Source organism: Mustelus asterias, chromosome 1 (genome assembly GCF_964213995.1).
Source record: "Mustelus asterias chromosome 1, sMusAst1.hap1.1, whole genome shotgun sequence".
NCBI lineage: Eukaryota > Metazoa > Chordata > Chondrichthyes > Carcharhiniformes > Triakidae > Mustelus > Mustelus asterias.
This window is the reverse complement of record NC_135801.1, coordinates 130508234-130628860: the sequence shown is the minus strand read 5'-3', so window position 1 is coordinate 130628860 and position 120627 is coordinate 130508234. Positions and strand designations below refer to the sequence as shown.

Here is a 120627-nt window from a genome sequence, read left to right as displayed (position 1 = left end):
AGTCATACTCATGGAATCACACCTGACAGATAATGTCCCAGACGCCTCCCTCACCCTTCCTAGGTCTGCCCTGTCTCACCAGCATAAGGTGTGATGGACGACTACTCTATTTGCCTGGATGACTACATTTCCAACAACACTCAATTTGCTTGACACTATTCAGGACAAAGCAGCCCATCTGACTGATATCCCATCCACCACAGATGCACAGTGGCAGCAGTGTCTACCATCTCCCAAGATGCATTGCAACAATTTTCCAAGGCTCCTTTGACAGCGCATTCCAAACCTGCCACTTCTACCACCTAGATGAACAAGGGCAGCAGACATGTGGGAACACCAACACCTGCAAGTTCCCCTCCACGTCACTCATCACCCTGATTTGGAAATATATCACCCGTTCCTACTCTTGTCGCTGGATCAAAATCCTATAACTCCCTTCCTGACAGCGCTGTGGGTGTATCTACGCCTTATGGACTGCAGTGGTTAAAGAAGGCATCCTCTCAGCCACCTTCTCAAGAGCATTTAGGGAGATGCAATAATGTTGGCCTAGTCAATAATGTTCATGGCATGAATGAATACATTTTGAAAGCATTTTTTTAATATACTAAGTCCAAAAGCCAATTACAGCAGCTTTACTTGCACTTTGGCTGGAATTTTCCCATCCCGCCCACCATGGGAATTGTAGTGGGCGAGACACGGACAACACCAAGATCCATTGATCTTGGGCGGGGATTTTCCAGCCTTGGGGCGAGCACGGCCAGAAAATCCTGCCGTTTGAGCTTCATCAGGTAAGATAGTAAGGCTTAAAGACTGAAACTTACTCCTCGAAAGTCTATTTGACTTAATACAACATTTACCTACTGAGTGTCGATGTTAAAGTATAAATTACTAATCATGTTTCATTTATAGTGATCCAGAATGTATTAGCAAGAAAGTGATTTGTTTCTGAACTTTATTAAGGCTGAGTTTGAGAATAGCAACTGCATTACTTTCTCACTAAGAAAATTACTTGATTATGCATTCACTTATATCTTTAAATGGTCATTTTAGTTTGTTTATCCTTTGTGTTTCATACATTTTGATTTGACGTGGTGTATTGTGTTGAACTGAAGTGTAGTAGGGTTTTGGATTTAATGCTATGCATTAGCACCTCCTAGTGGTTGGGTTCGTTGCCACATTGTTCATTTTAGCTCTGCAAGATTGGTTATATCATATGTTAATATTGACATATATATTCAAATCAAAAGATAGTAACTGTAGAGAACTATAATTATAATCTTACCTTGAAAGTGGTTTTCATTTACACAGCAGATATTTATCAGAATGATACCTGGACTGAAAGGATGAAATTACAAGGAGAAATTATACAAATTAGGGCTGTATTTCCTGGAATTTAGATAACAGGTGATTTGATCGAAGTTTTGGAGATATTAAGGGGAACAGATAGGGTAGATAAAGAGAACCTATTTCCACCAATCTAGGACCAGGGGCATTGTTTAAAATTACAGGCAGACCTTTTAGAAGTGAAATCAGATAAAGTTTCTACACACAGAGAGTGATAGAGATTTGGCAGCAAGAAAGTGCAGTTGAAGGTGAGTGAAGTGCTCTCCAACAAGTTGGCAACCACCTCTCAAGCAAACAAAGAAAGAACAAAGAAAATTACAGCACAGGAACAGGCCCTTTGGCCCTCCAAGCCTGCACCGACCATGCTGCCCGAATTAACTAAAACCCCCTACCCTTCCGGGGACCATATCCCTCTATTCCCATCCTATTCATGTATTTGTCAAGACACCCCTTAAAAGTCACTACCGTATCTGCTTCCACTACCTCCACCGGCAGCGAGTTCCTGGCACCCACTACACTCTGTATAAAAAATCTGCCTCGTACATCTCCTTTAAACCTTGCCCCTCGCACTTTAAACCTATGCCCCCGGGTATTTGACTCTTCCACCCTGGGTAAAAGCTTCTGACTATCCACTCTGTCCATGCCCCTCATAATCTTGTAGACTTCTATCAGGTCGCCCCTCAACCTCCGTCGAGAGAGGTTGAGAAAAAGCAATGTTGTGAGCAGCAGCCCGTCACCTGGCCGTGATTAGAGCTCTTCAGTTCCACTAGTCAAAGCCTTCTCAGCCTGTCATTTTCACTGAAGACATTCTTCCTGCTGTGCACTTGCCTCGGTGTCCCTGGCAAGTTGCTGGATGGTCAGGAAAGAATTGCCCGAGCTGGAAAATTGTCAATTTCATGTGCAAATTAATTTTTGAAAAGAATTATTGCAGGTGGGAAGGCAGTTTGAGAGAGCAGTTAGGAAAGCATTCATAATGCTGGGCTTTATAAACAGGGGTGTAGAGTACTGTTAGGAAACCCAAAAATATTTACCTAAATCGGGAGTGTGGGAACTACAGTTCATAGCAGGCATTCGGACTTCTGCGTGTACGCTGGCTGGAGAATTGCCACACATGTAGAGTTTGTTTCTTTTACGTCTGGCAACCTTGCGCACATGCACAGGAGATAAAGAAGTAAAGTGAAGCAATGTGAAATTGCAAGTCAAATGACCTAAAGCAGAGTACCATTGTAGAGAGTGTGTCCCAGGGAGCAGGAGGGTAAGGAGAAGGTTCCAAAACAAGAAAGTCCCAAACAAGGGAGTGGGACTGAAAGAGTTCCCAGAAGACGGTCCTAGATAAGGGAAAAAGACAGAGATCAGAAATAGATGCCCTTAGGTAAAAATTGAGAGAAAGGAGCAAAGAAAAAGGCTCTAAATTTGTGGAGAGTACACTTGAAGCAAACAGGGCTCAAGAGAATCCCTGAAGATCCAAGAGGACAGCCAAAGGTTGGTGACTCTGTGCTGCAAGCCACAAGGGCAAAGGTATCCTTTTAGAGCACTGATGCTATGTATGACTAAAGATCTGAAGGTGTGTTTGGGAAGTGAAGCTTGAGTGTACATGAAATCCAGAAGAAAGGAATCTCATAAGGCAAGATTGAAACTCTGGAGGTGGATCATGGTTGAAGCCATCTGAGTGGGAGCGACGTTTGGAGAGAATTCCAAGGCAAGATCTTCAAATGTGGAGATTAGAAATCCTTGTGAGAAAGAGAGAGTTTCAGTGAGAGCTGTTGGCTCACGGTGTGACAAGCATCTGGGCGGGTTGTTGAGAAATCCACAGAATCTGCTTTGGTCATGTCTGTCAGTTACTGTGGTGTGGTGTGGTGTGTCTGATCACAGTTTGCTAGTTGGCTAGTGCTACAAAATGACCCTAAATATTAGAGCATAAGATAGATATAGTAAATTACTTTACCTTTCTGAATTTGTATGCATATGTAAAATATAAGTGGGGTGAAGGAATAGTTAATATTTGAAACATTTTCTTGTGTTTGCATTAAGATCTTTCCAACCTTTTTGTCTGGTGTAATATAGTTCATTTTTTCTTATCTAATAAATGTTTTATTCTTTTTGTTAAAAGTTCATCACCAAATCCTGTGAATTTGTTCAGTAACTTTCCTCCACAGTTTCTAAAAAAAATTAGGATCTATCAAGCCATGTTTCATTCTGGGATCTGATTTGTCCAGTATTATCAGCTGGGATTGTAACAGTACAAAAGCAAAAAAGTTATAAGGACCTGTATTAAATCCTGCTGGAACCTCAACTGGAATACTGTGTTCGGGAACTGATGCACTATCAATCATGATACGAGGACTCCAGTGAGTGAGTGAATTAACAGGCTTTTTTTCGCAAAGAACAGGAGCACACCCTTGTAGCTGACCTGGCCCAGACTGAGGCGAGGAGGAGGAACCATCACCTTTATACCTCGCCCTGGTGGAAAGGGAGGAGTCTCGGGCCAGGTGCAGCATGGGTGTGTCCAGGCATACACATGTAATTGCAGTGGTTCACCACAAGAACCACATTTTAGGAAGAATGTGAAAGCATTAAAGAGAGTGCAGAAAAAAATGAGAATGCTTCCAGGGCTGAGGAACTTCAGTTACGTGTTTAATTGTTCTCCTTGCAAAAGAAAAGGTTAAGAGGAGATTTGATGGAGGTGCTCAAAATCATGAAGGTGCTGTTTTTAGTTTTTGGAATTGCAGACTGGGTAATTGAACATAGTCAAGACTGAGTTGGATTTTTGATTTGATTTGATTGATTGATTTGAGTCAAGGGTTTTGGGAGGGGGGGAGGAAAATGGAGCTAAGTCCACATAGAGATCAAAGACGATCTTACTGGATGGTGAAGTAGGCTCGATAGGCCGAATGGCCCACTATTTTGTATGATCCTATGGACAGAGTGGATAGAGAGAAACTGTTCCCAGTGGTGGAAGGATCAAGAACCACACAGTCTGAGGATGCTGATTTAAGGTGATTATCAAAAGACGCAATAGTGAGATGAAGAAGTTTTTTATACAACGTGGGTTTCCTCCGGGTGCTCCGGTTTCCTCCCACAGTCCAAAGATGTGCTGGTTAGGTTGATTGGCCATGCTAAAATTGCCCCTTAGTGTCCTGGGATGCGTAGGTTAGAGGGATTAGTGGGTAAAATATGTAGGGATATGGGGGTAGGGCCTGGGTGGGATTGTGGTCGGTGCAGACTCGATGGGCCGAATGGCCTCTTTCTGTACTGTAGGGATTCTATGATTCTATGAAGTGGTTATGACCTGGAATGTACCGGCTGAGGGAGTGGGGGAGACAGATTCAATCATGGGATTGTTACCCAGAGAATCTGGCGGGCTGAAGGGGGGGGGGGGAATTGCTGCATTTTATCAAAAGCAAAAACCAATAAAAAAGGGTCAGATATTGGTCTCGAATTACTGACTGCAACAACCAGGCTTACACTAACAACCAGATTAACACTGATAACACCGACAGCACTGCTCCATCAACTGAATCACATCTGCAGCAGCTCAACCCGAAACCCCACCGGGGGCGGAGCTCAGAGCGGGGGGGCGGGCTCAGAGCGGGGGGCGGGCTCAGAGCGGGGGGGCGGGCACAAGCGAGGGGGGCGGAGCACAAGTGGGGGGCGAGGCACAAGTGGGAGGGCGAGGCACAAGTGGGAGGGCGGGGCACAGCGGGTAGGGGCGGGACGGGGCGCAGCGCGCGGAGGGGGCGGGGCGCAGCGCGCGGAGGGGGCGGGGCGCAGCGCGCGGAGGAGGGGGCGGGGCGCAGCGCGCGGAGGAGGGGGCGGGGCGCAGCGCGCGGAGGAGAGGGGGCGGGGCGCGGAGGAGAGGGGGCGGGGCGCGGAGGAGAGGGGGGGCGGGGCTGGACTGGACCGGGCCTATTTCTTCCCCCCCTGGGGAAGAGCCGGGGCCTCGGGTAGGCAGTCGTGGCGATGCTGAAGAAGCTGGTGTGGGGCTGGAATCGCTACAGATACCGGCTGGTGCCCTGGATCGCCCTGAACCTGTGGAAAAACCAAAGGTAAAAGCACCGGCTCAGTCAATAAATAACCAACAACCTCCCCACACACACGTTAAACTGTGTAATTAACACAATACTGAACAATTTAATACAGCAACACAAACTATTAGAAATAAATTTATTCAGCAATAAATACAACGTTCTAAAGAGTAAGATATTAAATGAAATTGGGTGGCACAGTGGTTAGCACTGCTGCCTCAGTGCCAGGGAGCCAGCTTCAATTTTAATCTTGGGTCACTGTCTGTGTGGAGTTTGCACGTTCTACCCGTGTCTGCGTGGGTTTCCTTTGGGTGCTCCGGTTTCCTCCCACAAAGACGTGCTGGTTAGGGTGCATTGACCATAATTAACATGCAAGGCTACAGGGATAGGGCCTGGGTGGGATTGTTGTTGGCGCAGGCTTCCAGGAATCCTATGGTTCTATAATAACTGAAAATATTAACTAAATCAATGTACACCAAATAGTAAATACACCTAAATGTTAAATCATATAATTTAAATGTTGAAAATATCACCCGTTCAGTACAGAAGTAAAATTGCAATTTCTCCAGGGAGTGTTTTTTTTAATACTTTTCCAATTCAATCAAATCAAGTCCAATTCAGAGTCTCAACAAGTTGAGACATTTCCGATCCAAGCTGACAAAACAGGGCATGCAACCCTCCACCCTGTCTTGGGCCTGATCTACATGAGCCAAGCTGATTGGAGGAGGGGGAGGATTCCGCCTCCAAGGCTTGATCTCATTTGCATCTTAGCCAAAAAGTCGAGATGTCACTTTTAAAAATTGCTTCATATGAATATGAAGCTTCAATGTAACCCAATGACCTCAACCAAGTGCAGCATCCTCTTCATACTACACTTGATCTTAGCCAAAAGGCCGAGAAGCCAGGATGATATCTACTTTCAATCATGTCATCAGTAATCAAACCTCATTAGAATTAAATTGGCAAACTGCTGAATAGTGTAACATTTTATTGCCACAGTTTTGAAATTGGAAACTTTGTATCATTTTACACCAAGCAAATATTTTATTGATGTACATAATTAAAGGGAAAGGAAGAGAGTTTCTCCAGGTGCATTATTTTAAATTTGGGGAAAATATCCAAATCTCACTTCAAAAATGTACTCATAAACATTTCATTTGCCTTATAATAAGTACCTGTCGTGACACTTTCACTTTGAAAAACTGGAAGGGCTGAACACTCCTTACTTAACCTTGTTAATACTGGGATTTCCGTGTGCATATGATACAAATAAATCTACAGTGGCAATAGCTAAGTGAGAGGATATGGTCTTTTAAAAAGTTCATTGTGTAGCGTTTGTTTCTGGAGGAGAGGTGCTTTCATTAAATAATTCAATGATAGATCAGAGAAGGAAGCTTTTTGGCCTATTGCACCCATGCTGGCACTTTTTCATAGCTATGCAATTAATTCTATTCCCCTGCTCTTTCCACATAGAATTTCTTTTGAATGATATTGAATCTATTTCACCGCCCTTTCTGGCAGTGAATTCTAGACCATCACAAATTACTGTGTGTAAAACAAAAACCTTGCATCATCTCCAGCTGTTTTGCCAATCTCCTTAAATCTGTGCCCTCTGGTTATTAACTCTTCTACCATTGTAACAGCTTCTCTTTATTTCCACTATCAGAACCATTCATGACTGTAAGTATCTAAATTCTAAATGAGGAGAGATGGCAACATAATAATTATGTTACTGGACTAGTAATCTAGAGGCCTAGGATAATACTCTGGGGTCATGGGACCCTGTGGCAGCTGGTGGAATTTAAACTCAACTAATAAATGTGGAATTTAAAAGGAGCATCCGTAATGGTGACTATGTTGTACATAAAACCCATCTAGTTCACCAATAATCTTTAGGGAAGGAGATCTGCCATCCTTACCCAGTCTGGCCTACATGTGACTCCAGACCCACAGCAATGTGGTTGATTCTTAATTGTCCTCTGAAAAGGCCCCAGTAAGCCACTCAGTCCAAGGCAAGGGCAACAAATGCTGACCTTGCCAGTGATGACACCCACATACCATAAAATAATTTTAAAAAATCAACTCTTCCATCTGTATCATCTGCAGCTCAGTGTGTAGTACCTTTGCTCTAAGTCATAGGGTTCTGGGTTCAAATCCAATTCCAGGAATTGAGCGCAATAAACAAGGCAATTCCAGTGCAGTACCGAGGGAGCGCAGCACAGTCTTTCAAGTGAGATGTTAAACCTGTCTGTATGTTTGTTGGTTATAAAAGAACCCATGGCACTATTTTGAAGAAGAGTAAGGAAGTTATCCTTTGCGTCTTGACCAATATTTATCTCTCAATCAACATCACAAAAATAGACTATCTGGTCATTATCACATTGATGTCTTTGGGAGTTTGCTGTGTGTAGAATTAGCACTGTCTGTCCCATATTGCAACATTTTGAAAAGTACCTAATTGATGCTAAATTACTTTGAGATATCTGGTGGTTGTGAAAAATGTTATATAAATACAAATCTTTACTTACTTTTTCCTCTCCTCCAAAGATAACAATTCCGGCTTCAGCAGTCTTTCTACAGAACTAAGGCACTTCATCTTTGATCCCATTCCATTTCTCTTCTGTACCCATTTCTAAGGCCTTCTCAACCTTCCTAAAGTGCAGTGCATGGACAGCATCAGGATTGGAAAGTCTCAAACAGGGAGATATGCGAGTTGTTATCAGTCACTTTGCAATAGAGGGAGCTGAGGTTTCAGTTTGTTCGAGTGTCAAGCTGTAAAATTCCTGTCCATTAAAATGAAAGGGTAAAATTGCTCAGTTGTGGCGGTTTTAAAAGATAGGCTGCGGGCCTCGGAGCTTTAAACAAACAAAGACCAAAGGATGTTAACTCTACCGGCTGTTCAAATAGACTTCCCGTTTGTCCACACAAACAGCTGGTGACATCATTGGTGATGTCACATGATCCATCTCTTAACGTGACCCTGTTCCATTGCAAAGCTGCTAGTGAGGAAATACTAGAAATAACATGAATGCATAAAAGTGGGATTGAAGAAGGATGAGGAATCCCCTTGTACCTGTTGGGTAAGTCATTAAGAACTGGTTGAGGTTATTAAGCCAATTATGAGCTGTTCCCTGAATCTTCGATCTTTCGTAACCCATTCTGTGGTTTCTTTCATTAGAAATCCTTGCTTTGACCAGATAGAAACGTCATTCAGAAGCCCAACCTTTGTAATTGGTCTGGGAGCCCAGAGGTAGGATGTAAATTAGTTTCCTCTGGTAACAAGCAATGGCAACGTGTGTTGTGGAGAGACTGGGGTTCCAGACCGGAAGATGGTCTCACCATTTCAGCAGGGTCCAAGATAATAAGATTCTTAGTTTTATTTAATTGGTCTTATTCCAGGAATATATTATGTATGTTCTAGTTAGAAATAGCTCAAGAAGCACCATTCTCAACCTGCAGGTGGTTAGTCCTGAATCTCTCAATTGTTACGGCACTGAAGGAGGCCATTTGGCCCATCATGTCTGCACTGGCTCTCCAAATGCATGGTTTAATACCATTCTGCCTTTTCCCCATACCCATGCACATTGTTTCTATTCAAGTAATCATCTAATGCCCTCTTGAATGCCTCGATTGAATCTGTCTCCACCACACTTCCAGGCAGTGTACTCCAGACCAAACCACTCACTGTGTGAAAACGTTTTTCCTCGCATCACAATGCAATCTGTGCCTGTAACTCCCTGTCTTATTTACTACACACTGTACATTCATATACTTGCACAGTAACCCTGATTTAGACGTGAATACTTTCTCCCTTACTCCAACTTCACCTATTAACTTACTATTCTCTATATTTGTGCTTCCTGTCCATAGAACATAGAACAGTACAGCACAGAACAGGCCCTTCGGCCCACGATGTTGTGCCGAGCTTTATCTGAAACCAAGATCAAGCTATCCCACTCCCTATCATCCTGGTGTGCTCCATGTGCCTATCCAATAACCGCTTAAATGTTTCTAAAGTGTCTGACTCCACTATCACTGCAGGCAGTCCATTCCACACCCCAACCACTCTCTGCGTAAAGAACCTACCTCTGATATCCGTCCTGTATCTCCCACCACGAACCCTATAGTTATGCCCCCTTGTAATAGCTCCATCCACCCGAGGAAATAGTCTTTGAACGTTCACTCTATCTATCCCCTTCATCATTTTATAAACCTCTATTAAGTCTCCCCTCAGCCTCCTCCGCTCCAGAGAGAACAGCCCTAGCTCCCTCAACCTTTCCTCATATGACCTACCCTCCAAACCAGGCAGCATCCTGGTAAATCTCCTCTGCACTCTTTCCAGCGCTTCCACATCCTTCTTATAGTGAGGTGACCAGAACTGCACACAATATTCCAAATGTGGTCTCACCAAGGTCCTGTACAGTTGCAGCATAACCCCACGGCTCTTAAACTCCAACCCCCTGTTAATAAAAGCTAACACACTATAGGCCTTCTTCACAGCTCTATCCACTTGAGTGGCAACCTTTAGAGATCTGTGGATATGGACCCCAAGATCTCTCTGTTCCTCCACAGTCTTCAGAACCCTACCTTTGACCCTGTAATCCACATTTAAATTAGTCCTACCAAAATGAATCACCTCACATTTATCAGGGTTAAACTCCATTTGCCATTTTTCAGCCCAGCTTTGCATCCTATCTATGTCTCTTTGCAGCCTACAACAGCCCTCCACCTCATCCACTACTCCACCAATCTTGGTGTCATCAGCAAATTTACTGATCCACCCTTCAGCCCCCTCCTCTAAGTCATTAATAAAAATCACAAAGAGCAGAGGACCAAGCACTGATCCCTGCGGCACACCGCTAGCAACCTGCCTCCAATCCCTCCCAGTATTTTGTGTATTTATGGTGGCTTCTCAGCCTTTTGGCTAAGATCAAAGGTCAGATCGAGCCCAATGTGAGATGCAATGCCATATCTTGTCAGCTTGGATCCTGTATGTGTCTCTTGAGGGGACACCTGAATTGGAGTTAATTTTTGTAGCAACCAAGGAGATGGATTTGGGCTCGCTGGTCCACTCTGCGCACTGGCTTTGTCACTTTAAGAATGGAAAGACATTTTTTAAAAATTATTTAGTACATTCTGATATTCCTTTCCAATATTTCTTCTTGATTCCCACACTTCTGCCAAGTTAGTTTAAAGTCCTCCTGACAGTACTAGCTAAACCCCTCACAAGGAACTCAGTCCTGGCTCTGTTCAGATGCGACCCATCTGGCTTATACAGGTGCCATGTCCCCCCCAAGGCCAGAATTTGATTATTCACTCCCAGAAGCACAGTGATTTTTTTTTTTAAAAAGATTTTTTTTCACGAGGTGTGGGCATCACTGGCTAGGCCAGCATTTATTGCCCATCCCTAATTGCCCTAGAGAAGGTGATGGTGATCTGCCTTCTTGAACTGTTGCAGTCCATGTGGTGTAGATACAACTCCAGTGCTGTTAGGGAGGGTGTTCCAGGGGGCGTTCTCAAAGTATGTAACTAATCCTTTTCATTGATTATTACAGGACAGTCCGATTTGTTGCAGAAGATTCTTTGGATAAAGTTATTTCTGACCAAGTGGTTGAGACGTCACTACTGAAGCTACTTCGTACTTTGTTCCTGAGTGATTTGAGTAATCAAGCTGAGTTTCTTAAACTGCTGCCAAAAAATAGCCAATCTAAATACCATGATATGTTAACTCACTTTCAGTCAATGACAGAAACAAAAGTGAGTGGAATGGAACTGAACCCAGCTGAAGCAATGTTTGAAACACTTGGATTCATTACCAATCGAGCAATTAGTTCGCTTTCCTTTGCAGGAAGAGGGGTGTTTGTTACAACAGGAAAGGTGCCTAAAGGAGCAGTTGTTTGCATGTATCCTGGTACTGAAGTCATTTTTTTTTTTACAACTTTTAGATCCTGCCATTCTTTGATCGCATTTTATATGCATCATGTTAAGTTGCTGTTTGTGGTGATGTGTCTGCTGCTTTATTCTGTAAATTGCAGATTCACTGACCGGCTGAGGTTATTCATGAAGGGCTTGCCTTCTCAACCTTGCCCCTTGCCTGAGGTGTGGTGATCCTTGGGTTAAATCACCACCAGTCAGCTCTCCCCCTCAAAGGGGCCAGCAGCCTATGGTATTCTGGGACTATGATGACTTTACCTTTTACCTATTTTGTAGATTAGTATTGGCCTACCTAAAACACTGTCTGCTGAAACCATTTGCACTAGTTGCTGTGAGTATAATATTTCACTGCTTATACCTCCATATCCCCTCTCCTCTCCTGTACCTGCTTCTTTGCATGTCCGCTCAGTCTTTCCAGCCTCACCCATTCTGAATTTCCTTTGCCCATCCTCCCCTCTTGCCAGCTCTCCTTCTGCAACCCCCCCCCATCCTTCCTTCTGTAGCCTTACTCACTGCTGTCATTTCCTCTCATTCACCTTTGTCACTTCCTGATTCCCCCTCTCAGCTTCCCCTCACTCCCTTGTTTACCGCCTCCTCACTGCTCCTCTTCTTCCTGGGTGGGAAGGGTAGGATTAGGAACTCGGAAAGTGGGGGAGGGGAGAAATGACCTTCAGCAATATGCTCAAAATGACTTTCAATAGTGGGGAGGTGAGGTTAGCAGAATTTTCAAGATGATCATTTGGTGGGGGAGAGTTACCAAATCCTGCAACTGATGGTAGTCGGAAGGAGGGCGTTCAATCACCAGAAAGTCTGACAGCTTTGGCAGGTGGGGGAGAGGGGTTGCCATTTCTTTGTTAAGGGAGGATTGCAACCCAAGAACATCCTGATAGATGCAGGGCTGAAAAAAGCTTTTGGAGCGTGGTGCGGTGTCAAGAGGAGATGTGTGAGGGTGTTGGCGGAAGGACTGTCACATACTACACTGCTCTGAGGGCAGTGGGTGACACTGGTGAATACTCACAGTGGGGTCACGGCCGGTGGGGCAGGTTTGAGGGAGGGGAGTTCGGCTGAAATCGGAGTCCTAATTGGTGTGGAACCAAACGCAGACTGATCAATGCACATGAGAACTCCAGATGTATGGAGTGGAATGAATGATCAGGTATTGGGGGTGATATTTCTGATTTAGGAGTGTAGTTATGGGTATCTGACCAGGAGCCTAAAGCAGGCTGTGACTAACTCTTAACTGCTGGATGGCAGGAGGCTTCACAAGTTATTCTGCAGTGCCACCAAGTGGAATTTCAATGGAACTGTATGCTTGCTGCATACAAATGGACTGAGATTGTAACTATTGCTACTTAACAGATTTTATATCTAGTATGTAAATGTTGACACTTTAAACATGGGGTTCCTATTGACAAAACCAAACAGGAGTTCTCGGTATATTTTGAATCTGACTGTTGCAACTCACCCAGTATTTACTGTGGATGTTTATATGTATATTATATCTTATATTTTATATCATGGAGTTCAGGGAATTTTTGTCCAGTTTTTTTACTTTGCCATCAGCAAATGTCACAGTGAACATATAAACACTCATACAAACAGTATTCATTATTAATTGACTCAGGATTATAACTCATTGGTTCTGAATTATGGCTGTCTTTGTATGACAATTAAATGGAACATCCTGGCTGTCAGTGTTCACTATGGTACTCACTGATGGGATATGCAGGCTTTCATTATTTGCTAATTCTCAACAACTGTTTCTCTCAGGGTTTTAAATCTGTTTATATCTTTTAAGCCATTTGAAAGTTCATATCTTGATAAAGGTTTCCTGGTGAACTCCATGGTGTTTCAAAATAATGACATACAAAGGTGGGTTTAGGACAGTAATGTTATTTTGGATTCTAGTTGCTGTCACCCAAAACCTTCATCCATGCTTTTGTTATTTCTGAACTTGATTATTCCAATGCTCTGCTGTAGCCCTCCCACCTTGCACCATCTGCAAGATTGAGTTTATCCGAAATTTCTGACTGTGTCAAATAAGGGGATGGAGTATAAAAGCAGGGAGGTCTTGCTGCAATTGTACAGGGTACTGGTGAGGCCACAACTAGAGTACTGTGCAATTTTGGTCCCCTTATTTGCGAAGGGATATATTGGCCTTGCAGGGAGTACAGAGAAGGTTCACCAGGTTGATACCGGAGATGAGGGGGTTAGCTTATGAGGAGAGATTGAGTAGATTGGGCCTGTACTCGGAGTTTAGAAGGCTGAGGGGTGATCTTATAGAGACATATAAGATAATGAAGGGGCTAGACAGGGTAGAGGCAGAGAGATTCTTTCCACTTGGAAAGGAAACAACAACTAGACACAGCCTCAAAATAAGAGGGAGTCAGTTTAGGACAGAGTTGAGGAGGAACTTCTTCTCTGAGGGAGTGAATCTCTGGAATTTTCTGCCCATTGAAGCAGTGGAGGCTACCTCGTTAAATATGTTTAAGTCACAGGTAGATAGATTTCTGATCAATAAGGGAATTAAGGGTTATGGGGAGCGGGCGGGTAAGTGGAACTAAACCACTATCCGATCAGTCATGATCTTATTGAATGGTGGGGCAGGCTCAAGGGGCTAGATGGCCTTCTCATGTTCTTATCTTATGTTCTTATGTTCTTAACTCGGAGCAGATGCAGTTCACCCATCACCTCCATACTTGTTGATCCACATTGCCTTCCTGGCAGCACTTTGGCTTAAAAATTCTCATCCTTGTTTTTAAATCCCTCTATGTCCTTATCTCTAACTGATCCCAGCCCTGGATCACTCCTCCAATTTGGACCTCTTGTGCGTTCTCAACTTTCTTCACACCACCAGTGACGGCTGTGACTGCAGCTGTCTATGCCGTAATCACCGGAATTCCCACCCTATCCTCCTTTCTACCTCCCCTTCCTCCTTTTAAGATGCTCCTTAAAACATATCTCTTTGACCAAGTCTTTAGTCATCCATTCATATATTTCCACATGTGACTCAGTGCCATTTTAATGACACTTGAGTATGCTGCTGTATAGAAACATAGAAGATAGGAGCAGGAGGAGGCCATCTGGCCCTTTGAGCCACCTCCGTCATTCATTCCGATCATGGCTGATCACCCAACTCAATAGCAATGGTATGCGAGTTTTGCATCCAAAGCCAATTTGCATTTCCAACCTAAGCATGTGTGTGTGTGTAAATAATGTAGAAAACTCTACCGAAAAAAGCAGGTTTTAACCCTCCATCCCTGCTGAGGCAAGGATTTGTTTCAGATTGGGACTACATTATTCCCCCTAAATTAGCAATTTTTGGCTTCAAAAATGAATTCAGTCAATCAAATAAAGCAGAATAAATACCTCCCCCCTATTTCCCTTTGATTACAAGTACTTGTAAATTATGTGTAAACGTACAGATCACTGAAGCCAAATAGGTTCTTGGCTAAATTTGAAAAGCTAGAACTTCACTTTATAATAAGACCATCCCTTGCTTTCAGATGGTTTAAGTATGTGTGTTTCGATAAAATCTAAGCAGCACATCATTAGCCGTATTTAACAGATGCTCTGTTTTCATGAATAACAGGTACTATCTATCAGCAGTATGAGCCAATCCTTTTCCAGTCAATTTGCAACCCTTTCATTTTTCGATGTATAGATGGTGTGTTGATTGATGGGAATGATAAAGGAATTTCTAAAGTTATTTATAGGTAAGTTTTATTTGCTTTATAATTCCAGGTGTGAGCACAGTTACCGCACTTTTAAAATCCTGAGTGCACTTTTAATTTTGTGAAAGTAGTTTGTAGTAGGAATTCATAACTGAATTCAATGACTCACCCCTCCCTATCTCTGCATCCACTCTACAACCCTCCAAGATCTCTGATTGCTTCCAGTTCTGATCTCTTGCGAGTCCATTATTTCCATCACTCCAGCTGGTCTTCAGCTGCTTGGGCCCTAAGCTCCAGAATTCTCTTCCTCTCTCTCTTAAAACCTCTTTCACCATGTTTTTGTTTACCTGACCTAATATCTTCTGGTTTGGGATAACATTTTATTTGATAAAGTCTCATGAAGGAGTGGAATCCTTTTTATTATGTTAAAGATGATGTATGAATGCGGATTTTCATTTCTGCTGTAATGGCAACCAAGTGAATGGCAGTAGGTGTGTTTGTACAATTTACTTCCAATCGAAAGATTCCAGGATTTCATGGAACTCCTGGTCAGTATATAATAAATCTTCTAGTAAATGCTTCAAATCAAAACTTCAGTCTAAATGGGAAACAAGAACAGAAAATGCTGAAGAAAATCAGCAGGTCTGGCAGCATCTGTGGGGAGAGAAACAGAGTTAACGTTTCAGATCCGTATGACTGAAGATGGTACATAAAACTTGTTCACAGTGACTTGTCCTCCAATTTTGCCTTCTCTTCCCTAGTTTCTCACATGTCCTGCCCGTGATGGTGTACCTGGGACTGAGAATCTTGGATGGGGTGAAATGCAGGTTCACATTCAAATCACAGCATTCTGTGGTAGTGTGGCAAAACTCTTGACACTTTGCAATATTGGGCCACATTTTTTCTAAACCCTTATTTAATGGGACATGACAAACCATTAATTATTGGGAACTTTCAAAAAAATGTAGCTTTCTGATCAAATGTTTACTATTTACAGATTTACGATAAGTTAGTTTGCATGGATGTTTCTCTAACTTTCAGATCATGCAACGGGCGGGACAGGCTTGGTCCTTATAAAACAAGCGATGCCACTTGGCTTTCAGAAACCCCAGTCAATCCATTAGCTGTGGGCCAATATGTCAACAACTGTTCGAATGGTACGATACATTCTTTTTGCATATTTATAAAACCTGTTACTACAAATAGGAACCATGTAATTAATAAATGTGTAACTCATCAGAAAACAAACTGAGATTCTAGGAGGCAGAATTAGCAATTGAAAAAGGTGTGAAGTTCTATCTGCGTTCAGAGGAGATGGTGAAAGCAAGAAAATCAATTGATAAAGTCAACTAGGAATGCACGCTAATGCATATCTAGACTTTAATCTCGCATACTTTCCTTGTGCTCAGCAGCAGAATACTTTAACATAAGTGAACTCATGCTTCCTATGACCAAGGTCTGACTTTACTCATTCAGTTCATGTATAACAAGCCCAAACAGGAAAACTTCTTCACGGTTTTCAGCTTTGCCTACATGTCCCATGATCTCCTTGACTTCAGAGGACAGTAGAACAAGTACATGGCTTAGGCTATGGAGTACAGTACCAATCAGATTTATTGACAATACATAAACACATAAGCGACCCATCTCATACAGTGCCTAGTGCTGCCTGTAATTTAAAATTACAAAAGTTCTATTGGGATAGAAAAGCAATGGACAAGTCCCCCCAGTCCATTGTACCTGGCTTCTGGTAGGCAGAGGGAGATTGATTTGTCACCTGTGTTCCTACACAAATCTATATCAGCCTGGCATGGTTAGTTCTTTATTTGAACTTGGTCTTAATGCATATATATTTTAACGAGAAAGGAGCAGATGTGATAGGTGTAATATCTCTGGGCTTTTGTTACAGTTCATGAGTGATGACCATTTGAGAAGTGGGACCACTTATTTACTTCTTCTAAATGACTAATTAAAAATGGATAATCATGGCTACCATAATAGAATAACAGATAGCATGCAACATGAATTACATTCAGTGTAGAGAAAGAAGACCTTGCATTTCTATAGCGCTGCTCATAGCATCAAGCTGTTCGAAAGTATTTTACAGCTAATGACATACCTTTCTGACGTGTAATCAGTGTTATAATTTTGGAAACGCAGCAAGTCAGTTTGTGCACAGCAAGTTCCTATAAAGACAGTGACGAGATAATCTGTTTTAGTGATGTAGAGGAATATTGACCAGGATATTATGAACATACAAATTAGGAGCAGGTCCTTCAAGCCTGCTTCGCCATTCAATTAAATCAGGGCTGATTTGATTGCATCTTCAACCCCACATTCCCACCTAATAACTTTTCACCTTTTCCCTACCCCCAATAACCTTTCACTAGGGAGTGTTAATCAAGAATCTATCTATCTCTGCCTTAGAAATATTCAAAGACTCTACTTCCACTGCATTTTGAGGAAGAGCGTCTCAGAGACTCTTGGTCCCCTGATGGAAAAAATGCTCCTCATATCTGTCTTAAAGAAGTGTCTTCTAGTTCTAGATTCTCCAACAAGAGGGAACACCTTCGCCACATCCACCCAGTATGATACCCCTCAGAATCATAAAGGTTTCTTGAGGAGAATGTCTTTGCTGCCAGAAAAAATTGATGATGAATGCTGAGGTTATTGATTTGAAGAAATGCTAAAATGTGAAAAGGTCCGAGATCCCTCGGAAAACTCAGTGAAAGGGCTAGCTAGCAGAGATAGAAATATTTGAAACAAAACAAACCCATGGCTATAACTTTGATGGAGAGCCATATAATGGTGACTTGTTTAAAAAGTGCACAGTGTCAGACTCTGTCAGAAACTTTGGAGAGGTTGAGGTTCATGACAAATAAATTATTAGGACATTCAGGAGTGGACTTAGTGTGATGTACCACATGCCATACAATCAATGAAATGCCATGAAAAGCTTTGCTAACAATTGTGGATTAAGCCAGAATTTGAAAGCTGGCAGCAACTAGGAACTTCAAGTATTGCAATAAGCATTCGGAAAATTAAAGAAAAAAAATCTGCAGATTTCAATAGTGTGTTTAAATAAAAACCAATCCTGCGCATTGAATTTCTCCAGCATTTTCTGTTTTTGTTTCAGATTCCAGCAGTATTTTGCCTTTATAATCCTGTATATTGTTTTGTTTCAGAGAAAGCAGCTAATGTATGTTATCAGGAGTTTGACGTTCCTGCAACATTTCCTGTAGAGCTCCGTCAGTATATTCCGAATGTTAACTATGGTCACGATATAGAAAGGTTGGTTCCAATTGCCATCAAAATATATTGAATGGAAAGCTTTACAGATATATATCTATCCAAAACCACCTTCAGTTGAGAGATTTAGACGATGACTGCATATTTGATTTATTATTCTCACATGTATTAACATAGTGAAATGTATTGTTTCTTGTGTGCTATACAGACAAAGCATACCGTTCATAGAGAAGGAGAGTGTACAGAATGTAGTGTTACAGTCATAGCTAGGGTGTAGAGAAAGATCAACTTAATGGGAGGTAGGTCCATTCAAAAGTCTGATGGCAGCAGGGAAGAAGCTTTTCTTGAGTCGGTTGGTACGTAACCTCAAACTTTTGTATCTTTTTTCTGACGGAAGAAGGTGGAAGAGAGAATGTCTGGGGTGCATGGGGTCCTTAATTATAAAGCTGGCTGCTTTTCCGAGGATTGTGTCAGCCCCTCTAACAATTGAATCCTCTATCACTACTGCATTCCCAGCGGCAGAATTTGAGACATCTTTACTTTGTGAACACCATTGATATTTATTTATTGTCTTTGCCCATGTCATAGCCCCAGAAGAGGTTAAAGTTTCAAATCGGTTTGATAGTCTAAGTCGCTGGACACTCCTGTTCTAATTTTTCCTTCCTGCTTTCCCCCCTCCTCAGATGGTCACCCATTTTCCACCTCCACTGCCTCTCTGCATTTCCCACTGACGTGACTAACCTCTCAAACCCTCACTCCACTAACTTCTCTGCTACCCTGAAAGATGAAATTGTCTCCATCTCCAAATCTAAGTTTGAGCTTGCGGCAGTGTATTTGGTGACACTTCCAACAGATCAAGTTAATACCTGGTGCTTGCAACTCCCATATTTTTGTAGGATTGAAACATCACTGTCCTTTCATAGAACATAGAACATAGAACATTACAGCGCAGAACAGGCCCTTCGGCCCACGATGTTGCACCGACCAGTTAAAAAAAAAAACTGTGACCCTCCAACCTAAACCAATTTCTTTTCGTCCATGAACCTATCTACGGATCTCTTAAACGCCCCCAAACTAGGCGCATTTACTACTGATGCTGGCAGGGCATTCCAATCCCTCACCACCCTCTGGGTAAAGAACCTACCCCTGACATCGGTTCTATAACTACCCCCCCTCAATTTAAAGCCATGCCCCCTCGTGCTGGATTTCTCCATCAGAGGAAAAAGGCTATCACTATCCACCCTATCTAAACCTCTAATCATCTTATATGTTTCAATAAGATCCCCTCTTAGCCGCCGCCTTTCCAGCGAAAACAATCCCAAATCCCTCAGCCTCTCCTCATAGGATCTCCCCTCCATACCAGGCAACATCCTGGTAAACCTCCTCTGCACCCTCTCCAAAGCCTCCACATCCTTCCTGTAATGTGGGGACCAGAACTGCACACAGTACTCCAAGTGCGGCCGCACCAGAGTTGTGTACAGTTGCAACATAACGCTACGACTCCTAAATTCAATCCCCCTACCAATAAACGCCAAGACACCATATGCCTTCTTAACAACCTTATCTACTTGATTCCCAACTTTCAGGGATCTATGCACACATACACCTAGATCCCTCTGCTCCTCCACACTATTCAAAGTCCTCCCGTTAGCCCTATACTCAACACATCTGTTATTCCTACCAAAGTGAATTACCTCACACTTCTCCGCATTAAACTCCATCCGCCACCTCTCGGCCCAACTTTGCAACCTGTCTAAGTCTTCCTGCAAACTACGACACCCTTCCTCACTGTCTACCACACCACCGACTTTGGTGTCATCAGCAAATTTGCTAATCCACCCAACTATACCCTCATCCAGATCATTAATAAATATTACAAACAGCAGTGGCCCCAAAACAGATCCCTGAGGTACACCACTTGTAACCGCACTCCATGATGAATATTTACTATCAACCACCACCCTCTGTTTCCTATCCGCTAGCCAATTCCTGATCCAATTTCCTAGATCACCCCCAATCCCATACATCTGCATTTTCTGCAGAAGCCTACCATGGTGAACCTTATCAAACGCCTTACTAAAATCCATATATACCACGTCCACTGCCTTGCCCCCATCCACCTCCTTGGTCACTTTCTCAAAAAACTCAATAAGGTTAGTAAGGCACGACCTACCTGCCACAAAACCATGCTGACTATCACCTATCAATTCATTACTCTCCAAATAACTATAAATCCTATCCCTTATAATTTTTTCCAACATCTTGCCGACAACAGAAGTGAGACTCACCGGTCTATAATTCCCGGGGAAGTCTCTGTTCCCCTTCTTAAACAATGGGACAACATTCGCTAACCTCCAATCTTCTAGTACTATACCAGAGGCCAACGACGACCTGAAGATCAGAGCCAGAGGCTCTGCAATCACTTCTCTTGCCTCCCAGAGAATCCTTGGATAAATCCCATCCGGACCAGGGGATTTATCTATTTTCAGACCCTCCAGAATATCCTGCACATCCTCCTTATCAACTGTAATACTGTCTATTCTACTCCCTTGCAACCCAGTGTCCTCCTCAGCTATATTCATGTCCCCTTGCGTGAACACCGAAGAGAAATATTGGTTCAATGCTTCACCAATCTCCTCCGGTTCCACACATAACTTCCCTCTGCCATCTATAACTGGCCCTAAACTTGCCCTAACCAACCTTCTGTTCTTGACATACCTATAGAACGCCTTAGGATTCTCTTTAACCCTATCCGCCAAAGTCTTCTCATGTCCCCTTTTAGCCCTTCTAAGCTCGCTCTTCAACTCCCTCTTAGCCAATCTAAAGCTTTCTAGTGCACTACCCGAGTGCTCACGTCTCATCCGAACATAAGCCTCCTTTTTCTTTTTAACCAACAAAGAAACTTTTTTGGTGCACCACGGTTCCCTAGCCCTACCAATTCCTCCTTGCCTGACAGGGACATACCTATCACAGACTCGCAGTAGCTGCTCCTTGAAAAAACTCCACATGTCGGACGTTCCCAGTCCCTGTAATCTCCTAGTCCAACCTATGTTTCCTAATTCTCTCCTAATAGCCTCATAATTACCCTTCCCCCAGCTAAAACCACTGGCCCGAGGTTCATGCCTATCCCTTTCCATCACTAAGGTGAACGTAACCGAATTGTGGTCACTATCACCAAAATGCACACCAACTTCCAAGTCTAGCACCTGGTCTGGCTCATTTCCCAGCACCAGATCCAATATAGCCTCACCTCTAGTTGGCCTGTCTACATACTGAGTCAAAAAACCTTCCTGCACGCTTTGAACAAAAACTGACCCCTCTAACGAGCTAGAGCTATAACAATTCCAGTCAATATTAGTCAAGTTAAAATCCCCCATAACAATTGCCCTATTACTTTCACTCCTAAGCAGGATTGACTCCGCAATCCTTTCCTCAACCTCTCTAGAACTTTTAGGAGGTCTATAAAAGACTCCCAACAGGGTGACCTCTCCTCTCCTATTTCTAATCTCCGCCCATACTACCTCAACAGATAAGTCCTCATCAAACCTCCTCTCTGACACTGTGATACAATCTCTGACCAATAATGCTACCCCTCCCCCTCTTCTACCTCCTTCCCTACTTCGACTAAAACATTTGAACCCCGGGACCTGCAGCATCCATTCCTGCCCCTGCTCTATCCATGTCTCTGAAATAGCCACAACATCGAAGTCCCAGGTACTGATCCACGCTGCAAGTTCACCCACTTTATTGCGAATACTCCTGGCATTGAAGTATACACATTTCAAACCCTGCTCCACCCCACCTCTGCAATGCCGTGCATTGCAGTCCCCATCCATGCATCCCTCACTTTCAGCCCCACTACTCAGGATCCCTCCCCCCCCCCCGAATCAGTTTAAACCTCCCTGCATGGCCTTAGCAAATTTACCCCCCAGAATATTGGTCCCCTTCTGATTAAGGTGTAGACCATCCTTCTCATAGAGGTCACACCTTCCCCAGTACGAGCCCCAATTGCTTAAGTACCTGAACCCCTCCCTCCTGCACCATCCCCTCAGCCATGAATTCAAACCTTCCCTCTCCCTATTCCTCTCTAAACTATCCCGTGGTACAGGTTTCATACTCAAGATATATCAGTGTGTTTACTTCTCCCTCTCCACCCAATTATCACCTCCACTTTAATTCTTGTCCTGCAAGGCCGTACCCTCATCTTGTTCGTCTGCTCAAGCTGTAGCTTGAATATAACATTGTCACCATCTGGTTTTAACTGGCCAGCGGCACAGTATCTAATTACCAGATGGACAATTGCAGTTGCAGATCTGAAACCTAACTTTCAATTTCAGTCCAATAAAAAACACAAGTTCTGTAATAGTTATCTACAGCTCATCTCCGATTCACCATTGAATTTCCAATTTTACAAAGCCTCGTTCTGGTCTCATTTTGCTCAACTAATAGCTCACTCTAAACTGGGGTCTCAAAACTGTATAGAACATTACAGCGCAGTACAGGCCCTTCGGCCCTCAATCTTGCGCCGACCAGTGAAACCAATCTAAAGCCCCTCTAATCTACACTCTTCCAATATCACCCATATGTTTATCCAATAACCGTTTGAATGCTCTTAATGTTGACGAGTCCACTACTGCTGCAGGCAGGGCATTTCACGCTCTTACTACTCTGAGTAAAGAACCTACCTCTAACATCTGAACTATATCTCTCACCCCTCAATTTAAAGCTGTGTCCCCCTCGTGCTAGCCATCACCATCCGAGGAAAAAGGCTCTCACTATCCACCCTATCTAATCCTCTGATCATCTTGTATGCCTCTATTAAGTCACCTCTTAACCTTCTTCTCTTGAACGAAAACAACCTCAAGTCCCTCAGCCTTTCCTCATATGATCTTCCCACCATACCAGGCAACATCCTGGTAGATCTCCTGTGCACCCTTTCCAACACTTCCACATCTTTCCTATAATGCGGCGACCAGAACTGTACGCAATACTCCAAGTGCGGCCGCACCAGAGTTTTGTACAGTTGCAGCATGACCTCATGGCTCAGAAACTGAATCCCTCTACCAACAAAAGCTAACACACCGTACGCCTTCTTAGCAACCCTATCAACCTGGGTGCCAACTTTCAGGGATCTATGCACATGGACACCCAGATCCCTCTGTTCATCCACACTACCAAGTATCTTACCATTAGCCCAGTACTCTATATTCCTGTTACTCCTCCAAAAAAGTGAATCACCTCACACTTTTCCACATTAAACTCCATTTGCCACCTCTCAGCCCAGCTCTGCAGCTTATCTATGTCCCTCTGTAACCTGCCACTTCCCTCCACACTGTCTACAACTCCACCGACTTTAGTGTCATCCGCAAATTTACTAATCCATCCTCTACGCCCTCATCCAGGTCATTTATAAAAATGACAAACAGCAGTGGCCCTAAAACAGATCCTTGCGGTACACCACTAGTAACTGAACTTCAGGACTAATATTTCCCATCAACCACCACCCTCTGTTTTCTTACAGCTAGCCAATTCCTGATCCAAATCACTAAATCACCCTCAATCCCATGTGTCTGTATTTTCTGCAATAGCTTACCATGGGGAACCTTATCAAATGCTTTGCTGAAATCCATATACACCACATCAACCGCTTTACCCTCATCCACCTCTTTGGTCGCCTTCTCAAAGAACTCAATAAGGTTTGTGAGGCACGACCTACCCTTCACTAAACCGTGCTGACTATCCCTAATCAAATTATTCCTTTCTAGATGATTATTAATCCTTTCCAAAACTTTGCCCACAACAGAAGTAAGGCTCACTGGTCTATAATTACCAGGGTTTCCCTACTCCCCTTCTTGAACAAGGGGACAACATTTGCTATCCTCCAGTCTTCTGGCACTATTCCTGTAGACAATGACGACACAAAGATCAAAGCCAAAGGCTCTGCAATCTCCTCTCTAGCCTCCCAGAGAATCGTAGGATAAATCCCATCCGGCCCAAGGGACTTATCTATTTTTACCCTTTCCAGAATTGCTAACACCACCTCCTTATGAACCTCAATCCCGTCCAGTCCAACAGCCTGCATCTCAGTACTCCCCTCGACAACACTGTCCCTCTCCTGTGAATACCGACGAAAAATATTCATTTAGTGCCTCTCCTATCTCTTCAGACTCCACGCACAACTTCCCACTACTGTCCTTGACTGGCCCTAATCTTACCCTAGTCATTCTTTTACTCCTGACATACCTATAGAAAGCTTTAGGGTTTTCCTTGATCCTACCTGCCAAAGACTTCTCATGTCCCCTCCTGGCTCTTAACTCTTTCTTTAGGTCCTTCCTGGCTAACTTGTAACTCTCAAGCGCCCTAACTGAGCCTTCACGTCTCATCTTAACATAAGTCTCCTTCCTCTTCACAAGAGATTCAACCTCTTTAGTAAACCACGGTTCCCTCACACGACTGCTTCCTCCCTGCCTGACAGGTACATATTTATCGGACGGGTAGTAGCTGTTCCTTGAACAAGCTCCACATTACAATTGTGCCCATCCCCTGCAGTTTCCTTCCCCAACCTGCCACCTAAATCTCACCTAATCGCCTCATAATTTCCTTTCCCCCAGCTATAACTCTTGCCCTTCGGTATATACCTGTCCCTTTCCATTGCTAAGGTAAACGTAATCGAATTGTGGTCACTATCACCAAAGTGCTCACCTACCTCCAAATCTAACACCTGGCCTGGTTCATTATGTGGTGATGCCGGCGTTGGACTGGGGTAAACACAGTAAGAAGTTTAACAACACCAGGTTAAAGTCCAACAGGTTTATTTGGTAGCAAAAGCCACACAAGCTTTCGAAGCTCTAAGCCCCTTCTTCAGGTGAGTGGGAATTCTGTTCACAAACAGAGTTTATAAAGACACAGACTCAATTTACATGACTAATGGTTGGAATGCGAATACTTACAACTAATCAAGTCTTTAAGAAACAAAACAATGGGAGTGGAGAGAGCATCAAGACAGGCTAAAAAGATGTGTATTGTCTCCAGACAAGACAGCCAGTGAAACTCTGCAGGTCCACGCAACTGTGGGCGTTACAAATAGTGTGACATGAACCCAATATCCCGGTTGAGGCCGTCCGCGTGTGTGCGGAACTTGGCTATCAGTTTCTGCTCAGCGACTCTGCGCTGTCGTGTGTCGCGAAGGCCGCCTTGGAGAACGCTTACCCGAATATCAGAGGCCGAATGCCCGTGACCTATGCAGACGCTGCGACAACGGATGAATGAACACCGCTCGACAATCACCAGGCAAGACTGTTCTCTTCCTGTTGGGCAGCACTTCAGCGGTCACGGGCATTCGGCCTCTGATATTCGGGTAAGCGTTCTCCAAGGCGGCCTTCGCGACACACGACACGCAGAGTCGCTGAGCAGAAACTGATAGCCAAGTTCCGCACACACGCGGACGGCCTCAACCGGGATATTGGGTTCATGTCACACTATTTGTAACGCCCACAGTTGCGTGGACCTGCAGAGTTTCACTGGCTGTCTTGTCTGGAGACAATACACATCTTTTTAGCCTGTCTTGATGCTCTCTCCACTCCCATTGTTTTGTTTCTTAAAGACTTGATTAGTTGTAAGTATTCGCATTCCAACCATTATTCATGTAAATTGAGTCTGTGTCTTTATAAACTCTGTTTGTGAACAGAATTCCCACTCACCTGAAGAAGGGGCTTAGAGCTTCGAAAGCTTGTGTGGCTTTTGCTACCAAATAAACCTGTTGGACTTTAACCTGGTGTTGTTAAACTTCTTACTGGTTCATTAGCCAGTACCAAATCCAATGTGGCCTCGCCTCTTGTTGGTCTATCTACATACTGTGTCAGGAAGCCTTCCTGCACACATTGGACAAAAACTGACCCCCTTAAAGTACTCGAACTATAGCTTTTCCAGTCAATATTTGTAAAGTTAAAGTCCCCCATAACAGCTACCCTGTTACTTTCGCTCCTATCCGGAATCATCTTTGCAATCCTTTCCTCTACATCTCTGGAACTTAATGTTAGTTAACAGAAGGCCAGGGGAAATTTTAGAATTAAACAAACAAATGACAAATTCCCTTCCTTTCAGTCCCTTCACAAATTTTGTGAACTAATATTTTTATACAGTTTCAATCCACCTGTTGCAATCCTTATATGGGGAATACACCAGCAACAATTATTTTATGGGTAGATCTAACCAAACCTGCAAACTGGACAAGAATCGAAAATAAACACATCAGAATATTATATATTGCAACATTAGTAAAAGGAAGTAAACACACCGCGGAAAGGGTGTTTTAATCAGAAAGGGGTACAGCCAGAATCGATATGTTTGGAACTCTAAGAGATAAGCTATTAAACTAGTTACCCTCCCATCAGTAATAGGAGATGGGAGTACTGCTAGAACAGCAAATGATATTACTAAGAACTGAGAAATGTTACGGACACAGATTTGTAAAAGGCAGATCATGCTTGACTCAATCAAATTCTTCAAGGAAATTCCCGACTGGATGAACAAAGGGAATGAATTGGGTGTGACATATTTAGACTTTCAAATAAGTTTTGAAGATATTTTTCGCAAACATTGGTCGTGTTCTATTAAAGCTAAAGAAGTGGCATGGCTAGAAGAAATTGGGGCAAATGAATATCAAGTTGGAGCTACTGATATAGCCCAGGATTATGTATTGAGACTTCTGTTGTTTCCTATATACATGATTAGGACCTGGGAATAGAGAGAATCATATCAAAATTTGCTCATGGTACCAAATAAAGGGACGTTGAAAGCTGTGAGGAAAACTACGGGAGAACCAAGACAGGCCAGCAAAGTGAACAAATATATGGCAAGCCAATTCAATCAAAGATAAAGGTCAAGTAGTACATTTGTGTAAAAGAACACAGTTGAAATATATCCTAAATAGTGCAATTATCGGTAGAATAGGAAAACAAAGAAATCTAAAGGTACAGAAATTACAGAACTTTTAAATGCTGATGTGTAGGGAAAAGAAGCCACAGACAGACTAATGGGACTATGAGCTTCATGAATATAAAAGTGTGGAGTTGATAATGAATCTGTACAAGACACTGAATCGTAGTTGGAATACTAGATTTCTTGTTAATACAAAGAATATTGGAACCATGGGAAACAGATTAACATGGATTTAATAGAAATATGCTGGACTGAAAGGGTATAATCTTGAGGGAAGACTTGAAAACGTGGGACTCTATCCTCTGTAGTAGTAAGACCTAATTGAAGTGATTAGAATTGTGAAGGATTTCAGAGAGTAAATAGTGAAGGATTACTTCCACTTATTGGTGAATCAGTAATATGGGTATAAATCTTGGATTAGTGCTGGAGCATAAAAAGAAAGGTTGGAATAAGTCTATTTTCCTGTAGAATGTTTACGATAGAGAATACGTCATTATTTAAGCCAACTCCATCATTGTTTAAGGATGAGATCAATAAGTGGTTGAAGACATATTAAAAGAGGGGAAAAAAACAGAAAAACCAGATAAAATAGATAGCTGTAGAGTTAGCGCAGCCAGAATGGATTGAATTAGTTTGCTGCTACACATACATTTCTATAATGATTTGTGGTGCTCACAATTTAAATGTTTTTGGTTTCGGTCCTTAAGATCTCCATTTATTTTGTGTTGCAGACCTTTGCGATGTGTAGTGCTTGTGGCACTTCGAGACATAGAGAAGGGAGAAGAGCTCCTATCTAATTACTACACTATAGTACACTGAAAAGCAGGACACGAGGGACATCAGAAGCTTTATCCCAAACAGTGTGGAGTTTCATATTTTTCTTTACAAACAGTTTTTTAATAAGTGATGAGTTGCATTTTCATTTGAGTGAGAAAGAGGAATTAGCCTCTTTTTAAATGCATGTAAATTTTATATTAAAAAAAAATAACAATTACCACAACTGTTGTATATTTAAGTGGTTGCATGATTTGATGATGGTGACATTAGGGTGTTTCACAGGCTCTTCCTTAGTTTCATTTTCTACTCCTCAGGAGGAGGATGTGGGAGCCTGGCCTGGTGTTAAATTTGCCATTTAAGCTAATTAACAAGTTCATTAGCAACTCGCTCTGGAGGATCTCACTACTCACATTAGTAACACATTGCAAGACTTGCTGAGAACACATTTGGGAATGTCATTTCAGAAGATTTCTGCAACGGCAAGATGTTAAGGAGTGCTAAGGATATTACTAGTGAGAATGGTAGCTAACAATGCTGCAATAGATGCCTTTAACATTGCACTTTCACAGGATTTCCCAGCTTTAATTGGGATAATTTTGTTTGTGTTAATGTGAGTTGTTTGTGTCATTGAGTTGAGCACTAACAGGTTCAAGGAGTGGTATAATCGTCTGTTTGGAGAATGGCAAGGAACCTGCTTTCTTAAACATCCTCCAAATCCTGCATGATCTTCAAACTTGTGTCTGCTGCTAAAAACTGGACCTCTGGGACAGCAATTTCATCACCAGTCTTAAAGCTACAGATGAACTGTCCCTTGGGGGAAATAAAAGCTCTTCGTAATAGCTGATGTTAACGTTCCTACTAATACATTGTGTGTCAGGGACTAAGTTCATGGCACACCTGGACCTCCTACTTCCAGGTTATTACTTTATAATTGTTCTTCAATACAGTTAATATATAGCATTCATCTAAATTTGAATTTAGATCACATTCTGCGGAGTTCTCTGCAGAGCAGAATTCTTGAACCCTGTACACAGGATCTCAAGTTATTAGTAATGTTCTGGCAAGCTCTGAAAATGGAGAGAAGTTCTGACCATCCCTATTTCTGGAGGTAGCCCCAGGCGTTCTGGAGGTAAGTCCTGACTTATGCACACAGTGTTCCAGAGGTGTTCTGGACTGGCATGTTTCCCTGCTAGAGTCACGGAGAATCAAACCTGGAGGAAAGATTCTCATCAGGCCTTTGTTTGCATTCCACCAGTGAATTTCCTGGTCTGCCATGGCAGGCATAGCGGAAGATCCAGCAGGAAATTCAGGCTGGCGTAAAACTGATGTTGGACACTGGCCTAATTCTCCACCACCCAACCCACCATTAAACCCCTGCGGCAGGGATCTGGAGAATTCCATCCTAAAGTTCTGATTAACAATAGGTAAAGCTACAGGGCTATACATAACATTTCTATAGCAAAACCTGTGGAGAATAGTACAGTCCACAATATATATTAAGGAGATATCTAGGAGTCACATTAAAAATTGCCCGTTCACTCAATTTCATGAAATATACAACCAATTGCATTTATATAATTTAGATAGCATTTATAAATATATACAATAAATGCCAGGAAGGGGGTGGCACTGTTTGCTACACAGCTAGCTTGTGGTTCATAACCAACAGAATGTAGAGTTTGATTCCCCAGTCTAGCTGAGACACATTTGGGGCTTGCCTCATAGTAAAATCATTGCTTATTCCTTGGTTCAACGGCCCTTGAATAATTGAGGATGGTACCCAGGAAAAGAATAAATGTTCCAAGGTTCTTAACAGAAGTCAGACAGATAGTTAATAGCAGTGGAAAGGATCACAACCATAAATTGATTTTCTTTTAAACAGCATAAGCATTTTATTTTTCAGGTCCAATAAAATCTAAATGAAGAAACTTGAAATAAATAGAGCTGAAAAAAATACAGCAGGTCTGGCAGCATCTGTGGCAAGAGAATCAGCCAAATATTTGATCATTGACTAAACATTCACTATTCCTCACACTCTCCACAGAGCTGCCAGACTCCGAGCTCCTCCAGCACTTGAATTTCTTTCAGGTTTCTAGCATCGACAGCATGTTGCTTTTATTTCAATGAAGAAACTTCTCAGCCTACTCTTGTTGAAGCCATGAAGGATTCATACTTGCAGTTGAGTGGAAGCACCCTCTTCAACTTGTAATAACGAGCCAACCTGTGCATTCTGTTTTCAATAAGAACCAAATAGAATTTGGTATTTTTAATCCTTCCTGTTTCTCTCTAAGTGTTTGCGGACAGCAACAGCAGTCTTGATCAAGTAATACAAACCTCTAGGCAAGTCTGGAGCAAGTCCCTTAAAACTACAGGATCCTGAGAATCTTATTCCCAGTAACAAAGCGCACCTGGACAACACTAAGAATCCCTAAGGGTCATACCAATCTATGATGGGGGTCAGACCCTTCTTTGCCAGTTTATAAATCTATTTGTTCCACATCATTAGATGCTAGTTTGAGCCACGTGGGCACACTGTGTAGGGTAAAGCTGACTGGGACAAGCGCTTGTCAAGAGCATGCAGGCGACCCATGGTGGTGACAAGCTTGATGTTTTGAGAAGGCCCTTAACTAAGAGAAATTGCAAGATAGAGGACTAAGCTTTGCAGAGAGTAAGGCGGAGCCAAATTAGACATTAGTCAAGACAAAAACAGAAAATGCAAGATCTCAGCATCTGTGGAGAGAGAATAGAGCTGATGTTTCGAGTCTGGATGACTTCGTCAAAGCTGGATTTTTTTCCCAGCATCCACACTAATTTGCTTTTATCTTAATGTAGGCATGAGTCAACTTTTATTCTTGAGAAGTGTGTAAATTTTGTCCTTATAAAGGGATACACTTGTGAATTTATGGACAGGTTAGATGTGGAGGTGCAAACCAGATATCAAATGTTCAGGACTGGAAATTATGCAGGGAAGTGTTTGCCAAAGGTTAATTGTAAAAACATGCCAGAAATCTCATCTTCAAAGGACCCTGGTGGAAACTAGACATCCTTCTCATAGATTGGATGGTACTTCCTCCAGCAACAACCAGTAAATCTCTTCTGCACTCTCTCCAGTTTAATAACATCTTTCCTATAGCAAGGCAACCAAAACTGAACACAATATTCCAGGTGTGGCCTCACTAACGTCCCGTACAACTGCAACATAACTTCCCAACTTCTATACATAATGCCCTGACTGATGAAGGCCAGCATGCCAAAAGCCTTCAAGTTACTAATAATGAATAAGTATAAGGAAAGATACCTCACTGAACCTTGGCCAATCTCTACCTCACTCCCTTTTCTGCACAATACAGCTAAAAGGACAAATATAGGTATGTTGGATGACAAATGAATGCAACTCACCCTCTGAAGTTTAAAACAACGTTGCGTGAAATAAATGGCCGCAATGATAAATTTCTTCCTTAGCAATGGATATGAAAAATAACTTCGATTTTAAGTGCACCTTATGATAATTCCACATGTCAGGTGGCCTCGTAATATCTCTCTCCACCATTTCTTACACTACCAATGTTCAACATTGAGCAGTAGGGGTGCTATGTCACCATTGCTGGCAAAAAGAAAGTCCATAGAAAATTTATGTTTTTCACTATTTGGGCAATTTCTCTGTAACACAATTTTCAGACTTGGGAATGTGCAGTTTTTGCTTCTCATACATATTTTAAACATACGCACACCTACTCTAGGTACTTCCCAGATGGTGACGACTGTACCCAAAACTTAGACAAGAAAACAGACCTCATAGAGACCATAACATTTAAAAGGAAATCCAAACATTGTTTTAACCAATAGAACACCACTGGATTTCACAGTTTTAAAAAACTTTATTGTATGCAAAATAACCGAACAAGCCGCATTATCCTAGCAATGTGGTTTATAACTACGCACGTTTTGCATTCAGCATTAATTCTTACCTTCCCCTGGAATCTCATAAGATGCATCTTTTAAGTTGTTTACTTATTTGGGGAATAACCATAGGTAGCCACAGTGCTCTGGAGAATTCTCAGCTCCAATTATTCTCAAAGATAAAACTTTAATTTACCATCCCTTGTCTGTGGATGCCTTAGAAAAGTAACCTAAACAAGGAATTAACACTTCCAAGCTTATCTGCTTATTGCTTTCCTTACCACAAGACTCTCTGGAGGGCCAGTGTAGATCTGTCCACCCTATCCCCTGTTGCACCTATGCCATTTTCTAGTTAAAGTTTAATTCCTAAATTCAAATGTTATATTTTAAAACACATGAACCATGAACTTGCAACACGGATAGCACAGCACTGAATGAGTGGATGTGCACCAATGTCATTCTAGGTTGAAGTGCTAAACTACTTTAGTAAGCTCAAGTGCTTTGACTATTTCCTTATGACCCTAATACAAAAATATTAAAATGAATACCAACAGCAGTGTATGGTATTTTAATTATCTTTGTGTGTGTGTGAATATCCAAGGACAAAGGCTTGACTTTCCTTTGTTAATTACTTTGCAATATTTACAGCATATTTCTACTGGACATTTTCTCATTTTTAAAGTATTTTTTGGAATATATTAGGTTAGCTATTATTATTCATTATAGTTTTCTTTCCTCCAAAGCATTTCTAATGTTTTTTTAAATGATTAAGTTGATAGAAAATGAAAGATTTGTCAGGGAGTTCATCAGACCCCAAACTATTTTTGCAGATCTTGGTACACTTACCTGTCGGTACCAATAACAACTGCATCAATTTGCTCCATTAAGAGACAAAGTTTTGTCATCTGCTATCAGGGTACCTACTGCCAAAGAGACTGCAATGCCAAGTGTGAAATATACAGTCCCAGCTAGCACTGCAATTTCAGCTTACATCTAAATGAAAAGGTGAATCGTGTTTATAAGCATGGAGAGAATGTCCATCTCCTTTCCCCACATAAGATACAGTGGCACAGTGGTTAGCACTGCTGCCTCACAGCGCCAGGGACCTGGGTTTGATTCCCAGCTTGGGTCACTGTCTGTGTGGAGTTAGCATGTTCTCCGTGTCTGCATGGGTTTCCTCTGGGTTCCTCCCACAGTCTGAAAGACGTGCTGGTTAGGTGCATTGACCTGAACAGGTGCCGAAGTGTGGCGACTAGGGGAATTTCGCAGTAACTTCACTGCAGTGTTAATGTAAGCCTTACTTGTGACTGATAAATAAACTTTACTTAGGAATTTGACAGTTGCCCAATGCTGCTGCTTATTTCAACAAAATGAAGGTCACCGATAATTGCTATGCTCCCCAAACCTGAAGTTCATTATGGTCTTAAGTGACAATGCTTTTGTTTCAGGACTTTGATGTCTTGAGTGCTTTATGTTAACAATTAGTGGAACCAGTTGAAATGCAATACTATGGGGTATGGAATCTTGAGCCATCTACTTCATACATGTTGGGTGATTCTAGATCACCAGAAGTGTACTGCCAGTCTTATCTGTTCCCTTGTGCTGCTGGAACTGTAGACACTCCTGCCAGATATGATACCCTAGAACTCACTTGAGAAAGTACAGTTCACCCCAATAACCTTCCACACACTAATTTCAAGTAGCAGCATATCCACTTTTCCAGCCATCAAATAAGGGTTTTGAGTAATGCCATCACATCACTTACCCACACTTTTTTGGCATTACTAATAGCCTTGTACATGACACTTTGAAATGCTTCCCAGGTACAACACATATTTAAGACCTTTCTCAGTAGCTAAGGAGGTCAGTTGGATAGCATATACATGTTTTCAGCGAATGTTTCATTTGGAATAAATCTTAAAACTTTTATTCGAGATAGGACAATTTGATTCCATAAGTCACTGTCACAGTGATGTCAAATACACTGAAAAGAAGGAGCAGGGGGACATAGCATGTGACAAAAGAGCAGGCCCATGGGATTAATTGGATAGTCATGATGTGGAGATGCCGGCGTTGGACTGGGGTAAACACAGTAAGAAGTTTAACAACACCAGGTTAAAGTCCAACAGGTTTATTTGGTAGCAAAAGCCACACAAGCTTTCGGAGCTCCAAGCCCCTTCTTCAGGTGTGAAGAAGGGGCTTGGAGCTCCGAAAGCTTGTGTGGCTTTTGCTACCAAATAAACCTGTTGGACTTTAACCTGGTGTTGTTAAACTTCTTACATTAATTGGATAGCACAGACAGGATGAGCTGAATGCTGTCTTAGATCACTGAGTCTAAATATTGTGCTACACCGTCTACACTTTCAAAATGCTTTGCCCAATGTTAAGACCAGCTCATGAAATTTAATTTAAACACACTTCCCTACACTAAGCTTTGCAGAGCAAATGGTTTTGCAAAAGAACATAAAAAAAGGAATCGGTAAAAAGCTATCACTACTATTTAAAGGATGCAACACTAACTAGTTGCAAATACACTCCAAGGTGCTTTAAACTAGTTTAAAGTTACTTTAAGAATAAGACAAGAATTAACAATGTCAAACCAATGGAAGGCATATTTGGACTTTTTAAAATCAAGATCTTGCATTGGATTCTATTCTACGTGTTGACCAAAAAGATTGTCGGAGGTAAAAAACTTGAAATTATTTAAAAGTCAATTAGACTCTATAAAATAATGAGGGGCACAGATCAGCTAGTCAATATCTTTTCCCAAAGGTAGGTGAGTCTAAAACTAGAGGGAGTAGGTTGAAGGTGAGAGGGGAGAGATACAAAAGTGTCCAGAGGGGCAATTTTTTCACAGAGGGTGGTATCTGGAACAAGCTGCCAGAGGTAGTGGTAGAGGCGGGTACAATTTTGTCTTTTAAAAAGCGTTTAGACAGTTACATGGGTAAGATGGGTATAGATGGATATGGGCCAAATGCGGGCAATTGGGATTAGCTTTGGGGTTTAAAAAAAAGGGCGGTATGGACAAGTTGGGCCGAAGGACCTGTTTCCATGCTGTAAACCTCTATGACTCTAGTCACTATTGCAGTGGGGAACCTTAGGATAATTCTGAATTTTAGAATTCTGAATGTATAAATTATGAGTCAAGTAATTTTCATTCTCCATGATTGTCTTGATATTCAAAGCTGTCCAGACCCGCAAAAGATTGACATCACTGAACAATCTAAGTGCCTTGGCTGAGGTCACAGTGAAGTGCTTTCTTATTGTTTGGTAAAGCTGCTTTTAGATTATCATGACCACAGATGAATCAACCTCAAAATTCCCCACATTCACAGCCAGGAATGGAACTACGTTACTAAACACACAAGTGAAAGGTATTTAAACTACAATCTACAATCCATTTTTGGTCCTCGTCTGCAAAGACATCAATATCTCACCCATCCTGTAACACATTTTACATCTCCCATTTCTGGTCATATGCCACTATTTGCCATTTTAAGTTTGGTGTCAAGGTTTTGAACAGTTTGGTCTCAGCCTTGCTCCCAAATTGAAGCTTAAGAAAACACTGGGACCAACATCAAACCATCAAAACTGCCTTCAGTTCAAATCAAGATTGAAATTGATCAGAAAACAGAATATTTAAAACAAAAATGGTCATATTAAAAGCAAGCTTCCTTGACAAATAATGTTACAGTGAATCTATAGCTCAGCTTGCCTGATTAATTTGATGCTGAATAAACTATATGAAAGTTGGTTCAAGTAGTTCTAAATCCAGCTTAGAATATTTGTGAAAGGCTTACAAGAATGGGAGTCGTTTTTGAACTGTTAATGGTTATAGAGCAAAGTTAAGCAGGACATTCATTCCAGCTACAGTAAGTTACAGCACAGAGCTTCTTGGATGGTCCAATAGATTATTCATATACATTAGGAGTCAAATTTACAAAAAATACCTTGAACCTGTCCCTCTAATTGGAATGAGATGCATCTTCCAAAGAAAATATTCAAGGTCCTCGATAGATTGTGGATTCACTGTGGCTCTATCACTGCTGTATATTATTTTTTATTTTGTCATGGCCCTCCAGAGCTCAAAAATGACTTTACAGTATTCGCCTGTAAACTGAACAGCTTGTCATGAGGACATACCTTCAAACTAACCGCCCTAAAGCATCCCGTCGTTCTACGAGCCTTCAATAGGTTCTTAACTTGATAAGCAAAGTGTGTTTTAGCATTAATGTTCATTGCCAGAAGTTTGATTTAATATGACCAAGGATATGATCCAAGTACAATAATGGATCAGAGTGAAGAGACCCACAATCCAGGAGATTAGTTTAAGTACCATGTAAACATAGAAAATAGGAGCTGGATTAGGCTATTGGGCCTTTCGAATTTGCTCTGCCATTTGGTATCATGGCTGATCCTCTATCTCAACATCATTTTCCCATGTACTACCAATACCCCTCGGCAACTTGAGTCTAGAAACCTAATATCTTAAAAAAATATATTCAGTCACTTGGCCTCCACAGCCTTATGTGGTAGAGAATGCCATAGGTTCACCACTCTGAGTGAAGATGTTTCTCCTCATCTCAGTCCTAAATTATCTACTCCGTATCTTGAGATCATGACTCCTTGTCCTGGATCCCCCAACCAGAGAAAACAACATTCCTGCATCCAGTCTGTCCAGCCCTGTCAGAATTTTAGACATTTCAATTAGATCACCTCGCATTCTTCTAAATTCCAGTAAACAAAGACCCAGTCTACCCAATCTCTCTTCGTATAACAATCCTGCCATCCCAGGAATCAGTCTGGTAAACCCTCATTCTATGGCAAGTATATCCTTTCTTAGATCAAGAGGCCAAAACTGCACACAGGTATGGTCTCATCTGCATGCAGCTGCAGTAAGACATCCTTGCTCCTGTACTCAAATCCTCTTGCAATGAAAGCCAACATTCCATTTGCCTTCCTAACTGCATGCTGTATTTGCATGCTTGCTTTTCGACTGGAGCACTAGGGCACTCCGGTCCCTTTGTACATTTCCCAATCTAGCAACATTTAAATAACACTGCCATTCTGTTTTTCTTTCTGAAGCGGATAACTTCACATTTATCCACATTATACTGCAGCAACCACGTATTCAACCACTCACCCAACGTGTCTAAGTCAACTTGACACTTCTTAACATCCTCCTCACCAATCACATTCCCACCAAGTTTTGTGTCATCAGCAAACTTGGAAATATTACTTTTGGTTCCTTCATCCAAATCATTGATATTTTCTGTGAACAGCTGGGGCCCAAGCACTGATCCCTGCGGGACCCCACCAGTCACTGCCTGCTACTTAAAAAATATCCAATTATTCCTACTTTGTTTTCCTACCTGCTAACCGATTCTTAGTCCATGCCAATATATTACCCACAAGCCATGTGCTTTAATTTTGTACACTAATCTCTTATGCGGGACTTTATCAAAAGCTTTCATAAAATCCAAATACACTGGTTCACCCCTATGCATTTTACTATTAGAACCTCAAAATACTCCAGTTTGGGGTGTCAAACATGATTTCCCTTTCGCAATCCATGGTGATTTTGTCTAATCCCATTGATATTTTCTAAGTGTCCTATTATCATATCTTTTATAATAGATTCTAATATTTTCTCTGCTACTGATGTTAGGTTAACCAGTCTGCAATTCCCTATTTCCTCCCTCCCCCTTTTTTAAATAATGGGGTTATGTTTGACACCCTACAATCTGTGGGGACGGTTCCAGAATTTTGAAAGATGAAACCAATGCATCCGCTATTTCCATGACCACTCCTTTTGCACCCTGGGATGTAGATTATCAGGCCCTGGAGATTTATTGGCTTTCAGTCCCATTAATTTTTCCAGCACTATTTTTCTAGTAATACTAATTTCCTTCAATTCCTCCTTCTCACTCGACCCTCGATTACTTAGCATTTCTGAGAAATTGTGTCTTCCCCTGTAGATGTTTCCATCAAAAACTGGAACAATTCTGCAACAGGCAACTGTCAAATCATTAATGTCCAAGGCCTTTTATCAACAGAATGCTGAATGTTTAAAATGTACTAGCCTTAAGTGCAGCTATTTGTGTTTCTAAGAGTTCTTATTCTGGAGAGGTGCTTGGTGGCATTTTTGTACCTCAAGGATATTTGTAAGCCAGCTACCAGGAAAATACACAGGAAAACTAATCCAATTCCCCAGCTTCCAAATTGGAGAACTAGAATAGGAATCAAGTTAGTGTCTGGATGCCCAAGACTATAGCTAACTAATGAGCACAACCATCCACACCACGTGTTGTTCCTTACCCAAACAACAGAGCAGTGGTCACTACCACAAATAAAGTAGATTTTTTAAAAAAAATTCCATTGTACATACAAGTTCCAACCAGAGCAATACAGAAAAGTAAACATTATACCACAAAACTAAAATCTTTCTGGTGCAGAGACAATGAAAATTGCAGGTAATGCCTTGATCACTGGTAGCCATATAACAAGTGTGTCCATTATGGAATCAAAGTGGGTTTGCAAAAGATGAATGTTTTTTGGATACAGCTTTTAACAATATTACAACCTTTACACTCAAGCTTTGAAATATGTAAAAACATAGCTCTGGCTGTAGAAGAAATGATAGCGTGTTACTGTAAGACTAAGAAATGTTACCCAGAATTTTAATGAAGCTCTCGAATAGTAAGAGTCTGCCATTGTGTAATTGTAACAATGAATTTTAACACAATAATTCCTATTCACCCTCTGGAGATCAGACCGATTTTCCTGCTGTATGTCAGACAAACTATAATCAACAACAAATATTGGTGCAGTGATTAATGTCTAACATGATGCTTCAGTGTCTCAAATTTTGCCTGGACTTAAATGTAATTTAGGATATGATATATCATATATCATATGATATCTTGTGACTTTGGGTAAATTCTGAAATATTAAATAAACCTTCATATGAACTTTGAAGTTACACTTAATCAAAATAAAGATGAGATTTCCAGACTTTTTATTTCTGGAATGGTGTACACCACATATCAAGATACAACATAAGTACAAAATAATGCTGAACAAAACCTTCAGTGTTTATATACAAATATTAAAACCAAATGCAACATTAGAGCATTCCCCTTGAATACCTTCAAAACTAAATGCTGTCTTGATTGTCACTAATTAGCTCATATTTTTCCATTGGCAGTTCTATTACTAACTCTGAAACAATACAGCAGAAGAGGAGCTGTAGCACCATTTCTTCAGAACAGTATCGCCGGTGTTTTTATTTTATCAAAAGCATTTTAATCAGCATGTCTATATTGATCACCAATACCAAGCTGTTTACATTTTTCACATTGAACAAGCTCCCTCTTCTATTCAGATGTCAACTTTTCAGATTTCTGTTACAATTGCAATTGTAGCTCGAGTGTTAACCAGTCGCTATTTTACTTTCAATAAGCAATTTTAATTCACACTGTAGACTTTGGTTAAAAATAAATATCACTAAGCTTGACAACTGAATTTTTTTTTGCAGTACAGATGTTTATCCTCAGCCAATAAGGAAAATTGCACAATTTTAAATGACCTAATTGTATGCATTTTGATATTCTTAAACCAACAACCATGTATAACCTTCAAGTAAATGGAGCAATTGATAATAGGAAACTAATAATTTAGGTTAGTGAGAAAAGCATAATTTCTGTTTGGGCAAAATATTGCTATATTCTTTACAGCACCTGTTACACTTCCAAATGAATTAGTATATGAACTGACTTCTCAACATGGAAATGGAAAACAATCATCTTTGGCCAGCATTTTAAACAAAGCTCAACAATAAACGGCAAGACCGTCTAAATCCCAGCGGTTTAAATGATGAGATGCTCATTTAGAAAGAACAAACAAAGCAACGTTTCATGGCACTTTCAAATGAAAATTTGGGAAATAAGTCTTCTATATGCAGAAATTGTACATAATTACATTCTCGCAAATTATTGCCCTCTTTAATATGAACATGAAAAGGAAACTTACAAAATTCTAAAATAGCAGTTCCCAGCAAGTATTTGGTTTTAGTTTTGGTAAGTTATCAGTATCATACACATCGCATTGATCTTGGTTTAGCATATATGCTAATGAGCATTTTGCTTCACACACCAAACACAATTCAGAAAACAAATTTTAAAAATTAAGTTAATAGCAAGTAACTGATACTAGATCTAATTAAATGATTAAAAAATCTAGTTTAAATTTCAGTCTATTTGGCAAAAACACCAAATAAAATGAGTTTAAACAAACTGCATTATTCAGTCAGAAGAGTTAATCAATGCAATTGGCAAGAGAATACATACCCAATAAGGATTTGTGGCTCTTTATTTTTTTAAAAATCACAAGCAAATCAGTTCTACGAAATTTTAAATTAAACCCTGTAATAAAATCACACTTCTGTTTACCAAGGGAACTTACAAAGTCTGAATGCATAGTTAAATTCTGTATTTATAATGCACTAGGAATGGTTTTCAAAATTTCAGAAAGTGCAACTGATGTGAGTGATCAGTCATAAATCTGTGTGAACATTACTACAGACTAGCCTTTGCAAATCCACAGTCACACTCAAATATAGAAATGAAGGGATATGTATAGCATTTCCACAAATACATGACTAGTTCAATTAACATTAAGAAAAAAACCACAAAAAGACAAATGCATAGATCAGCACATAAACACAGCTACAAGAAGCTGATGACTTGGATTACAATTTCACGCAATACTGGCAAGAGCCAAGGCTACCCGTTACTTCTGTGTCTTGTACCTTTATGCCACTCTGTACTGTCTCAGAACCTAAAGCTTTGTCTATCATACAAGATTCCTGTATAAAAACTGAAAAACCATTAGATTATGGCTGTACAGTTATATTCATCTACATAGAAAATCAACCAGTCTCTCAAACCACAGTACCCACTCTTGCACATTTAAAATGCCAACTAGGCCAACCTTTGTGTGACAATTCTGTACAAAATATTTTTTTTTTTTAGGAGATTGCAAAGAATATGGGGTGGACGAAGAAATATTCTTTTCAGACAGGATATAAATATTTACAATAAATGAAAGCAGTTCATCATATTGTGTATCCCAATTACTTGACCTCCTTAATACTTTCACACCATATACACAATCAGTAAAATTCTTCTCAAATACAATACAGTAAAACCCTGGATTTTTAAACATAACAAATAAATGTAAAAGTAGCGATCCAACAGGAAATAACACCTTGATATATTAACAGCTGCATTTTTACAGTTCATATTACAAGATCTGCAGATCAAATTTTATACATTAATGGCCTACAATTTAAATTAGAAACTCTAGGAAGAAAAGCTATGTGGATAATAAAAAAGTTACACTATGAAACATGACATTGCATGTACTGTAAATATGTAAAATATACTTATATATTTTAGGAGGCTAAGCTTTTCCTACTTCTAATAAGGTAGAGACTTGCCAAGGTACCTCAATCAGTAGCTGACAATTTTCAGCAACAATTTACACATAAAAGTACCTATTTTACCTCTGTTGATTTGTAAAAATGGATACCACGTATCCCTGATCAGAAATAATTATTTAAATTCAATATTGGAATACTTGCTCTTTGCTTCAGTTAACAAGTGTGTTATTTCAAAACCTTTATCTTCAGAGAGTCACATTTACAACAGACTATAAAACTGGAATGCATTACGAAGGAGTTAGCTTCAACCTGGTTCATCAAGGTTTCACTGTATTATATACTGTAATATACAGGCACATTATTTTATACAAAACACAATGAACTGCTGCAGGAAATTTGGCTAGGCTGTCAAATTAGAATTGTGTTTAAAAGTGGCAAGTCCCAAGCTGTGTCAAAACAGTTTCAGCTGCCCCAGGAAATCTCATAAGATATACAATGCAGTTTGCGATACACTATAATACAATCTTTAAAGTCTTTAAAAAAAATAAACATCAATATACAATTATCACAAAATTCAATATTTAATCTAATCAATAAAAGCTTGAAGAGTTTTTAAGCACACAGAAATCTGGCAGTAGTTGCAACCCGTTTACAGATGGCAGCCATGCCCAACTCTTGCTAGACGAATGCATGTCTGTAGGCTTCCTCCCGCTGTACTTCATCCAGCAATTTTCTTCTAAAGGATGCACTCACGGCACTGTAAACAGAAGTGCTCTGCTTTAAGTCAATGGATGAGAGAAGGCTCTGTTCATGCAGGTCTTTGCACTGATATGCACAGTTCACTTCTAAAATGCTACATTAGCCAGGGACAAGGCTAGGTACCTGTAAACATTAGTATTCCTCTGTACCCACTTCTGTGACAGTGGTGTGGACTCATGGAAGCCATTTCTGTTGGTTCAGATTCTCAATGTTGGTGTCAGGAGGTGAAATGGTTCCTTTGTCTACCGGCTACAAAGGAGATGCAATAGCTTGAGAGTTCAAGACTGCATCATAAAGTTCAAATTTAAGTCCCCCAACTTTGCTGTGTGAACATAATCTCTGAAATTTCTATGTTATTAGGGACTGAAAATAAATGGCTATTTAACTCTTGAGAAATCAAGATTAGGTTCTATAAGTAAAAAGACATCACTGATGTCATAGTAAAAAAAATTCAAACTTCCAGTGAATGACTGAACAAACTTGATGGCTCACCCACCAAGTCCACTGTTACTGCATACCACCATTCCATAAGAATTTTCAATGCAGGAGTCACTCTGATTGGAGAGCTGTGTGCTGGTGTAGTGCATGGGGATTGATGAAGCCATTTGCTTCACTACCAGACAAACTGCTAAAATCTGCAACTGAAACAGACATTTTGGCACTAGTGATGTGATGTGTGCGATTTTCAAAATCCACACCCAGGTTATTTACAGAAACATCATTGATAAAAGATTCTTGAACAGCGATCCCCATTTTCAATCTCTTTGTAGGTCTTTCAGGTTCATCGTTGCACATGCTTATCTGGTTTAAATCAGAATGGTAGAATCCAGTCTCAAATAAATTTAGACAGTCTGTGTCACCATTTGTAGGCAAACCAAGTGACTCTTCTATTAAAACAGGCACATGGGTAGTTGGTCCCTTTGAGTGTAAGCTCTCTAATGGAGGAAAATTATAGGAATCCAAACAGTTTACATCTGCTACGTTGCATGTTGTACCAACGCTGGTTAGTGCTAAAAAAAAAGAAAGGAAAATATTACTATCTTTGAACTTCACAGATGTTATCTAAAGTACCAAATGCAGCTGAAAGACTTGTAACCAAAAGTTGTGTTGTCAAAAGAAGGACTAGACTTTAAAATAATTTAAAGAGTAGCCAAGTTAAATATAAAACAACTTGGCAACTGAAGAACTGAAGCGTTGTATTACCGTTAAACAATTAGGAGTACAAACACACACAACTGATTCTGAACTGCCTGCCATAACAGAAAGGCCACTTCTTTTCTTTTCGACACAAAAGTTAAATACATTAAGGATTCAGCTTCAGCACACCCTACTGGCAGGGTTGTATATACCACTTATTTTTAACTAAAATGTCCTTTTACAAAAGCATACATTTTAGACATAAACATCACAGGAACACCATTAATTTTTATTTGCCAGTTATCTTACCAACTGGACAGCATCACATATGGCTGACTAAACTCAATCATCAAAACATGGATAAGTATGACATAGAAAAAAACTAAGCAGCAGAAATAAGCTCAGGTTACATCTGTGAGAAGGTAGGCTGTACACTGTAGATTCTGGTCCAGTTTTACAAATAATTGCACTGGTAAATTTATTTTTTTTACATGATTTTAATCTTAATCACCATGCCCCTTTCCAGAATCAGTTTGGCTCTACACCTCTATCCCCAACCAGGAGGGTTTGAAAACTCTCCGCTTCTTCCTTAAGCAGAGGTCCAAACAATCCCCATCCACCCACCCTCCTCCACCAGGCTGAACTTGTTCTGTCATGAAGTAATTGCTCTTTAACTTGTCTCTCTTCCTGCAAGAGGGCTGGCTATGGGTACCCACAAAGGCCCCAGTTATGCCGGTGGAACACTCCTTGTTCCAGTCCCACTTAGGTCTGCTCCCGCAACTCTTTCTCCTTTACATCAATGTCTGATGCTGCTTCATGCTCACATCTGGATCTGGAAAAATGTATCACTTTTGCTTCCAATTTCCACCGCGCTCTCACCTTCATGTGATCTATCTCAGATACTTTCCTCTGTCTCCATTTCTGGCAATATTTGTAAAATATTGATTAGGCCTCAACCGGGTATGAAACAATGGTTCTGCCTTAACTGGAGTACTGAGTTCAGTTTTGGGTACCCCAATTTAAATAGGGAAGAGTGCAGATAAGATTCAAAAGAATGGATCCAGGAATGAGGAACTTCAGCACCATGGATAAATTGGAGAAGCTAGAGCTATTTTCCTTGGAGAAGAGAAGGTTGAGAGTAGATTTGTTAGAGATATTCAAAATCATGAATGGTCTGGACAGAGAAGATAGAGAAAAACCGTTCCAACTGGCAGAAGCATTGAGAACAAGAGGACAAGAGATTTAAGGTAATTGGCAACAAAACCAATGGAGAAACTTTTACATAACGCATGAATAGGATCTAAGAAGCCACTGCCTGAAAGTGTGTTGGAGGCAGGTTCAATCAAGGCATTCAAGAGGTGGTTTATCTGAAAGTGAATAATGTGCAGGGTTGAGAAAGAAGGCAGAGGAATTGCATTAGGCGAATTGCTCATTCAAAGAGCTGCCACAAATATGATGGGCTACATGATCTCCTTCTGTGCTGTAATAATTCTGTGATTAATGTTCTAATTCCAGGGAATATAAGCCTGATGTATGCAATCTTTCCTCATAAACTAATCTTTGGAATCCTGGTAACATTCTGATGAATCTATGCCGCACTCCTTCCATGGTCAATATTACCAAGGTACAATATCCAGAGCCATACACATAACCCATATGTGGTCTAACCAGGGCTTTAAACAGCTGCAACAAAATTTACTACAAATTATATGCCATCTTTCTCGTTTTTGGCCAACATTTCATTACCCTTTTGGATACTTTTGTACCCGACTGCTAGATTTTACAGTACTTTACAAATATTATGTATTCATAAATCAGTCAAATGACTGTGGGACACCAATGACAGTCATGCACACGTACATTTTCAATGAGCTTAGGAAATGAATTACAAATAAAAGGATTGGATAACATGCTCTTCTTCCACCACTGGTTTACAGTGATTCATGAAAGGAAATTCACAGATTTGTGGATTTTTAACCAGGGTTGTGCTTTCAGTCGTTTTCTGTGAAAGCTGCAAACTAGTACAAGATTTTGTTCTCAAAGTTGCACTACCTCTTAATGTTGCTATCTAAAGTTGTTCTCTTGTTCCATCCATTAAAAAAATACAAAATTACAATTTTTACAAATGTTTTGGAACTGTAAAAAAGGATTTCTGGATTATTTGTTCAGAATATAATACACTGAAATACTGGATAAACTACTGGACCTAAAATAACTTGCAAATATTAAAGTTATTAAATAAACAAACAATTCTACAAATAGATGAAGCTCTGAAAGGTCCTTCAGATTTAGATTGCGCCACTAATTTTTCTGGAGTGAATATAAAAATTGTCCATTCATTTCAGGGGCGGCACGGTAGCACAGTGGTTAGCACTGCTGCTTCACAGCTCCAGGGATCTGGGTTCGATTCCCGGCTTGGGTCACTGGCTGTGTGGAGTTTGCACATTCTCCTCGTGTCTGCGTGGGTTTCCTCCGGGTGCTCCGGTTTCCTCCCACAGTCCAAAGATGTGCGGATCAGGTTGATTGGCCATGCTAAAGATTGCCTCTTAGAGTCATGAGATGTGTAGGTTAGAGGGATTAGTGGGTAAATGTGTAGGGATATGGGGGTAGGGCCTGAGTGGGATTGTGGTCGGTGCAGACTCGATGGGCCAAATGGCATCCTTCTGCACTGTAGGGTTTCTATGATTCTTTCTATGATTTGGGCTTCAAGTCTAAAAAGGTCTTTTCAGCATCATATATTAGTTCCAATGGACCCACTCCTTCATCATATGCACATAGAATTGTATAGGGATACATAAAAAGTAGCATCAGAACTCAACATTTAACTTTTCTAGAAGTATATTTTGATTTCTGTAAACCTAATTCATGTTGGTAACCAATCAAGTACCTCAAGAAAAAGGTTGCCATTCACAAAGTTAGACACTGGTCAGCTTATTCAACAGAAATGAGTGATAAAATCATGAAACTTTTAATCTGGTAGCCGCGTATAGGGGTGTCCTAGCTATGTCAAGGCCACATGTAGCTTCAGAGTCCTGTAAATCCATCCAAGAAAGCCAAAGGCAACCTTAGTCCTATTGGGAACATCGGTTTCTTATTTTGTGAACCTGAAGGATTAGACTGGATTACCATTTTACAAGTGTATAAATTCTTCAGAACACCTAGATTCTTTCAATACCATCAAATTGGGGTGCATGCAAAATTAGTAGAATGTCAATGTCCACAAAGACAAAACTTGAACATCAGGTATACCAGGTGTTCTCCCCTTACATGATCATAAAAACTCAAATTCGCAGTTTGATGTGTTTGAATCTTCAGATTATATTTTTTGCTTGAAAACATTAAACGTGTACAGTTCTTACCAGAAAACTCATGTCCAGAGCTCATTAGATTGTGATCAGAAATTGTTTCTGGTCTGCTGACAGAAGAACACATAGACGGAGAATGTACCGATCTACTTAACATTCCCATCTCAGCCTCATCTACCAGACGATCCATGTAATCCCTGAAAAAGATACCTTAAAAATAAACTATTGCACAAGGTATTAAAATTTAAAGCATATTGAAATAAACTTGATAATTCCAGATAAGAAGGACTCCACCTAACTGCAATACTGTGTTTAAAGCTGCACTGTGATGGAAAGTACTATCAAAAGAAAAAACTTTCTCCTTGTGTTACATCAAGCCCATCCATTCAAGAGTCAATGAAAAATTATTTAAGTATGTTGTCAATGACATTTTTAAAAAAAATTATGGGGAGAGAGTGAATACGCTTGACCTCAAGGCAACATTTGACTGAGTTTGATTTCAAGAAGCCCAAGCAAAATTGAGGTTCATGCAATTGGAGTGGGGAGAACACTCCCAATGTTGGAGACATAACCAGCATAAAGGAAGATGGTTTCAGTTGTTGGGAGGTCAATTATCTCAATCTCAGGATATCACTACAGGAGTTCCTCACAATAGTGTCTTATGTACAACCATCTTCTACTTCATCAATGACCTTTCCTCCACCATAATGTCAGAATTGGAGATGTTCGTGATTGTTGCACAATGTTTAGAGCCACTTGTGACTCCTTGGTTATGAAAGTAGCCCATGCCCTCATGCAGAAAGATCTGGATAACGTTCAGGGTTGGACTTATAAATTGCAAGTAAGATTCACCAGACCATGACATCTCCATAAGATAGAATGTAAAATCTGTTCAATGGCTGCACCATTGTGGAAACTCCCACCATTGTCCTGGGGCTAATCATGAACCAGAAACTTAACAGGATCATCCATATAAATATGGTGGCTACAAGAACCAGTCAGAAGCTGGAAAATATGGGGCAAGTAACACACCTACTGACTCTCCAAAGTCTGTCCACTATCTACAAGGCACAAGTCAGAAGTGTGATGGAAAACTCGACACTTGCCTGAATGAGGGCAGTAGATGCATAGGAACACCACCACCTGCAAGTTGCACACTACCATGACTTGGAATTGTATTTTGTCACTGTCGCTGGTTCAAAAACCTGTAATTCCTTTCCTAACGGCATTGAGTGTGCCTATACCACACGGACTGCAGGGGTTCAAGGCAGCAGCTCACCACCATCTTCTTGGGGGCAATTAGAGATAGACAACAAATGTTGGCCATGTCAATGACACTCCTATTCCATGTAATGAAATAAAAAATGATTACTGCAGATCTAGGTAAACTCATGGTGTAGGACTCCACCAAGCCTGAAAGGAGCAAGAGGACAAGGTAAATCAAGCAGCAACTTCCAAAAGTGTGAATCAATAACTGACATACCATTTTCAGGAACATAGTCATTTCATCCTGCAAGCCTGCTCTGCCACTCAACTAGATCATGGTCAATCTGCTTCAATGTAATTTTCCCACACTATCCAAAATCTCTTGATATCTTTAATATCTAGGAGTCTATCGGTCTCTGTTTTGAACATATGATTGAGCCTTCACAGCCCTCTGGGGTTGAGAATTTCAAAGGTTCACCACCAACTCGTGAAGAAATTCCTCCTCATTTCAGTCCTAACTGGCCTGGCCCTTATTTTGAGACTGTGACCCCTGGTTCTAGGGACATTATTCCTGTTTGAGATCATCTCTCATTCTTCTAAACACTAGAGAATACAGGCCGTGTCTTCTTGATCTCTCCTCGAAGGACAGGAATCAGTTTGGTGGACCTTTGTTGCACTCTCCCTATGGCAAGCATATCCAATCACGAATAAGGAGACTAAAACTGTGCACAATGCTCCAGGTGCAGTCTCACCAAGGTTCTATACTATTGCAGCATGACTTCTTACTCCTGTACTCAAATCCTCTTGCAATCAAGGCCAACATACCTTTTTCCTTCCTAATTGCTTGTTCTACCTGCACATTAGCTTTCCGTGATTTTGTTGTTTCTGTTCTTCCTACCAAAGTGGATAACCTCACATTTTCCCATATTATATTCCATTTGCCCTGTTTTTGCCCACTCACTTAGCTTAAGTCTAAATCCCCTGAAGCCTGTTTGTATCCCTCTCACAACCCACATACCTACCTAGTTTTGTGTAATCAGCAAACTATGAAATATTACATTTGGCTCCCACATCTAAATCATTGTCGTAGACTGTGAATAGCTGAGACTCAAGCACTAAGCCTGTGGTACCCCACTACTCACAGTCTGCCAACCTGAGAAGACTTTTTTCCCTTCTGTTTTCTGTCTGTTCACCAACCTCCAATCCATGCCAGTATACAACCTCCAATTCCATGTGCTCCAATTTTGCTTATTGGCCTCTTGTGTGGGACCTCATCAAAAGCCTCCTGAAAATCCAAATGACCACATCCATGGTGCTCCCTTATCTATCCTGCTAGTTATATCATAAAACTCCTAACAGGTTTATCTAACATGACCTTCCTTTCTCTACTGAATCCTACATTATTTTTAAATGCTCAGTACAGTTTTGGTCTCCCTGTGAGAGGAAAGACATTGATAAACTAGAAAGAATGCAAAGAAAATTTACGAAGATGTTGTCAGGACTAGTGGGTCTGAGTTATGGGGAGAGGTTGACCAGGGGAATGAGGGGTGACCGTACAAAATCATGAGGCGCATAGATAGGATCAATGCACAGAGTCTTTTCCCCTATTTCCACGCTATATTTATTGCTGTATGACATTCTTTTTAATAGTTTAACATTTTCCCTACTACTGATGTCAGGTTAACAGGTCTGTAGTTCCCCATTTTCCCTTTCTCATTTCTTAAATATATTCTTCAGTGCAGAACTGAGTGCTGCATTGTCCTCAGATTAAACCTATGGCATAAATAAAAACAGAAAGTGGTAGAAAATCTCAACAGGTCTGGTAGTGGTTCCGAAGAAGAATCATATTGGACTCGAAACGTTAACTCTATTTCTCTTTGTACAAATGTTTCTATACCTGCTAAGTTTATTCAGCATTTTCTGTTAATATATCTACTTATAGTAGTCTTGCTACCGTTATCTACTTACGTAACTCCAGGATGAAGATTGTATCTCTTCTTCCCAAACCTGGTTTGCTGTGCAAAATAGTCATATCTTTCAGACTTCTTCCACATATAGTAGAAGGCCACACATTCTCCCACAGATCGACTCCTGACCTATAGAAACAACGAAAAAAAGCTTTTCAGAACAAGGTACTCCAAATTAATCTACATACTTAAACAAAAACAAATCTATTAATTGATAAAATATTCTGAATTTAGAAGTTTCTAAATTATCAAATACCTTACCAAAGCTTCTCCAATGTGGGCAACAAGAACAACCTATATCAGTTCCCTTCACTTGGATGTAATTGTGTCTGTGTCAGACATGGCTCAGATGGTAACATAAGATTGTGGGTTCAAATTCCACTTCACTTCTTGAGCACAGTGCTGACACTCCAGTGCAGTGCATTGCAAGGGAGTGCGACTCTATCGGAGGTGCTGTCTTGTGGATGACATATTAAACCTATGTTTGGGACATACTTTGGTGTGGGTTGCTATGGTCAGCTGGCTGTTGAATACCACTGTAGGTATGTGGGAATCCTCTATATAAACAAAATGGCTGATCCAATGAAGTACAGCATTGACAAGCATGCACTTGAAACCAGGTATGTTGCAAGAACTTTAAAGATAGGGATTTAGTCCTGATGTTGCAGATAGATCTTAAGGAGCAAAGGTAGGATGTATCTGGTTGCTTTATGTGACACTGGTAAGGTTGTTCATGCCTCACAGCCATAAAGAATTGAAAGGAATGATGTGAGAACCATTGCCTGGTACACTTGGATTGTTGTTTTGAGCCAACTTCACACTCTCTCCAAAGCCCGTAAGTGGGCTTACTGACTGTTGAGCTTGCTCTTACCAGGTGATCAACAATTTCATTAGCCTACATGGTATTATTGCAGTGGATACTGCCAGCATAGCAGAACTTAAGAACTGAGTTGCTGGATGTATTGTTGATTGTAAGTATGGGGTCATGGAGTGTGTGGCCAAGAGCAAGTTGGTACAAGATCTCTTGTCTTTTGCCGACTTGTTGCAAGAGCAAAGCAGTCAACAAGCAATTGGGCATCCTCTGGAGTCTGTTCTTTTTAATGGGTTTTGCTTGCAAGGCCAGCCCAATTACTCTTGATTTGGAGTCATATGTAGACCAGACCAGGTTAGGATGGCAGATTTCCTTTCCTAAAGGACATTAGTGAACCAGATGTGTTTTTACACCAAGTGATGATTGTTTCATGGACACCATTACTGAGAGTAGCTTCCAATTCCAGATTTTATTAATTGAATTCCATCAATGACTGTGGTGGGTTTGAAACCACATTCAACCCAAACCTGGGCCTCTGAATTACTAATACAGTGATGTTACCAGGACACCATGTCTCCCATCTATAAGAGCAGAGTCATCAGCAAACAAAAGTTCACCTATTTGGTGATTTTTCTGTGCACATTGAGACTTTTGCAGATAGAGGTTGCCGTCTGGGGTGGCAGAGTGGTTAGCACTGCTGCTTCACAGTGCCAGGGACCCAGGTTCAATTCTAGCCTTGGGAGACTGTGTGTGGAATTTGTACATTCTCCCAGTGTCTGCCTAGGTTTCCTCTGGGTGCTCCGGTTTCCTCCCACAATCCAAAGATGTGCAGGTTAGGTGGATAGTGTGGGGGAAGAGGACCTGGATACAATACTCTGTCAGAGAGTTGCTACAGACTCAATGGCCGAATGGCCTCCTTCTGCACTGTAAGGATTCTGTCCCAAAATGAATTTGTACCATGTTGAGATATTTGAGTGCATTCAAGAGCATGGCCGAACATAGATTGGAAACAGAATGGAGGTTATTACACAGCCTTACTTGGTGTCATCAGTGACAGGAAAGGCATTTGATAAAGCACCATACCACATTACACTGGTCATTATGCAGTCATGAAATGAGCAAGATGACCCGGACCATTTTTTCAGAGCAGCCATATTCGTTCACCTTACAGTAAGACAGTAAATATATACATCATATTTTCACGACAATCCTTTGGTTACACTGTTTCAAGAAAAATGGAAATTGCACTGGATAAATGAGATAAATATCTATGGTAATTTAAGAAAGAGCCCTATTCTTCAGGCAGAAAACCTGCATTAATAACGATGAGAACAGAGCCCGACAATGAAACTTTAGTGCAGAATGTAATCAAATCATAGAAACCTTACAGTACAGAAGGAGGCCATTCGGCCCAATGAGTCCGTACTGACCACAATCCCACCCAGGCCCTATTCCCGTAACCCCACATATTTACCTTGCTAATCCCCCGACACAAGGGTCAACTTAGCATGGCCTATTAATCTAACCCGCATATCTTTGGACTGTGGGAGGAAACCAGAGCACCCTGAGGAAACCCATGCAGACACGGGGAGAAAGTGCAAACTCCACACAGACAGTGACCAGAGGCTGGAATTGAACCTGGGTCCCTGGCGCTTTGAGGCAGCAGTGGTAACCACTGTGCCGCCCTATAGAATTCCTACAGTGCAGAAGGAGGCCATCCGCCCATTGAGTCTGCACCACTAACAATCCCACGTAGGCCCTATCCCCATAACCCTACACATTCATCACAGCCGATGCACCTAACCAGCACGTCTTTCAGACTGCGGGAAGAAACCGGAGCACCCGGAGGATATCCACGCAGACATGGGGAGAATGTGCAGACTCTGCAAAGGCAGTGACCCGAGGCTGGAATCGAACCCGGGCCCCTGGCGTTGTATGGAGTCTTGTGAACAGGTCCTATCCAACATGGTTTACTGTGCTTCAACAGCTTCAAGCAATCAAATATGATTGGGATGAGAGATTTGCAGACATCTTCATTAAATTTAGCAGGATGAGGAAAGACACCTTCTAATTCATTATTCATGCCTCAGACCACAAAGACTCAGATCACACCATCATAAACAATACTGATGGGGTCACCATCCATAATTGCTTATCAGGTACATGAACACTAAAATATGCTTTAGCCACCTTCTCAAGTAGGAATGGACAGTAAATGCTGGCTTTGCCAGCAATGTTGACATCGCAAGAATTAATCTTAAAAATCATTTGATGATTTTGAGCAGGCTTGAAGGGCTGAATTACCCACTCCCGCCCCTAATTCCGATGTTCCTATGTTCCCCAATTCAAAAGTTCATAAGATATACTCAAAGATTAAATAATCTTAAAACTGTAATTTAAGCTTGACATAATAGATGTATCACAAATCTATCTTACCTTATTTGCCTGTATTAGATGAAAATCTTTACCATAGAGTCGAAGTGCAAGTTCAAAGTTTCTGCACTCCTCTTCTGTCCAAGCAGACCGCTCATCTGTGGATTAAGAAACTGAAATTAGGATCACAGAACCTAAAATCCTACAAGTGCTCCATTCATAAGATCCAAATGTATTATCAGGCTGGGTTTTTGGTCAACAGAAGGAATAACATTTAGAATCATAGAATCCCTACAGTGCAGAAGGAGGCCCTTCAGCCCATCAAGTCTGCACCGACAACAATCCCACTGAGGCCCCATCCCCGCAACCCCATGCATCCACCCCGTTAATCCTCCTGACGCTATAAGGCAATTTAGCATGGCCAATCAACCTAACCTGCACATCTTTGGAGTGGGGGAGGAAACCGGAGCACCCGGAGGAAACCCACACAGACATGGGGAGATCTTGCAAACTCTACACGGTCACCCGAAGCTGGAATTGAACCCAGGTCCCTGGCGCTGTAAGGCAGCAGTGCTAACCATTGTGCTACATACTTGCCACTGACTATGGAGAAAGCTGGCCACAAAGATACAGCAATCTCTGTGGTGTATATTTGTCCTTTCACAACAGAAGTTTCAATCTGGTATTAAGATAAGAAAATCTCCAGGCATCCAGCACTGATATCAACAAGCAGAATAAGCAACGCAATCACACTGAACTATCCTCGAAATGGCAAACCAGGAAGTTAAAAGCATCATCAGTTTTAATTTACATTTTCACATACTGACATAAATGATGTTTCAATTAAGATAGAAGCAATATGACAGATAAGCTTTAAAATATTTTTAAATGTGGAATTTTTAAAAAATCATAATGGAGAAATATAACATTCCACAAATAATTTAGCTTCTTAAGACCTATTTAGGAGGTCTGGTGGTATAGCAGGTAGTGTCTCTGCTTCTGAGCCAGAAGCTCCAGGTTCAAGCCCTACTCGAAGGTAAAAATGGCTAAGGAAGCCACGGTTAAATGCGCTGAGTATTAATTTGTAAAGCCTTTCAACATATACCAATGGTAGGCAGTAAGAGCAGGATATATTCCTGGTCAGCCAGGATGGAAACAAATTGAAGCCTTTGCCACTGCTCTCCATAGTTCCAGGCTACAATGTGCGTGCAAAACTGTATCTTGCCACAAAAATTAGACTCCTCGAGTGTGAGGGGGGGGGGGGGGTTTGGTTTAAATCAGTGCCAAAAGCATGGGATTCGATTCCCGTTCCGTCTGGGGTGGACTCGGGACCTGCCTCCTTCCACTGCTCATGGTGGAGATGATAGTGCTGAGGCCTGGGCCTGCCTTTGGGTTGGGAACTTAAGATAAAGAATAAAGTATTTAGCAGCAATCATGACGTTACCATGTTGTTAAAACCCAGTTATACCTCATTCAACAAGGTATACTTTTTCAAGTAGCGAGATGAACAACATAAAATATGGAAGCATTCATTAATTCACTGTTTAGGGATTGAACTCTAGGGGGGACCTCAACAAAGGAGCATGGAATTAGTGACAGCAACTTATGGACTTATGCAGATTTCACTGTCATTTTTACTACAAAATCTGGACCCTTACCGCGTGTAGCCTTTACATTTGAGTGGTAACGTCCGAGTGCCTCCTTGACAACATAGTTGCATTTTACGAGTTCATATAGTGCCTGGAGAGAGTTTTTAAAAAGTATTAAATCCACATACAAAACAATTTGACTATTTTACTTTGCAATTGAAGGTGGCTAACTCATGGAAATGTAACAGTAACAAATGATTACCATTTTAGAAACAGCTGCTTTTCTCACACTATTGAATATTTTAGAGGTCAACTCAGATATTCCTTAAAAAGTTGCATTAATTCTGTCAATATTAATACCAAACCTGTCATAGTTTCCACTGAAATATATCATGCATAAATAAAGTGGAAAGAACACCATTCACAAGTTTTTGACATTTGAGTCTAGTAATGTTTTCTACAGACCGTCTCATTTGCAATAGTATTCATAACATCTCAATTCTTATTTTAATTTACAAATAAATATTTTAGATTGAAACTGTCATGATTTCATTCATTTAGATAAAACTTCTGTAACTCTGCAACTGCAGTGTCACCTCCCCATCCCAATCTGGGGCACATTTACAATCCTCAGATACTTAATATCCTCAATTTTTACTGCCAAGTAAATTTAAGGGCCAACATCTTGCTTTACACTTTTCACTTTTTTCCAGTCTCCAATAATTGCAGTCAGTGCTGCTTATTCACCTATTACTCAGTTCCTTAAAACAATTGGATCACGTCACATATTCACAATAAGTGTAAACATAAACAGAAAATATTTCAAGGGCTACTGAAAAAGCTACTCATTAAATGAAATATTAAATTAAATTCTGTTATGTGAAGCTTAATATCATTTACCAAATTCCTCAGAACAAGATCTAGCTCTATTTTCCTCCTCACTGGGTTGATCCCTTATATACATTTCAAGAACTTCTCCCAGTCTTTGCTCTCCACACTTACTTTCCCAGTCTATATTAAGACAATTATGTCCCTTATTATAACATCACAGTTCTCGCAACTTTCTGAAAATTACTCCTCGATATCCTTCCCATTATTTGAAAGTTTATAATATACACTCAGTAGTGTAATAGTTCCTCTTTTATTCCTTAGTTCTTTTAGATCGTCTCTTTTAACTCTCAAGGACATTATTTTTTTACTGTTACACAATATCTTCGAACATTATTGTGACCACTGTCCAACAATCCCTCATTCCCCTTTCTTTTCCATCTTTTCCTGTGGCCAAGAATATTAAGTTTCCAAGCTTCCTTATTTGAGTCAAACTCCATTATAGGAAATAGAACTCATAGAAGTCATAGAAACCCTACAGTACAGAAGGAGGCCATTCGGCCCATCGAGTCTGCACCGACCACAATCCTACCCAGGGCCTATTCCCACAACCCCACACACCTACCCTACTAATCTCCCTGACATTACGGTCAATTTAGCATGGCCAATCCACCTAACTCACACATCTTTCAGACTGTGGGAGGAAACCGGAGCACCTGGAGGAAATCCACGCAGGCACAGAGAGAATGTGCAAACTCCACACAGACAGTGACCCGAGGCTGGAATCGAACCCGGGTCCCTGACACTGTGAGGCAGCAGTGCTAACCACTGTGCCACCGTGCCGCCCCCCAAATACAATAATGATGCGGTCCAGGATGGGATTCTAACCAGTTATTAAGCAGACTTGTAAGTAAATAAATATTTACCTGTTCATTGTCCCTTACATGCGTCCCTTCAGGTATGCCACCAACACCTTTCTCATCTGCAGATCTCTTAGTTGCTTCATGCAAGAATTCCTTTACTGTACTTTCAGGAAGCAAATAGGGAGTCCAAAGTAATTGGTCCTCATTTTCATAGACTAGAAATAAATCACAGGTTACAGTAACTTACTAACAAGCTTTATTGAATCAAGTACTTTCAATTATATGCAATTAAAAATGCAAAATAAAAAATATTGAGCATTAGGGTTAAGCTGTTGATAGAAGCTCTAAATAGCTTTTACTTAATGCACAGAAATACTCATCCAGTTTCTAGTTTCTATAATTTTACCTTTCAGCATTTAATCAGTTTTACTTTGGAATTTTGATTTTATACATATTTTCCTCTTTACTGAACATACTAAGTTCTCTGGATTGATGTCACCCTATTATCTACAGTGACTACAGTGCATGAGGAATACATTGCAAAGGCTTTTTGATCACATTTCACAAATAAGATTTAACGAGCAACTAAAACTGAATGCAATGGAAATTATACACAGCAAAATAATTTTTCATACATTTCAGTCAGAAACATATATATGCCATCAAATGGTAATAGTACAGTTGTCATTTTGAAAATTAGTGCTAGAAACTGGAAGAATATCTTAAACATACAACAACTTGCACCATTATAGCATCTTTTATGTTGTAAGGCACTTCATTGGCATATAAATTAGAAAAAAAGACCAAGGCCAAGCCAAAGGAGACATTTGGAAGGGTAAAGACTACATCAAAAACGTCAATTATGAGAAGCTTCATAAAGGATAGCAGGGGAAAGACAGAGGTTTAGAGAGGGGATTCCTGAATGTATAGACACGACAGCTAAAGGCACGGCCGCCAATGAGACCATAGAATCCCCACATTGCAAAAGCAGGGCATTTGGCCCATTGAGTTTGCACCAACTCTCCAAAAGAGCATCTTACTAAGGCTCATCTCCTGCCATATTCCCGAAATCCTGAGCATTTACCACGGCTAATCCACCTAACCTTTGCATCTTTGGACACAAAGGGACAATTTGACATGGCCAATTCATTTAAACCTGCACATCTTTGGTGGTGTATAAGCAGTGGGGAGAGATCAGAATTGAAAAACTGCAAAGTTCTTAGAGAATTCCAGATCAGGAGAAGGTTACAGATATAGGGAGCACAAAGCCATGGAGAGAGTTTAAACTTAAGGATGAGATTATTCAAATAAAGGCATTTCAGGACCAAAGACTGATGTACGTCTGCGAACACAGTGGTGATGGGTGAACAGGATCTGTTCCAAGTTAGAACGCAGTAGCAAAGTATTGGCTGAGGTTCAAGGGTAGAAGATGAGAGGCCAGTCAGCAGAGCACCTTCACTGTGAATTACGTCTCATAATGTAACAAGTTTATTGACATTATTTCCGAACTGCATTTATTCATGGGCTCATGAAGAAAGTAAGGAGGTGTGGGATAGAGGGAAATTTGGCCAATTGGATAAGTAACTGGCTATCTCATAGAAAGAAGTCTAACAACACCACATCGTATCTCATAGAAGACAGAGGGTGGTGGTGGATGGAAAATTTTCAGACCGGAGACCAGTTACCAGCGGTGTACCACAGGGATCAGTGCTGGGTCCTCTGCTATTTGTGATCTTTATCAATGACTTGGAGGAGGGGACTGAAGGGTGGGTCAGTAAATTTGCTGATGACACCAAGATTGATGGAGTAGTGGATGAGGTGGAGGACTGTTGTAGACTGCAAAGAGACATTGATAGGATGCAGAGCTGGGCCGAAAAATGGCAGCTGGAGTTTAACACTGATAAGTGCGAGGTGATTCATTTTGGTAGGACAAATTTGAATGCGGATTACAGGGTCAACGGCAGGATTCTGAGGAAAGTGGAGGAACAGAGAGATCTTGGGGTTCATATCCACAGATCTCTGAAGGTTGCCACTCAAGTGGATAGAGCCGTGAAGAAGGCCTATAGTATGTTAACGTTTATTAACAGGGGGTTTGAGTTTAAGAGCCGTTGGGTTATGCTGCAACTGTACAGGACCTTGGTGAGACATTTGGAATATTGTGTGCAGTTCTGGTCACCTCACTATAAGAAGGATGTGGAAGCATTGGAGAGTGTGCAGAGGAGATTTACCAGGATGCTGCCTGGTTTGGAGGGTAGGTCTTATGAGGAAAGGTTGAGGCAGCTAGGGCTTTTCTCTTTAGAGCGGAGGAGGATGAGAGGCGACTTAATAGAGGTTTATAAGATGATGAGGGGGATAGATAGAGTGGACGTTCAGAGACTATTTCCTCGGGTGGATGTAGCTGTTACTAGGGGGCATAACTATAAGGTTCGTGGTCGAAGATATAGGAGAGATGTCCGAGGTAGGTTCTTTACTCAGAGAGTGGTTGGGGTGTGGAATGGACTGCCTGCTGTGATAGTGGAGTCGGACACTTTAGGAACTTTCAAGCGGTTATTGGATAGGCACATGGAGCACACCAGAATGATAGGGAGTGGGATAGCTTGATCTTGGTTTGGGACAAATTTCGGCACAACATCGAGGGCCGAAGGGCCTATACTGTGCTGTACTGTTCTATAGGGTGCTCAATTTAGGTTATGTGAACCATTTCAGGGAGCCAATACCTTGACGAGATGGCAAGGGGAAAAAGCAGTTAGTGCTCGACTTATGCAGATTCCATTCAATGGAGAAACATTATTAAAGGGATTCCCAAAGTTTATGCTAACCAAATGCACCCATTCCATTCGCTAAACTAAATATCCAAGAATGAAGAGATCGACAAATAATGGTAGTTGAAAGGAAAAAACAATACATGTCCACAGAGTATTTATTTGGGTCTTTACCTATACAATTGAATTAAGGGCAGATTTTGTTTCAATTCATAAAAATGTGCCTTACCTTTATCACCATCTTGGTATTTGCACAGACTGGATGGAATCTCAGCTTGATACTCTGAACCCACCATTATTTCCTAAATAAAGGCAATTTAACAGCAACCATTATAGCCATGCAGCTAACAAAGAATTCTTTTCACAAAGCAATGTGGCGATTAGACAGGGTCGAGTTTAATATAATGTCAAAAGTACAATAAACTGGACCCTGCCTTCAAAGATGTTAAACAATTTTAATTCAACAGATAGATACTCTGCTGCTAGTGGTTTACTTTCTGAAAGTTACTCAAGATCTATTTTTACTTGTAACTAAGATTCAATTTCAAATTTTTCCCAAATTATGCTGCAACAGACTTTGGATCTGAGATGGGTAGGTTCTTGATTGGTAAGGTGATCAAAGGTTACAGGGAAAGGTGGTGAGAAACTTATCAGCCATGATTGAATGGCAAAGCAGACTTGATGTGCCAAATGGCCTAATTCTGCTCCTACATCTTATGGTCTTATGATCTGCAGCATTTTTTTAAAAAAATGTAAAAGCCAATATTTTGCCATGCGGTACAGTACTTGAGTTCAGAGTTGTATTCTACAAGAACTCATTTTCAATTCCATCCATAAGAAATAAAATCATTTTACATGTGACATAGCAGTTGAAATCAAGGAAACAATCTACAAAATAAGTGGAAATTAATATATCAACTATAGGAACCATAAATAAAGTGTAAAATTAAGATATTCATAAAACTTGTTATTTGTCTCTATTAAAAATCTACACAGAATTCATGACTAAAATGGAATATTTTAATTCACTGTACTCATGAACAATAGTTTCATAATTTATCTAACTTACGCATCCCACAAGCTAATTAATAACTGCTTAAGTATTGAATGAAGCTCAGTAACAATGCACAACTATAATTTTAGTTTTCATCATCCCACAGGAACAAGACAGAATCAGCTCAATGAATGTATTTTTAGTCAGCAGTAAATTCAAACTGGACTTAACCAATTTCACTGGGGGTGGAGCACCCTGGGATCATGGAAGGTGCTATTTATATGAAGTTCCTTTTGCTAGCAAATTAGCCTTTTCCATGATTTGAACTTAGCAAATTGTTATCTGGTCTGGATCATATCTCAGCCAAACCAGAATAAAATTGAAATTCTACAGTCTGATACACGGATCCAGGCTAGTGAGGAGAAAACAACATCAACCATCATCCCACTTTCTATTCACATCGAGTGACTCATGCTAGATGTATGCATGTCAGGTGAGGCCAGATCATTTAGGTACTTTGATTGTGACAGGATCAGATACACCAAAAAACTCATAAATGAAGCATAACCACTTAAAGTTCCACATTAGCTATGCGCCTTAGCTCTTATCCAGAAAATGAAAGGAACCACCTTTAGGAGAAGTAGCGGTAAGTGAACTAGAAACGTGGGTCACTGCCTCAGTGTGAATGAGTTACATATAACTGCACTTTCCATGCAATAACATTTTTGCTAATACTAAATTTGTTAGATTCAAAGGTAATGCAAACTTCAGAAAGGACATATAGAATTGTTTGAGTGCCATTAGGTAAATCTTATAGTAAAGCTTTTTTCACTTTTTTCAAGCAAAATAGAAAACTTTTCTATATAACTTTGTAGAATTCAAAACTTTACAGTGAATCATGAAGGAAACCAAATGTTGTACATACGGATTACAGGATTTAAGCAAATTTTTTGGGGAAAATATCCAGAACTCCAATCTTGAAAGAAATAATAAATGAAAATCTTTTACTGCTTCTTTCTGCGGTGATCACCAGTTCTCTTAAAACAATTTAAATAAAATGCAAGACACATCCCTACAAATCACAATACCATTTAGGAACCAAACTTCAGAAACATTTACATAAGAAGTTGCAATGTTGTTTCAGATTCATTGCATGAATTAAACTTACATTTCACCTAACCTCGGATGACTAAAAGGCAAAATATAACTTCCACAAACCTTTTTACGAAACATGACAAGATTATTAAGAAACAGCCATTCTGCAGTGTAGCGAATTCGAAGTGGAACTGCTGATTTTAACTTCTGATGCAATAACATACAGGTGAGGTTAAACAATTTACATGCTGAGTTTAAAGTACCTTTTTCAAGTCTTCGGGTGGAACGCAATCATCTTGTCCTTCTTCATCTTCAGATTCTTTTTCACCATCAAAGGTAGTGCTTGCTATATGCAAGAAAGTTAAAGACAGTTGTCAGAAAACAGCCATTAAACGTATATCAATTTCAAGATATTCGAGATGGAGGCGAATTTTATTCTTGACCAAGAATATTAATTCATCATCAATCAAGAAAAAGTGCCACAGACAAGTACAGAATTAATCCAAATAATGAATACTTTTGATTTTTTCATTTGTTTATTTCATGCGAGTATCACTGACAAGGCCAAGATATACTGTGAAACCTGATTGCCCTAGGGGTAATGTTGACTTGCCTTCTTGAACTGTTGCAGTCCACGTGGTGTAGGTGCACCCATAGTGCTGTTAGGCAGGATTCCAGGATTTTGACCCAGTAAAAGGGAAGGAAAATGATATTCCAATTCAGGATGGTGAGAGACTTGGAGGAGAAATTGAAGTTGGTGGTATTCCCACGCATCTGCTGCCCTTGTTATTCTCGGTGAGAGAAGCGGAGGTTTCAAAAGTGCTGTCAAGGGAGGCTTGGCAAGTTGTGCCAATGCATCTTGTAGATTGCAACTACTGCTGCCAGTGTATACTGGTGGAGGCTGTGAATTAAGGTGGTGGATGGGGTTCCAAAAAAAGTGGGCTGCTTTGTCCTGGATTGCAATGTGCTTCTAGTGTTCTTGGAGCTTACTTCATCCAGACAAATGGATAGTATTCCATCAAACTCTGGATTTGTGCTTTGTAGATGCTGGACAGGCTTTGGGGAGTCTGGAGGCGAGTTATTCGCTAAAGAATTCCCAGTTTCTGAATTGCTGCTATAACATAGTGTTTGTATAGCTGATCTGGTTAGGTTTCTGGTCAATACCTCCTAGGATGTTGATAGTTGGGGATTCAATGATGGTAATGCCATTGAATGAAAGGAGAGATTGTTAGACTCTCTCTTATTGGAGGTGCTCATTGCCTAGCACGTGTGGCACAAATATTACTTGCCACTTACCAGCCCAAATCTGAGTATGATCTTGCTGAATGTAGACACAATATCAGAGGATTTGGAATCATACCAAACTCTGTCGTCATCAGTGAACATCCCCACTTCTGACCTTATATTGGAGAGAAGGTCACCGATGAAGAATCTGAAGATTATTGGGCCTGGTCACTACCATGAAAACCTTTGCAATATTATCCTGGGTTGAGATGATTGGTCTCAACAATAGCAATCATCTATTTTTTTATGTTAGGTATGATTCCAAACAATGGAGTGTTTTCCACGATTCTCATTGACTTCAATTTTGCTAAGGCTCCTTGATGCCACACTTGGGTCAAATGCTGCCTGATGTCAAGAACTTGCTCTCATCTTACTTCTGGAATACAACGCTTTCATCCACATTTGGACCCAGGTTGCAATGAAGTTAAGAGCTGAGCGGACCTAGCAGAACACAAACTGAGCATTGATGAGCAAGTTACTGTTGAATAATTGCCACTTGATAGCACTGTCAATGATATTTTCCCGATGACAGAGTTGACTGATGTGCGGCAGAAAGTGGCTGGATTGGATTTGTCCTGCTTTCTGTAGACAGGACATATCTGGGCAAATTTCCTTTGTTAGATAGATGCCAATGTTGTAAGTGTACTGGATTAGCTTGACTAGGGGTGTGGTTTGTTCTGAAGCATAAGTCTTAAATACACTTAAATAAGTGATACGGTCAGGGTCTTTGCTGTATCCAGTGCCATTTCTTGATATACAATTAACTGAATACGGGCACCTCATGAGAAGACAAAGATGGATCACCCACTTGGCATTTCTGGTTCCAAATTTCCAGCATTAATGCAGTGTCTTGCATTACTCCTATCTAGATTTCCACAAATCTTAAAATAAAATATTAATCTCCAAAAACTTAACCCACTTTATTTCTTTCCTTGTCAATTTGCTGTGGTACTGCACACAACAGTCATGATGAGGTGTAGCTTTTAGGTAAAGAGGGGGATATCTGGACAAGTGTACACGTATGCAATTCAGTCCCCAAATCCAAAGTCACAAATTTATCATTGTTTATATGCGACTTTGTGTCAACCTGTCACACTGCAATTATACCTTCCAACAGTAGCAGTACACCAACTGTTGGAAGGATGCAAGTACAGCTTGACTAGTTTAAATGGGCATTATAAACATCAATATGTTATAGACGTTAAATAAATAATGTGGTGAAAAAGAAATAGCCTGTGTAATTTTGGAGTACACAAAACAGCGAAACAAACATCTTGGACTTCTAGCGTTTGAAGAACAACTAAGGTACCTTATTTTTCCAAAGGTCTTGAAACCATATTTAGCCGTGACAATTCAAGGTTTCTTCTACCTTAGTGACAGCATTAAAAATATAGGTTTGAGATTCTTCTTAATGATTGATCTTGTCTGTAGGAGTTAAATATAAATTTTTTCCATTCTACCTCAAAATTAATTGAGTACATATAGCAACTACCCTCTCTATGACTTTCACAGTTATTATACATTTGGGTACCTATACCCCTTACTCCTACCACGAGGAGAAAATTGCAGTTCGCAGACATTACTATTTTTGAGCCGGATAGAGCTATGCCAATAACCATGTGAGGAGCAACAACTGTCCATCCTTTTAAGAAAGCATCTAAACTCTGCATGCTATCTGCCTAACTGCATGGCTAAAATTAATTTGTCATTATGGAAGCCTGTTTCCTACTACTATCTGATTAGTATATCCTACGACTCTGTGGCAAAGTACATGGAGTTCAATAAAAGTGACGAAAAGGGTAGTCTTCTACCTTCTCTCAGGTGGCAGAGTGTGTAAAGACAAATTAGAACTCAGGAGGCCCTAGCTTTTCTCTTTGCAGACTCGAGTTGGCTTTCTTGGGAAGCAGTTGATAGAGGCATTGACACCACTCAGTTTCAGATTAGTTCTCGATTTACCCCAATAAAATTTCTAAATTACCAAAAAAGCCTCCCTTCCTGGCACTAGGGACACAATCCGAGAGATACCCGTTGATCTTTAGTAAACCAACTTTTCCTCACAGATATCAGATAACAAATTGATATATTCATACAGGACAGAAACATAAATACAGCCCGTAAAGCAATTACATCCCACTTAATAACTATTAACCTTTCAATAGATTCTCACCTACATGGATTCTGTTGAATCATTAAACTACCAGGTTCATTAAACTACCAGGTTCAACAAGGAATAAAGGAATACAAACTTGGTCCCAAAACTACATTTTTTTTATTCCTGCGTGTGTGTGAATGCAATTATTAACACAGAAGGGACAATAGTTAAATGATAAATAACTGTTTTAATTATTACTGGAATCAAATAGTATCTTAGTTTTCATGTCAATTTAGGATTCTCCTTGCACCGCTGGAGTATACTGCATCAGACTTATAAACTGTAAGACTTGTTTGCCTGGACAACAGCCTACAGCCAAAATACCACCATGTCAAACTAATGCATGCTAATAAGCATGATGACTGCTTCAAGCAATAGCACTGCAGATAAGCAGGACAGAAAAGATAGCTGCATTCTACCAGTCTTTGCTTGAAAATAACAGACATCACTGTCTGGTTTCATAATCAACCTTATTTAAAGTTAAAAAAAGCTCTTGTAATCCCTGAAGTGGAACTTGGGTTGTTCTTCCACTTTGAGTCAGATGAATAAGTATTGGCTATTACTGTTCATATTTCAAAGTCACCTCAACTTTAAGAAAAAGTATGCAAGTTATAGGGGTATATTCTTCATACCAAATTATTTGGTGCTCATTAACTTGTCAAAATCAAAATTAAGGATATTAGAAGGACGATTTTTCATTCAAAAAGCTTTGCCTCAAACACAATTAATTAATGTATTTAACATAACTTTGCATACCATTTAACATCCAACTAAGAATGGATGATTCAGCTTCAGAAAAGCTGAATCAAATAGACTTCAAAAAATATAGGGGAATGGATCCCAATCAAACTTCCTTTAAAGATGTGTTTATAAAACCTGCAATAGATTAAGTTGAGCAAGAATTCAAGATGCTTGAGAACTAAAGGACCTTAAGACCATGAATCTTTGTACACCAGGTGACCAGTTTCCATTAGAGCTCCAGCTGGTAACCATTGCTTTTCATTATCTAGGCAAGCCTAGTTGGTCCAGGTGATGGGTGTGACCCTTAAGATCGGACAACAACCCTGCAGCGAGCAAGTAAAATCAGTGCGGATCTAACATCAATAATGATCAGAAGCTTAAATTTTCAAACACCGCAGCGAGCAAGCACTGCAATTGTTTAGCATCCGACCATTGGAGTTCTGGAAATAGATTCTTGTTTACAGGTGCAAGAAAATGCAATTTGTGAAAGGCCTTCGGTTCACACACATCATATGTGGGTTTTCTAACCTGACAGGAGCAACCATTATAAGGTCAAAGTTTTTGATGGGAGGCTGAAATCTGAATCGGAGTATATAGTTTCTGAATCTTCACCTCAAGATGCAAGCAGTATTACTTCCAACAAAACACAAGTGAATGGTCTCAAGATGACCAGCAGAGAAGATTTTAAATGAAGACTCAAAGAACTCTGCATTTGGGCAAGACAAAAGTAAACCAATCATCATGTCCAGATTACACAAACAGTTGCTGTTAGCCCAGCCCCTTATTAAAACATAATTCATAAGACTGCCTGTTGTAGAAGTCTGAAAAGAAAGACACAGGTAGAGTGTTCACAGAGGAGGCTCTTTCAAGCTAGTGGTTAAAAGTGCTTTGTTGATTGGAGTAACGGGAGCTCTGCTCTGCATCTGGCTGTGATCTATAACAAATGGTAATCTTCAATTGCATTAGGTTCCAAAACACAAGGATGTTGCATTCCTCTTGAAAGAGCACAAAAATTCACTCTGTTCTCCACCCAAAAAGTTATCAGCGCACTGACTGTCAAATCAATGCAGATCCCAGACATACCTGAAATAAGTTCATATAACCCCAAGGGGTTTAACCTTCCTTGTAACCTAATGGTCGACATGCTTGTTTATTTGGTCACTCTTTTAATGCAGTCATTAAACATTTATTTTGGATAGGTTAATGACTGCATCACAGCAGCACAAACTTCAAAATATGCTGTGCTCTATAAAAAAATTAATTCAGAGGTTTCTCAAGGCTGTGAGAAACCCCATATTCTTACAACAGAACTTGCTGTTTGGGGTTCTTGCTGTGACTTGAGGGGCAGCTCTGGAAGTTCACAAAAATGAAAGTGCAGCACAAAAAGGGGATAAGTTGAGATCAGAGCTGAGGCTGATAGAAAAGTACTTGTTTCAGAAGTTATTTTCTAAATGTGAAATCTCAGAAGTTTCCTGCATGTAAACCGCCACAAAGAAAAACTTTAGCCAATGGCCAAGATAACCCATGAAGGATTGGACAAAGCTCAACATACTAAATTGGATCCAAAAACCTCCTTTTTTCATCACAAGTGGGATTTCTTTGGCGTCTTCAGAAGCTTAGCAACTACAGACACAATGGAGTAAAAATGACAATATTCTCCCCACTCCAGTTAACAACTAGGATTTTGCAGTTGGGGAGAACAATAAAATATGAAGGCACCATTTGAGGATTTCTCGTCTTCTTTTGAATCCAAGTAGGTTAATCTGGTTATGCTGAAAGAGAAAGACTACAAAGCGCCCCATCATGGATGAACTCTCACTTTCAAGTTCCAAGTCTGGCTCATCCTCAAATAAAGGAGTGCATGAACAGGAGCAAATGTCAGCATGAGTTTGTTCCCTGTAATCTACTTTGACACTGGGGGATGTGGAAGCATCTGTTAATAATTTTTTGGACAGCAACATGATCTATTTTTCACTCAGCCCAGGTAGTTTATCAAAGAAAAGTGCCTGCCAACAAGGGAGCATTTGCCAATGCCAGCTTCTATCCCGAAACAGAATTTAACTAGCAGAGGTGGTGCAGTTCAGGCTGACCAAATGCTTCACATTTCAGACTGCATAGTTGCCCAAGACCTCCTGTCAACAAAAAGGGTAGATCGGGTGGTGTAAAATTGAAAGATGGCACCAAGCTTATTGGCACTAGGCTCGATTGACTCCTCATACAAGCCGGCACCAAAGCAAGCTGAGCCACAGCAGGAGTGGTGACCTGAGAAGGACCATGCTTTTTAGCGCCTGCGGAGCAGGTTTGTGGTGGGGGGCCAACTTACCTGGCTCCCAGACCTCACTCCTGCAGTGGACTCTTTTCTTGGAGGATTGTTGAAGACTCTCCCATCTGCTGCGGGAGGAGATGTCCAATCATATAATGCACAATGTCATGTTGTGCTTCAAATATAACTGCAAGAACCCGAAGTGGCCATCTGCCACCACGAAGATGCCATTACATTTTGTGCAATGTTTAAAACCAGCAGACAACTTGCTTGAAGATCAATGATCTTTCCAAGCTGGAAAACAAGAGAACACAGAGCTCAACCATGTGAGAGAATAGTGGCGAGTGATTTTATACTGCTGGGGGAAATGTTACGACACATCAGATGAGGGATAGAGTCTTTCAATGACTGTGGAAAGGGAAGCAACGTGGAATGTAGCTCAACAAAAAGACATTTTACACAGCTACTGGAAATCCTGACAGTAAAAGGAAGAATAAATTACTTCTATAGCCTATTTTTAAAAACTGTTTGACAGAAACTATCATCTGGGATTTCAGATTTTAATTTTAGAAGTAAAAATAAATTTATGTAATCTCCACCTTGGGCGTGGGAACAGCTATAATGCACATAGAACTAACTACAGAAGCTGCAATTCAATTCACAGATAAAAATTCTCATATTTAGTAAATGCACAGACTGTGAATCATTTAACATGTGTACGTACATGATCTTTTCTTCCCGCAAGTTATCACAAATTAATAGAAGATGGAAATAATTAACTTTCCACAAGTGATCACAGTCTAGCCTAATACACAAATCAATCAAGGAAACAGAAGATCTCCAATTTCAGTGATGTATTCTGGTACAGATGCTGTTTATATGATCATGTCAGCTCGCAAAACATAGTACTTCAATTCATTGATCCAACAGGATTATTTCTGAATTATGTGTTTAGAGAAACTGAAACTTCAAAATAAGTTTGTGAAGTCTTTCATTTGCTTAAAAAGAAAATATCTCAATTATAGCCCATGATGTCAAGGAACCGTACATATTGTTCTTGCTTTTAATGGTTGCAATGCAAGCTCCCACATACTTCAGTCAACACTGCAACTTCTACAAGATAAACTTTACAATACTAGATGGACTGTAAACTGACAACTCTGGGCTGCAACACTTCTTCAGTGAGACTTAAGCTTTCAATACCATCCACACAGACAAAATGAGATTCTCTGTCAACAGATACAATGGTTTCACTGAAATTATGTTATACAATTCTTTGTGGGTGCAACTACACACTGAAAAGCAGAAATGCATTTACTAACTGCCACTGAACTAAAATCTTAGAGAGCCCATCAGGATAGTTGCTTTGTGAAGTATCATTCTGGTGTAGTACTAGAGATACATCGGAGGTTAAAGACGTGGCAGTGCAGACAGCTTTGCTTTAACTCAGTGCTAATACAGGTGCATAAAGTAGAAAAATATTCCATTCCAACACAGAATCATTTCCTCTGATGAATATAACTTTGAAAAATATACTGGTAGCATATTCAAGATCAGAAATGATTGAATTAATGCACTCAAATTTCCTTTACCGTCTCAAAGGACAGACCATCCAAAAGCCACCTTCCACAATTACTGAGATGACACTCACATTCGCTAACAAGCATCACACATCAGATATGGTTGCCCAGACAATTCAGAATCATGTATCTCAAGAGTACATATGCAGTGATTTGGAAGTGAAGGTACATTGCGAGTATTGAACTGGTGTGGTACCCACTGTCAGCTAAAAACTAAAAATAGAATTGCTGGGAATAAAGGTTTAACCTCAGTAGTTCATTATGTAACGTGTGTGATAGATGATAAACTGGAAGATATCAACTGGTTTTACATCTAGCCAGTGTGACTGGCCAGCAGATTATAAGATTAGACAAGTTATTTTTGCAAACGGTTGCTCACAGGTTTAAGATAATTTTGTATGCGATGAAATTCATACTGAATTTACTTAATACTTTTAAAATACCTTGCAATTATATAAAGTGAATATTACATGCTTAGCTGGACGAAAGAGAAATAAAGATTAGTTTTCTTAGCTTATCCATTCAGAGGTTACATCTTCTTTTGCAATTTAACCTTTTCTTGTTTTTTACTGCACCCCAAAACTTACCGAGTGGAATGAAGTGTATTTTAGCACAAATTTTTAAAATTCCACTCTGGTCCCAAGGTTTTTGATCAAGCTACTTTTGCTTCTAATCCATAAACTTACATCTTAAGTGTCGGGGAAATAAATCTGTTGTTTCATGAGAAGTGACAGATGGGGTCAAGTCATCAGCAGAAGATTGTGTTTCTTCATCATCACCTGAAAGTAGGTCCTTTGCTATTTCCTCCTGTTCAGATAAAAAGGAATTTTATTTATTAGACATAATTCATGGTGCACATTTTAAATAAGATTTTTTCATGATAATTTGCATAAATTGCTGCAAAAAGATGGGCTTTACTACTTGCCTTATCAAGAGTCATGTCAGGAAGTTCATCAGCGAGCTCACTTGGTGAACTCCCTGGATTTTCATTTTCTATTACAGGAGGTTCATATCCATAAAGTGCCAGCAAATCATCAAGAGGCATGTTGCTCTCCTGTTGAGCACAAATAACTGAAATTTAAAGTCTTAACGTGATGGGATTTTCAGTAAAAAATCTTTCAATAGATTGAACACACTTCAGCAACACCTCCCAGCTCCCCGCCTCTATTATTCAGAAAACCTAGAACAGCAATATCACGGGAACACTATCAGCTAAAACCTTCTCTCTATGTCACATAGCATTCTGACTTGGCCTTATTTTGTTATTACTTATTCATTGCTGAGTCAAACATTCTGGAACTCCCTCCCCAATAACACTATCAGAAAATAAAGGCCGACTTGCTGGCACCCCCCACATCCAATGAATAAGTTGGCTAGCATCACCCATACCCAATGAACAAAATAAAAATAAAAATCACTGTTCAACAATTAAGCAAATTAATTAGAATTTATTATATAAATTAGATATTGACAGAGCAAGAGGCACAATCCAAAAAACTTGTATTTCTATAGCATTGATGTGCAGAGAAGAATTTTAATGTGTTATAGGTGATTGACAAAGAATATAGGGCAGGAGTGAAACAGGAATGGAAAGGGTACTAAGGAAATAATTTCGTAGGCTACAGTATGTCCGAAGGGACATTTAAATGGTGTTATGGTCAGGATTAAGTGAGCCAAAAGAGAAGAGTGAGGAGGGGTAAGCACAAAAACTGCTAACACTGGTGGGAGCAAGCCCCTAACACTAATTATAGTTTTAGGCCAAGGATAAATTAGGATATTAGAGGAGCATGTAATAAGGGGAATATAATAATCATGGGTGATTTAAATTTTCATGTCGACTGGGCAAACTAAATTGGCAAAAGCAGTATGGCGGACAGGGTCATGGAGCGCATTGAGCAGTATGCTGAGGAACCAACCAGAGAACACGTAATTTTAGATTTAGGTTCTGGAATGAAACAGGGTTAATTAATAATAAAGGATCACCTGGGGAAGAGTGATCATAGTATGATGGCATTTCATAATACGTTTGAGTGTGATGAGGTTAAGAAATCATAGAAATCATAGAAACCCTACAGTGCAGAAGGAGGCCATTCGGCCCATCGAGTCTGCACCGACCACAATCCCACCCAGGCCCTACCCCCACATATTTACCCGCTAATCCCTCTAACCTACGCATCCCAGGACTCTAAGGGGCAATTTTTAACCTGGCCAATCAACCTAACCCGCACATCTTTGGACTAAGTCCGAAATCAGGATCTTAAACTTAAAAGTTAATTTAAAAAGTAATGACGGGCAAGTTGGTGGATTCACACTGGGAAATTAACTTAAAAGATGACAGGAGATGACCAATGGCAAATATTTAAGTAAATAATTCATAATTCTCAACTAATATACACTCCCTTGAGGAATAAAACCTCTGCTGGGAAAGTGCTACAGCCATGGTTAACCAGAGAAGTCAGTGATAGTATTAGATTGAAATTCAAAAACATTGCCAAGAACAGTAGCAAGCTGAAGGCTAAAGGGATTTAAAATTCAGCAAAGGTTAATGAAGAAATTGATTAAGAAGGAGAAAATAGTATGAAGTAGACCAGCAAATATACAAACAAATTGCAAAAGCTTTTGCAAGTATGCAAAAAGGAAGAAATCAGTAAAATTCAAGTTGAGTTATTTAAGGTCAAAGACAAAAGAAATTTAAATAGGGAATAAAGAAATGGCAGAAATGCTAAACAAATCTTTTGTATCTAGTTTCGTAGTAGGAGATACAAAGCATTGGAAATTGTAAAGAATCAAGAGCGAGAAACTTGAAGCAATTTGATGGTAGTAAATGTAAACTCATTGTTCAACAATGGAGAGACAGCAAAAACAAGGAATGATAGCCCAGTTAACTTCATAACCGGTAGTAGGGAAAATGCTGCAATCTATTATGAAGGATGTGGTAATAGGGCACTTGAAAAATCACAATAGGTTGAGTCAACACTTATGAAAGGGGAGTTACATTCTGCAAATCTGTCAGTTTTTTTGAGGATGTAATTAGCAGGACAGAAGGGAGGCAAGAGAAGGAAAAAACCAGTGGATGGTGCCACACAAGAGGCTGTTATACGAAGTTCAAGGTTATGCCATTGTGAGTAACATATTAACATCAATTGGTTAAAGGGACAGAAAACAGTAGGTATAAACCAGCAATTTTCAGGATGGAAGATGTCAATAGGTGGAGTGTTTGGGCTTCAGATATTTACAATCTAGATGAGGGGATGAGTAATATATCCACCTTTGCTGGTGATAAAGAGCTAGATGGGAAAGTAAGCTGCAAGGAGGTTGCAAAGAAGCTAAAATGGTCCAATATGGCCAACCATTTTGGAGAAGATTCTTTATTGATTGAGAATCCACAACCCTGTGTGCATTTGAGGCTGGGATTGAAACATTTTTCAAGGTGGCACAGCGGTTAGCACTACTACTTCACAACACCAGGGACCCAGGTTTGATTTCTGGCTTGGCTCACTGTCAGTGTGGAGTCTGCACGTTCTACCCGTGTCTGCGTGGGTTTTCTCAGTGTGCTCTGATTTCCTCCCACAGTCCAAAAGACGTGCTGGTTAGGTGCACTGGCCATGCTAAATTCTCCCTCAGTGTACCTGAACAGGTACTAGAGTGTGGTGACTCAGGGATTTGCACAGTAATTTAATTGAAGTGTTGATGTAAGCCTACTTGTGACACTAATGAATAAACTTAAACTTAAAAACCTTCTGAGTACCAAAGGAATCAAATGGTAGGATGGGAAATTGGAGTTGATTTGGAAGTTCAGCAATGGCCTCACTGAATAGTGAAGCAAGCTTGATAAGTTATATGGCATACTATGGTTCCTATTTTTGTTCTTATTTTATGACTTGCAGATGGGGGGGGGGGGGGGGGTGTACTAACTTCATACAGATACTTCACAGCAAACATAGCACCTCAAGGTCATTTTGCTAATAAAAAGGGAACAGGCAAAGCTTAGCAAATAGGGGGATGATTAAAGTACATTAGAGTATGTTGCATTTTGCGTGTTTTAGTGCATAAGGAACTTGTACACTAACTCACATTTATCAACGCGATAGGTAAGGGGTAGATGAGAGTTCCAGCAGTAAGTGGAAAAACTATCAGAGTTGAAAAAAATCTTCAGTGGTGGGTTTAGCTGTGGAGAAGGAAGTTAAGCTCAGAATTGAATATAGAAAGGCTCTAAGCTAATGGACTGAGCAGAGATAGGAATTTTAAAATAAAACTGTTTAAAGTTCAAATATGTATTCTTACAAATGTAATACTTGGTGCCTAACTTTGAGCAAGTCTAGCTACTAACTTTATTTTCTTCCAGAGGCACTAAAGACTACACCTAATAATCAATTTCAGAGTTGGATCCCATGGTTCCATGCCCACTGGGTTTATATTTTCTTTCCTCTTTCGAGGAAGCATTTGACCTCTGGCTCAGTACCTGTCCGCCGCAGTACAGTTCATATATAAATACAACTGCAAACCTACAATTCATAGTGTATTGGTAAACTCATTGACTCCAGCAATATAGGAAATTTAGGCATTTATTTCATATTCCACTGAATCTTTAAAAATAAATTTTAATACAATCACAAACATTCCCATTGGAAAACTGCTTGAAATTTGAGCATTAGGGATCATCATATTTTAATGTGTATTGCTTCATTCTGGTTCGTGACAGACCATCTAATTTCTTACAAACATGAAGTTAATCTGCTTTCTCTTTTTTGTCCCCCATTCATAACTCTCAGTACTTTGCTTTGCCAAAAGGACAACCTGAAGATCAGTTCCAAACATTTTCTAGCTTGCCAACAGGCAGTGCATACATTTAGCCCAGGGTGACTGGATCTCTGATTCTCCCTCTCCTCAGTGAGCACTTCGGCCCTCATCCTGCACAACAAGGTTAATACTTCCTATGGGAAATATATCTCAATGTTAAACTTAGGAGGAATTCTGTACAAAGTACTCTCCGATCCACAACTTGAAAGAAACTGGACATTTTACTTCCCATCAGTTTTTAAATGCAATTTGCCTCATAATTAAAATCAATGATCTAATCAAATCCATAGTCACTCCGCTGACATGTCAAGAAGAACTGGCCCATGTTCCACCATTTGTAAGAGAGCTTGCACTCTGAGAAAGCTGAATCAGTAGAAAGTGTTGAATTATTCTTCTAATGATACTCTCTTCGTCTTTCCTTCTCCTTTACTTAAAGCATAACAAAATTATTAGCTTTGTATGAAGGCAACAGTGTGTAGCAAAAAAGACAAATTATTTTATGAAAACTCTATGTGATGCTACCCAAGAGGACCAACAGTTGTCTTACACACATTGTTGACCCCAAATCGTAGGAAAGCACTCCTACAACATTAACCTTGATCTTAAAGTAGAAAAACTATTGATCAATTTTGTTACATTAAATAGCACTGTTTCAACAGTTTGAATTTAAGCTTAGTTTACTTTAAGAAAAAACTTTAGATACCCTTTCCAAATCTTCAATTTCAGATGTGAAATTCTTCCCTCCCTCTAACATTTCCTCTTCTTCAAGTGTTCGCTCATCATCATAATCATGCACTAGCATTTCTGCTGTAGGGTCGAAATCATGATCCTCAGAAGACAATGAGCCAACTACAAAGTAAAAACAATCAAATGAACATACTATATCTGTGATATATTTTTACATTTTTGTTCTAGTATATTAATCACTTCAAAAGTGGGTATCGTGCTAACTTATACTAAGCAACTATATGCCTAATTGATTTGAATTAGATGGATCCAGATATCAGTTAATGTTAAAAAAATGTATAACCTGTTTGATATTAAATATGGAGTGCCAAAATGTACTTTAAAAGATCTTTCCTACACAAAGAATATATAATTAAGTAAACAGTGGCATAATTCAAAGGCAGAAGTAGAGAGAAGAGCGAGAAGGGATAAATGAATGCTTAAGCATGCAAAAGAAAATTCAACATACCCAAATGAATAAATCAAAAAAAGTTAACATAATTAGGAGAAAATGAAAAATCCTGAGACTGAACACCATAAAGAAGCATCAAAAGGAAAAAAAAGGAGGGAATGGGGCAAGAAAGGTCAGTAGCAACTGAATTTGAGTAAACCTCAAATATTCCCATCAATTGGCACATGCAGGATGGATTGAATGGCCTCTGTATGGTATCATTTCATGATTCTAATACTGCTCAACTCAAGCAGACTTCTAAATTCAGACTGTCTAATGCCAGAGGAGTAAAACACAGTACAGAGCTGTTAGCAAGTCAATACCTTCCCCTCTTTCTGGCAGTTCAAATGTCATCTTCATAAAGTAATCCATTGAAGTCAGTTGACTCCAACAATAACGAACGGATTTGCGTCTAATCTGATCCAAATATAGCTTTGAATTATAACAAAATCATAACCCAAAAGTCACAAACAATGGAACATACCCAGGAAATTTAAGAATGAATGTATGCCAATCTCATCAAAACCCCCCTTGAATCTTTGATTGACGCGAAATGCAATGTCAATTTTGAAATGAGCTTTCTGGCATTCCTTGGGGATAATTCAAACAAATGCCATGTATGTGGCTTCCCAATCCTCACCAAAAATTTCAATTCCCAAATTAGCCATCCACTTCCAGAAGATAAAATGAGCTCCCATAAAGTTAGAAAGAATTAAATTCAGATTAGCTCCTCCCCCTCAACAGAACTCCTTTAAATGTCTTCATTGTTGACATAATAAGGAAAGCATGAAAGGAGGTTGAGAGAGAAAGGAAAAGGGAAGACCTGAAGATAATTAAAAAATATATCCCCCTCCATCTTTACAGTCTGAAAATGGCAAAGAAAAAAACATACAAATAATGGATTTTCCAATGGTTCAATAGGAGAAATCTCTGGATTAAAACCAGGGCAGGGGATTAACATAGCTATCTATAAGGCTGAGCAACACATTCTAAAAGGCAAATAAAAAAAGTGAATTGGATAGCAAACCTGCTCTACCTCACCCAAGGATCCAAGTCAGAACATTAAAATGGTCATAAAAACTATGGAAGAATCGGAGTGATCAGATACTTCAATCAATAGATCAAAGCAAGAGTTCCACTCAAATGTAGGGATATTTATCATTCCAGTTTCAAAAAGGTTATGACCCGGTGCTTGATCTTGAATGGCAAATTATGAAGACCCATCTTCAGGACACTGATTCTCTCAAAGAATGAGTAAGGAAACAAGAAGTCATCATTCCATCATCAAGCCTAGCATTATGGCTTATGGTTTTCCACAGTTGAATTTGTACCAGCATAGAAAACTATAATGGTATACAGGGCTTAAAAAAAGTTAGGGGTAGAGATCATAATAATTATAAAAAGAACATTTTACATACTTATTGTCTTGCCTGCTGCTGTTACCCCAACCGTGCAGATGCTAACAGCTTAAAGGTTTTGGAAGCCAGAAAGAACAGGAATGACTACATAGCAACAGGGTGTAAAGTGAAGTTTGGTTTGAATTTCCAAACATTCAGCAAAGCTCCAGGCCTATTATACAACTCAAACACCTACTTTAATTTAGAGAGAACATGAAATCAAACAAACCTGCAGTACGAATTAAGTTCTACAGGTTGCAGGTGTGATCGGAATGCTTCCCATAAAAATGCATCTGATCCAAATAAACTATTTCATGCAAACAAGTTTGAATAAGCATTTTTTAAAACAAAAATGATATACAAATCAGCAGAGTGTGTTAAGGAAATGTCAAACCTCAAAACTGCTTATAGTGTCTAAATCCAGCATCCCATCTTAATTTTCACTTACGCAAGAACTGAATTTCCTTCCTACATACACATACTCTGTTCATGCAATGGTGCAAAAACATACGTAAACAAAAGCAATACATTTCTTGAATGGTAGATGGCCATTAAAGTTCATTTTGGGACATGTACAATATGTGGACAGTAGCAGCAGCACTGAACCTTTTACTCAATAAACATACTGGACTCGTGCTAGCCCATTTTTAGTTTTCCAATGAAAAAGATTCTACAGTACCTTAATTTTATGTTACTTGCGTTAACCTTAGAGGGTTCTTTGACCATTAAATCAATTTTCTGTACTTTTGATTTAGCTTGGGTAACATAATAAAAAGGATTTGGAAAAAACTATTGTACCAGGGAATTGGGTACCTAAAAATATACTATGCTCAATTTATTTAAGAAACATACGCATTGAATATTAACTAACACAGGGAAGACACATCTCTGAAGTTCTTTTTTATTATTTTGTGGGATGTGAGTGTCATGGGTGACACCATTGTCTCCATCATGTACATGCAGCCTGATTCAAATTGTAACTATACTTGCACTGGATGGGACATTACGAATGGGCACAAACATAACAAACCTATCAACCTCAAGTGTATCTGCAGTCAATGTTCTGCTACTATGAAGTCTAATTAGCATCTCAAACGAAAATCTTATAATAAACCTAAGCATCACTTGCCTCAACTTCTTGTGAATTAACTTAGCATCTCTTCTTGTTCCTCCCTCATACGTTGAACAGTATCTTAAATTTTTCAGATTTGCAAGAGGCAATCAGTATACATGCTGATTAAATGCCACAGCCAAGAAATTTAATAAAAAGCTTAAGAGTTGCTTTGCCTGAAAGAGAGGTTGCCATTGTTACACTACATTTTCAGATATTAAATATTAATATCTTTACTCTAATTCTTATCCCACCAATTTGTTGTAAGTGTCCTAATTTCTGAGCAGTCCAGACATCAAGTGAGTTAATGAAAGGTAACAAATGCCTGTGGGTTAATGGATTAAAGTGAATGTTCAAATGTTAAAGCAAGAACTGCACATCCTTCACAATGCTACCAAAAAACTGAAAGGGTTTCAAAAGCTGAACAATAACAATCATTCTTAATTTGATGAGATCTAGAATTTGTTTTTGTCATTGCAAAAAAGACTTTGCTGAGGAATAAAATCAAAATATAATTGCTCACAAGAACACCAGTTCACAAACACATTTAACGATCTAGGCATGATCTTCAATTGTAATATATTTGTTACAGCATATGATCAAACCCTGTTTCATTCCTACTTTGCAAGTTAAAACCAGTAACAGTGTGAATGGCTTATTCTAAATCACTTTTTAAAAAACAACAATCAAAAACCATATTATGTAGCAAAAGGTCGCACCCAAACACCTTGAAATCGATTTCCCACTAGGATCAGGAATGGAAGTGAAGTAGATCAGCACATACCTGGACTTGAACTTCCATAGGAAGCCTGAAACAAAATGTTTTACAATGCATTAATCAAAAATAACAAATTCAATTTTCCTGCATAAAATGTGCCCAACACTGAACACGTGGGACAAGGGCAATGTGAAAAGATTTCACTGGTTTTCAGAAGTAACTTTCTTTTTGTTGCTCAAATTTCATTCATAAACTCACTTGTATATTGTCAAAAATAGAAGCTTCCAAAAACCAATACATTGTTAAAAGTATTTTTTTAATTTGTATTGAAAATGTTATTTGATATATTTAAAATGGAATATAATGTAGTATTAATACAGCTGGAAATAGGCTTATCACAAAAATAAATCAATGTTTAGTTCAGCACCAAAGATACCCAATTTTAAGTAACTAAAAATGAGCTATGCAGAACCATTTAACTTCACTGGTGCACAGTAGTTAGGTTCTTCATACATTCAAAAAAATAAGCTATTATATTAGCTTCCTTGTATTAAATATGTTTTATTATAAGAGCCCCTTCAAAGGTCTGCGAACTGGCACCATTAGCAGAAACTCATCATGACAATTAATTTGATGAGGGCATAACCAGTTTCGGGGGGGCGGGGGGGTGTTGCAGGGCCAACTTCCATATCTTCTCCCCATGTTCTCTATTAAATCATTCTTGCCTTTGAGAGGTTTTGAATAATTTCCCCCAACCGCCACCTGCTTTTTCATACTTTTTCCCACTTTCAACTTTTTTTTGAATAGCGTAGGACCTTGTGGATTAGCATCTGCAATTTCTTGATCCTTAGTTGGGTACCATTAGCCAAATTACACCAGAAATATCAGAAAAACCTTGCAGAAATTTAAGATCACCATCTTTTGCCATAATTTGTTGGTTGTATTTTGATACAAGTCCAAATGTTTTTTTCTCCTCTTCCCCCCACCTTTCTCCTCGCCCTTCCGCCCTAGTAGACACTTTTAATTAAATTATCCCTCTCCGGTCAACCTAGTTTTAAAATATCCCACATTCTGGTGAGTTTTTCTTTATGATCCTATATCATTTCGCTTTTCATTTTTCTCACTGTATGATTTTCTGTTGACAGTTTTTATTTCCGGTTGCATACATCTCTAATCTCTATCCTACTAGTCAATCCAGTTCTGATGAAAGGTCATCTCCCCACAGATGCTGCCTGATCTGATAACTGTTACCAAAATTTCTGTTTCTATTTCAGATTTCCAGCTTTTGTTTTAGTCTCTCCAGCTAGTGTTTATTTCACCTCTCTAAATAGTTGTTTTTCCTTCTCCAGTTCCCCCTACTTGGCTGTTTATAATATACTTCCTTCTCTCTGTGGCTCACCATTTTATATATATGTTCAGAACTTTCTCTCTTCCTTTTTACCCCCACTAGACAGCTCTTGCAAGATTCTCTCCCATTCTATAACATTTCTCCAACATTTGAGCCTGATATTGAAATAAAGTTTAAAGTTTATTTATTAGTGTCACAAGTAGACTTACATTAACACTGCAATGAAGTTACTGTGAAAATCCCCCAGTTGCCACACTCCGGCACCTGTTTGGGTGCAGAGGGAGAATTTAGTATGGCCAATGCACCTAACCAGATGTCTTTTGGACTGTGGGAGGAAACTGGAGCACCTGGAGGAAACTCACGCAGACACAGGGAGAACGTGCAAACTCCACACTGTGACCCAAACCAGGAATCGAACTCAGGTCCCTGGGACTCTTGAGGCAGCAGTGCTAACCACGTGCCACCGTGATTATTTACTCAATTAATTTCTCCATCTCAGTTCTTGTTTTTCTTAAATGTTTTTTCGACAATTTTTCTGTTAAAGCTTTCTCCTTCCCCACCTCAATTATGAACTCATTTTCCCCCTCCTCTTAATCTGCTCTTCCCTGCTTTCAACTGTTTTGATTATCTCTTCACAAGTTGTTCTGAATGTTTGCTCGCTCTCTCAAATCATCCTCTTTCCTCAACTGTATGTTTTATCCCCAACTGTTTTTGTTCTCCCATACTACAAAGATTGTGTTCTTTTCTTCCCCCTCCCCAGTTCTTATAACTTGTTTGTTCCTCCTGTCTGTTTTCTTTCCCTAGCTCCTGTTGCTTGTCGCTACCTGTATCTATTACGATGCAGTTTTCTTTACATCTCTCATGCTCTCCCTGCCCAACCTCCAGCTGCTTTTTCACACTCTGGCTTTATAACTTGCTCCCCAGCTGTCTTCTCTTTCTTTCTCTCTTCCTCTTAACTATGCTGATCTCTTTCTGCCTCTCTCTCTCTCCTTGTTCTTCAATCTACATGTTGCTTTCTGACAGTTTATTATCCTGCTTTCAGGATGTTTCATTTTCTCTTTCTCCTCACCTGTTTTTTTAATTTCACTAAAGGTTTATCAATCTTGTTCCCTGCGCCTCCAAGTAAACATTTTAGAAACATGGAAAAACTACAGCACAAAACAGGCCCTTTGGCCCCACAAGTTGTGCCGAACATATCCCTACCTTCTAGGCCTACCGATAGTCCCATGTACTCATCCAGGAGTCTCTTAAAAGACCCTATTGAGTTTGCCTCCACCACCACTGACGGCAGCCGATTCCACTCGCCCACCACCGTGTGTGTGAAAAACTTCCCCCTAACATCTCCCCTGTACCTACCCCCCAGCACCTTAAACCTGTGTCCTCTCGTAGCAACCATTTCCACCCTGGGAAAAAGTCTCTGAGCGTCCACCCGATCTATGCCTCTCAACATCTTATACACCTCTATTAGGTCTCCTCTCATCCTACGTCTCTCCAAGGAGAAAAGACCGAGCTCCCTCAGCCTATCCTCATAAGGCATGCCACTCAATCCAGGCAACATCCTTGTAAATCTCCTCTGCACCCTTTCAATCTTTTCCACATCCCTCCTGTAATGAGGCGACCAGAACTGAGCACAGTACTCCAAGTGGGGTCTGACGAGGGTCTTATATAGCTGCATCATTATCCCCGGACTCCTAACCTCAATCTCTCGATTGATAAAGGCCAGCACACCATACGCCTTCTTAACCACCTCCACCACCTGCGGGGCCGATTTTAGAGTCCTATGGACCCGGACCCCAAGGTCCTTCTGATCTTCTACAGTACTAAGAGTCTTTCCCTTTATATTGTACTCCTTCATCCCATTTGACCTGCCAAAATGGACCACTACGCATTTATCTGGGTTGAAGTCCACCTGCCACTTCTCCGCCCAGTCTTGCATCCTATCTATGTCCCTCTGTAACTTCTGACATCCCTCCAGACTATCCACAACCCCACCAACCTTCGTGTCGTCGTCAAACTTACCAACCCATCCCTCCACTTCCTCATCCAGGTCATTTATGAAAATGACAAACAGCAAGGGTCCCAGAACAGATCCCTGGGGCACACCACTGGTGACCGACCTCCATTTAGAAAAAGACCCATCTATACCCACTCTCTGCCTCCTTTGGGCAAGCCAGTTCTGGATCCACAGGGCAGCAGCCCCTTGGATCCCATGCCCTCTCACTTTTTCTGGAAGCCTTGCATGGTTTTCTATTCTATTTAATTCCCTGGCATCTTTCTTGCAATTTTGCTCTCCTCCCTTTGCTATTTCTCTTTCAAATGTTTTATCTCCCTCCAATCAGATTCTTTACTACCTTTGTCCACTGGAAGGATTTTCAATCCTTTACCCCTCTATGTTTTCTAACTTATTTTCTTTCTCTCTAGCTATTTGTACCTTTCATCCCTGATTTTTCTACCACTTGTCCAAAGTTCTCTTCTCTGTCCCTGCAGTTGTTTTGCACCTGTTACACATAAGAATTTTTAAAAATTCATGAGATGTGAGCATCACAGGCAAGGCTAGCATTAGTTGCTCAGCCCTAATTACACTTGTGATGGTAGCAAGCCACTTTCTTGAACTGCTGTATCTGGTTTAGGTACACACACAGTGCTGTTAGGAAAAGAAAATGCAAAATAAAAAGGTGAAGGTCCAATTAGTTCATATTCAATCACGCTGGTAGTTGAATGAAACAATGACAATACAGTTGGTGTCTTCAACTGACAAGATCCTATGCTCTGGCATTCATTTCCTAAAGCTATCCAACTTTTTTCCTCACTTCCCTCCTTTAAGACGCTCCTTTGAACTTGCCTCTTTGACAAAGCATTTTATTATCTGCCATAATATCTTCATACGTGGCTTGGTGTCAAAATTTGTTTGATAACACTCATATGCATCACCTTAAAACTTGCCTCAAATATTCTAGCTGCTTTCCTCTCTCCTCTTCAACTGTTCAATATTCTATCTCTCCCCAGCTGTTTTCTGTTTACCTTTATCTCCTTAATGGCTGTTTTATATTACCATCTCACTTTGTAATTTCCTACCAAGGAATTTTCTTTCCACCTCTACTTTCCATTTCATCAGCAACTCAACCACTCTCCCCCACATCCTAGTCTTGATGGTTTTCTATTTCTCTCCTTCCTTTGAAAGAAATAATTTCCCTATTCCATCAATTCTGTTGCCTCATCCCTTACCTCTCACCATGTTTATTGTCTCAGTCTCCTGAATGTTTTCGTCCAATTGTTTCCCCATTTGTTACATATTTCTCCCTTCTCTCTCTGGCCACTTTGTCTCCAATTTTCACTTCTTGCTGGTCATTTACTCAATCTCTGATTCCCTCTAGCTGCTTTATCACTCCACCTCTCCGATTTCCTCTCCCTGCCCATCTCACTGGCTCTCCTTACTCACTCTCCATCCTTCTGGCTCTCCTCCCCTATTTGAGAAGCACTTGCACTGACTTCTTTCCCCACTGTTACCTTTGGAATCCCCCAAGGATATAGTAAAGTTTATTTATTAGTCACAAGTAGGCTTACATTAACACTGCAATGAAGTTACTGTGAAAATCCCCTGGTCGCCACACTCCAGCACCTAGTCAGGTACACTGAGGGACAATTTAGCATGGCCAATGCACCTAACCAGCGTGTCTTTCGGACCATGGGAGGAAACCGGAGCACCCGGAGGGAACCGACGCAGTCACGGGGAGAACATGCAGACTCCACACAGACAATGATCCAAGCTGGGAATCGAACACGGATTGCTGGCGCTATGAGGCAGCAGTGCTAACCACTGTGCCACCCTGGTTCAGTCCTTTTTCTCATCTACAAGCTGTATTCCAACATTATTCAAATGTATGTCAGATTCAACACTGACAGGATCAAGCTGTACTTCACCACCACTATCAGCTCCACTGTCAGATTTGTCTAACTGCATGTTGACATCTCGTGCCGGATGAGCAGAAATTTCCTCCAATTAAATATTGGGAAGACTGAAATCATGTCTTTGGTCACGAACACCATCCACCACTGTGGCCATTGTCTAAGGTTGAACCAGACCAGTTGCAAGTTTGGCATCCTACTCAACTTTGAAATGAGCTTTCAACCACATATTCATGATCACCAAACAGAGTACTTCTACCTCCGTAACTGCACCCGGCTCAAGACTCTTTCGCTGCTCAGCTGTTGCTATACTCATCCATGCATTTGCTACCTCTGAAGCTATTTCCTTGCTCTCCTGGCTGGCAATCAATTTTCCACCCTATTAAACTTGACCTCATCTAAAATTTTGCTGTCTGTAACCCTTGTGCTTCCCTACATTGGCCCAATAATGCTTCCATTTTAAAATTCTTGTTTCCAAATTCCTCCATGATAACAAACCTTCTAATTCTATTTTGTAGCAATTTGTTTAATGTGTAGGCCTTTAAAATTTTTGTGCAATGAAAAGGATTGACATGTGTGCAGCCTGTGCAGGAACTTTTGGGTTACTGTGAGGCTGAAAGGGAACACTGATCCATGGCTTCGCATATCCCTATCTTTCTAACCTTATCCAACCCTAAGAGTCCACTATGCATCTCCCCATCTGGCTTGATTTTAATATCTCTACCCTGGCAGCCATACTTTCAGCTGCCTAGTCCCTACACTCTTGAATTAACTCTTTAAACCTCTCTACTTTGCACCTCCTTTAGTTAGTTATCTCTTCCTGTCTTAATAGTTCCTTTTATAGCTTAGTGTCAAATACCGTTTGATGACCATTCTGTGAAGCATCTTGGGAAGTTGTAAGGGGAAAATCCTAATAGGTTAAAGATTTTTAAATTATTAGACATTAAGGCACTGACAGAACTATCACCATTGAGTTAAATGACTTTAAAAACAGACTTTTTAGCTAAGAAGAAAGCTGTTTATACACATATGAAATGCAGTAAGAGATTTAAACAAGTGATTATGATTTAAAAAACACATATGCTGGTATTTTGAATGTATGTGGAGTCATGTGCTAATCTGGTTTGGTAGTGACCTGTGGGGGAACTTATGGAAACGTCATTTGAACTTTGCGGCTAGCATCTGAGGTTACTCGGCGACAGAGGAAGTGACGTTAGCCAAGACAGGAGTTAGCTTCCAGATTCTATGGATTAATAAAATTCCATTACGCCAGAGGGTAAAATGCTGTTGGCTAAATTATATGACAGGTATTATTGTTTATTCATGTATATTGAAGATGATTGATTTAAAGCTAATGAAAGGTGGGAGTAATTGATAAGAAAACCTATAATTGATCTGTTTTGAATTGTTTACATCAGAGTTCATTGGAGAGGTTTAGCTGCTCCATCTCGGGAATTGCCCAGACCCTTTGATGATTTCTCCTAGCGGCCGCTGGTCAAAATAAAGGTTACGTTTTTAAACTGAGACACTGGCTTTGTGAGTTTTGTATTATCTGAAATTTCTGACGGTACCTGGCCACCTCGGAAACCCCACCAACAGAAGTTTAATCACATTAAAGCTTGATATTGGTGCAGGCTGTCTCTTCTCCCGCTTGCCCCTGGCCAATCAATTGTTCTCTCTTCCTTGCCCCCGCTTGCTCAAGTGCCCTCTCCCGCTCACCTCAAACCACTCCCCTTGTACTTCCCCGCTATCCTCTCTGTTCTCTTGGCTTTTCTCTCCACCTAGTCTCCTTTTTCCCCATTCATTGCACATTTTTTTCCCTTTATGTCACATTCTTGTAGGTTTTCACCTGTTTCATTCTCCAATATAGCTGTTTTTTTCTCCCTTCTCTTTTCCCCCCATTTGATTTCTCTCCCACTTCCTCAATTCCCCTCCCCATTAAATTCCCCTCATCCATCCCAGATTCCCTGCTCAGCTCTCTTCCCCGTTTTTCCTGCTCAATTCCTTGTCAATCCCCAATTTCCTCCCCATTCTCCTTGTCCAATTCCCCCACCTATCCACAATTTCCCCCCGTGCCTGATAACTTTTCCCTTCCCCGATTCCTCTCCTCACTGCTCTTGCTGTCCAGTGCCCCTCTCTTCCCCCGTTTCCTCTCTTTCTCTCCTGATTTCTCCCTCTGCCCACCCAATTCTTCTCTCCACCCATTTCTCCTCATTCTCTCTCTGCCCGATTCCCAAGATTCTAGAGCAATACCAGGAGATTGGAAGCTAGCAAATGTAATACTGTGATTTCAGAAATGGGGAAGAAAGAAAACAAACTATAGACAGTTAGCTTAGCATCAGTTGGAAAAGTGCTGAAATTTCTTAAGGAAGTTTTAACAATGCACTCAAAATCATAGTATGATCAGACAAAGTCAATATTGTTTTACAAAAGGGAAATCATATTTGACAAAATTATTAGTTTTTCGAGGATGTAACTGGTAGGGTAGGAGAAGGCAGGCCAGTAGATTTAGTATACTTCGATTGACAATAGGCATTCAACTAGGTGCCACAGAAAAGGTTCTTACCCAAGATGTGGGCTTATGGGGTTGGGAATTATTTGATAGCATAGATTGAACATTAGTTAATAGACAGGAAACAGAGTTAGGATAAAGGGAGCATTTTCAAGTTGGCAGATGTGACCAGTGGAGTGTCGCAACGATCACTGCTGTGACTTCAGCTATTTAACAACCTATATTAATGACTCAAGCAAACTGTCTGGGAATAACATATCTAAGTGTGCTGATGATACAAAGCTTGATGGGAATGCAAGCTGTGAGGAGGACACAAAGAGGTTGCAAAGACATATACAGGTTAAGTGAATGGGCAACAAGGTGGCAGATGCAGCATAATGTGCGAAAATGAGAGGTTATTCATTCTGATAGGAATAGAAAAGCAAATTATTTTAAAAGGCACGACGTTTATAAATGTTGATGTTCAGAAGGACTTTGGTGTACTCTTACAAGGAAATAAAGTCTGCATGCAGACGTAGCAACAAATTAGGATGACAAATAGCACGCTGGTCTTTATTATAAGGGGATTGGAGTACAGAATAAGGAAATATTCCTACATTTATACAGGGTATTGGTGAGACCACATTTGAAGTAACACAGTTTTAGTCTCCATATTTAAGGAAGATTGTATTTGCATTGGAGGTGGTACACAAAGTTCAACAGATTGGTCCCTGGGATGAGAGGATTGTTCTACAATGAGAGACTGAGTAAACTGGGCCTATAATTTATGGAGTTTAGAAGAATGAAGCAATCCCCTGAAACTTTGGGGAGATTTTAGCATAGTGATAACGTCACAGGACTATTGATACAGAGGCTTAGTTTAATGCTCTGGGGACACAAGTTCAAATCTCACCATAGCAGCTGGTGAAATTTAATTTCAATTAATAAAATCTGAAATATAAAAGTTGGTCTCAGTAACATTGGCCATGACAACTATCAACAATTGTCGTAAAATCCTTTCTGGTTCTCGAATGCCTTTTAGGGAAGAAAATCTTCCATCCTTAGCTAGTCTGGTCCTACATGTCACTCCAGGTCCACAGCAAATGGTTTACTCTTAACTGCTCCCTGAAATTATCTAGCAAGCTAAAAGCAAATTACTATGGATGCTGGAATCTGAAACAAAAACAAAAAACGCTGGAAAATATCGACAGGTCTGACAGTATCTGTGGAGAGAACAGAGCTAATGTTTTAAGTCTGATGACTCAATCTAGCAAGCTACTCAGATCAAGCACAAAGATGGGCAAGAAATGCTGGCATTGCCAGCGATGCCACCATCCCGTGAAAGAATAAAGAACATACAAGATTCTGTAGGACATTGACAGAGCTAATGCTGAATGAGTTTGTTTCCCCTGGCTGGGGAATCTAGAACACAAGGGGGCACAGTCTCAGGATAAGGGGTCAATCTTTTAGGATTGCCCTCTTTTTAGGTCAAACCAAATAAACAAACTCAAATTAAGTCAGGACAAAGTATTAATTCAGCTCCCCAAAAAAAAGGGGGGAACAGCCCGAACAGAAATCAAAGTACAAAGGAAACTTAAAAACATCAAATTAAAATGTGATTATTAGGGTCGATAACGCACCCCGACCCCTGTGGTGCCCAGCGGGCGCGGAAGGCGTCAACCGCGCCCATGGACACCGCATGCTCCCTCTCCAGGGACACCCGGCCGCGAACGTAGCCGCGGTAGAGGGGAAGACAGTCAGGATGGACGGCCCCCTCGATCGCCCGCTGCCTGGACCGGTAAATGACGCGTTTCGCCAGGAGCAGGTTCACGAGGAGGTCACCATCTCGACCCACCCCTCTCCGCACCGGGTGTCCGTAGATCAGGAGCGTGGGACTGAAGTGCCAAGGAGAAATGTCTTCACTCAAAAGGCTGTCAATCTTTCAAATTTTCTACCCCCGACAGTCGAGTATATTTAAGGCTGAAATAGACAGATCTTTGCTCTCTTGGAAAATCAAAGATTATGGGGAGTGGGTGAGAAAGTGGAGTTAAGATAAATGGATGCTCAAGCCATGATCATAGAATCATAAAATCCCGACAGTGTAGAAGGAGGCCATTCAGCCCCATCAGGTCTGCATCCACTCTCTGACACTGGATCTTACCCAGGCCCTCTCCCCGACCCTATACCAATAAGCCCACACATTTACCATGGCTAATCCATCTATCCTAAACATCTTTGGACCGTGAGAGGAAACCCGCGGAGCGAATGTGCGAACTCCACATAGATCAGATTTAATTGCGGAGAAGCGGCTGTTTTCTTATGCTCCCCTCCCCTTATCCCTGTCCGATTGCGTTCTCTCTCTCTCTGTTCGTTTTGTCTGCACTTCTGTCCACTTTCTTGCTCTGCGTTCTCTCATCTAACACACAGTGCCCTCTTTTCCCTCTCCTCCTTCCACTTCGCCCGTCCTCCCTCCACCTCCCCGTCTGTTTTCGTTCCGTCTCTTCGCAGATCCACCCCCCTCCCTCCCTGCGCTCCGGCCGGATTCCGCTGCGCTGCCTCTTGGCCGCAAAACTAAAAGTTATCGGGCTTGGGCCGCCGCTAAGCGGAGCTTCCTCCGGATTTGTAGCCGGAGCCGGGCGGCAGCCAAACTGCGTTTGGGGCTTAGTCTCCCTCCCTCCTTCTGAATCCGCTTCCGCGGCACAGGGACCGAGGGGGTCCGGGGCCTAACGGGCGCCCAGCTTCGACATCCCCCTCCAACCCCACCCTGCCCAGCCCAGCCGGCCCCCCGCTCTCACACAGCCCCGGGCCGGTACCGCTGCCGCTCTTCACTCCATCTCTATCCCATCGACTCTTGCCGCTTGTGTGGGAACCGCGGCCGCCTCTCCTGCAGGGTAAAGGGAGGGGGGGGAGGGGAAAGATTGCTGCCCCCGGTTGCCCTCCTGCCTGTTCCCGGTGGCCCGGCTCGGGCTCCGCTCCGCCGGCTCCTTACCTCCGCCATGTTGTTCGCCCTCCCGGAGAGCGAGCTGGCCAGCCCGAGACCCGGATGCAGGCTCCGCGAGCCCCACACAGCGCGTCCCATTGGCCGAGCCGCAGCAGCTCGTGGCCAAGTGTCAATGCAACTGCCTCCCTCTCCCTGAGCCAAACATCCCCTTCTGCCCCCTCTCCCAAACATCACCCTCTGCCCCCTCTCCCAAACATCACCCTCTCCCAAACATTCCCCCTTACCCTCTGCCCCCTCTCCCAAACACCCCCTCTGCCCCCTCTCCCAGTGCCAAACATCTCCCTCTGCCCCCTCTCCCAAACATCCCCCTCACCCAAACATCCCCCTCTGCCCCCTCTCCCTGAGCCAAACATCTCCCACTGCCCCCTCTCCCAAACATCCCCCTCACCCAAACATTCCCCTCTGCCCCCTCTCCCTGAGCGAAACATCCCCTTCTGCCCCCTCTCCCAAACATCCCCCTCTCCCTGAGCCAAACATCCCCCTCTCCCAAATATCCCCCTCTGCCCCCTCTCCCTGTGCCAAACATCTCCCTCTGTCCCCTCTCCCAAACATCCCCCTCTGCCCCCTCTCCCTGTGCCAAACATCCCCCTCTGCCCCCTCTCCCAAACATCCCCCTCTCCCTGAGCCAAACATCCCCCTCACCCTCTGCCCCCTCTCCCAAACATCCCCCTCTCCCAAACATCCCCCTCACCCTCTGCCCCCTCTCCCAAACATCCGCCTCTGCCCCCTCACCCAAACATCCTCACCCTCTGCCCCCTCTCCCAAACATCCCCCTCACCCTCTGCCCCCTCTCCCAAACATCCGCCTCTGCCCCTTCTCCCAAACATCCCCCTCTGCCCCCCTCCTAAACATCTCCCTCTGCCCCCTCTCCCAAACATCCCCCTCTGCCCCCTCTCCCAAACATCCCCCTCTCCCAAACATCCCCCTCTCCCTCTGCCCCCTCTCCCAAACATCCGCCTCTGCCCCCTCTCCCAAACATCCCCCTCTGCCCCCCTCTCCCTCGGCCCCCTCTCCCTGTGCCAAACATCTCCCTCTGCCCCCTCTCCCAAACATCCCCCTCTCCCAAACATCCCCCTCTCCCTCTGCCCCCTCTCTCTGTGCCAAACATCCCCCTCTCCCAAACAACTCCCTCTGCCCCCTCTCCCAAACATCTCCCTCTGCCCCCTTTCCCAAACACCCCCCTCTGTCCCCTCTCCCAAACATCCCCCTCTCCCTCTGCCCCCTCTCCCTGTGCCAAACATCCCCCTCCGAAACATCCCCCTCTCCCAAACATCCCCCTCTGCCCCCTCTCCCAAACAGCCCCCTCTCCCTCTGCCCCCTCTCCCTGAGCCAAATGTCTCCCTCTGCCCCCTCTCCCAAACACCCCCCTCTCCCTCTGCCCCTTCTCCCTCTGCCCCCACTCCCAAACATCCCCCTCTGTCCCCTCTCCCTCTGTCCCCTCTCCCTCTGTCCCCTCTCCCTCTGCCCCCTCTCCCTGTGCCTCCCTCTCCCTGAGCCAAATATTCCCCCTCTCCCTCTGCCCCCTCTCCCTGTGCCAAACATCCCCCTCTCCCTCTGCCCCCTCTCCCTCTGCCTCCCTCTTCCTGAGCCAAACATCCCCCTCTCCCTCTGCCCCCTCTCCCTGAGCCAACCATCCCCCTCTCCCTCTGCCTCCCTCTCCATGTGCCAAACATCCCCCTCTCCCTCTGCCTCCCTCTCCCTGAGCCAAGCATCCCCCTCTCCCTGTGCCTCCCTCTCACTGTGCCAAACATCCCCCCCTCCCTCTGCCTCCCTCTCCCTGAGCCAAACATTCCCCTCTCCCTCTGCCTCCCTCTCCCCATGCCAAACATCCCCCTCTCCCTCTGCCTCCCTCTCCCTGAGCCAAACATCCTCCTCTCCCTCTGCCCTCTCTCCATGTCATGATGTGGTGATGCCGGCGTTGGACTGGGGTAAACACAGTAAGAAGTTTAACAACACCAGGTTAAAGTCCAACAGGTTTATTTGGTAGCAAAAGCCACACAAGCTTTCGGAGCTGCAAGCCCCTTCTTCAGGTGAGTGGGAATTCTGTTCACAAACAGAGCATATAAAGACACAAACTCAATTTACATGAATAATGGTTGGAATGCGAATACTTACAACTAATCAAGTCTTTAAGAAACAAAACAGCATGAGTGGAGAGAGCATCAAGACAGGCTAAAAAGATGTGTATTGTCTCCAGACAAGACAGCCAGTGAAACTCTGTGGGGGTTACAAATAGTGGGACATTGGGTTCATGTCCCACTATTTGTAACCCCCACAGAGTTTCACTGGCTGTCTTGTCGGGAGACAATACACATCTTTTTAGCCTGTCTTGATGCTCTCTCCACTCATGCTGTTTTGTTTCTTAAAGACTTGATTAGTTGTAAGTATTCGCATTCCAACCATTATTCATGTAAATTGAGTTTGTGTCTTTATATGCTCTGTTTGTGAACAGAATTCCCACTCACCTGAAGAAGGGGCTTGCAGCTCCGAAAGCTTGTGTGGCTTTTGCTACCAAATAAACCTGTTGGACTTTAACCTGGTGTTGTTAAACTTCTTGCCCTCTCCATGTGCCAAACATCCCCCTCTTCCTATGCCAAACATCCCCCTCTCCCTCTGCCCCCTCTCCATGTGCCAAACATCCCCCTCTCCCTCTGCCCCCTCTCCCTATGCCAAAAATCCCCCTCTCCCTCTGCCTACCTGTCCCTGTGCCAAACATCGCCCTCTCCCTCTGCCTCCCTCTCCCTGTGCCAAACATCCCCCTCTCCCTCTCTTCCTGTGCCAAACATCCCCCTCTCTGCTCCCTCTCCCTGTGACAAACATCCCCCTCTCCCTCTGCCTCCCTCTCTCTGAGCCAAACATCCCCCTCTCCCTCTGCCCCCTCTCCCTCTGCCCCCTCTCCCTCTGCCCCCTCTCCCTGTGCCTCCCTCTCCGTGAGCCAAACATCCTCCTCTCCCTCTGCCCCCTCTCCCTGTGCCAAACATCCCCCTCTCCCTCTGCCCCCTCTCCCTGTGCCAAACATCCCCCTCTCCCTGTGCCTCCCTCTCCGTGAGCCAAACATCCCCCTCTCCCCTGCCCCCTCTCCCTGTGCCAAACATCCCTCTCTCCCTCTGCCCCCTCTCCCTGTGCCAAACATCCCCCTCTCCCTCTGCCCCCTCTCCCTGTGCCAAACATCCCCCTCTCCCTCTGCCCCCTCTCCCTGAGCCAAACATGCCCCTCTCCCTCTGCCCCCTCTCCCTATGCCTCCCTCTCCCTGTGCCAAACACCCTCCTCTCCCTCCGCCCGCTCTCCCTGTGCCAAACATCCCCCTCTCTCTCTGTCCCCTCTCTTTCTGCCCCCTCTCCCTGAGCCAAACATCTCCCACTGCCCCTCTTCTCAGCCCCCTCTCTCTCAGCCCCCTCTCCCTCTGTCCCCTCTCCCTCTGCCCCCCCTCCCTCTGCCCCCTCTCCCTCTGCCCCCTCTCCCTCTGCCCCCTCTCCCTGTGCCTCCCTCTCCGTGAGCCAAACATCCCCCTCTCCCTCTGCCCCCTCTCCCTGTGCCAAACATCCCCCTCTCCCTCTGCCCCCTCTCCCTGTGCCAAACATCCCCCTCTCCCTGTGCCTCCCTCTCCGTGAGCCAAACATCCCCCTCTCCCTCTGCCCCCTCTCCCTGTGCCAAACATCCCCCTCTCCCTCTGCCCCCTCTCCCTGTGCCAAACATCCCCCTCTCCCTCTGCCCCCTCTCCCTGAGCCAAACATCTCCCTCTGCCCCCTCTCCCTCTGTCCTCTCTCCCTCTGCCCCCTTTCCCTCTGCCCCGTCTCCCTGTGCCTCCCTCTCCCTGAGCCAAGCATCCCCCTCTCCCTTTGCCCCCTCTCCATGTGCCAAACATCCCCCTCTCCCTCTGCCCCGCTCCCTGTGCCAAACATCTCCCTCTCCCTCTGCACCACTCTCCCTCTGCCCCCTCTCCCTTTGCCCCCTCTCCCTCGGCCCCCTCTCCCTGTGCCTCCCTCTCCCTGAGCCAAACATCCACCTCTCCCTCTGCCTCCCTCTCCCTGAGCCAAGCATCCCCCTCTCCCTCTGCCCCCTCTCCCTGTGCCAAACATCCCCCTCTCCCTCTGCCCCCTCTCCCTGAGCCAAACATGCCCCTCTCCCTCTGCCCCCTCTCCCCATGCCTCCCTCTCCCTGTGCCAAACACCCTCCTCTCCTTCCGCCCCCTCTCCCTGTGCCAAACATCCCCCTCTCTCTCTGTCCCCTCTCTTTCTGCCCCCTCTCCCTGAGCCAAACATCTCCCACTGCCCCTCTCTCTCAGCCCCCTCTCTCTCAGCCCCCTCTCCCTCTGTCCCCTCTCCCTCTGCCCCCCCTCCCTCTGCCCCCTCTCCCTCTGCCCCCTCTCCCTCTGCCCCCTCTCCCTGTGCCTTCCTCTCCGTGAGCCAAACATCCCCCTCTCCCTCTGCCCCCTCTCCCTGTGCCAAACATCCCCCTCTCCCTCTGCCCCCTCTCCCTGTGCCAAACATCCCCCTCTCCCTCTGCCCCCTCTCCCTGTGCCAAACATCCCTCTCTCCCTCTGCCCCCTCTCCCTGTGCCAAACATCCCCCTCTCCCTGTGCCTCCCTCTCCGTGAGCCAAACATCCCCCTCTCCCTTTGCCCCCTCTCCCTGTGCCAAACATCCCCCTCTCCCTTTGCCTCCCTCTCCGAGAGCCAAACATCCCCCTCTCCCTCTGCCCCCTCTCCCTGTGCCAAACATCCCCCTCTCCCTCTGCCCCCTCTCCCTGTGCCAAACATCCCCCTCTCCCTCTGCCCCCTCTCCCTGTGCCAAACATCCCCCTCTCCCTCTGCCCCCTCTCCCTGTGCCAAACTTCCCCCTCTCCCTCTGCCCCCTCTCACAGTGCCAAACATCCCCATCTCCCTCTGCCCCCTCTCCCTGAGCCAAACATCTCCCACTGCCTCCTATCTCTCAGCCCCCTCTCCCTCTGTCCCCTCTCCTCTGTCCCCTCTCCCTCTGCACCCTCTCCCTCTGCACCCTCTCCCTCTGCCCCCTCTCCCTCTGCCCCGTCTCCCTCTGCACCGTCTCCCTCTGCCCCCTCTCCCTCTGCCCCGTCTCCCTCTGCCCCCTCTCCCTGTGCCAAACATCCCCCTCTCCCTCTCTCCCTGTGCCAAACATCCCCCTCTGTCTCTGCCCCCTCTCCCTGTGCCAAACATCCCCCTCTCCCTCTGCCCCCTCTCCTTGTGCCAACATCCCCCTCTCCCACTGCCCACACACCCTGTGCCCCCTCTCCCTGAGCCAAACATCCCCCTCTCTCTCTGCCCTCTCTCTTTCTGCCCCCTCTCCCTGAGCCAAACATCTCCCTCTGCCCCCTCTCCCTCTGTCCCCTCTCCCTCTGCCCCCTCATCCTCTGCCCCCTCTCCCTGGGCCAAACATCCCCCTCTCCCTCTGCCTCCCTCTCCCTGTGCCAAACATCCCTCCTCCCTCTGCCCCCTCTCCCTGTGCCAAACATCCCCCCCTCCATCTGCACCCCATCCCTGTGCTAAACATGTTCCTCTCTCTCTGCCCCCCGTCCCTTTGCCAAACATCCCCCTCTCCCTCTGCCCCCTCTCCCTGTGCCAAACATTCCCCTCTGCCTCCCTCTCCCTTTGCCAAACATCCCCCTCTCCCTCCCTCTCCCTGAGCCAAACATCCCCCTCTCCTCTGCCTCCCTCTCCCTGAGCCAAACATCCCCCTCTCCCTCTGCATCCCTCTCCCTGAGCCAAGCATCCCCCTCTTCCTCCGCCCCCTCTCCATGAGCCAAACATCCCCCTCTCTCTCTGCCCCCTCTCCCTGTGCCAAACATCCCCCTCTCTCTCTGCCCCCTCTCCCTGTGCCAAACATCCCCCTCTCCCTCTGCCCCCTCTCCCTGTGCCAAACATCCCCCCTCTGCCCCCTCTCCCTCTGCCCCCTCTCCCTGTGCCAAACATCTCCCTCTCCCCCCTCTCCCTCTGCCTCCCTCTCCCTCTGCCCCTCTGCCTCTCCCTCCCTCTCCTTCTGCCAAACATCTCCCTCTGCCTACCTCTCCCTCTGCCCCTTCTCCCTCTGCGTCCCTCTCCTGCTTCCCTCTCCTTCTGCTTCCCTCTCCCTCTGCCCCCTCTCCCTGTGCCAAACATCCCCCCTCTGCCCCCTCTCCCTCTGCCCCCTCTCCCTGTGCCAAATATCTCCCTCTCCCCCCTCTCCCTCTGCCTCCCTCTGCCTCTCCCTCCCTCTCCTTCTGCCAAACATCTCCCTCTGCCTACCTCTCCCTCTGCCAATCATCACCCTCTGCCTCCGTATCCCTGTGCCAACTCTCACCATCTTTTACAGATGCACCATAGAAAGCATTCTTTCTGGTTGTATCACAGCTTGGTATGGCTCCTGACATGCCCATGACCGCAAGAAACTACAAAAGGTTGTGAGTGTAGCCCAATCCATCATGCAAACTAGCCTCCATCCATTGATTCTATCCATACTTCCCGCCTTGGAAAAGCAGCCAGCATAATTAAGAACCCCACGCACCCCAAACATTCTCTCTTCCACCTTCTTCCGTCGCGAAAAAGGTACAAAAGTCTCAGGTCACATATCAACCGACTCAAGAACAGCTGCTTCCCTGCTGCCATCAGACTTTTGAATGGACCTACCTCATATTAAATTGATCTTTCTCTACACCTTAGCTGTGACTGTAACACTACATTCTGCACTCCTTTCCTTTTCTATGAACGGTATACTTTGTAGAGCGCGCAAGAAACAATACTTTTCACTGTATACTAATACATGTGACAATAATAAATCAAACCAAATCTCTGTGCCAAACATCTCCCTCTGCCTCCCTCTTCCTGTGCCAAACACCTCCCTCTGCCTCCCTCTTCCTGTGCCAAACATCACCCTCTGCCTCTGTTGCCTCTCCCTGTGCCAAGCATTACTCTCTCCCCTCTGCCTCCCCATCCCCACTGAAAACCTCCCCACCCTTCCTCACACCCCCTGCACATCCCCATTCGCCTTGTCCCCTGAAAAGCACTCAACCACTCCAAAAGCAAGTTTTAGCAAACAACCAAATTTATGGGCCTCCCCAAACCTACAGCTGAGATGTCCCGTCCTTCACTGAACGGATTGGTTGCAATGTCAGACCATTAATAATAATTGAATGTTATTGAAGTCGAGCTAGATGTGATGACTACCTTTCAGATTTCAGGTGAGCTCACAACAGGTTTCCCCGACTCACAATTTGACTCCAAACATTGGCTCTGTTCTCTCCCCACAGATGCTGCCAGAACTGCTGATATTTTCCAGCATTTTCAGTTCTTGTTTCAAATTCCAGTATCAGCCATAATCTACCATTAACATAATTTGCCCATGTGGTTTTAATTGATTAAAGTTGTAGGAATTCAACAGTTTAGGAATGTGAAACCATTTTGCCTTTTTTTTTGAAAGCGGAAGAGTATCCATCACGATTGATCGGGAGGAGGAAATAAAATTGTAACCAAGCTTCTTTCTCTTCACCCTATTTGTGACTATAACACTATATTCTGCACCATCTCCTTTCCTTCTCCCCTCTGTAATCTATGAACAATATGTTTTGCCTATATCGCGTGCAAGAAACAATACCTTTCACTGTATCCCAGTACATGTGACAATAATAAATCAAATCAATGTATATGTATATATATATAGTACAAAACCTATAGTAAAATCAGTTGTGCTTGTATGTAGAATGGGTATTTATACAGGATAGGCTTGAATCAGTATAAATATAAGCTTTTATTGTTTCAAAATTAAAGTTGACTTTCCGTTTACATTCTAATTGGGAAAATTGGGAATTATAAAGGATCTAATACATAACATAATCAAATGGAGTCAGCATGGCTTCATGAAAGGGAAATCATGCCTGACAAATTTATGTGAATTCTTTGAGGTAGTAAAAAGCAGCATAGATAAAGAGGAACCAATAGATGTAGTATACTTGGTTTCCGAAAAGTGTTCAATAAAGTACCGCACAAAAGGCTACTGAATAAGATAACCCATGATGCTGCGTGGTAGTATAATAGCATGGATAGAGGATTGACTAACTGATAGAAGACAGAGTTGGGAATAGAGGACCATTTTATGTTACAAGTTTCCATCCTCTATTGGACCATAGAGGACCATTTTATGGTCCTCTATGGTCCAATAGAGGATGGAAACTTGTAACTAGAGGAGTGGCACAGGGATCAGTGCTGGGGTCACAATTATTTACAATATGTATTAATAACTTGGAAGTGAATGTACTGTAGTCAAGTTTGTGGATGACACACAAATAGGTGGGAAAGCAAATGGTGAGGATGACACAAAGAGTCTACAGAGGGATATTGACAGATTAAGTGAGTGGACAAAAACTTGGCAGATGGAGTATTATATTGGAAAATGTGAAGTTATGAACTTTGGTAGGAAGAATAAAGGAGCTGAATATTATTTAAATGGAGAAAGAATGCCAAAAGCTGCAGCACAGAGGGATTTGGGAGTCCTCATGCATAAATTACAATAAGCTAGTGTGCAAGTTTAGCAGGTAATAGGGAAGATAAATGGAATCATGGTCTTTATTTCAAAGGGAATTGATTATAAAAATAGGGATTTCTTGCTAAAACTAAACAAGATACTAGTTAGACCACACCTGGAATACCGTGAACAGTTTTGGTCCCCTTATCTAAGGAAAGATATGTGCATTGGAGGCAGTTCAGAGGAAGTTCACTAGGTTTACCCGGGTATGGAGGGATTTTCTTATGAGGAGAGGTTGGGTAGACTGTACCTGTAGGCATTGGAGTTTAGAAGAATGTGAAGTGACCTGATTAAGACCTATGGGATTCTCAGGGGGCTGGCTTGACAGGGTAGACTATGAGAGATTTTTCCCTTTGTGGGATAATTTCAGCGTCACCCATTTAAAAAAGAGATGAAGAGTAGCACATCTGTGCAATTCTTTAGGGGTTAGGATCTGGGTGGGACTGTTGTCAGTGCAAGCTTGATGGGCTGAATGGCCTCCTGCACTGTATTGATTCTATGATATCAGATCAGTCACGATCTTATTGAATTACAGAGCAGACTCGATGGGCCAAATGGCCTACTTCTGCTCCTATGTCATATGGTCTTATTTTTTCATATTATGTTGTCTTTCTCTGTCATCACTTACAAATTATTTCTCACTGAGGCTGAAAATTGAAATGATTTACCTTGCAGGGTCATTCTTTTATAGGTTGTGCCCTCCACAGTGCTGAATTGATCTCAAAGTCAACATTGAGAAAAGCACAAGGTGGCCAATACATCCCTGTAACGTTTGTTAACCTTAACCATGAATGTGATGTTCTCCCATTCTTGGGACCTATAAATATCACAGAAATGTTTGGATTGGCAGATTGATTTTGTTTAGTAAACAGAGCCAACATTAACAGATAATGCACTGATATTCATACACATTGGTTTGTAAGTGTGAGATAATTAATGGGATCCTGGGCTTTATAAATAGGAGCATAGCATACAAAAGCAGTGATGAGTAATTTTAGTTACATAGAAAGCTTTGAGAAGTTGGGACTGTCCTCCTTGCACAAGAGAAGGTTAAAAGGAAATTTGATAAAGGTATTCAAAATCACAAGGGATCTGCACAGAGTAGAAAGAGAGAAACTGTTCCTGTGGGTGGGGGGATCGAGAATCAGAGGGCACAGATTCAAGGTAGTTGGCAAAAGAAACAATGGGGACACAAGGAAAAACTTTTTTATGCAATGAGTGTTTAGGATTTAGAATACATTGCCTAAGAGTGGTGGGGACAGGCTCAACTGAGGCTTTCAAAAGGGAATTGGATCATTTCTGAAAAGAAAAAAAATAGCAGTGCCACAGGGAAAAGACAGGGAAGTGTCAGCAGCTGAATTGCTCCTTCAGAGGACCAGCACAGACACAACAGGCCACATGGCCTCTTTCTGTGCTGTAATCATTATATGATGCTGTGAGTCAAAGAACGTGAGCATTGCAAGGACAGCATTTATGACCCATCACTGAGTGCTCTCGAGAAGATTGTAGTGATTGTAGAAAATCCTTCTGGGATTTTCACTCTTATAAGGCACAGTAACATGGCACTTATCCTTTATGTTTGAAATTTTCAGAGAGTTTCCAGAATAAATGTTGATAGATGCGAGTTAATTCTTTAGCGAGTCCTAGAGGGTCTCTTATGTTTCAAAAGACCTCTTCAAACATCTAGCAGCAAGTGTATGGTGAAAGATGTGCTTAAAATCCTCTGCAACAACTTGTTTACTTCCCATCAGCTGATCACTGTGAGCAAAGGCCAAGTTAGCAGTTAGGTCAACTGCTATCCACCAAAATTTCCACCCAATGAGCTCTCGCAGGCAATTTATGTGACAGTCAGTCTCTTAATGATTTCCAGGCAGCCATTCCCTGTGTAAGTTTTATGAGTTGTAATTTTGGTTGGATTGAATATTGATTAAGATGACAAACTGGCACGGAACCTCCGGCCCGAATCCTGACTGAACAGGAATTGTGGGCCACACATTCTCATTGGAATAATACAGAAGGCCTGATGCATGAACATGTGCGCTGAAAGCATGTCAAGTTTAAACCAGCAATTCTGCTTTTTAAAGCTGCCAGTATTGATGCTCTGTGCTGCAGTCGCTCCCTAACTTCGCTTACTTGCCCCGATGATGGGTGAGTATTTACACTTATTTGTTTGTACACTTTTTTCTGCTCTAGCTGCAGCGAGTAGAGGCAGCAGATATTCTTTGAGAGGGTTAATTTTTTTTGTAAACGTGTCTACAAGAAGTTTAAAATGTATGTAATGCATAGAAAGTGAAAGAAAGATTTAAAAACATTTTATTATAACTTTGTCATGACACTAATTCCAGTAAAAAGTATGTTCATATATCAGAAAGTGGATTTGTAGTGTCTGTAATAAGTTTCAGCTAAAGTCCATTTGGATTTTGTTATGGATTTTAAGCGGTGTTGTTTATCCCAATTTTAAGAGTCTCCCTGAGTTAATCCTGAGAAGCCTCTTAAGATGTAGGGTGAAATGAGTTCCACATTTACAGTGGGAAGTATGCAATTTGGCTATTTCAAATGATTTAGGAAAGTGTATTCCTTAAGATGACGTATGCAAGTCTCCTGTAAACTGATGTAAACAATAGGTATTGTAGAATCCAGTGGAGATTGAAAATCAGGTGTCATGTCTGGTGTCACCTCTCCTGGGACATCACATGTTTAGCTTGGCTTCCTAAAATCCTGAAAGTTCTTTTGAGGCTTCGACATAGGCACAGAGATCATGAGAGAAGAGTCAGGCTACATGTAAAATATACAATTTTATGTCCAAACCCTCCTCCTTCCCCTCCTCCTTCTCCCCCTCCGCTCATTACCCCTCCACCCTCCTCTCTCCCTTACGTCCTTGTTCACAGAGACATCAGAACCATTGCGCTGAAGTAAAAACATATTTTATTCATCATTATGTTAAAGAAAAAAAAATATTTTATTGCAAGAAATTTGAAAAGATGAGACGATTAAATGAAATGCCATAGGGCAGCCGTTAAACTAAAATGTTTAGTTAAAAGTTAACATGGTGTCAAAGTTTTGTATTTATAACATTATTTTTGTTAATAAATGTTTTCCATTAAACTGAAACATCAAAACACAACAGTTAAATAGGAGATGATTATACATGAAGTAAACAATGCAGAATAACATTAATGATAAACACATGGTGGTTTAGATTTTCCACGGCCCAAAATGTGAACTTTCCTTTGCTCAACTTCATGCAATAAGATATCCAAATTATGGTCCGAGAAGTTCTGACTTCTCTTCTTCCAAATTACATTTTCAGTTTCCGTATTCTAAATTAAAACATACAAACACTTATAAGCGTGCCACATGTAAAGTTACATAACAATATAATGCAGATTTAAATAGTAGTTTCACAGATTTAAAAAAATAACAAAACCTATGTTCATTTATACATGTTAAATAATACTTTCAATCATAAAAATAAAATTAAAAATTCACTTTAATTGAGCCAATAACAATTGGGTTAATTGCTTAAAAGAAATAGCAAAAAAAACATTTTTTAAACATACCTTAGTAATAGCAGAGAATCCTTTTTATCTCTGTCTTCACTTTAAAACTGCTGTTTCAAAGCTAGACCTCAATGGGCGTTTCCAGTCTGGCCATGTCAGAAGGGGGAGTGACTGAATCACAGAATCATAGAATCTATAGGGCAGAAGGAGGCCATTTGGCCCATCGAGCCTGCACCAACAACAATCCCACCCACTGGAGTCCTTCTGTGTCACACTGGGCATTGTGGAGATTTTATTGCTGAAGGCCAAAGGCTGCTGCTCCCATCAGGTGTTGGGTCGCAATTTTTAAACACATTTAATTCGTCAAAAAAATCAACTATTCTTGGCGGCCCATGGCTTTCCACTGCTCATCAGAAGTTATGGGCACATAGTTTTTTACATTGATTTTCACTACCTTGGTACAAACTTTCACAGCACACTTGGACAGTTCTCATGTCACACCAATGTGCTGCAGCACACCGGTTGAAAACCACTGCTTTAGAGAAATGTTCAGGCCTCTAACCCCATGGTCCCAGTCTAGTTTGAATAGACTGAAGTATGTCGCTTCGTTGGCTGAAGCCTGAGGAAAGCTAACTCCTTGTCCCATTTGTGGAGGTCCCCCCAGCACTCAGCTCTATTCATAGTTCTCAGGATTTGTTGATGCCATTCCAGAGGCCCCTGTAATTGTGGCTGGTATGCTGAGGGTTTTAACTGTTTAATGCTGATGTTTTACAAAGCTACTGGACAGGACATCAAATTTGATCTATATATCTCTGGATTCTTTAGGCAGTATGTCGGGGTGGAAAACTGGGTCAGTCCATTGATCATGGCTTTTGCTGTAATAATTCTCCAGAATTCAGAAGGCTGGGTTCATGGTATTGTAAAGGTATTCGAAACCTATCTTACTTCTGGGGAAGGGTCCCACACAATCAAGCAGAACCCTGCTGAAGGGTTTGTCAAACATAGGTATTAGTGGACCTGCTGTGGTTTCCAAACAACCTGACAGGTATTACAAATTCTATGGATTTCAATGGATCTTGGCAGAGGTGAGGCCAGTAAAAGTGCTGGTTTATCTGGGCCTGGTCTTGTGGATGCTCACGTGCAAAGCCATTGTGGGCAATCCTTGAGATTTCCCTTCTATAGCTGGGAGGAACTAAAATTTGGACCACTGTCCAATCTGCCTCTGAGGTCTCTGAAGAGGTCTCCACTTTCTCATCACTACCCTATTTTTCAATTAATTGCATGTGGGTATGCTTGTTGAGCCTCAATCAAGGAGGATCTGCTGAACACCTCCTTGCCCTCACTTAAATCCCCCAAAATGTTTTCGGTCATCCAGATGTCTGAGCCGTTTGTCTGAATTGCTTGTTCAGCTCTATCTAGTCGTGCTCACTTATCCCTGGACCGGGTTACTATGCAGCCAGGGAATATTCCAGGGTGTTCTTCCTGTAACTGTTCCATCTCCCTTGCTTCATTTGGTTTATCTAAAACTAACAGGGCAGCTATCACTTTATCCTAATCATTGCCCAACTGAAAATCTACCCCAGCCATAGCCAGACTAGGGATAATGTCCACTGTAACCAGTTGAGAGATTAATTTGCACCCTAAGTGGACGCGATATAAAGGTACTGAGAAGTACTCACTTTTAATACCTTTTATCAGAATGTTTGCATTTACCAAGCACTCTGATGGGAAGGTCACATCTTTAGCCAGTATTAATGATTGGGAGGCTCCTGTGAACCTGATCAGAACTATTGGCTTGCTTGCTTTATTGGTAGGATATAGCGACACTTTTTCTTAGAAGGTAAAACTCTGGTAACCCTTAGGGATTTTGTTAATTTCTATTGCACCCCGATGGTGGTATTCACAGAGGAGTCAATTACTGTGACTAGGACCATGGACTTGTCTATCATACCACTTGTTGGGGCACCCTTTCCTGAAATGGCCTTCTGAACACCATAAAATACACTGCTTTCCCCTTCAGTTTCCAGCAGTCCTCTCTCGCGTGCCTTGCTCTACTACAGGTCTTCAAGAATCCGTCTTATCCTCTGTGCTTCCTTCTTAGCCTATAGAGGGCCTCATACATTTTTACTTCTATTCTCCCTTTCACAATCTTTCCATCATCTATTGCTCTCCAGCTTTCTGCCCTTCCCGGATCTCTGGGGAAGGGTTTTCCCTAATCAGTGGGTGTGTGCATTAGTTTTTAATTGAATTTCTGTTGCTCCATATGTGACTTGATATTAATTGGAATACTATTTTTGAATTCCTCTAATAGAGTCTCTTCTCGCAAACTCTCATCAGAGCGTTCTGGTTTCAATGATCTTGTCCAGCGATCAAAAGCCCATATGTTTAATTGCTCAAATTTAATGAAGGTTTGGACAGGCCCTTCTTGAGTATTCCTGAATTTTTATCACCATGCATCAGGGGCTAGCTCTTAGCCATTTGAAATAGCGGTTTTAGTTTGCTCATATTCTAAAGAGACTTGTTCTGATAGCATTGAGTAGATTTCATAGGCTGTTCTCAATAATTCACCTTGATGTCTACTTTAGTCTGCGAAAGAATGCAATTGTCGAGTAGAATAAATTTATTGATAGTATTGATACATTCATCAATGCTTTTTATAGACCTGCAGAGAACTGTGAATTTGGCAGCTTAAAAGATGAACTAATCAAGGATAGCCTTGTTGTCGGAATCATGGATGAAGCATTGTCTGGCCGCTTAGATTTGAGGGATGATTTAAACTTAACAAAGGCAATTTAACTGAGCAGATGAGCTGAGGTCTGCAAGCAAATCGATTTATCCCAAAAATAACCGATTCCGTGGAGTACGTTCAATTTAAAAGCAGAGAGATGGATGTTCAAAAGTAGGGGAGGCAGGAAGAGTGTCCATCAACAGTGCCCCAGCTAACCGCAATTGGTGTGGCAGGAAACAAATGCAGGTGTGAAAATTGTCCTGCCAAAAACCCCAAATGACATTTTAGCAGAAAGAAAAGTCACTTGCAGGTGGCAAGAAGACGGTACAGAATAAGCAAAAAAAAGAAACCTTTGAGACATGGCTGTGGTGAACCACTGTTACTACATGTATGTGCCTGGACACACCCATGCTGCACCTTGCCCGAGACTCCTCCCTTTCTACCTGAGAACCCTCCCTTTCCACCCAGAGTGGGGTATAAAGGTGATGGTCCCTCCTCCTCGCCTCAGTCTAGACCAGGTCAGCTACAAGGGTGTGCTCCTGTTCTCTGTGAATAAAAGCCTATTAGTTTCCCTCACTCACAGGAGTCTTCGTGTCATAATTGATAGTGCATCAATGGCAAGATCCATGAAATAGAAGATGTCAATGATATCGAGGTGCTTTTCCCTGGGGAGATCTAGGAAACAAGCAGAAGCTACTGGAGTGCCGATATCCTAGAAGAGGGAAACAAGACACACTTTAAGATAGACACAAGTCCAACAGTTTCAGTCATTTTTGATACTGAATCATGGTTGGAGCAAAGTTCTCTTCAGTCATCATGCAAAAAACTACATGGGCCATGAGGTATAGAACTCAACTTCATCGGAAAACTGATTGCAACCCTTCAATATATAGAGAGAAAATCCTTAGATGTGTTACCGAACCACAGCTGTTCACTCTTAAGCAGGAAAGCCTGTATCGACTCACATCTGATTTGTGGATGAGAGGAACCAAAAATCCTAGAAGACCAGCCTGAATACTTTGGAGTTTAATTTCCATAACTAACCATAGGAGTAGAAAAGCTGAATGTACCACATCACACTAAGTCCTGAAATGAAGCCAATGTGCCTGTTTACACTCAGAAAAGTTCCTGTCAAAAGTAAAGAAGGAAATTGACTTTATGTTGAAGCAAGTATCAGTTCACCTATACCCGAACCAACAAGCTGGTGCTTGGGTATGGCCCCTGTGATTTGATTTGATTCGATTTGATTTATTATTGTCACATGTATTAGCATACAGTGAAAAGTATTGTTTTTTGCGTGCTATACAGACAAAACATACCGTTTATAGACAAGGAAACGAGAGAGTGCAGAATGTAATCTTACAGTCATGTTCACTAAATTCAAACACCTACTGTGCAAAGAAAAACAAGTATTAAAACATTTGACCTAATTGTGAGCCTTGGTCAAAAAGGAATCTATATGACTTTATGAATTCATTTGTGCATGGAGCGCTGGAAGGAGCCACTGGCGTAGAAGTTTAGAGTGCTGTTACTTACACAGCCGCTGTCAATGGATGCCCTCCCAGTCCCTGTGACACCAATTCCTGGAGAATGTGGCAACGATTATTCCAGGCTCCATCTTCCTGATAGTCTCCTCTCTGCAGTATCAACCACCCTCTATCTTCAGTCGTCAAGCAAATTTTGTATCCAATTGGCTACTTTACCCGTGGATCCTGTGAGATTTAACCTTATGCAACAACCTACCATGCGGTACCTTGTCAAAGGCCTTGCTAAAGTCCATGTAGACAACATCAACTGCGCAGCCCTCATCTACCTTCTTGGTTACCCTTTCAAAAATCAAATTCGTGAGACATGATTTTCCATTCACAAAGCCATGCTGACTGTCCCTAATCCTTGATTCTATAAATGCCTCTCAGAATACTTTCTAATAACGTACCCACTACAAACGCTAGACTCACCAGCCTGTAGTTCCCATGCAGTCCTTCTTAAACAAAGGCACAATATTTGCCACTCTCCAATCTTCAGGCACCTCACCTGTGGCTGTTGAAGATTCAAATATCTCTGCTAGAAAACCCACAATTTCATTCCTAGCCTCCCACAACGTCCTGGGACGCTTCATCAGGTCCCGGGGATTTATCTACCTTAATGCGCTTTAAGATTTCCAGCACCTCCTGCTCTGTAATATGTACACTTCTCAAGGCATCACTATTATTTCCCCAAGTTCCCGAACATCCATGCCTTTCTCAACAGTAAATACTGATGAGAAATATTCATTTAGGGTCTCACCCATCTCTTGTGGATCCGCACATAGATGACCTTGTTGATCCTTAAGAGGCCCTATTCTCTCCCTAGTTACCTTTTTGTCCTTTATGTATTTGTAGAAGCTCTTTGGATTCTCCTTTGCCTTATCTGCCAAAGCAATCTTGTGTCCCCTTTTTGCCCTCCTGATTTCTCTCGTAACTCTACTCCGACACCCTCTATACTCTTCAAGGGACCCACTTGATTCTAGCTGCCAATGCATGTCATATGCCTCCATCTTTTTTTTGACCAGGACCTCAATATCCCAAGTCATCCAGGATTCCCTACTTCTACCAGCCTTGCCCTTCACTCTAAAAGGAAGTGAATGCTGAATGCTGAAAGGATCCTAACATGTCTTAGCTCTGCCTCACTCCTCATTTAGGAATGCACAGTTTAGTTGGGTACCCCTTTCATCAGCTCCCGACTCCCACTCATCCAGTGCAGGCGCCTGTCCTATAATCTTCCGGCACAGCTCTCGCCAGCACAGCTTCTTCTCATTTTAATTTTGCACTGCGTTATTGCTGCAACTTGGAAGATCGTGATACTGAGCTGTCACTGTCAGACCCTCCCTGTGTGGATGGAAACCCCTCCCATCATCCTGGAGGAGTTTCGTGTTCAGGTTTCCTTCCCTCACAAAACTCTCAATCCTTATCCTGTATTCTTTGATCCATCGTGTTAGTGGTGAACATCCATTTGTTAGCCCCTGACATTTTGAAGTGGATTCCCCATTTGGACCTCACCCCTCCCCATCTTGAGGCCATTACATAGTTAAATGTGTACACTCCCCCACTTTTGGATACTCCCACAGTGCCTTTTCCTCATCTATAGGCTGCAGGTGCCTCCCCTGACTGAGTGTGCCAGCTACGATCCATGCCACAAACCTCATGGACTGAGGCACATGATGTTATAACCATGGCCTGTGCATAACATGCTGGGCAAAACTGAGACTGGCCTGACATGCCCACCGCCTCTCTGGACTAGGACAATGACAATCTTTGCAAGCTCAACAACATAAACTTAGGCACTTCTTCACTTGGTGCTCTTCCTATTCTGATCCCAAATGGCTTATGTCAACCCGCAACATTCTCTCTCCCCATGCTGGTGCGGAGGACACTAACAATCCCACTCTCATCCCAGTCAAGTGTCTAAGTGCAACCTTCCCACTCCTGCTCCTCAGTACAGCCTTAGCCTCAGTGCCTTCTCCTGCCTGAGGCTGGTTGCCCTTGAAAGCAATGTGGTTGCCTGTGAAGCCTGTCATTGATTACTGCAAGCATTGTGCAATGCAGGGTAGGCATTGAAGTAAATTTGAAGTTACGAATGATGCGCAGGTCACCAGGTTGCTTCTGTATTGTTGTCAAACATGTTGCTTCAATTACATGCCAAAATGTCCAGTTGATCCTGCGTGGGCTGACAGTTCAGACAATAGAGTCATAGAGGTCTACAGCATGGAAACAGGCCCTTCGGCCCAACTTGTCCATGCCGCCCTTTTTTTAAAACACCAAAGCTAGTCCCAATTGCCCGCATTTGGCCCATATCCCTCTCTACCCACCTTACCCATGTAACTGTCTAAACACTATTTAAAAGACAAAATTGTACCCGCCTCTACTACTACCTTTGGCAGCTTGTCCCAGACACTCACCACCCTCTGAGTGGAAAAAATTGCCCCTCTGGACACTTTTGTATCTCTCCCCTCTCACCTTAAACCTATGCCCTCTAGTTTTAGACTCCCCTACCTTTGGAAAAAGATACTGACTTTCTAGCTGATCTATGCAGGCCTTATACTGAGATGCAAATATAATAAAATGATGTTCCCGACATGTTGTGCCAGGAAACGTGGCCCACCATTGATGGGTGGAGGGGACGATTGCAAATTGGCTTTGAGATGGCATAAAACTGACTTTTAGCCTTCTCCTGATATTTTCACTCCAGCCCGCCATGAAAGGGGATAGAAAATCCCAGCCTGTGTTACAGAACTGAAACGTTAATTCTGTTTCTCTCTCCATAAATGCTGCTAGATCTGCTGAGTATTCCCAGCATTCTTCTGCTTTTATATCTGATAATTATATTTGTGAGGATTAACATATGGAAGAGGCATTACCACATTAATACCTTTGTGAGTTGATTTGGCCCCGATCCAGAACTCATCTCTGGAAGCTAAAATTTTGAATCATCACATCCCCCCTGTGCATCGACTCTCCGACAGAGCATCCCACCCAGACTCTAGCCACGTAACCTCATGAATTTACCCCTCTAATCCCCCTAACCTGCACATCTTGGGAAACTAAGGGAGAATTTACCATGGCCTATCAACTTAAGCTGCACGTTTGTTTGGACTGTGGGAGGAAACCGGAGCACCTGGAGGAAAGCCACACAGACACAGGGAGATTGTGCAAACTCCAGGGTCACCCAAGGCTGGAATTGAACCCAGTTCCCTGGCGCTGTGAGACAGCAGTGGCAACCACTGTGCCATTGTGCTTCTTAAAATGTTCTTTGCTAAATTTTAAAGCTAGGTTTATCATAGCCAATATCTCCAGTGATCAGTCTGTTAAATAATACGAAAACATCCATTGCCAAAAAGCATGCTGAATTCAGGTAAAGAACAATGAGTGTGAGATTAAGAAAGCTTGCTGCTGAAATGATTTGCTGCATTCTCAGCAGCTAGAACTTGAATTTGATTCATAAGTAGAAATTTTAAGGGAAATAAATTAAATATTTAATTTTGTTAATAATACTGTATGAAACTGGATTTGGTACCTTGACACATGTCCCTAATACTCTCCTCTAACTCCTCAACAAATTGTTTGGAGTTTTGCCTGAGTGAAGGTCTCAGGGTGAGTGATGCCTGACTTGGTTCCTGAACTGTTTGACATTAAACCCAGTTTAGATCACAATTAATTTGTAGCCCTTTGTTTAGGTTACCCTCAAGCTGCTAAATTAGTGAATTAACAAGTTTTTTTGCCAAATCATCAAGGAGGAAGCCAATTTGACGTCATGCTCTGAACACTATTTATTGGTTATAAATCATCATTTATATTTGGGTATATAAACATACATTTATAAATGTAATCAAACTTATCCAGAAGTTGAGCAGAAAATCATTAATGACCAGAATCATTGAAGAAAATGAATTACGCAGACAATTGTGTATTTCTGTAATTTTACACTCCCCAAACAGTTGGTATGAAGACTGGGGACACATAGTGGGTGTTACGATGGTTTTCTTGTTGTATTTAAAAACTATCATTCCCCTCAAGTAGCCAAACGAAGTAACAGAGTGGTTCCAAGATGAACCTTACTATAGCTAGCTACAGGACCCTGAATGTCCATTGAGGGAATTCCGACTGAAAAACTCAGAAATACAAAGGTAATTAAAGTTTCAGCATCAATTACAAGTACTTAGCATGTACCAATAAAATAGTAGGAGTTATTTCTACCCAATCATAGTTATAGTTACATCATGCATACATAAGGGTATAATGTCCAATTAAAACCTATGCATGTTATGTCATAAAGAAATGATAGCTATATCTCTGAATAATGGTATCTCAACCTCCCTTTCCATTGTTCCTTTCTCTAATGGGCAGATATGAACTGCAGCTGCACATCATTCGATTAGATAGTCCTTGCGTGCTATCTGGGCTTACCTTAATCAAATCACTTCCACATGGCTTTCCCTGTGTGACTGAGATTCAGCTTGAAGAATATGTGATTTTTAAACTTGTGTGATTTTTAATCCTTTCAGGGGACGATTCTCCCAAAACATTTCCAAATGTCAAATTCATGTAAAAACTGGAGTAAATCCCGCTGGTTTTTTCAACGGGACTTTCAAAATGAATCTCCCACACTCTATGCACTGCAGAGGGCACTAACATGATTCTCACGAAAAATCAGTGGATGGTGCCTATTCCCGCTGAAGAGGCTGGCAGCGTAGCGCTGAGCGGGCCACTGTCAGCGTCGAGATCGGTGCATGCGCAGTAGCCCCACACTGCTGACCTCCTGATCACTGGCCAGCTCGATCGCTAGTCAGCCCCACGACCCCGCATCACTGGCCCCTTCGACCACCCCCCCCTCAACACCCCGATCACTGACCCCCTGGATGGGTCCGGGCCTGCCTCGCCTCACCTCCCCCCTCCCAATCTTCATCCCCCCGGCAGTCCCAATCTACCACCCCCCTACAGCAGTCCTGACCACTCCCCTTCAGCCCTGACACCCTGGCAGGCCAACACCCTCCCCCCTCACCCCATCCATTCCAATGGCCAGTCCCAATCACTAGCCTCCCTCTCTTTGTCACCAATCGAAAATGTAGAGTGGCAGCAGGACACTCACCGATCTCCCCCCTCATAGACCTCACCCCTCAGAGTCCCAGCCCCATTAGGCCCTGCCCCCTTGTCATTGTCTGATGCCCAGTGGACAGTGCCAAAGTGCCCCCGGGCATTACCACTTTGCCCCTTGGGCAGTGCCAGAGAGCAAGGTTGGCACTGCTAAGCTGGCAATGCCCAGGGGGCACCCCCGTTACCCTGACCTCCAAGGGGCCTTGATGGCATCCCTTTCACTCCAGCGGGGTCGGGCCGCCTGCTCCCCGCTATTGTAAACCCCGCTGGAGTGAAACGCACATGGCCGGAGGTGGGGGGTTGGTTTTAGTGGGCCCGGAGACTTCAGTCCTGGGTCCGCTAATGAAATAGTAATTATATTTAAATAACTATTAACAAAGTTTATACAGCTCTGCGCCAATTTCTGGCGCAGAGATGATAGCGCCAGAAATCTGGCGCCTGGAGACTTCCGGAGGCCATGGCGCCCAGCAGGGAGCCCGCCAAACGACTGCCACTTGAGTCTCTGGCCCGCTGTGCGATTGGGAGAATCACCCCCAAATATTCAACGGGTGGCATTCCCACTGTCTAAAGGTGCCTAATCTCTCTGAAATTTGAGAGCAAGTGGGGAGGAGTCAGGTAGCCCTCTTGCCTTTCGGCCTATCCAGGCCCTTAAGTGGCCAATTAAAGACCACTTTACCGGTGAGGAGGCTCACGCCATGCAGGAAGCTGGCCTTGTGTCGGGCAAAGAGGGGGAAAACCTCCTTAGTCCCATCGGAGGCACTCTCCCTCAAGGTCACTCCCCCATTAACGCTCCCCACTGACCTCTAGGATCAGGCCCCAACCTCCGTCACTGAGACCTCTGACCCTGGACTTATCAGGGCTTTGTTATATGGTGAAACTGTCTGTCATCCCAGCAGGCACTGCTGGGAGTGTAGAGTTGCTAGCCATCCAATTGCCTTGCAGCTCTCTATGCGTGACTTCCTCCTGAGATCAGTGCAGAAGCCTCGCCTTAAGGTAATTAATGCTGCTGTCAGTGTTAAATTACTGTTGGGCAACCATTAGGATCATGGGTGTGATCCCCGTCTTCTGGTTGGGGCCCCATAAAGTCAAGGTGTGATTACTATGCATCCTATTCTCATTGTCAGTGTGGTTGGGTCAAAATCCTTCCTTTCCTTGCATTAGTTTCTGAGTGTTGCGTCAACAAGCCCCTTTTGGCAGGGTGGTTTTGGCTTTGATATTCAGTTCCAGAGGAACTTACCTTAAGCATGAGTGATGTTACCAGAGTTGACCTGACTCTCATCTCTCTGATCTTGGACATATAGCTTAAAATAGATCCCTTTACCTAGTCTGCAATTGGTTGGTCCAGCCTCACAAGTAACTCAGTAATTTACTGCCTGTCCTGTTAAGTGATGATGGTGGAATGGTAAGATCACTGGACTAGTAATCCAAAGGCCCAGACTAATGATCTGTGGATGTGGGTTCAAATCCCAACTGACAACTGGTGGAAATTAAATTCAATTCATAAAAATCTGGAATTAAAAGCTTGATTATTATAAAAACCCATCTGGTTAACAAATTTCCTTTAGGGAAGGAAATCCCCTGACCAACATGTAACTGGAGACCCACAGCAATGTGGTTCACTCCATTGGGCAACAATTGCCAGTGATGCCCATATCCCATGAAAATAAAAAAATGATACCTGTAAAGGTACTTGTAGTAGCCCAGTAATTCTGCTGGGTAAAGGTTCTTACAGAGTTCTTACTGAAACGAACTAATAGATTGCTCCCCTTACAAAGACAAAGATACACTTTTCTCTCTGTGGGAAAAGATTGTACATTACTGCTACTACTGGCTATGAATGATATAATACTGAACAATGTAAGAGATGCAGAATCCACTATTTTTACATCTTAATAGTAAAGGAAAGTTACCCTATATTAAATTGACCAATCAGAATGACACCGGCTTCAGGGGCAGTGTACATGAACAGGCGTCGGAGTGTAGCAACTAGGGGTTTTCATAGTAACTTCATTGCAGTGTTAATGTATGCCTACTTGTGACACTAATAAATAAATTAAACATAAACTAAACTAAATATTCCCCCACTGTTGCCAATCAAACCTGATAAATGTTGATATATGGTTCTCGTCGAGTCACTAGAGACTGGCTTTTCTCCTAGCAAGGTAGGCTTTGGGTTCGATCTTTGTCAAGGAGAAAGTATTGGGAATTTTCAGAATTTTTCTGAACCCACAATGACATCTCCGTCCTGGAGGAGCCGCCCAACGTATTTTCATTTTGGGAAAGCAGGCACGAGGGGGGAAACAGAAATGGGCAGATGACAAGACTGACAGGTAAGAAGGCCTGTCTCCATTTTATCAGGATATCGCCCAGTTGTATTCATGACTGTCAGGCCCCTCTCACCTTCGCTTACCCACCCATCAACCACTCATGCTTCCTCATATCTCCCATATCCCCTCTGTGCCCCATTATATCTCCCATGCACCTCCATGCCTACTCACACAGTATGCACTAAGTCCACAACCAATGAGCCAAGAATAACACTGATAAATCTTCGAGATGTCCAAGAACAAAAAACAGCCATTCAACATTCGCTTTGAAAAACATTACCCTCCCATCCATTCTCATTCAGTTGTCAATCAGTCATAGGCAGAGAAGGTCCATCGTGGAAACTTTCAATCCACTTCATACCTCTTAATCTTTTTCAATTAAACACAAAGGCTTTGAAACAAATTATTATCTGTCATGTTAACAAATGATTGTCTGTCATGTTAACAGATTATTTACAAACTTATAAAGCTGTCAAACACACAAAGCTAGTACCTCCCTTCAAGCTTTGTAAATGGACCCCTGCTGAGCAGTGTCCATTAGTCATTCTTGGAGCTCAGCCAAGCATTCATAATGCAGTCACCTGGCAAATATATCAACAAAAGCAGTTTGAACAGATGCCCAGACATAATTTTTTTTTTCAAATGAATATACCAAATGCCTGTTTTCCTTTGGTTCCCAACTCAGGGCTAGAATTCCCCTGTGGTTCACAGATTCTCTGACCTGCCGTGAACCATGTCTCTGAACAAAATAGGCCCACCTCCATAAAAGTTATAGAAGGTCTGAAATGCCTACCTCCACTATGGAGCCAGCAAGGGCAGGAGTGCTATGTGTGGGTTTGCTAGCTACAACTTTATCTCTCACTGACAAAAATTGCTGGAAATGGGAATTGGGCAGAAATCCTGGAATCAGGTCCTGCTCGCCATTTTTAATGCTTTGACAAAGGGTCATCTGGACTCGAAACGTCAGCTCCTTTCTCTCCTTACAGATGCTGCCAGACCTGCTGAGATTTTCCAGCATTTTCTCTTTTGGTTTCAGATTCCAGCATCCGCAGTAATTTGCTTTTTTTCGCCATTTTTAAAGTCCTCCTGTTTCTGTTCCAGTGCAAACAGAGGCATGAAAATCCAGTCCTTTGTGTTTAGGATTTTTGATACTTCATTATTTGCATTCCTGCACTTTTTTTCACACAAATTGGAACAGTTGACATCTTTATGTTCAATTTGGTGTCACCTTTGTGCTTGAATTAGGGATAATGGCTTTTTAGATTAATAATGGATGTATGTAATCTAGATGGATGTTCCCGGTCCAATTAAACCAGAACTCTGTGGTTTTAATTAAAGTGCACCACAAGTGGCCTACTGCTGCTGCAATTTTCTATGTTTCTATGCATGATCTTAAAGAAGGAGCACAGGAACAGAAGGTCGTTCAGCCCCTCAAGCCTGTTCCACCATTCAGATTGATCATGCCTGATCGGTGTCTTAATTTCATTTCGCCAACTTGGTTCCATAATCCGTGGTACCCTGACCTAACAAAAATGTATCGATCTTAGTTTTGAAATGATCAATTTACTTAGTTTCAACAAATTTTTGTGGGAGAGTTCCAGATTTGTTCTATTCTTTGTGTGAAGAAATACCACCCGATATCAGCCCTGAATGGTCTAGCTCTAATTTTAAGGTGAAGCTCCTTTGTTTTAGACTCATCAGGAAAGATGCTTCCTCTCTATCTACCCCACTGAATTATTTTATTGTTGTAAACTCCTCAATTCAATTACCCATTAATCTTCTATATCAAAGAAATGCATGCCTAATCTATGAAACCTGTATTTATAAGTTAACCATTTTAGACCAGGTACGCTGGTATATCTGTGCTACATTCCCTCTAAGGTCAGTGTATCCTTCCTGAAGTATGGTGCCCAGAAAGAAACAAAGTATTCTAGATGAGGTCTAACCAGAACTTTGTATAACAGTGTCAAACCTCCACCCTCTTTGAATTTCAGGTGCCTTGAAATAAAGGCTAACATTCAGAGTCATCGAGGTTTACAGCGTGGAAACAGGCCCTTCGGCCCAACTTGTCCAGGATGCCCAGTTTTTACCATTAAAATGAGCCTTTTTAATTAATTGCTTGTACTCATCTGCTAATTTTGTTGATTTCTTGGCCACTGAATCTCTCTGTTCCTCCAGCTTCTCACAGTTGAGAAAATACTCTATATTTCTAGGTTTAAGGTGGGTGACCTCACAAGTTCTCACAATGAACTCCATCTGCTATAGCTTTGCCCACTCACTCAATCTATCAATGTTCCTTTGCAAGTTTCTGCTTCCAGCAACTCTGGTTACTGTGGCATCTAATTTGACATCATCAGCAAACTTATTTATGACTTTCTATTCCTTCAAACAAGCTATTATTGAACAATAATGAAAAGCTAAGACTCAAGTAAAGATCCCTGGAGGATACTACTCGTCACATCCTGCCAATTGGAGTATGTACCCATTATCTTTATTCTCAGTCTCCTAACAATTCCATATTTATTAACATAAGTTTTTTTAGGACATTGTTCCTATCATAGTCTAGCCAAGAACTTTCCCTATGGGTGGTCATACTGTAAGTGCTGGAAATTGGTGCAGAATCAGATCTCCTTTGAACCTTGAATCTACCATACATTTAATTTAATATCGTGAAGGGATATTAAAAATTCAAAATGTTTAATTTATCAATCTAAATGTTATTACTCAGCGATTAGTTTAAACACCTCCAAGCATTCCAGTTTAAAGTGATAAGCAAGAACAGAAGCCAACTTTTTAATTCATTCAACAATCTCGCTTTACATAAGAACATAAGAAATAGGAGCAGGAGTAGGCCATCTAGCCCCTCAAGCCTGCTCCACCAATCAATAAGATCATGGCTGATCTGATAGTGGGTTCAGTTCCACTTACCTGCCCGCTCCCCATAACCCTTAATTCCCTTAATGGTTAAAAATCTATCTATCTTCAACTTAAACACATTTAATGAGGTAGCCTCTACTGCTTCATTGGGCAGAGAATTCCAAAGATTCACTACCCTCTGGGAGAAGAAGTTCCTCCTCAACTCTGTTCTAAATTGACCTTCCCATATTTTGAGGCTATGCCCCCTAGTTCTTGTTTCCATTGTAAGTGGAAATAACCTCGCTGCTTCTACCCTGTCTGGCCCCTTTATTATCTTATATGTCTCTATAAGATCTCCCCTCAACCTTCTAAACTCCAATGAGTACAGGCCCAGTCCACTCAATCTCTCCTCATAAGCTAACCCCCTCATCTTCGGAATCAACCTGGTGAACCTTCTCTGTACCCCCTCCAAAGCTAATATATCCTTTCTTAAATAAGGGGACCAAAATTGTACACAATACTCTAGGTGCGGCCTCACCAGTACCCTGTACAGTTGCAGCATGACCTCCCTGCTTTTATACTTCATCCCTCTCGCGATAAAGCCCAACATTCCATTTGCCTTCTTGATTACCTGCTGCACCTGCAAACTGAGTTTTTGTGATTCATGCACAAGGACCCCCAGGTCCCTCTGCACAGTAGCATGTTGTAATTTTTCACCGTTTAAATAATAGTCCATTTTACTATTATTCCTTCCAAAGTGGATAACTTCACACTTACCAACGTTATACTCCATCTGCCAGATCCTTGCCCACTCACTGAGCCTATCCAAATTTCTCTGCAGACTCTGTGTCCTCCACTCAATTTGCTTTCCCACTCACCTTGTGTCATCCGGAAACTTTGTTACCCTACACTCGGTCCCCTCCTCCAGATCGTCTATGTATATGGTAAATAGTTGAGGCCCCAGCACCGATCCCTGCGGCACGCCACTAGTCACCAACTGTCAACCAGAAAAGCACCCATTTATTCTGACTCTCTGCTTTCTGTTAGATAGCCAATCCTCAATCCACGCTAACCTTACCCCCAACTCTGTGTACCTTTATCTTATGCAGCAACCTTTTGTGAGGAACCTTATCGAATGCCTTCTGGAAATCTAAATACACCATTTAATTAACATTTATTAACATATTAACATTTAATTAACATTTATTAATAAATACACCATTTATTTAACACTTTAGGTACCAACTCAGACTGAAACAGTTGCAACTCTTTTAACTCTTTTACTGAATTTTAACTCTGAAAATTAACTCTAATTATTTAACTGAAAATAGACACGATCGGGTTTTTAGGGAAAAACTGGCCAAGTTCTTTTCCGATGTACAATCTATCTTTGTTAAAGTTCCTTCAGGGCACGCTTCTGTGATGGTGGATCTCTAGAGGTATTGCTAGAGATAAAGGCGGCGCATATCTTTTTTCTATAAATTCTTTCAAATGCTTCCAGAAGTTCCTCTGTCATCCAACCAATTGCGCAACCGGAAACTGATCAGATGGCTTGAACAGCCAATGAAATCATTTGTAAACAATGCCATTATGTTTCGTTCAAATTGAATGTCTTGAACATACAATCCATAAAATTCGATGCCATTGAGTGTACTCCAGAGTAAACAATTTCCCATATTTGGTCAACACAGGAAGCTTCAGATCACAATTCCCAGACCATGTCTTGACTCAGAGAGACTTTACAACCTGCATCTGGTTTTAATTATAAGTTGACCAAAAATCCCAGCATGCCTAACTTTCAGCCAGAATAGCCCTTTTAAAGCCAATATTGTCATTATTGTTGTTAAAATCATTGTTGGAGACATTCTTTGTCTAGAATGTGTAATATATTCATCACCTAAAACTTTGTAAATACATTGTTCAAACATTCTTGGAATTTATAGTAATCCCTTATGCACTTCCACTTTTGGTATGGTTACCCGTCGCTAATTTGTTAATGCTGTCTTCCATCGATGAGAAAGTATTCATAGAATCATTATAGTGCAGAAGGAGGCCATTCAGCCCATCAAGTTTGCACTGACTCTCCGACAGAGTTTATCCACTCTCCAGACTTTATCCCTGTAACCCCACATATTGACCCCACTAATCTACACATTTTGCGACACTAAGGGACAAGTTACCATGACTAATCCATGTAATCTTTGGACTGTGCGAGAAACCGGAGCACCCAGAGGAAACCCATGGACACGCGGAAAACGTGCAAATTCCACACAGTCACCCAAGGCCAGAATTGAACACGGGTCCCTGGCACTGTTAGCAGCAGTACTAACCATTGTGCAATCCAAATTGGGTGCAACTTCTTCATTTCAGTAGTACAAAGGCATCTCCCTCTTATGTTCAATGAAAACACGATTGCCAAACTCCCCATCATCTTGGAGGTCACCTTTAGCCAGAAACTTAATTGGACCAACCATATATTGGCTACAAGAGCAGGGCAGAATCTGGCATTCTGCAATGAATGGCTATCACCAACTTCTCAAGGCCTGGTCACAGCTAAAGCAGAATTTCCCAAACTGTGGGTTGCAACCCTCAATGGGGGTCATAGAGATAGAGTTTGGGGCCGCAAGCCCTCCCCCTCCATGGCAACTGTGGAGAGGAGACTGGTGTGATTGTCCTGAACTCACGGGCTGTTTGCCACCTAAAAACTAGGAACAGACAATGATCCCAAAGCACTCCACAACCTTAGAAAACACTTCTAAGGTTAGTCCCAAGCAGGCCCAGGCTGTTTGTGCACTGACTTGGTGCAGGCAAAGAGGGGATGATGGCGGAAGAGGAGCTGCATGTGAGCATATGGAGGGTGGGGGTGGAGAGGGGCTGATTACTGTGTGTGAGAGGAAGCAGGGGGAGAGGAGAGGGGATTATTACAGGGTGTGTAGGTGGGGGAAGGGAAAAGGGGCTGATTACTGTGATGGGGGGAAGGGGATGATTACAGTTTGTGTGGAGGGAGAGGGACGAATTATTTGTTGCATGGAGAGGGGCTGATTGTAATGTGTGTGAGGAAGGGGACAGGGGCTGATTACTATTTATGTGTTTGGGGGGGTCAGAGGGTGTTCACTGACTCTTTTGTCACTGGGGAATATCGAGAACTCGGCTGAAACCTATGAGTACATAAAATATTAACATTTTTATAAAATAATTTATTACACTGATTTTCATATTTATAAGAACTACTAAATGTTGATCATAATATGTGAACTTTAATAATTATAAACTGAATGTTACTACACTGCTTTACTGCTGTTTTATTTTTGCTGATGCCTGGGATCACCTTAATTTTCAGTGTTAAAATTGGGTTGCTTGGAACATAATTCTGGAAGCATTGGCATACAGGATATTTTACTTTATTAACCATGACATAGCATACAAAGAGGGTATTCTAGAACTGTTAAACACTAGGTAGCCTACAGTTGGAGTACTGCATACAGCTTTGATCATTGAATTACAGGAAAGATGTGATCACACTGTAGAGGTTGTCACAGACAGATTTTATGTATTTTCTTATGTCCATGATTAAAGTGTTTTGTATGTGATGTGTGTGTATTTTCTTACAGAGTGATTTATCCCAATTTAAATAACTTCAGCAGCAAGCCTTTTTGCATGTTTTAAAATAGAGAAAGTCATTTATTATCCCACACTTGTCTCTAAAGTTCAAAAACATGATGCCTCACTCAGTTGACCCACACAAACAGTATCATTCACACAAAGGTTAGGTACAGGATTATTTCAGCCTTGCTTATGGCAGGCCTTTAGTTTTTTTTAGATGAGTAGATGCTTTGTCTGGAGTGAAGGCATTAAAAAGAAGAGGATTCTCAATAAACTGTGAGGCTTCTTGTAGTTGAATTGCTGGGAAGTTGGTTCTCAGACGACCTTGAAGTTGGAACAGGTTGGAGAGACTGCTTCTTCCACTTTCAAGCTACTGCTGTTTATTACTTTGGCTGTTTAGTTGACTGCATCTGGTTTCTGCTGGTCTCTGGGCTTCAGAACAGCCCCTTATCCCAGGGACCAATTTAGTGAACCTTAGCTGTATTGCATCCAATGCAAGTATATCCTTTCTTAGTAAAAGCAAATTACTGCAGATGCTGGAAATCTGAGATAAAGAGAGATCATAGATGTTGGATAAACTCAACAGGTCTGGTAGCATCCTTGGAGAAAAACATTGTTAATGTTTCAAGTCCATATCACTCTTCTACAGAACTGAAGAGGCATAGAAATGTAATGAATTATATAGCTGGAGAGGCTGGTAAATGGGGTGGGCAGAATAGATGGTCATGGGAACGTTGGAGCTAAGGAAAGATTGACAAAGCTATCATGAACATAAGACAAAGGGGGTGGTAATGGTGGCATCTTCCCTCCACAGCTTCCAGCCTCATAGTCCCCCAACCCCACTTTTAGCTCCTTCCCAAGATCCACTTCAGGACTGCCCTGGAAGACCCATCAAATCAGCCTGTTCCTGCCTCACAGAACTCATTTCTTCCTACCTTGACTCAATTCCTCCCCCCGCACCCCCCCTCCCCCGCCATCTTGTCCAATCCCTTCTCACCTAACTTTGTGATTCTCTTGATGCCCTGTGTCACATCAACAATTTCCCAGCCCTAACTGTCTCCTCTTCATTATGAGCATCCAATCCCTTTACACCTCCATCTATACTAGGAGGGTCTCAGGGCTCTCTGCTTCTAATTGTCATAGAGGCCTGGAGAATTCTCTCTTGCAACTTTTTTTCCATTACATGGATGACTGTATCGGTGCCACTTCATGCTCACATATGAACTTGGAAAAATTTATCGATCTTGCTTCCAATTTCCACTTCTCTTTCACCTTCACGTGGTCTATCTCAGACATTTCTCTTCTTTGACCTCTCTGTCTCCATTTCTGACAATGAACTGACCACCAATATTCATTACAAACCCACTGACTCTCACAGCTACCTCGACTATAGCTCCTCACACCACGCTCCCTGTAAGGACCCCATCCCATTCTTCCAGTTTTCCTCACATCTGTTTCGATGATGTCATCTTCGAAAACAGTGCTTCTGTCAAGTCTGTCTTTTTCCTCAACAAAGGTCCCCCCCCTTC

General features: G+C 42.0%; 2 protein-coding genes and 1 pseudogene across 4 annotated transcripts; 1 reads left to right on the top strand and 2 right to left on the bottom strand.

The window, feature by feature from the left end:
- The first annotated feature begins 5217 nt into the window (after positions 1–5217).
- On the top strand, positions 5218–28775 carry setd9 (SET domain containing 9). Its single transcript, XM_078218918.1, has 6 exons — positions 5218–5390; positions 10925–11280; positions 14896–15019; positions 16019–16134; positions 18163–18268; positions 27898–28775. Exons 1-6 carry the CDS (start codon positions 5305–5307, stop codon positions 27983–27985), a joined length of 876 nt encoding a protein of 291 aa, XP_078075044.1. The 5' UTR covers positions 5218–5304; the 3' UTR covers positions 27986–28775.
- A 1163-nt stretch (positions 28776–29938) lies between these two features.
- Positions 29939–30658, bottom strand: LOC144497530 (small ribosomal subunit protein uS15 pseudogene; annotated as a pseudogene).
- An 8180-nt stretch (positions 30659–38838) lies between these two features.
- On the bottom strand, positions 38839–89000 carry LOC144497507 (mesoderm induction early response protein 3-like). Of its 3 annotated transcripts, none has more exons than XM_078218889.1 (13): positions 88932–89000; positions 78264–78288; positions 74498–74643; positions 69920–70048; positions 69681–69801; positions 61238–61320; positions 59115–59187; positions 56187–56338; positions 54502–54583; positions 52907–53001; positions 49661–49788; positions 46541–46683; positions 38839–43054 (listed from the first exon to the last, which is right to left on the bottom strand). In XM_078218889.1, exons 1-13 carry the CDS (start codon positions 88938–88940, stop codon positions 42594–42596), a joined length of 1647 nt encoding a protein of 548 aa, XP_078075015.1. In that variant the 5' UTR covers positions 88941–89000; the 3' UTR covers positions 38839–42593. The 3 variants fall into 3 exon arrangements, with proteins under 3 accessions (XP_078075015.1, XP_078075024.1, XP_078075032.1); XM_078218898.1 differs by having other exon boundaries at positions 78199–78288; positions 88932–88953; XM_078218906.1 differs by lacking the exons at positions 78264–78288; positions 88932–89000 and adding an exon at positions 73069–73162 and having other exon boundaries at positions 74498–74564.
- Positions 89001–120627: the final 31627 nt, after the last annotated feature.

Coding starts and splice junctions, on each gene's coding strand:
- setd9 (XM_078218918.1), top strand. CDS start 5,305: ATGCTGAAGAAGCTGGTGTGGGGCTGGAATCGCTACAGATACCGGCTG. Junction 5,391..10,924: donor AACCTGTGGAAAAACCAAAG/GTAAAAGCACCG, acceptor TGATTATTACAG/GACAGTCCGATTTGTTGCAG. Junction 16,135..18,162: donor TGTCAACAACTGTTCGAATG/GTACGATACATT, acceptor GTTTTGTTTCAG/AGAAAGCAGCTAATGTATGT.
- LOC144497507 (XM_078218889.1), bottom strand. Junction 49,789..52,906: donor ATCTAATACAGGCAAATAAG/GTAAGATAGATT, acceptor TTGTTTCTATAG/GTCAGGAGTCGATCTGTGGG. Junction 46,684..49,660: donor AATCTTCATCCTGGAGTTAC/GTAAGTAGATAA, acceptor TATCTTTTTCAG/GGATTACATGGATCGTCTGG.